The sequence below is a fragment of the Dromiciops gliroides genome, chromosome 3 (assembly GCF_019393635.1).
Source record: "Dromiciops gliroides isolate mDroGli1 chromosome 3, mDroGli1.pri, whole genome shotgun sequence".
NCBI lineage: Eukaryota > Metazoa > Chordata > Mammalia > Microbiotheria > Microbiotheriidae > Dromiciops > Dromiciops gliroides.
This window is the reverse complement of record NC_057863.1, coordinates 545962292-546084187: the sequence shown is the minus strand read 5'-3', so window position 1 is coordinate 546084187 and position 121896 is coordinate 545962292. Positions and strand designations below refer to the sequence as shown.

The following is a 121896-nucleotide window of genomic DNA, read 5'->3' as shown; positions in this document are numbered from 1 at the left end:
CAGAATCTACTCCACAGACCACCCCCCTCCCCACCCCACCCCACCACCCATTTCCTTTGGAGTACCACCCAAGGAAAACTCCAGTCCTCTTTCCCCCATCCTATCTCTTTACTTCCTATTTCCCTTCAGAGGGTGAAAGATGCTCAACTCCCTTGGCTACAGTCATTATGACCTGCAAAAGAAAGCCTATTTCATTAGAAGCTTTGTTTTCCTCCCACTCATATGAGATTTGAAATTGCTATTAAAGTAAATATGGCTATTTAAAATTATTTCTGTCCAAACTTCTAAGTATACAGTTTAAAATGGGAGGGGGGTGTGTGTGAGGAAATTCAAAAGGGAGTGGAGATTTTCCTCAGTTTAGGTTAAGGCAGAAGGTGAGTGATTAAAGAATTTCTTTAATATTAGTAATCTGGGATATCCATATACCAGACTGCTTGTGAACCTAGAAAGAGACTCAATGTGGAAATGAGACAGTATATAGTGAAATGAGACAGTGGGTAGAAATTGGTGATTTTTAAGATTTTGGGGTTTTTAAGATAATTATACATTACGCACACAGCACACAGTTATACCTGCTTCCCACTACCTCCTGCCCCCTCTCCCGGCACTTCCCCAAACACCCCCTCCCCTTCCAGCTACACACATTTCTAAATATTGTTTGGTTAAGTAAGTGTTCTCAAAGATTTTCAGGAAGATCTTTCCACCCCACCACCTCCCATTAAGAAGGGCAGAAGCCATGTCTTGTGCCTTCAAACTGGGGTCTTTCTGAAGGCAAAAGCCACATCTTTTCCTAAGAATAAGGACTCACTGTGGACAGGGTTCATATCTCATCCCTCACACTGGGAGCTCCCTGAGGAAAAGGTGAAGGCATATGTCTTCTCCTCAGGTCAGAAGATGTCTCTGGACCCTCAGAGCGAGGGGTCCCCAAGAGAAGGGGAGGTTCCTCTTCCTCTTTCTCTTCCTCTTGCCATTTCTCCTGAGAGTGTAGTACAAGGTCTGTTCCCTAGTTGGGCTTGACCAGTGCTGACTGATTGACCCTCCCATTCTTCACTATCCCCAGATAGGGGAGTCCTTGGTCACAGAATGCAGATCACACCTATTCTCCCATTCCCCCTTCCTTTATTTCCCTATGATTACATCCTGTCTGCAGCATGGCTATTTGTGTATTTGTCTAATTTCCCCTATTAGGCTACAATCTCCCTGAGAACTACGTCTCTCTGTAACAGCCCAACCTCGTAACACTGAGCATAAGGTCCTGACTATAGTAATCACAACTCGGGGCAGCTAGGTGGCACAGTGGATAAAGTAGCAGTCCTGGATTCAGGAGGACCTGAGTTCAAATTTGGCTTCAGACAATTGACACTTACTAGCTGTGTGACCCTGGGCAAGTCACTTAACCCCCATTGCTCTGTCAAAAACAAACAAACAAAACCCAAAACAAAACAAAATAATCACAACTACCCTTTCTGTAGCAGATTTGGATTCCTAAAACACTTCTACCAACCCCTATAGTATTAAAAGGTAGGTAGTGCAAGGATTATCACCCCATTTTACAGATGAGGTAATTGAGGCTCCATAAAGTACTGGGATTTACCCAGGGTTGCACAGGTTGGTAAGTATCCAAGATGGGATTTGAAATCCATTATTCTAATGCTTAGAATTCAATGTTCTATTGTACCAAGCAGGTGCTCAACACATTTGTTGACTTCAATCAAATTGAATATAGTCCAACCCCTTATAAACAAAGAATGTCTCTTGTGAACTTTGGAGGGGAGTAGCCCATGTTTTAAGAGGGCAAGTTCATTAGTTAAATTATTATTTTATGCTAGAGGGGGAACATTGGCCTCCATGAAAACAGGAGGCTTCCTGATTGACCAAGAGTGAGCCAGGGATTGGTAGAATAAGCCAACGAGTCCAATACAGAGAGTCAGGCGGACAAATGACAAAAATTGGTGAGTGTTCTAGAGAAGATAATATCATTCTCCAGGACCACCAATGAGTTAGTGTTGTGGGGCTCATAGCCCAGAGAGAATCATGAATTAAGTTTAGCTTGGGATACTTTAGTTAAGGACTAGATTAAACAGTTAAGGTGCCATTTAGTTTGGGACTAGATGTCTTTTTTTTTTTTGGTGGAGCAATGAGGGTTAAGTGACTTGCCCAGGGTCACACAGCTAGTAAGTGTCAAGTGTCTGATGCTAGATTTGAACTCATGTCCTCTTGAATCCAGGGCTGGTGCTTTATTCACTACACTACCTAGCTGCCCCTAGATGTCTTTCTTACATCTGAATATCTTACACTCTTTATATGGGATGTTATTTCTGGACTTATATTCTCTTTTCCTTGTAAGCAAACTCTATGAAATGTGTTCTTGGGATATAAAGTGTGAGAAGATGGGACAGAAGGGAAGAGAGATAGAACTGGGTGCATGTAGGGCAACAATTAGTGATATTCATGCTTAAGGGAAATTCACCCGAGGTGGGGGGGGGCAGCAGTACAAGACAATTTGGGCATGGATACAGCTGCAACAGAATAGGGGACAGCCAGTCTCCCAGAGAGTCTGGCCGTGGCTCCTGTGGGGATTAGGAAGGAGACTGAATACTGGGAAGGGAGACACACAGTGATGAGCCTTTGGAGGAGAGGTGGTACAGACAAGGGGTTAGCTAATGGAGGATGAGGCACAGGAGCAAAGCTTGCTATAGGTGGGAAGCTCAGCCCTGGGAGAGGAGGCATATCTATCCCTTTGGTTGTCAATGGTCGAGGTGCAAATTCCAGGGCACCCTGCGTTAGTAATGGCTCTGGGTACAAGGACTAGGAAATGAGACAACAGTGGGAGAAGGGAGAAGGTGACCAGGAATCAGGGAGATGATAGATACCTGTGGCCAGGAAAACAAAACAAGCTTTTAGGGCATTCAGGGTCATAGGGATCACAGATTTAGAGGTGGAAGAGGCCCTTGAGGTCATGTAGCCCACGGTTCTTCTTCTTTTTTTTTGCGGGGCAATGGGGGTTAAGTGACTTGCCCAGGGTCACACAGCTAGTAAGTGTCAAGTGTCTGAGGCCAGATTTGAACTCAGGTCCTCCTGACTCCAGGGCCAGTGCTTTATCCACTGCACCACCTAGCCACCCACCCAGGGTTATTCTTGAAATGTTTTCAAGAGGTAGCAAATAAGAGCTAATGGCTACCTGAGAGACCACCATTGATTCAGAGGTAGAAGGGAGCCCTGAGGCCACTGAATATAATCTCTTCCTTTTACAGATTAGGAAACTGAGGCCTAGGGAGGTCAAATGACTTGCCTATCATTACAAAGACAGTAAGCATCAGCAATGAGATTTGAACCCAGATCCTCTGATGCTAAAGTCAATGTTCTTTCCATTGTAACATCCTACCTATCTGCTATACCGCTACCTCCCTTTATTTGACACAAAGCAAACTAGGGCTCAGGATAAGAAAATGACTCTTAATGATTCTGTGGAAGCTAAAGGCAACTTTTTCTTATCCTAAGGTTGGAGGAAATCTCTGCTTTGTGTTAGTCCTGGCCTCGGGCAGGAATTTGGCAAGAAGAGGCATTTGTCTTGTTAGGGAAAAGGAGGATTCCCCTGGATGAATGCCTGGCCAGAGATAAGGAGGTGACTATCTATATAGTTTGGGTAAACAAAGGCAGGTGAAAGCAGCTTCTGGATAAATGTAACTGTATAATGAAATATTACTGGCCACAGGCAAATATACAAAGCGGATAGGAGTTTAGGCAAAGGAATCAGGGGCTACTTGTTCTCCATCTCTGCTCTTATGATGATCAAAGGGAGGACATAAAAAATGGAGTCAGAGTATGCAAGAGATAGTCAATCCCCTGATAATAGGGATTGTCAAAGACCAGCCAATTCACTCCTGGGGATGATTGCATAGTATCCTTGATGTGTATATCCTAAGTGTCAGGTTGGATGAGATCCAGGAATGAGCAAGCTCTCATTCTCAAGGTGAGCTTGGAATCCGGTCCCTCCATTCCCCCTTGTGTGAATTTGTGTGGCAACCCTGGGAGTTGGCCTTGTCTCTGTGTTTCTAGGACAGCTAACTAAGAACACTGGAGAAAGAATCCACTGGTCTCTTTCTATGGGTAGCAGAAGGGTCAGATCATAATGGCAATTGGCTTTTCATGATCTCTGGCCCTATACTAAGACTGCCTATGTGAGGCTTTTTCATGACAAGAAAACGAAAGTACTGAGACAGCATCTAACAGTGTTGTCCAGTCCCTGATAGGTTCTTTAGGGACAAGATCCCAGGTGACCAGTCTCTCCTCACTTAGACACAGCCCCACCCCATGCCATCCCCTGACAGAAGACTCCAACGAAGGCTATATTTGTTGAAGATATTAGTCCTTCTCCTAGTCATTGTTAGGGTCCTTTGCCCACTCCAGCCAGGCCTGGGGCAGCAGGTTCACACTCTGGATTCCCCACTCCTCTTCTTTGAGCTGAGAACCATCTTTTCCTCCTTTGGAAGAAGACCATGATGGGACCCAGAGCGAGCAGCCTCTTTTTCCTGCTGTCGTAGGATGGTGAACACCAGGGTGAAGCAGACCAGTGTGCCCAGCTTGAAGAAGAACTGAAGCCCAATGAACCTGAGGGAAGAAGAAATGAGAAAGGTCACTGAGCTGTGGTCACAAACTCCACTGAGGTCTCTCTCAATGCACTTTCTGTATATGATTCCATTTGAGGAGAAGGGTGCATCCTAATGAGGAAGAATCTGGGAAGGCACTTTTCATCAAGTCCAATTGCACTGTCTCTGCAGGAAAGGACGATGTTCTCCATTGCCATCCCCATATTCCCAAGTTCTCCTGAGCCCTCTGTTACACTCACCTTCATGTCTCCAAATCTTAGCCATTCTTCAAGATCAGCTCCATCCCCATTTTCTCCAGGAAGTTTTCTTTAACCCCGCTCAGTGCACACTAATCTTTCCCTTCTCTGAAACTATTGAACTTGAAGTTAGCATTACTAAAGTGGAGGGATGCTAGACAATTTCAAACCAATCACTTTAGAGAGGAGGGAACTGAGTCCTGGAAAGTAGAGGTAATTTGTTAAAGATCACACAGTTATTTGGGGGGGGGGTTTGGTTTTTGCGGGACAATGGGGGTTCAGTGACTTGCCCAGGGTCACACAGCTAGTAAGTGTCAAGTGTCTGAGGCTGGATTTGAACTCAGGTACTCCTGACTCCAGGGCCAGTGCTTTATCCACTGTGCCACCTAGCTGCCCCCCAAAATCACACAGTTATTAAGGGACTGATTTGGAAATGAAATCCAGGTCCTCTTAATCTTTGGCCAGTGTTTTTTCCACTAAACCATTATTTCAAATATTCCATGCCATTCACAGATTCAGAAAATAATCTTTTATTGAATCATATGTTTTGATTTGGGGTTCCCATGAAATATCATCAAAACACTCAAAAGTGGTCCAGGTCTAGGACTGGAATTCCAAGGCAAGGCTTGAGATTATGTTTAATCTGTTTATGTTTAGTCCATTGACTGAAATCAGTCAGTTTGATCTTGGTGGGATTAAGATTGATTTGAGTCTCTCTGGTTTCAGAGACAGTCTGGCACCATGATTTTAGAGTAGAAAGGGGCCTTAGAACACAGAACATGGAAGGTTAAAGGATCTTAGAACACAGAGCATAAAATTTTAGAGTTGGAAGGGGCCTTAGAATATGGAACATTGAAGCCCTGACTCCTTCAGAAACTATCTCAGCTTCCCAAATTAGACTCCCTGCCAGTTGTAGAACTCCCAGACAATTCTTCTCTCCAACGTCATTGACCATTTCAGAGAATTTCTAGACTTCCTGTGATGTCATGCTCTTTAATGGTTTCCCTCTGATCCATCTTGCAAATGGTAACAAGAGTTATCTTTTTACCTGGAAAGACCTACATGAGCTGATGCAAAGTGAAATGTACTGTATACGAAGTAACAGCAATATTGTTAGATGATCTACTGCAAATGACTTAGTTATTTTCAGCAATACAATGATCCAAGATGACTCTGAAGGACTTATGGAAAAATGCAATCCATCTACAGAGAAAGAACTGATGGTATTTGAATATAGATTGAAGCATAATTTTTGTTAATTCCTTTTTCTAAAGTTTTTTGTTTGTTTTCTTTCACAACCTGGCTAATGTGGAAATGTTTTGCATGATTACTCATGTATAACTTATATTGAATTGTTTGAGTTCTTTTTTTTTATTAATTTTTTTTTTTGCAGGGCAATGGGAGTTAAGTGACTTGCCCAAGGTCACACAGCTAGTAAGTGTCAAGTGTCTGAGGCCGGATTTGAACTCAGGAACTCCTGAATCCAGGGCCGGTGCTTTATCCACTGAATTGCTTGAGTTCTTAAGGGGGAGGGAGGGGAGGAAGGGAGGAAGAGAATTTGGACCACAAAGTTTTAAAAATTGATGTTAAAATTTGTTCTTACATGTAATTTGGGAAAATAAAATTCTAAATAAAAAAATTTTTAAAGTGTTTTTGAATAGCTCAAGTCCCTTGTTCCTCCTCTTCTCAAAACCTAGCATTTATCAATAAAATCTACTCTGGGTCAGAATTTGGGATTAAAATACCTGTTTCTGGACTGCCTGGGTAGGGCTTATTCTATGGAGTCTTTCATTGTCCCTCCCTCCCTCCCTGACCATATATAGCCCATGGGACTCACCGATGCCTGAGGAGGTCATGGTCATAATATCGACAAAGGGACCGCATGCCACATGTATCTGCCCAAAGGACACAGGCAGTGTCAATGGCACTGCCATGGAGCACAGGGCTAGGCATCCAGGCTGTGGGTGAAAAAGTAGGTAAAATAAGGTGACTTCCCAACTCAGGCCTATGGGAATCTGCTACTCCCCACCTGGATTGACGGGGGTGAGGGGGTAAAGGGGGGTGGTGGCACAGGTTCACATATTCCAAGCTATTGATCAAAAGAGACAGGGGTGGGATTTCTAGGGGATGATTACCCAAAGGGAAGGCTTTCTCACATTCAGGAGACTCCCTGAAGGCAAGGACTTTGGTCCTCCCTGGAGCCAGAGGCTCCTTGTATACAGGGACTGTGTCTCCCCCTTGGACAAGAGGCCCTGTGAGAGCAGGACCTCATTCTAGTCCTACAAGTGGTGATGAGCAACTATTCTCTGACTCCCTTCAGTAAATGGAAGTCAGTAGAAAGAATTGAATTGAATTGCTTGCATTCTTAAGGGGGGATAGGGAGGGAGGAAGAGAATTTGAAACACAAAGTTTTAAAAGTTGATGTTATAATTTGTTTTTACATGTAAGGTGGGGAAAATTCTAGATAGATAGATAGACAGATAAACAAATAAGTAAGTAAATAAATAAATAGATAAACAAATAAACAAACAAATGCACAAATGAATGAATAAATAAATAAATGGATAAATAAATAAGAAAGAAAGAATTTAAATTAGATATTATTCCAATAAGGATTAGGAGGCATTGGAAATTTTACCAAGAGGCATAGTATAGACTCCTTCCCTGGGATATATTAAGAAAAACATCTTTGTAGAAGAGATGCCACCTTGTCTGAGGTGGAGGGGTATTTAATAACCAGAGCTACCCACTTCTACCCCTGTGCATGATCACAGGTATCCAAAATACCTAGAATATATACTGGAGGCCTATCCTGCCCAGTTCTTTATGCATCAGGCCTAGCAAGGAGCAAATTCTCAATGCTGCCCTTCCCTTGTCCCTGCTGGAACCTGATCCTTATTTGGTGAGCCCAGGGTGAAGCAGGCCCTGGGGGCTGTCCTCCCACCCAGACTTGCTACCAATTCAGGGTCTTTGGGTTACCTTTCATGGAAAAGATTGGGGGGGGCACATCAGCATCCAGCCAAGAGGGCAAAAAGTCCGGACCATCTGGCCACTGTGCTCTGCACAGCCACCTCCATATGACCTACCAATACACTCTATGCACCCCTGGGCCCTTCCATCTGCCTTGCAGCTGTTTCCCCCACTTAGAACTCATTGAGACCAAGGACTGCCTTGTTTTTCTTTTTGTCTCCCCAGCATTCAGCACAGAGCCTGACACATTGTAAGCAGTTAGTACTCCCCCACCCCATCTCCACTCATTTTTATCGAAGCTCAGGGCTGGAAGGGATCTTAGAGACCATCTTACCTAACCCCTTCATTTATAGATGACCAAACGGTCAGAGAAGCAGCATGGATTCAGTGTTGGAATCTCTGAGGTCATAGAGTCCAACCCCCTCATTTTACAGATGAGAAACCAAACCCCTGAGAAGTGAAGTGATTAGCTAAAGGCGATTTTACCCAGGTGGTAAATAGTAGAGCTAGGATTTGAACCCGGGTCCTTTGACTTTAAATTCAGTTTGTTTTCCATTGTCCCACACTGCTTGTGATTTGCCCAGGGTCACACAGCAAGCAAATAGCAAAACAGAGATCTGTATCCAGGCTAACTCCAAATCCAAGCTTCTTTCCATGATACCAGACTTCCTTCCTTCTTTTCCTTCACGTTTCAGCTTAGTTGCCATTTCCCCCATGGAGCCTTCCATGATCTCCCCTTCCCCAGCCCCATCGCTGTGATATCTTCCTCCTCTAATTTTGCCTAGAGCACTTTGGATCATTTCTGTCCCCTCATCACATTGCACTGTATGTCCTACATAGTTGTGCCCATGTTGTATTCCCCCAAGTAGAATATAAGCTCTTTGAAGGCAGAGTTTGCATTGTTTTTTCTGGTTTGCAGCCTCACTGTCATAGGTAGGTGCTTAATAAAGGTTTGTTGAATTGGGTTTGCTCTTATTTCTAAGGTATCTATCTCACTGTGAGGCAGCTAGAGCAAGTAATAACTAAACTTATTCTATCAATGGGAAAACTGAGGCCCAGAGGAGAGAAAGAAGATACTTGGGGGTCTCGTAAAGAGTGAGTGTTGGGGCCAGAACAGGGATAGGGGTCTCTTGACTCCCTAGTTATTGTTATATATTGCTACCTTTTTAGAACAGATGAGCACTTGGGGTTCTGAGAAGTCTAGGAATCCAGGACACCCTGGACCCTTCAAATACTGATTAGAATACTCTACATATGTCTCCCCTCTACATTGTCCCCTCCTTCCCTTTATTTTCCCACTTCTCCACTCCCCTCCAACTCCATAACTCACCCCCCAGCCCCCCCCCCCCAGGTTTTATTTTTTACCTAAAACTCTCAGCAACATGAACTGGATTCCAACAGCCAAAGACTTATCTTCATTCTTCACCCCTCTGAGAACCAAAGACATCAGAAGAGTCAAAAGGACTGGAAAGAGAAAACTTAGGGGAAGCATGACAACCCCCCCCTTTTTTGTTTAGTGAGGCAATTGGGGTTAAGTGACTTGCCCAGGGTCACACAGCTAGTAAGTGTTAACTGTCTGAGGCCAGTTTTGAATCTAGCTACTCCTGACTCCAGGTCCGGTGCTCTTTCCACCTAGCTGCCTCATGACAACCCCTTTTAAGTTTTTGAAGGGTTGTCACAAGGAGAGATGAAACTTATTCTGTCTGATCTCAGTGAGGGAAGGGGAAGAGTAATTAGTGGAAGTTGTAGAGAGGCAGTTTTTAGCTTCATGTGTGAAAACAACTTCATCACAATTTGGGCCATCCCGAAGTGGAATGGCGACCAGTTGAAGGTTCCTCCTCACCAAAGCACTTCATGAACAAAAGTTGGGTGATTGCTAGCATGGGTTAGTTTAAAGGAGACATTTGTTTCAGGATGGGCTTGGACTAGATGTTCTCTCATTCTGAGATTCTATGCAAGGCTCTGACCCTCTTATTTTGTCCTGATCATTGGCTCCCTACCCACAGATGTGAGTAACTTAGAAACTAAGGAACCTGGGGCCATAAGATCATAGATCTAGAGCTGGAAGGGATGCCAGAAAACATCTAGCTCAACCCTCTCATTTTATAAATGAGGAAAATGAGTCCTCCAGTGGAGGTGAAATGACTTGGCCAAGGTTATGTAGGAAAGTGTTCTAGGCAAGATTTGAACTCAGGTCCCTGACTTCAAGCCAGTTCTTTCCACTGTGGTATGAGGATTTAATCAAGATCTCCCTGTTTCCCTTCCCACTCTTCCTAGGGCATGGTATCTTTTCTCTAGGTCAGGAGTCAAGTCCTTTGGGGCTAGGGTATCTGTTATACTCTCTTTCCTATCAGAAAAAGATCCACAGGGCAATGCTCCTTCCTGGCACATGTTCAGCTGTCCTCAGGCAGTTGTGGAGAAAGGGAAATGTGTGTCCTATGTAGCTTATCCTCCCCCATGCCTCTCCCCCTGAACTACCTTTCTCATACAAATCCTCCCCTCATTTCTTCACAGTTCCAGGTCTATAAAAGGGGAGGCAGCACCATCTACCCCTGCTCTCCATTCTAACTTGCTATCAAGTCCCCCATTCTTCCTAATAAGTTTCTTCTAAGGGCCATATGACTTTGGAAGAGAATACAAGCTTGGGGGTTCAGAGCAAGATGGAACTCTACAGAAAAAAATCCAGAAAGAATTCTGGGGAATTTAATTTGTTCATCAGTTCATTTGTTAATTCATTTGTCAATTTGTTCACTTAGAGATTCACTCATTGATTCTTCAATTCATCCATCTGACTAAATCATTCATTCATCAATGACTTCATAGATTGATTCATGTGATTTGTTATCTGAGTACTTACTGTGGGTCTTCCATTGCTGAGTGGTAATCAGGAAAGAAATGATGTGCCCCTTAGCTGATAGCCCATTTCCTTATCTAATATAACAATGAGTTTCCATTTCTATAAAGCTTTAGGGTTTATAAAATACTTTCTTCAGAGCAAGAGGGAGGTAGCAAATGCAAGGATCATTATCCTCATGTTACAGACAAGTAAACTGAGACTTTGAGAAGTTAAGTGACTTATCCAAGTTCAAATGGCTAGAAAGTATCAAAATTAGGACTGAACTCAGATCTTCTACCTCCAGATTCAGACCTTTCCCCACTATACTTTGTGGCCCTTCTCTCTTCCAATAGACATTTCTGTTAGTCAACTTACTTACCTTATGATCTCAAAATAAGGGGTTGCCTCCACTCAGTAGGTTAGATATTATCCCTTGCATTCAATGTTGCCCTTGCTGTAATGGGTGTAATTGTTCCATCATGCAGTGTCATGTCATCCTAGGGGCAGATGGGTGGAACTGTGGATGGAGCACTGGCCCTGGATTCAGGATGGCCTGAGTTTAAATCCAGCCTCAGACATTTGACATTTACTAGTTGAGTGACCCTGGACAAGTCACCTAACCCTGATTGCTTCAAGCATCTGGGGCCATCTCCAGCCATCCTGATGTATATCTTGCCACTGGACCCAGATAGCTCTGGAGGAGAATGAGGCTTAAGTGAGGCCTCACTTAAATCCAATTTACTGTAAGTCATGACATCACCTTCTGATGTCATGGTCTTCTTCAAGAATGGAGGACAAACAACAACTTAGATTCTAGTCATGTTCTCCCAACCTGAGGGATGTCGCAATCTAACCAGGTACGCGTGCCATTACCTCAGGATGAGCATGAAGGAGGGTGTGTGAGTGACACTGGCCACAGCTCCTCCAAGACTGATGAGGAGGATGAAGGGAAGTACTAAGTGACTGCAGGATGATTCACAGGACCCAGAGGTGACTGAACTATCCTTAATTCCCGAAAGGAGGCAGCTGCAGTTGGTGTAGATTACCTAGAGAAGAAAAGGAGAATCCTGGGGGTGTGAGAGAGAAAGGTATTGGGGGCCCTTGGTTCACCTGGGTGAAGGATTCTGTATTGGGCCATACTCTTTCCTGTACTGCATCAGCTTCGTAGGGGACCAGGTCTTCCTTGGAGTTGATCCATTGAATCTTTTTTTTTTTTTTTTTTTTTTTTTTTTTTTTTTTTTTTAGTGAGGCAATTGGGGTTAAGTGACTTGCCCAGGGTCACACAGCTAGTAAGTGTTAAGTGTCTGAGGCCGGATTTGAACTCAGGTCCTCCTGAATCCAGGGCCAGTGCTTTATCCACTGCGCCACCTAGCTGCCCCTGATCCATTGAATCTTTTCCTTGGTCCCTTGTGCTTCTTATTAAATATCCCCAGTCTATGAATCCTACCCAACCATAACTCCCAGGACACCCTGGTCATTTTTTTGGTCCCTGATCCTTCTGGACTTAGAGATATGCTTCTCTCCATCCCTCCCACCCCCACCCCATTACCTTGCTCCTTCCCTTGTCACTACTATCATAATTGGATGATGGGTTCCATTTCTTTCTTTCCCATCTCCTCACTGTCTCTACATGTGTTGTCTCAAAAGTGGATTTTTTAGGGTTCATTCACAAGGGACAAAGGAATATTCAATTCAGAAATACCACACCAACGGGAGGGCATAAAGCAGATGGCAATAAAAGGAAGCTATCGACTTTCAGACCAAATGGTCCTTATATTTTCTAGCCTAATCCTTGACTTGTTCTCCTGATCTTTTCCAGGCTAGGAGGTCACAGAATCACTGAATAACCAAGGGATTTCAGAGGGCATTGACTCCAACCTAAACAAGAATGCTCTACAACATCCCTGACAAATAGTCATCTGCTTGGAGACTTCCAGTGATGGGGAGCCCACTTCTGAGGCAGCTCATTCTACTTTTGCACAGCTCGAATTGCTATAAAGTTTCCCCTTCATCATCTGGAGTCACATAGAACAAGTCTAAACAATCCCTTTTCACGTGATAGCCCTTTGGATACATGTTCATCTCCCTCTCTGCGGCCCAAGGCAAGAATAGTATCTTCCTTCCAAGACATGCCCAAATGCAAATTGAATTCACCTACTTAGATTCTGTAGACTTAACTCATTGGTTTAATCTAAAATCCTAGTTCAACAAATGAACTCAGTGGTATGTTCTACCATCCCAGACCACATATTTTCTACATCAGGACAACTACAAGTCGACCTGATCGCAAAGCAGGTTTGTGCCCCCCATTTAAATTGTTACATAAGCACATAAATAAATGAGCTATCTCCTCCTCCAACCAAAGTCAGGGAGAGACAGGAAGAACCATTTTATAAATATTTTCATGTCTCTCAAAATTCAGATTAATTTGATAGCACAAAGCCTCAAGACAAACACTTCATTTGTTTTGCTCATCACACCATCCAAAGCCCTCTGGTATCTTCTCTGTCTCTCTGCCTGTCTCTGTCTTTGTCTTTGTTTCTCTGTCTGTCTCTGTCTCTTTCTTCCCCTTCAGAATCTCAGGGATTAAAGGAAGTACAGAGAACATCCAGTCAAAAATGTACCCAAGCAATAATCTTACTAAAACATCCATGGCAAGTGGTCACTGAGCCTCTTCTTGAATGCTTCCAGGGAGAGAGAGCTCATTACCTTCTAAGGCAGCTCATTCTTTTGAATGTTTGGTAAAGCAGGTATTTTTTTCTTCCATTGAGCCTAAATCTGCCTCTCTAACATTTTCAGTTCCTTTGGGCTTGGGAAGAACAAAGCTAATCACTTCTGTACATGCCAGCTCTTCAGATACTTGAAGACAGTATTTTCCCTCAAATTCAAGGATCTGAAGAGACTCACCCTGTCATGGTCCCTCTTTGCTACTCAGTATGCATCTTCTGTACAAGGTAGGCCAATTTCCTTCCTTACCATCTTCTCTCCTTTTCTACAATCTTACCTATTCCACAAAATCTAGCTTAAGCTCCTGCTTCTCCTGGAAGCCTTTACTGACTTTTTTTTTTTTTGCAGGGCAGTGAGGGTTAAGTGACTTGCCCAGGGTCACACAGCTAGTATTTACTGACAACTCTTACCTGCACTGGTTTCTTTCTCCTCCAAACTTCTATTAGTCTAAACTCACACTTTGAGAATCAGATGCTAGGACTACACATGCCCCTGGGTTAATAAAGGATGGAACACTAGAATATGAGCCCAGGCAGGTTCCACTGTGCTCGAAAAGTTTTGAGAAGTGTAGTTGTGCCAATAGATTATCTACTTTCTGATAGTGTCATAGGATCATAGATTTAGAGCAGGAAGGGATTGCAGAGGCCCGCAACTCCAACCTCCTTATTTTATAGATGACAAAACTGTGGTATAGAAGTTAAGTAGCTTGCCCAAGTTCACATAACTAGTAAGTGTCTGAGCTGGGATTTGAACCTAGGACTTCCTGAGTCCAAGTCTGCCTGCTGTTACATTTTGCCCCTACAGCATATACAGAGAGGTTCATCACTAGAAGCCTGGCTCACTTGTCTGTGAATTCCGTGTCCATGGAAATTCATGAAACAAAGAAAATACAAAATGGTCCACAGTCCTTTGTAGCTTCCTTCCTTCTGCAGTGGCAGTGGCAAAACAGAAAAAGATTAATAGATAGCATTGAAACTAAAATACTTTTATGAAAAAAAAATAGATGGCATTAAAGAGAAAGGGCTGGGCTTGAAATCAGGGAGACCTATGTCCAAATCCTACTTCAGACACCTGCTAGCTGTGTGACCCTCATCAAGTCATTCATCCTTTTTCAGCCTCAGTTTCCACATCTGTAAAATGGGGATAATAGCACCTATATCCCAGGGTTGTTGTAAGAAGTTCAGAATTATACTTCCTGAAACCTTTCAAACATGGTAGAACTTGTCTGGGCTTATACTCCAGTGGCACAGCTTTTGATAACATAGGTAGGATGCTTTATAAATCTTAAAGTATGTAATATCACCATATGAAAGGGGCTAAAATTCAAGACTGTCTAAAAACCTAATGAGTGGTTGCCATAAATTAGAAGCTTTAGCAAGAGTTTAGACTTTTAAGCATTTATTTTTTTAATTTTTTTTTAGGCAATTGGGGTTAAGTGACTTGCCCAGGGTCACACAGCTAGTAAGTGTTAAGTGTCTGAGGTTGGATCTGAACTCAGGTCCTCCTGAATCCAAGGCCAGTGCTTTATCCACTGCGCCACCTAGCTGCCCCCTTTTAAGCATTTATTAAGGTGCATTAGGATCTAGTGATCAGAAAGAAAGTGGCTAAGATTTCTTCATCTATCTATCTCTGCTCCAGCCAAGCTGAGGTCCCAGGAGAAAGAGAGCTCTCCTCCCAGGCTTCTCGCCAAAAACTCCTGGGAAACCAGAAACAGGGTTGTCCACACACACAGCCCCAAGCTAATTGGCTGGCAACTTTGATCAACAGAACCCATGAGCAAGCATCACTTCCTGACACTGAAGCCACCTGGTCTACCCTCAGACCAGAGCTCACAATGCTCCTTCCAACAGGGGGCATCATTCCAACTATCACAAGTACTTTACAAATTCTAGTTATTGCTATTAATTATTATTATTATAAAAGGGGGAATAGTGTGCTAAGAAGAAAAATGTTTCCAAGGACACCTTATCATATTGTATTTCAGTGGCCTTGTTAAACGTTTGTAAAAATGCCATGATGGAGATAATGGCAGCTTCTGGGCCAGTGTCTATTGTAGGGCATGATGGAAATAGAGAAGTTCTAAGAAGAATTCAATAAGGTCCTCCTAATTAAATCCATTTCTATTTTAATATGCTTGGTATCTTCAGTGCAAAGGCAGACATAGGGGAGAAAGGCAAAAAAAAATGTTGGAAAGCATGATCTCAATAAAAGGAGAAGTAAGAGCTTCTAAAGAATGATCAGAATTCCCTTTCTACCATATACACATATAATATATATACATATTATGTATGTAGTATTTGTATATATATATATATACATATCTACATATAATACATACACAAACATGTGTGTATATCAAATGAATACTTTCTTTAAGAAGAGGATTTTGACATATGGAGAAACTGAAACCCAGAGTGGGTAACTCCCTGAAAAAAGCTAAGTATCCACAACACACACACACACACACACACACAGAAAGAGAAAGAGAGAGAGAGAGAGAGAGAGAGAGAGAGAGAGAGAGAGAGAGAGAGAGAGAGAGAGTTCAGAATGTTAGAACTGGAAAGTACCTTATAATGTAACATGTCTGAGTTAGATGGAACCTAGAATATTAGTGCGAGAAGAGACCTTATAAATAATTTAGTGCAACCCTTTCATTTTATAGGCCTATTTAACATTACAACAGGTATTGCAACACAGCAGTAATAACCTATATTCCTGGGCTGGGAGTTAAAAGACCCATGTTTTTGCCTTGGCTTTGCAACTTAATTTCTGTGTGGCTTTAAATAAGTCTGTAAGGCGGCAGCTAGGTGGTACAGTGGATAAAGCACCAGCCCTGGATTCAGGAGGACCTGAATTCAAATCCGGCCTCAGACATTTGACACTTACTAGCTGTGTGACCCTGGGCAAGTCACTTAACCCTCATTGTTCTGCCCCACAAAAATTCTTATAAAAATTAAAAAAATTTTTTTTAAATAAATAAGTCTGTAAAATGAAAAACTGGACTAGATCAAGGGTTCTTAACTTGGGTCCTGTGAGTTTGTTTTTTTTAAATACTTTGATAACTGCATTTCAACATAATTGGTTTCCTCTGTAATCTTATATATTTTATTTATGCATTAGAAAAGATTCTGAGAAGGAAACCCTAGGTTCCACCAGACTAGCCAAGGGGTTCTCACACACACACACACACACACACACACACACACACACACACACACACACACACGCACGAGCACACACACACATGAACACACACTCAAACAATGTGTTTGTGCACACACAAAAGAACAATCACTGAAATAATGTCTCCAGGCTCTCCCAGCTCTAAGTCCCATGATTCTTGTATCTTCTCTTAGAGACAAACTAGGAACGACTTCCCTCCTGGATTGAGCAGAAAGGCCAATTCTTGACCATTCTGAAACATACCCTCAGAAAACTCTGACTCTCTGTAAACACAGAAACATTTTATCATTTTCCTGAGACATTTCATTCCTACATTGCTTAGATACAATGTAATTACCACAACACTAAGGGATTCTAGACTCTAAAGTCAGAGGGCCCCAGCTAGTCTAATCTAGTCCCCCAGTCTTTTTTTTTTTTTAATTTTTTGCAGGGCAATGGGGGTTAAGTGACTTGCCTAGGGTCACACAGCTAGTACGTGTCCAGTGTCTGAGACTGAATTTGAACTCAGGTCCTCCTGAATCCAGGGCCGGTGCTTTATCAACTGCGCCACCTAGCTGTCCCTCAAGTATATGATTTTTTTGTTTGTTTTTGGTTTTTAGGTAATTGGGGTTAAATGACTTGCCCAGGGTCACACAGCTAGTAAGTGTTAAGTGTCTGAGGCTGGATTTGAACTCAGGTCCTCCTGAATCCAGGGCCAGTGCTCTATCCACTGCACCACCTAGCTGCCTCTCTAGTCCCCCAGTCTTGACCATATCTAGTCCAATGTCCCTCATTTAACAGTTGAGGAAGCTGAGGTCAGAGAAATTACATGACTTAATGCCAAGTTATACAAGCAATAAATGGCAGAGGCCGGATTTGGACCAGCCTCTTGAAATTAAGAATATAGTTTTTCAATTGTAATATGTTGCCTTAAGATTCAGATATAATGTAGATAAAAACCACCAGGCAGTGCTCTCCCCTGGGGGTTCCTGACATTTAGGCTTAGACATTTTAAAAAATATTCAAATAGCTATGGTAGAATTCGAAGATTCTTACACTTGGGTGATGGAGATCTGGGTTGGAATTCTGTTCCCAGAATTCGCTGTGTCATTCTGGACAAATACTTAGCCATTAGATTGTAAGCTCCTCAAGGGCAAGGACTATTTTTTCCTTTCTTTGTATCCCCAGGACTACTTAGCACAGTGCTAGGCACAGTAATGTTTATTGACTTAACGTCTTAACTGCATTAACTTTTTTTTTTTGTGGGGCAATGAGGGTTAAGTGACTTGCCCAGGGTCACACAGCTAGTGTCAAGTGTCTGAGGCCTCATTTGAACTTAGGACCTCCTGAATCCAGGGTCAGTGCTTTTTCCTGTGACAATTGGAGTGAAGCCACCTGCTGGAGAGTTACTGTAGGAAAGCTCCACCATGAGGAGAAGATATCTGAGGGCAAGTCATGTGGCTTGGGGAGATCAGTTCCTTGGTGTCAGGAAGTTATGTTTGTTTGTGGGTACTGTCTATCAAAGCTACCAGCCAATTAGCTTGGAGTTGTGTGTGGGTGTGGATGGGATGTTCTGAGTTTCACAGGAGGCTTGTGGGACAAAGAAGGGGCAAGGCTTGCTTTCTCACTCTCTTTTGTGAGAATCTCAGGGCGGAGCAGAGCAGGAGATGCTGACTCCCTTTGATAGATAGTTGAAACTAGGCCTCTTTCTCTCTTCACCAAATTTTTATTTTCCTTAATAAATGCTTAAAAGTCTAAACTCTTGCTAAAGCTTATAATTTATTGGCGACCACTCATTAGATAATTGTAGACAGTATAGCTAGATAGCAACATTACAATCTACTGAACCATCTAGCTGCCCCCTGCATTAACTTCTTGGACAGTTATGTCACACTGTGGATCCAAGCCGCATTTGTGGTCAACAAATGACAGGGCTGAAAAAGGACAAATTCTGTGACCAGAGAAGGAAAAAAAAAATGTTACCAATTAAAAAAAAAGTGAGGGGGTGGGTAGGGAGTGAATGGAGTCTGTAAGCTCTAGGCCAGTCAATTTGACTTTAAATTATGGCAGAATTCTAGAATGTATTATATTAAAGGGATGTTTAGTAAATCTCTAGATCACAAAGAATCAGCATGGCTTCATTCATAAAAGATCACGCTACATTTCCTATTTTTTTTTTCTTCTTTTGGCTGAGTTCTCAGGGGAATGCCATGGTATACCTAAACTTTCTTATGACATTGGACAAAGCCTCTTAAGTTAGCCCTGTGGAGAAAATGGAGAGACTTTGGCTGCAAGATAACACAATTAGGAGGATTTAAAGTGAGTTCAATGACTATATTCAAAGAGTAGTCACTGATAGTTCTATGTCAACCTGAAAACAGGTCTCCAGTGGAGTGCCTCAGGGATCAGTGGTTGCCCCTAGGCTGTTTAACATTTTTACCTATGGCTTGGATGCAGGCTTAGACAGTATACCTATTAAACTTCCAGATGACACAATCAGTTCTGGGGAGGAGTGCGTAACACTTGATGACACACACTCAGGATCCTGAGAGTTCTCAAAGGGCCAGAAAATTGGGTCATAAGTAATAAGATGAAATGTAGAGTCATACACTTGGGTTCAGAAAGCCAACTCGATAAATACAAGATGGGGGCGGCCTAGCTAGCATTAATCAAAAAAAACATCTGAGAGGTTTTAATGGATGACAAGCTTGATGAGGATCAGAAGTTATATGGAAGCCACACAAGCAGAGGAGGGCTTGGTTTGCTCTAAGGGGCACAGTGGGCAGTTCCAGGGAGGGCATGACCCTGCTGTCCTCTGCCCTGGCCAGACTAAGACCTGCAGTGCCATGTTCAGTTCCGGGGGCCACATTTTAGGAGGGACACTGATAAACTGGAGATAAGCATACAAAGAGAGGCAACTAGGATAGCAAAGGGCTCTCTGATTAGATGTTAGCAAGGCCGGGCCACCCTCTGCTTGTCCCAGCTCTGATTATTTTATATAGCTCAGCTGAAGGAATTAAAGACAGTTAATCTGCAGAAGAGATGATTTGGGGGACATGATAGCTGTCTTCGGGTATTTCAAGATGTCAAATAATTAGGTTTGCTCTGTCTTGCTCTAGAAAGCAGATCTAGAAAGCAAATCTGGGTGCTATAGTTGGTGGAAATAGCAGAAGTAGGATGAGCCTTAATGTTAGGAAAATAAGAGCTGCCCCAAAGTGAAACAGGCTACCTTGGGTGGTAGCAGCCCCCCAGAATTGGAGGTCTTCAAGAAGAGTTTGGCTGAGCACTTGTCATTCTGTGGAAAGGAGTCTTGTTCAGCTGTATGGTAGACTAGGTGAACACTCAGGTCTCTTCCAACTCTAAGATTCTATGAATGAACCCTCCTCCTTCCCCTCCTCCATCCCACCCTCACCAGAAGGCCTCTTCCCCTCCCCCCCCTGCCCTTAGTTGTTACAATTACAGAAGGAGAGGAAGAAGGAGAGATCATTAAAGGGGACTCACTGAGTCTTGACTGGGGCCTGGACTATCCTGCAGTCCCGTGCAGCCAGCCTGACAGGGGGTGACATACTCAGTGTGGCTCCTGGTGTCACATACAGGGTTGAAGTTACTCTTGGAGCAGGAACACAGCTGGGTACAGTTTAGGAACTTCCCATTTTCAGGGAGAGTGCTGGGAAGAAAGCAATGTCACATAATCAACTTTTCCCTCGTATGATAACTGCTCTCCCCTCCGCCCTAACTTCTTTCTATCTTTCCCACACCAATCGTGATGTTTCCCAAAGAGCAATGACCTCAAGAATTCAGATCCCTTTTCCAAAGTTGTTTTCCAAACTCAACTGTAAAAATGGGGATTTAATATCCAATTAAGATTGAGAATGATATTGGTAATGGCGTTGTATTTTCTCAAGTTACTAATAGGTAGAGTCCTATGCTTAAAATTGAGGGAGATGCTCGAGGTAGGGGGTTAGATGTGTTCCTAAGGTGCCTTTCAACTCTGAGACTCCCAGAAATTCTGAGGAAGTTGAAGAGTTTGGGCTGAGGGTAAGGTGGAGGGCGGGTTGGAAAACCCAAATTCTCCAATATGGCCAGTGATCTGTGGAATAATAGAGGGAGGGGGCCAAGCATCCAGTCCAGGAAGCTGAGATGATGACGAGAGTGATGATGGATATATGGGCAATGACCAATGATGATTTTGATGATGACGACAACTGGTTTGTAGGAATTCTGGCATCTGCAGCAAATTCAGTTGAGCCAAATTGGGAGGCTGAGGCTAAAGATGCCATTCCTATGTTGAGGTGGAATACAGACAGAGGGTATGGGACTTGAGAAGGTTGAAGAACTGGGAGGCCAGTGCATCTGAAAAAGGTAGAGACTAGAGTGGAAAAACCCATGGGCCGGGTGATGAACTTGTTGGGGAAGAAGTAAATGGGTGACCTGAAAGTTTATAGGTTATGGCCACATGGTCCCAGACATGAAAGAGAGAGCTTTAAAGGAGGAATGATTTTTTTAGGGGGATTGTTGGCTGTTGATGGCAGTGGGCCACTCTGAAGTGGCAAGCAAGGCTTATGGCCAACTCCTCCTCCTGACCCGGTATGGAGCAGCTAGTTTTGGAGAGGGTGCCAAGAGTGCGGGGGCTTTGGAGGAAGGTTTCAGTGAGCATGAGAAGATAGAAGGGCTATGAGATGAAGGGATGTTGGATGAAATGGAAGTTGTTAACAATAGATGATAGCTCCAGAAGGCATGGGGGAAAAGAGAAGATGAGGAAGAGAAAGACTGAGGAAGACCACTGTTGAGGGCTGCCTTTAATACTGTCCTCTCCTCCTCCTGCTTCAGTTCCAGGCTGATGGAGGCTATTGGTCCCCAGACCAGACAGGGAAGTGGAGAAGCACAATGGCCTTGGGATCTTAGGATGGGGGTAGCCCAGGGGTTGGGTGAGGGAGCAGGCCAGTGGCCCTAACCACCCAGAGCAAGCCCTGGCCACCCTCTGTTGGTCCCATTCTGATCGTCCCTCTGATCCCTATAGAACCACAGAGCTTACAAAATACAGTAACTCTTTGAAGAATGTCATATAAATCTTAGTATGTGTGCTCCCTTTTCCAGAGAAAAAAATGGAGATTGAGAGAGGTTTGTCCAAAGGCACCCAGATAAGAAGCAGGAAATCCAAAGTTTAAACCCTGATCCTGGTCTCCAAATTCAGTGCCTTTTGGCTTCCCCAAGTGACAGATCTCCTGGGAGGGCAGATGGGGGACAAGCCAGGTGCTGAGGTCAAAGGGGAGGTGAACTGCTGCAGTCCTGTTGATATGACTCTCTTATAAGGGAGGGAGTAGGAAAGGTAGAAACAAAAAATCCCAGCACAGAACCTGCTTTCTCTTGAGAAAACAAAACAAAACAAAAAAACTGTTGATGTGTCTAAAACTGTCTTGGCATGTCTGACACAAGGGGTGGGGGGCAGAGGCTAGAAAAACTTGGCTGCCACTTTCTATGTGGTGGGACCAGAGCCAGGTGGCACTGGACCAGGGGATGCTGCCCAGGGAAGGGGAGTTTTCCAGAACAACCTTTGCCAGGACTTCCAAAAGCAGGGCCAGGGACCTGAGAATCTGGCTTCTGATGAGAGAGGCAGTGCAATGAAATGAGGGAAAAACTGACTTTGGGGCTGGAGGAATGAGGCCTTTATCTTGGCAATGTCCCCTGTGAGCTTAAGCAAGTAAATCACATCTCTTCTTTGGGCCTCAGCTTAATTAATTAATTAATTAATTAGTCTCTAAAGAATTTTTAAGTTCTAAATTCTCTGATCCCTGATCATACACATCATCCTTAGGGATTGTGATAGTCCCTCGTGATGTGTAGAGTCCAGCACATCCCCAAGGCACACCCGTAGAGAAGTCTGGGATCAACACACATAGATGAATTGATGTGCCCAGCTTTTGAACCAAAGGATACAGGAAGGAAGCCTCATGAACAATATCTTTACCTGCATTACCTGCAATATCTTTACCTGCATTTTCTGTGAAAGAGAGGCAAGGGGAACCTCAGCATTGGCCAACAGAGGGAGAAGAGCTTCTTGGGGGGCTCCAGAAAGGGAGAAGCTGAACAAATGTGAAGGCTAAAACTTATACAAAATAAGGGAAGACAAAGGCTCTTAAAGTCATTTTATGCCCCGTGTCCTCCCTGGGTCTGGGGGAAAGGGTATGGAAGAGTCAGTCCTTGAGTTCAGGGACCACATTTCTCAGCTAAGACTAGAGAATCCTGGAGGACAAGGGCCATATCTACTTCCCTTCCCTCAGACACGGGCACCTCCCACTGTATCCAGGACTAGAGCATTGGGCTGAACACACAGTAGATCCACAATTAGTCCAAATACTTTACTGGTCAGGGTAGAAGGAGAAAGCAGCCAAATGAGCATCTTAAGGGGAAGGAGTCAGGACAGGATTTCCTTTAGGATGGGATAAATTTCTGTGTCCAGTACTTTGGGCAGCTAGGTGGTGTAGTGGATAGAATGCTGGGCCTGGAGTCAGGAAGACCTGAATTCAAATTTGTCTTCAGACACTTCCTAGCTGTGTGACCCTGGCCAAGTCACTTAACCCTCTTTGCCTCAGTTTCCTAATCTGTAAAATGAGCTGGAGAAGGAAATGGCAAACCACTCTTTGTCAAGAAAACTCCAGAGGTGGTCCCAAATTGGACACGATTAAAACTGAAGAGCAACAGTACTTCTGTTTTTATGAGGGTTCCAAATTCTTGGTCAGGGTCACAATAAAGGGAGGAAAGATGGGGATGGGTGGGGACAGAGACTGAAAAGCAGTCTAAGAATTGTAAAGACCAAAAGAAGACCATTTAGGTGATTCACTTGCCCTCCTTTCTGTAAAATGAAGCAATTGTATGAGATAATCCCTGAGGTTCTTGTGAGTTCTAACAGCCTGCTTAATATGTTCTAACATTACAAGTTCTTCTATAACTCTTAGCTCTGATATTCCATGTTCTAAGGCTTTTTATTGCTCTTATGTTCTATGTTCCAAGTATTGGTTGGTGTTTTTTTTTTAAGTTTTGGCCTTTCTTGATTCTAGGGTCAAGGTCAGGGAATGTTTGGGAAATTCTGTTCTGCTATCAGAGCCAAATCTGAGCCAAAGAAGGGGGCCCCCAAGGGATACAGAATCTTTCTGGAGAAGACAGAAATCCTAACTTCACCAGCTGTCTCAACAATTTTCAAGTGCCCAAAGGACAGACTGGAGACAGAGGAATGGGAGGGGGAAGGGAAGAAGGCTGAGAGAGACTAAGTTGACTGGAAATGGTGAGAGAGAAGGGAAAACTTGGGCCTCTATGGTTAATCAGGGAGGGGGCTGAAGTCTGGCTGCTGTCCCAGGAACAAGAGCCCTTCAGCATGATCAGGCCCATGACCTGATGTGATCAGAGGGGAGGGTTGAAGCGTAGGGGCCTGACCGGATGACAAAATCCAGAATGCGGGGCCCTACACCCTGTTCTGCCACATAAAAGCTTTTCTCCTTCCCTAATTGGGGAGTTTCAGTGGAGATCTGACAGCCCCAAGTTGAGCTGAAGCTGGGGACGTCTCCAAACTCCCATTTACTGGGAGTTTCCTCACTAACAGTTGGTCATCAAGCATTTAAGAGCCTACTATGTTCTAGGCACTGTGCTAAGTTCTGGGGATAAAAAAAATGCCCAAAACAGTTCCTGCTCTCAAGAGGGCTCAGTCTAATGAGGGGGGCGGGGAGGGGAATACCACGTGCAAACAGGTATGTACAACCAATATAGATTCAGGACAAAATGGAAATAATCTCAGAAGGAAGGGGCTAGAGTTAAGGGGGATCAGGAAAGACTTCTTGCAGAAGATGGGAGTTTAGCTGGGATCTGAAGGAAGCCAGGAGGCCCCTTCTACCTACCACACATCCCATGTTCTCATAGTCCATCTTCTTTCTTTAATTTCTGCCTATGGCATCACCATTTATGGATGCCTCATATATGAAATCTTGGGGTTTTTTGGCTTCTAACCCCTCTCAGTTATCAAGTCCCATTAATTCTACTCTAGCAATTACTTTTGCATTTGTCTTCTTCTCTTTATTTCCACTGCTCTGCCCCCATTTTCATTCTAGACCCTTATCACCATGCAATAACCTCTAAGCTCCTCTTTGAACTCTCCTTCTTCCCCTTTCATGTTATACATACAATCACACTAATCTTTATGCAGAGATCTGATTACAGTCACTCCTCTGCTCTAAGCCCTTAAGTGACTCCCTGTTATGTACTTATAAGATCAAACTTATGATAGGATAATAAATTTGGAGCTGAAAGGAACCCCAAAGGGTATTTAATTCAGTCCCCTCATTTTATGGATGAGGAAACTGAGGTACAAAGAAGTTAAATGACTTGCTTAAATAGGTGGTAGGGAGGGAATTCAAACCCAGTTCTAGTGATGAAATCTAGTATTCATTCAAATACCTATGGATAGAGACTTGGGATTCAAGGTCTCCACACTTTAGCCACCTTTTCACCCTCACTTCTATGTGCTCTGTGCTGTCAACTGGATGACTTTTTTTTCCCAGTCTTTCCTCGCCCCCTTCCCTGCCTGGGACCCTCATCACCTTCTGGTATCTCCAGCCTCCATACCTTTGCCTTCACCCATACTGTTTTAGAACACCTCTATGCACCAGCCATTTCTTTTGTGTGTGTGTGTGTGGGGGGGGTAATGGGGGTTAAGTGACTTGCCCAGGGTCACACAGCTAGTAAGTGTCAAGTGTCTGAGGCTGGATTTGAACTCAGGTACTCCTGAATCCAGGGCCAGTGCTTTATCCACTGCGCCACCTAGCCACCCCCCAGCCATTTCTTAAAAATGGAATTCAAATGTCGCCTCCTCCGGGAGACTTCCCCTGATGGCTGTGGTCAGTAATAGACTAAATTTTGTATCTCCTTAATACCCAGCACAGGGCTCTGCACACAGTAGGCACTTAACAAATAGTAGCTGAACATCATGGTTCCTTCTACCCCTAATATTCTCTAAGTATTGTTTCTTGTCCTTTCAGGGAAGATTCTCTGGGTTTTACAAAGTAATCATTCAGTGATATGAATGCCAGTCATCCTTGTTAGTGTTTGAATGAGAGAAGGATAGAGGAGATGCCACCACCATTATCACCAAGGCTCTCCTTCCTTTCTCAGGTAAGGAACCCTCATACACCCTTCCAACCCCACTCCCTCAAAGCTCCCAGTCTAGCAAGAGTCTGACATTAAGGGAATAGTATTTGCCTATCTGGTTGTAGCTAATTTCAACTTGTCTCTACCATAATGTCATAATGTCAATACCATAGAGGTATTGACAACCATTCACTGTCCGTTGGATACACTTTCATGGGTGCCTTCTGGAGACAATGTTCCTTCTTTTATGGTATAAACCAAGGCTTCTTCAACTTTTTCTGTTCGTGACCCCTTTTCATCCAAAAAATTTTACATGACTGGGTATATAGGTATATAAAATAGGTATACAAATCAAACATTTACTGCCAAATTCTTCATGACCCCCACATCAGTTTTGCAACCCCATATGGGGTTGTGACTCACAGTTTAAGAAACTTTGATATAAACTAGGGATTCTCTCAGAGAAGGAAATGGCAAACAACTCCAGTATCTTTGCCAAGAAAACCCCAAAATGGGGTGACAAAGAGTTGGACATGACTGAAGTGACTGAGCGACAAGATGGATTCTCTAATTGGAGAAATTTGAGATCTATTAGAAGGCTAGGATTGGTGGGGAGATTTGGGGGACAGGTAGCCTCTTGTGGGGCCACTCACTTCCTAATTCATGGATAACAATGTATAATTTAAATTTCTAAATATAGGTTCTAATCTGCCTATCACATTCCATTATCTTGACAACAATCACCTTGGCTTATGCCAATGGTCTCTTCTTTTACTTACCTGGGACCATAGACATTGGCGATAGGGTGGGTGGGGCAGCCCATGAAGAAGAGCGGCAGGCCAAACAGCAGACAGGTAAGGGCCCCTACCATCCCAACAATGGCACAGCGTGAGGGGCCCAAGTGGAGACGCTGAACCAGGACCCCCCCAGCCACAATGCCCACTATGGCTGCAGGGATGGTGACACTGCCAATGAGCAGATTGGCGAAGGAGGCGGTGACAGAGAACTGGCGCTCCAGGAATTTAGGCAGAAAGGTGGCCATCCCAGCCACCATGGAGGACATGCTGACCTGGGCCAGGACCACCAGGAGGAAGATGGGGTGGCGTAGATTCCGTAACAGCACTTGGGGGAAGACTGTCAGGGAGAGAAGGGAGAGAAGGTCAGAGCAGAGGCCTTCCTACATGAACAGAGCCCAGGGCTGAGAAGGAGCTTAGCAAGCACCTCTGTCTCCCTTCTAACTGTCCCAAGGTTCTCTGATAGTCTCCCAAAAGGGAGAGTGCTGGGACCCTTGGGAGTGGTGCTGGGAATCTCACTATCCAGGGTAGGTTAGTGGGACCACTTCGCACTTGCTAAGAGATTATGGGAACCAAAGTAAAAACAAATGTCCAGAGGCAGCCCATTTCATTGTTAGGCACCTCTAATGGGTCATTTTTCCTTAAGTGGAACCATATTTCTTCCTTTCTAGCAAGTTCTCAAGGACCTCAAGTTCTTCCTTATATCAAGCCCAGTCACTCAAAGAATCCTAGAATCTAAGAGCTGAAAAGGTATCTAGTTTAGAAGGTATCTAGTTTAGCCTCTCCCACGTCAGAAAGCCCCTCTATCTGTTCTTTGAGCTAAGTAGGATAGATGTTGATAGCACCAAGTCTTAGGGTTTTTTCCCCTTTTTCTTTACATAGGGTCATAGATATAGCACTGGAAGAGACATCAGAACCTATCTAGTCCAATCCCTTCATTTTATAGATGGAGAGTCTCAGGCTAAAGGAGGCTAAAGTGACTTGTTCAGGTCATACAAGTGGTAAGCATTTGGTATGAAACTTGAATCCAAGTCCTCTTCTGTCAAAGTCAGTTGTTTTTCTACTGTACCATGATGCTTCCCATCCCCTACTCTCCCCTCCCATCCCTTCCTATTTCTTCCCCTTCCCTTCTCTTCCCCTTCTCTCCCTTCTCATCCTATCCTTTCTCTTTCCCTCCTTTACCCTCATATTTTTTCTCTCTTCTCTCCCCTTCTATCTTCTTCCCTCTCTTCTCCTCCCCTCTAATTTCCTTCCTTCTCTATCTTTCCTCTCTTCTATTTCGTTATTGTTCCATTCCACTTTATTATATCCTATTCTTTTATCCCAACCTTCACCCTCTGCTCCAGCAGGGCTTGTCCATTACCATCCTTCATCCTCTCCTCCCCCCACCCCTCACCTCATGCCAGCATCATTTTCCTTTGCTGATGTTGTTCCCTCTGAGTTTTACATTAAATTAATTTCAATAAATATTTATTGAACCCCTTCTAAGTGTAAGACAATGTGCTGAGCATGGGGAGTCCAAAGACAAGATGCAAGAAGATTCTGACTCTCATGGAGCTTATATTCAGGGGTGGGGGTGGGGGAGAGAAATGAAGCACATATAGATAAACAAAGCTAAACTGAGAAGGGAGGGGAGGTGATAAAACAAAACTGGAGAGAGAGGAATCAGGAAAGTCTCCTCATAGGAGATGGTACCTGAGGTGAGCCTTGGAAGAAGCCAACACTTCTAGGTGGAAGAGGTGAGAAGTTTGTGCAGGAAGTAGAACACCAAGTGCAAAGAACAACAGCTCATCAGCTAGTTTGGCTGGAATGTCAGGAGCATGAAGGGAAATAGTGTGAAATGTTTGGAAGGGGCATATGATAAAATAATGGAATTTGGTAGATGCCCAGGGGCTCTACCTGATTGATTTAGTATTGTTTAAATTGGGCGATAATGAGAAACTGACTAAGTACCTACTTGGGGATGATTAGATATAGGCCACACCTGGCCTTCCCTGAGTGATGTGTTACTCTACTACTGATGTCACTAGGGGGACCACTATCAACAAAGCAACTTGAAGGACCTCCCTTTTGGGGGAGGGAGAGAAAAAGTAGAAAAAGGGAACACTCACTCAGAGAAGCTCTTTCCTTTTGGTGAGCTTAAAGAATGTACCAGAGAGGGACTGCACAGCTGACTCCCATTGAAACTATGGACCCCAGGTGGTGAGTTATTAAAAACAAGGCCAGATCTTTGAGCTATCTGAACTGGAATCAAGTTTGGGGTTTGAGTCAGTCTTTGCTAGAGCCAGGGATCTTATGTTTTTCTCTTCCCCTATTTCCTTGTCCCTGGCTTTATTAACTTCATCTTTGTTGTAAATTTTATTCCCATTAGTAAAACCTGTTTTGTTTGTGGAAAAGAGGCTGTTAATCTCCTTTCTTATTAGCCTGGGAGAAATAACTAAAAAAGGCAGCATGGAAGGGAGGAAACTTTGGACCTAGAGGCCCCTCATTATTTTCTGAACCCCAATATTATGGTGAGCCACTCAATTAGCTCTCCCCATAATAAATTTGGCCCCTACAGGTGGCTCAAACCAAATGCTCTCTCCCTTTCCTCTGATTTGCCTCCTCTAATTCTATTCATCCTTCAAGGCCTAGCCCAAGCCTCCTCTCTGCTAAGATGCCTTCACTGACTCTAGCCTGCCTCCATTTCCTTTTGTGTGTGTGTGTGTGTGGGGGGGCAATGAGGGTTAAGTGACTTTGCCTTTGCCCAGGGTCACACAGCTAGGATGTGGCAAGTGTCTGAGGCCAGATTTGAATTCAGGTCCTCCTGAATTCAGGGTTGGTGCTTTATCCACTGAGCCACCTAGCTGCCCCCTCCTGCCTTCATTCCTACCTCCTCTAGCCCTTACTGCTTAGGCTTATCATTTGGTATCTACCATGAACTATTTCCTAGTCCCTACAAGGACACTTTCAAGGTCCCTCTGAAGAACTCTGCAATCAATTGTGAAACCTGGGAGACACTGACCCCGGACTGCCAAGCGTGGCATGCACATATCAAAGAAGGCGCTGTGATCAATGAGCAAAGCAGAATTGCAGTAACTCAAAAGAAATATGAGATCTGCACATCTAGAGACACCTCCACTCCAAATGTTCATGTGAACTCTTTGTGCCTGACCTGTGGTAAAGCATTCTGAAATTGCACTGGTCTAATTAGCCACAGTTGGACACACTGGACCTGGACCCTGACATAGTGATTTTGTTTTGGTCCTCTTTAAGAACAAAGGACAACAACTATTCCCTAGTGTTATTTAGAAAATAGAACATTGATTGTAAGAGCTTGAAGGGGTCTCAGAAAATAGATTGGCAGTGTTAGAAGGAACCTAAGAACAAATAATCTAATGGCCCAGAAAGAACCTAGGAATACAGAAGAGAAGGTGTCACCACTAGAAGAAAAATACAGAACATTCAATCTAAAAGGGCCTTTAGAATACGGTTTCATCCATTCCTTTGACAAACATCGTTAAGTATTTAAGGACCATACAGGCACACTTGAAGAGATACAAAGTCTTTATCATCTAGTAGGAGGATAAGGAAAACCAAATAGGTGTCAGAACTGGAAGGTTCTTAGAAAATGCCATAGAATGGTGGTGGTGGGGGGGGACCTTAGAACATTCATTCGCTAAGCAAATCTATATTAAGTACCTTTTATAACAGACACTGGAATGCACAAATTACATAGAATTCTGGGTTCTAAGGCCTCTTCCAACTCTCAGTCAGGCAACAAACATTAATTGAGTACCTATTGCCACCAAAAAAAATAAATAAATAAAATATAGGGGCAGCTAGGTGGCACAGTGGATAAAGCACTTGCCCCGGATTCAGCAGGACCTGAGTTCAAACCCGGTCTCAGACACTTTACACTTACTAGCTGTGTGACCCTGGGCAAGTCGCTTAACCCTCATTGTCCCACCAAAATAAACAAATAAAATATTGAGTACCTACTGTGTACCAGGTACTGTGCTAAGCACTAAGGATACAAAGAAAGGCAAAAGGCAATCCCTACTCCCAAGAAGTTCACGGTCTAACAAGGGAGACAATATACGCATATTCTTTGTTCATTTGTGCCTTTGAGAGCTGATATTTTATGTTCTATAGTTCAGAATAACGGGATCTCAGAGGTGCATGGGACCTCAGAGGTTATCTAGTCCAACCTGCACCTGTACACAAACCCTCTCAACAACATGCCCAGTGAGTGACCGTCCAATCACTATTTGATTTTTTTTTTTTTTGCGGGGCAATGAGGGTTAAGTGACTTGCCCAGGGTCACACAGCTAGTAAATGTCAAGTGTCTGAGGCCAGATTTGAACTCAGGTCCTCCTGAATCCAGGGCTGGTGCTTTATCCACTGCACCACTTAACTGCCCCCCAACCACTATTTGAAGACCCAGAGTGAAGAGGGATGTCTAACTCCCAAAGTGGCTCATTTCACTGTTAGGCAGCTCTAATCATTGGAGTTTTCCCTTAGGCAGAGCCTTATTTCTCCTAATTCTCCCCTCTTGAGTCAAGCAGTACAACTTTAATCCTTTTAAAATCTGGGCCACAATTCTAGCCTATCTCTTCTGATGCTGACTTTTTTTGTCCTAAATTATCCCTCAAAGCTTTGTGTCATCTGCAAATCATATAAGTTTATTAGCTATGTCTCTATCCAAGAACTTGGTCAAAATGTTGAACATCCAGGGCCAAGGGTTTGAGACAGAACAGAGAATTTAAATCTTTCCCCCATTTATTTAGAATTTTATTTTTCCCTAAATTACATGTAAAAAATTTTAGCATCGATCCTTAAAACTCTGTGTTCCAAATTCTCTTCCTCCCTCCATCCCCACCCCACTTAAGAACTCAAGCAATTCCATATAAGTTATACATATGTAGTCATGCAAAACATTTCCACATTAGTCAGGTTGTAAAAGAAAACAGAAAAAAAAACTTTAGAAAAAGGAACTAAAAAAAAATTATGCTTCAATCTGGATTTAGATACCACCAGTTCTTTCTCTGGAGATGGATTGAATTTTTTAAAAGTCCTTCAGAGTTGTCTTGGATCATTGCATTGCTGAAAATAACTAAATCACAGCAGATCATCTTACAGTATTGCTGTTATTTTGTATACAGTACATTTCACTTTGCATCAGCTCATGTATGTCTTTCCAGGTTTTTCTGATAGCATCCTGCTCATCATCTCTTAGCACAATGGTGTTCCATGATAATCTCATCCCACAATTTGAGAATCTAAATCTCATTCCCCCCTCTCTCTTTTCCTCCTTTTTCCTCTTTCCTCTTTCCCTTTTCCTCCTTTTATCCCTTCCCCTCCCCTCTTTTGTCCTTTCTCACCTCTCTTTTTCTCTCACTCTCTCTCTCTCTCTGTTTCTTTCTCTCATTCTCTATCTCTGTTGCTCTCTTTTGTTATCTCCACTCCAACTTATTAGAAACTAGAAAGAACACTGTATTTGGAGTCAGGGCACCTAGTCACTTCCTACCTGTGTGACCTCAGGCAAATCCTTTAACCTCTCCTGACCTTAGGAACCTCATCTGTAAGATGAGTGGGAGGATGGACTAAAAAAATTCTGAGATTCCTTCTGGCTCTAAAGATAGGGTCCTCTGCCAGTGTTTAGGGTCTGGTTATTCAACCAGTTATGAATACATGTTACTGTACCATTATTGTCTAGCCTGTACCTCGTCTTGTTCAGAAGGGTGGTATGAGAACCTTTGTCGACTGCTGTGTTGGATTTGGGATATACTGTTTCCAAAACATTTCCCATATTTGGTGAATCTGTTCTAAATCACTGATTTCTCACCTAATGCTAAAATCTGATGTCTTCTTTTCTAAGATTCCTCCTAGCTCTAACATCCTGTGCTCTATGATCTGAGGTCCCTTATAGCCCTGGCATTACATAATCCCATGAGAGCAGAACATGAAGTCCTTGGCTCTGTCTGCAACAAGATTTAATTTATGTATGACAATTCCTGGATTGCTCAGCTCTGAAGGGAGTGACTGAGTTATTCGGAAATTGGTGTTTTCTAGAGAAAGTCTCTAAGGGTGAAGCAGTGGGGATGGTTTGAAGCTGATGCCAAGGGAAGGCAGGAGGAGTATGGGCATGAACTTTGACAGCACCCTGGTAGAATAGGGAAGGTTACCTTCCTCCCACATGTTATTTTTCCTAAATGAGTCTGATCTAGTCCCTCATTGTCTCCAGAGTGAATTACCATCATCAGAAGAGAATACTACTTTAACTGGAAGACCATACAGCCTGCCCCTAGGTGACAAGCCAGGAAGTCAATCCAGGGAGCTGTCTCCCATGGAGCCAAGAAAATAAATACAAACAGTCTCTGATTATAGAGTAAATGGATGAGTATGGAATTCCCCCCTTTTAGTGTTCCTCAATCCCTGACACTCTGTCCTTTCTTGAACCTACACCCTTAGCTGTACAGAGAGCATAGTCATAAATACTTAGAACTGGGAAGGAACTTAGAGATCATCTTTAACATCCTTGTTTCACAAATAGAGCAAATGAGGCACCACAGATGGAGTAACTGAGGGGGAGGGGTGGCACAAAATGTCAGAGAAAGAAGAAACCTCAGCACATAAAATGTTAGCATGTCAAACATAGAATGTAAGCTGGAAGGGGTTCTCTATACACTATTAATCACTCTAACACCCTCATTTGCAGGGAAAGAAATCAAAAGGAAAAACAGGGAAATGACCTAACCAAGCTCATGAGCCAAGTTGCCTAGAAATGCTTCAAATAACACAGATTTGTGACAGAGTTAAACCTAGAACCTAGGCCTCCCAACACCCAGAACTGAGTTCTTTCCATGGACATGGGAACCTGCAAAGCAGCTGGCTTAGTTTTCCAAAGTCATCTTCTCCAAGAAGCCTTCTTGGATCATCTCAACCTTGTTCAGATCCCTCCTTTTCACTGTCGACTCAGTCTTCCCCCATGAGATTTGAATCTGTACTTAATTGCTATCATTTTATAAGCAATCTTACAAAATGTATGTGCACAGTAGAACCCAAGTAGACTGTGGGTTATTGGGCTTCAAATTAGGGCATAGCTGAGGTCAGGGATTACATGTTCCTCCCATCCTAGATTGGGGGCTCATTGAGATCAGGAGCTGAATCTGACCCTCACACCAGGGGTCCTAAATGGGAGCAGTCATATGTCTTCCTCAGACTAGATGCTGCCCGATGGGTGGGGATCGGGTCCTTCTCCTTTATCTTCCCATACCATAGAATGGGGTGCTTGAGGCCCCTGAGACTCAGCTGAAGCCTGGAGTCAGGACTAAGACTGGTCCACTGGTCAAAAGACCTTGTAGTCAGGGATACGTTGGCCTCCATGACTTGCATGTGAAAAGAGAAACCACAAGACACAATTTGGCTGAGAGCATTGGCTCAAACAGCCAATTTTGGCTAGACCCCAGCTTCTCTCTGGCTTTTTGCCCCTGTTGTGATTAATAAATGTTTTATTGTTTCAGTAATCATTCCTTCTGGTCATCAAGATTCCTAGGGTCTTGAAGGTCGAGTAATGCATCCTCTTATTTACAGGCACCATCCCATATGGAGCCTCATGGCCCTCTATCTGAAAGCATTTACTTAAGCACTTCGAGGTTCACAGAGTATTTAACAAGTGTTATTTCATATGACCCTCACAACAACCTTAGGTATATAATAGGTGCTATTGTTATTCCCATTTTATGGGTGAAGAAACTGAGACTGAAAGAGGTTAAGTGACTTGCCCAGGGTCTCATAGTTAGGAAGTATTTGAGGCCAGATATGAATTCAGGTCTCCTTGACTCAAAGGTCAACACTCTACTGCATCATTTACATAACACAATCCTCAGATTACATAGTACACACAGCCAGGCACTGGTTTCAACTGGCCTCTGATGGGTTTTTTTATGTCTAAAATTTGACTGACCCAAACTGTGAGCTACTTGAAGTCAGGAATAGAATATAAACATGTCAGAGCCAGAAGAGAACTCAGAACATGGAGCATACAATGTAAGAGCTGGGAGGAAACAGAATAAATAACACCATGTCTGAGCTACATGTGGCCTTAAAACACAGCATGTCAGTCCTCAAGGAGGCCTTATAACCAACACAAACCACAGAATGTCAAAGCCAGAAGGATCTTCTTGGGATATTGAAAGTTAGACCAGGGGGCAGCTGGGTGGTGCAGTGGATAAAAGCACCAACCCTGGATTCAGGAGGACCTGAGTTCAAATCCAGCCGCAGACACTTCACACTAGTTGTGTGACCCTGGGCAAGTCATTTAACCCTCATTGCCCCCCCCCCAAATTAGACCATAGAACAAAGAACATCAGAGCTGGAAGGGCCTGATAGTATCTATCTAATCCACTTACAGGGAGAGGAAACTGATGGCCAAAAAGGGAAAATGACTTGTCCAAGCTCATAGGGCAAGTTATTGGCTAAGGAAGAGCTGGAAACTCAGTCTTCCATCTCTTTTCATCAAACCATCTGGCCCTACGATTTTACTCTATATCCTCCACAGAGGAAGTGCATAGCTAACTCTCCATTCAATGAACCAACGGGTCTGTATCTTATCCTAAGGCAATTAGAAGCCACTGAAGGTTTGTGAGCAAGGGAAAGGGATTATCTAGACCTTCGGCACAGAAAAATTATGCGGGCAGAGGTCAGAAGGATGGGCTGTAGAAAGGCTGGAGGCAGAGAGAGAGTGGGGGAGCCATTCTAATTGTCCAGGTGAAGTGGTTGGCAATAGCAGGACTAGAAGTAAGGGGACAGGTTTGAGAGAGATCATGGATGTCAAATAGACAGGACTTTGCAACGCACTGGATATGGAGTCTCAGGGAGAGGAAAGAGGTAAAGATATAGGACATGGTCCCTTGGGGGCCAGAGAATTATTCAAAGGAGTCTACAAATACATCAATGTGGCTTATACATATGTTTACCACCTTTTTTTTTTTTTGCTGGGCAATGAGGGTTAAGTGACTTGCCCAAGGTCACACAGCTAGTAAGTATCAAGTATCTGAGGCTGGATTTGAACTCAGGTACTCCTGAATCCAGGACCAGTGCTCTTATCCACTGTGCCACCTAGCTGCCCCTGTTTACCACCTTTTAAAAATTTTGTTTCTTATTCTCCCAGGGTGCAGTGGATAAAGCACAGGACCTGGAGTCAGGAAGTTCTGAGTTCAAATCCAGCCTGGTTGCTGTTGTTGTTTGTCCTTCATTCTCAAAGAGGACCTTGACATCGGACTGATGTCATGACTTACACTGAATTGGATATAAGTGAGGGAGAGATGTGCAAGGTCACCAACCTCACTCTTCTCCAGATCCATGTGGGTCCAGTGGCAAGACAGATATCAGGATGACTGGAGATGGCTTTGGATGTTTAAAGCAATTGGGGTTAAGTGACTTGCCCAGGGTCACACAGCTAGTAAGAGTCTGAGGTGAGATTTGAACTCAGGTCCTCTTGACTCCGGGGCTATTGTTCTATCCATTGCACCACCTAGATGCCCCAAATCCATTCTCAGACACTTATTAGCTTGTGTGACCCTGAGCAAGTCAACCTATGCTTGCCTCAGTTTCTTCATCTGTAAAATGGGGGTAATAATAGCACCTACCTCCCAGGGTTGGTGTGAGGATCAAATAAGAAAATAATTATAAAGTGAACTGAGCACAGTGCCTAGAACTTACATAATAGGCACTATGTAACTGTTAGTTATTATCCCTATTATTATTGGACCACAAAACACTTGTCTGACTGAATTATTACTACTCACTTCTGATGCTTCATGGTACAAATGATTCTTCCAGTAGGGAGGCAGCATTGTACAGTGGACAAAAAGATGAATTTCAAGAGAGAGAGAGAGAGACAGAGAGACAGAGACAGAGACAGAGATAGAGAGAGAGAGAGAGAGAAACATTTCTATTTATAAAGCAGAATTGAAAAAGAGGGTTATATGTGAAATCATGAATCTCCTTTACAAAAAAGTATGCAATAAATTCAACACCTTACTTTTGCACATTACTCTTTTTCAAAGGTATCTAGATGTTCTTGTGAGGAAGATAAAAGGACAGTTCTTTCCAAAGTATGGCTTTATATCATCGTGGATTTTTGTGATCTCTGGATATAGCAATAGTACCACTCTTACCATGTGGGACTCTGACAATGTTTTGGCTTTCAGAATGGAGTCATCATATTGGAAAAGGTTGGGAGTCACCACTCTAGAAAGACTTTAGGATCCATGGTTTGACTGGGTTATTGCTCACTGTTTTTGTGACTGTGTTCCCTACCTCTCCCCATCCCACCCTTCTATGTTGTTCAGTCATCTCCCTTCCCTTCTGCCAGAACTGGTATCCACAGCTGACTGATCCCTGCTGAGCAAAGGGAACACTTACTTTTTTTTTTAGTGAGGCAATTGGGGTTAAGTGACTTGCCCAGGGTCACACAGCTAGTAAGTGTTAAGTGTCTGAGGCTGGATTTGAACTCATATACTCCTGACTCCAGGCCCAGTGCTCTATCCACTGCACCACCTAGCTGCCCCGACACTTACTTTTTTTGTTTTTTTTTGTTTGTTTGTTTTATTTTGTTTTGCGGGGCAATGGGGGGTTAAGTGACTTGCCCAGGGTCACACAGCTAGTAAGTGTCAAGTGTCTGAGGCCGGATTTGAACTCAGGTACTCCTGAATCCAGGGCCGGTGCTTTATCCACTGCTCCACCTAGCTGTCCCCGACACTTACTTTTGATGAACTGGATCACAGTGAGGTCTGGGGCAATCTGGGCCTCTCCATCCTTCTCTTTGTCTGGGGAGTTACCTGCTCCCTGCTTGATGAGAGAGTTCTCACCCTATAAAGAAGTACAAAGGAATTGTCAGTGGGAGCTCTGGGTACTTTCCCATTAGCCCTCTTCAACTGGGGCAGGCCTTGTGTTGAAAGGGGATGAGGCATGAGGGAATGAAGGGGATGGTGCCGATGGGGGTGGTGACAACAAGGACAGGCAGAACACTTTTCATCATCTCTGGTGGCACTGCTTTTATTCTAAGATAGTTATAGCACATTCCACCACCATCACCACCACCACCACCATCGTTAAGGCCTTGACTGTTACATCACTATCCTCAATAGGTCAGGACCATATGGCCCCCACCAGAGAATGGTTCTATTCAGGGGTGTTGTGGGACTCAAATGAGACAATGAAAGAAAGTACTTTGGAGCTATAAAGTGCTCCATGAATGCCAGTTGTTGTTAATTATCATCATCTTATCAATCATCAATCTGATGATGACTTCATTCCCTGAGCCTTCTACTATGCTCCTGCTAAGCTCAAGCAATGTCTAAATAGAAACACAGGAGTGTGTTGGCAGATGTTTAACAACTAGGGCTGGGATGAAGGGGATCTATGCACTCAATCTTTTAAGTTTAATCTTCATTATTAATACTTTCTTAAGTTTAGATAATCAACAAAATAATAAATCGAGCCATGACCGAAAATTTAACAATCAGCTCTCCCAAGCTAGTTAGAATTGGTTCCAGCTCATTTTGGAGCTGTCCCAGGATACTCCCCTCTTCATTTGGGATTCAATCATCTGAGTGTACTGGAGAAGGCTTATTTGCCTGATGTTTGAAGAAGAACCACTCTCAGCCAATCAGAAAGCCTCCTGATAGCAGGGCAGGTGTTCAACTATCCCCTCACCCAAACCAGAACAAAGATGAGGACATTCAAATTGGTATCCAGCACCTTAAAAACCAAAATAATTCAACCTGGAAGAGGCTACTTAGGGCAGCTAGGTGGTGCAGTGGATAGAGTGCTGGGCCTGAAGTTAGGAAGACTCATCTTCCTGAATCAAATCAATCCTCATTTTACAGATGAGGAAAGGGAGGCAAATGGGATTAGGTGCCTTGCTCAGGGTCACATAGCTATTAAATATTTGAGGCCAGATGAGAACTCAGGAAGATGAGTCTTCCTAACTTCAGGTCAGCATTCTATTTTCCATTGTACCCCCTAGGTGCCCCTTCACCATATCATTCTGCCTCCCACAGCATGGATCTTGGGTATGACAGAACCACAAAAAACTTGACAAACTGGATGATTACTGTACACATCTATCTATCTACCTACCTACCTATCATCTATCTATCTATCTATCTATCTATCTATCTATCTATCTATCTATCTATCTATCTATCTATCTATCTATCTATCTATCTATCTATCTACCTATCTGTCTGTCTGTCTGTCTGTCTGTCTGTCTGTCTATCTATCCATCCATCCATCCATCCATCCATCCCATACATTGTGGGATGAGACCCACGACAAGACCCATGACACTGGATGAGAATATACCTTATTTGGAAGGTATAAGATAAGTAAAAGGCTGGTGAGGGGGTGCAGATGGCAAAGTAACCTTATATATTAAAATGGTGCGAGGACTTCCAGGAACCAAAGCCAGAGTGGGGAGAGCAAGTGTTGCAGAGAGCATCTGGATGGGTAAATCCCGGCAGCTCAGAATCAGGTGTGCTGCAGAAAGGATTCTTGTCTTGCCTAAGAGGTTGCTCCCAACTCAGATTTCGTGATTCCAGCTCTGCCATTCTTGTCTCTGTTTTGCCTGTCTCATCTCCTTATTCTCCTGATATTCGTGCCCTCAGTTCTGGATCACTGGCAGCATTTGCTTTCTCCGCTACTATTCCCCCAGACACAAACACGGCCAGAGGAAGTCAGGAAATCATTTAGGCTGTAACCACGGCAAATCCAAACGATCTCATTTCATCTGGGCCCTGAGCACGCCCTCAGCAGTCCTGTTATTTATTCTTGGTTGACTCCAAGTCCCATTCCCCACAGTTTCTATTTCAGATCTCATCCCCAAGCTCCTACCTTCACCTCCCCCACCCATTTCTCAGCAGATGCGTTTGTGCCCCTCTTTGCTTGCGTCTCTCTCCTTTGTATCATATACTTATCTCTGTAAATGCCTTATACCTCATGCCCTCAGCAGACTATAAACGCCTTGAAGTCAGGGGCTGTGGCACTTTTTTTTTGAAACCTTTGTATTCCCAGTGCCTTGTACCTAGAAGGCATGAAATAAACGCTTGTGGAATTGGACTGGATCCAACTTTGAGGTCCCTTCTGCCCTTGCAGCTTCATGATTGTCTAATGTACAATGAACCTGGTCATCTCCCCATTCTATTTCTGAGGCTTTTGGCTAACAGACAGAACTCAAAACAGGAAAGATTGCACCATCGCCCCTGCCAGGCTTTCAGGATCCCCATCTGGGCCCAGTTTGCCTAGGTCAGCAGGGCTAGGGAAGTTAATTAGTGCTTCCTCTCCAGAGACATGATGCTGACGGATGCAGGACTGGGCCAGGGGTGAGTTTTCTTGTTTATTTCCTCATTTCCAAGGCTAGACTTAAGATTAGGTAAAGTGAAGAACCCTAGAACAGCGACTGGCTGAGGTGAAGGAACCCTTGGAATATTGAATATTAAGGTCCCAAAGGCCCATGGAATATAGAACATGAAATGTCAGACCTGAGAAGCACTTTAGAGTATGGGATGTTGAACTTGGGAGGGAGGGGTTAGAATAAAGGACACAGAGCTGGGACCACAGAACATGGAGCATCAGAGTTGGAAGAGATCTTCTGTGACAGATGAGGAAACTAAGACCCAGAAGGGGAAAATATCCAGCCCAAGGTGACTCAGTAAATTAGTGGGAGGCCTATCTTTAATATTCTAGGAATCCCTTCCCAGACTCTGACCCCTGCTTTGTCTCCTCTGGGACCCCGAATTGTTGATCATTTGACACAGGAGCCAAACCTCCCATGTAATCCTAGGCTGCACGAATTTCAGAAGTCTGGCATCCACAGAAAAGATGACAGTCTCATTGTCCTCTGCCCCAGTTTGAATCTAGAATGCTGTGTCTAGCTTGGGAACCACATTTTAGGAACAATCATGAAGGTGTAACCACTGACACATCAGCTTGCCTCTCTGGGCCTCGGTTCTTCCACTGTAAAATGGGAGGGTTTCATGATATGACACCTAAGGTCCCATCCACTTCTAAAGCTAAGATCCTATGAGATAAGAGAACCTCGAGAGAGATGCAAGAGGCAACATGTGCCAGGCAGGTCAAGCAACCGGCACCACCTTAGCCCCCATCTCCCCTAGGATCCTGAGAGACAGCACTGGACACTAAGTGTCCCCCAAGCCACTGGACCTGCTTCTAGCCCAGCCTCCTCGAGCCATCACTGAGGGGGAATCATCGTGGAGGAGGGGCCTCCCCCCACTTACCACTGCTAGTAACTACTGCTGATCAGCTGCCACCAACAGCAGAAAAATGTCAAAGCCCAAGGAGGGGCTGTACTCCTCAGGCCATCTGTCCTGCTTCTAGCCCAACTCTGCCCACCATCATCTAGGGAAGCAGCCCTGTAGGGATGCAGCCTGGCAACTACCCCTGTGGGAGTTGCAGTCATACCTATTGAAGACCCAGAAAAGCAAGTTCTTGTGTCCACCATCCTTAGCACTGTCAGATGTCTCAACATCAGAAACCAATAATAGGATTTTATCAGTAGAAACGCCATGAAAGATGAGGCATTGCTACCTGTTTTGCCGCCTTACCCTAAGTTCTATGGGAACTTTCCATCTGACTTGCAGCTGATACCTTCCATATACCTACCTCATCTTCCCCATTAGAATGGGAGCTCCAGGAGTACAGCATTTCTATTTGCAGCCTCAGCCCTTAGCACAGGGCTTTGCACATAGTAAGCAATTAATAAATTATTCATTCATTCGTATGAAGTTTTGTTGAAAGAATTGAGGATTTTCAACCAGGAGAAGAAAAGAAGTGGGTATTTCAGCAAAGCATTGAGCAAAGTTTCATATGCTAACCTCACACTTTCTAAGACTCAGGACTACATGTTGCCTCCTGGTCATTTCCTTACTATGGCCTTACTCTCCAACCATCTCCATCTCATTGTCAACTTGGACTCCACACTTCGTTTCCCCTCACTTAGAAAGCGAGTTTTCCCCTTATCTCACCTGGACCTTGGCTTCTATGACATTTCCTGGCCCATTTCTTCACCCTACCCCCAGGGAGGTACCCTCTTCCCTCCCTTTCCCCATCTTCCTCCCATTTCCAAATCCCCTGTATATGTTGTCTTTCTTCATTAGAATGGGATATCTTTGAGGGATTGGGTCTGTCTTGCTTGTTTTTGTACCCTTAGTGATAAGCACTATGTATCACAGTGCTGGATACATGGTAAGTACTTAATAAATGCTTTACCATCTCTCTCTCTCTCTCTCTCTCTCTCTCTCTCTCTCTCTCTCTCTCTCTCTCTCTGTCTTTCTATGGTATCATGTATCCATCCATCTGCCCATCTGTCTGTCCATCTATCTTTCTATGTTATCTATCTATCTACCATCCATCCATCCATCTCTCTATTTCTTTAGCTATTAATCAACCACACAAGAAGGAGGATATAGAATTATTTAAGTGAAAACACTCAAATAATATCCATTGATGAAATTGCTGTTACTTGGGAGAGGTTTGTTTTCAATGGAGTATCTCAGTAGTCTGTCCCTGACCCCATTCTATTTAGTATGTATATGTGTGTATGGGTGTATGTATGTATACACACACACACTTATATACATATACATACATACATAAATATATGTTTATTATGCATAAATTTGCATGGTCTTCAAATAGAGGCAGGATGAGCACTTCTAGGGATATTGTGGAAGGGATCTATCTTCAGGTACAGGTTGTTTACTGAATGGACACTGAATTTCCTTCCAGCTCAGAGTTTCCATGATTCTCTGGTTTAGGGAGTAGGCGAGCACTGTCTTCATATTTCTGAAGGGTTCTTTACTGGTAAAGAGGGGATAAACCTGTTCTGTGGCTCCAGACATCAGAACTCAGATTTATGTGGAGGAAAATATCAGGAAGGCAGATTTCAGCTCAATATAAGAACAAACATCCTAATAATTAGAGGTTACACCCAAGGGAATCACCTCCCTTGAGAAGCAGTGAGCTGTTTTTCAAAGGACATAGCCAAGTAGTGGGCAGTTAGGTGGTGCAGTAGATAGAATGCTGGGGCTGAAGTCAGGAAGATCCAGTTTCCTGAGTTCAAATCTGGCCTCAGACTTAACTGTGTGACTGGGCAATTCACTTAACCCTGTTTGTCCCCGTTTCCTCATTTTACAAATGAGTTGGAGAATGAAATGGCACACCACTCCAGTATCTTTGCCCAAAAAACCCCATATGGGGTGACAAAGAGTCTGCCATGACTGAAACGACTGAACGAACCCAAGTAGTGGCTGGATGATCTCCTATCAGGGAAGCTGGAAAGGGGTTTCCTACCCTGAATGAGAGGTTAGACTACATAGCTTCTGAGGTTGCTTCTCACATTGAAATTCTAGGATTCTCCCATTCTGGAGGTTGAGTCAGATGCCAGGGATATGGAGCAACCAAGGACAAGAAAGAATAGTTCATGAGACCTAAGGAGTCCAAGTTGTCCCAAATCAACAGACAAGATCAGACCTGAGAGATCCCTTAGAGATCCTCTAGTCCAACACTTTCATTTTGCAGAAAACAAAACAGAAGCACTACAAAATCTTGGGCAAGTTATTTCCCTGCTTCGAGCTTCCCTTTTCATCTCTATGAAATGCTGGTTTTTCCAGTTTTGAGATTTTGAGGTCTTAGAGGATGAAATAGAGGAAGGGAAATTTTTAGCGTGTGTATATGTTGAGGTTAGGCACAAACCCAAAGATATAAACCTTGTAAAGCTAAGGACCAAGTAGCATGAGGGCACTATTTTGGGAAAGGCAGACCTAGGTCCATTTTCCACACAGTTGCCAAACTGATATTGCTAAGGCACAGGACTAATTCTGTTACTTCCCTGATCAAGAACCTTCAGGGGCTCCCTATTGCTTCTAAGATAAATTATATACTATCTGATAGCTAAAACCTTTCACAATCTGCCTCTGACCTCCTTCTGGACTGATTGCACACAACTCCATCTTATGTACTGCATTCCAGTCACAATGAACCACTTGTTCTTCCCAGTACACAATACTCCATTTCCCATCCACGAGCTTTTTGCATAGACTATCTTCTTTGTCTGGATTGTTCTCCTTTCTCACCTCTGTCTCAGCTCCTGGTTCTAATCCCTCATCTTCACCCACTCAATTGTCAATATACTTTTCCTAGACAGGTAGGTGGTCCAGTATATAGAGCACTGGCCTTGGAGTCAGGAGGACCTGAGTTCAAATCTCACCTCAGACACTTAGCTGTGTGACCCTGGGCAAGTCACTTAACCCCAGTTGCCTTAAAGATATGTCCTGAGATCGATCTATATCTATCTATCAATCTATCTATCGATATGTGTGTATCTATCTATCTATCTATCTATCTATCTATCTATCTATCTATCTATCTATCTATCTATCTATCTATCTATCTATCTATCTTGCCACTGGACCAAGATGGCTCTGGAGGAAAGAGTGAGGTTTGTGACCTTGCACAGCCCTCTGCCTGTTAAATTCAATGCACTGGAAGTCATGACATCACCCAGATGTTATGGTCCTCTAGGAGAACAAAAGATGGATAAACTTCCTAGACAGATCTTGTATTTATTTATCTTTGTGCAAGTCGTTTCCCCTCTAAGTAGAATATAAACTCCTTGAGGGCAGGGACTAATTTTATTTTTGTCTTTATATTCTCACTGCCTAAAACAGCGCCTGGCATACATTTTTTGTTTTTCAGTCATATTAAAATACCGGCATGGTTTGCCATTTCCTTCTCCAGCTCATTTGACAGATGAGGAAACTAAGGCAAACAGGGTGAAGTGACTTGCCCTGGGTAACACAGCTAGGAAGTGTCTGAGGCTAGATTTGAATTCAAGGAATGAGTCTTCCTGACTTTCAAGCCTGGCACTCTATCCACCTAGTTGTACCTACATACATGGCACACAGTTGGCATTTGGTAAATGTTTATTGGATTGAATTACATTGAAGGATGTGCACCAATGGTAGGAGCTATTCTAATCCTATCACCTCCCCCTCCCTAATCAATGGCTTTCTATTTTATAACCCCCAGCATCCAATAGGAAATCTTCTATTTGGCTTTAAAAGTCCTTCCTGACCTGGCCCCTCCTTACTTTTCTATTCTTCTTGTACCTTATTCTCCCCACACCCTTTCCCCAACTCTTCATGCACTTTTCTATCTTGTGACACCAGCTTCCTTGCTATTCCTAGAACAAGACACACCATCTCCCAGCTCTAAGTGTTTTCACCGCCTGTCTCTATTCATGCCACATTCTCTTTCTTCCTGTCTCCTTGCTTCTCTGGCTCTCTTCAAGTCTCAGCTAAAAATCCTACCAGTCCTTCTTAATCTTAGTGCTTTCCCTTGACACTCCCCTTGATTTATCCTGTCTGTATCTTGTTTGTACATAGCTTCATGCCCCATTAGAGTGGGAGCTTCTTCGGAGTAGAGATTTTGGGGAGTGGTTTTTGGTGTGTGTGTGTGTGTGTGTGTGTATTTTGCCTTGCATGCCCAGTACTTAGAACAGTGCCTGACACATAGTAGGCACTTAATAAATGCTAGTTGACTGACTGATTCTGATTCTTTGATTTTTGAATTTTCAGGTTATTTGTCGTTCAGTCATTTCAATTGTGTCTGAATCTCTGTGACCCCATTTGGAATTTTCTTGGCAAAGATACTGGAGCAGTTTGCTGTTTTTTTCTCTAGCTCATTTTACTGATGAAGAAACCAAGGCAGAAGGTTACGTGGCTTGCTCAGGGTCAGACAGCTAGTAAGTCTAAGAGGCTGGCCTTGAACTCAGGAAGATGAGTCTTCCTGACTCCTTGCTTGGCACTCTGTCTGCTGCACCACCTCACTGCCCCTTTCTCAGCTTCTATTTTCTATTAATTCTGTGGTCTGGTATTCTGTGATTCTCCACATGCTGTAGCCCTTCCTCAGCCCTAATCTTCCTCTGGGTCATACTGCTCCCCTCTGCTCCCCTGAGGTGAAGATTTCATTCTTAGGGATCACTCTGGTTTCCAGCACCTGATTCCATCAGGTCCCCCCCCCCCACCTCTCTCTGCCCAGAGCCATCCATCTGATTCATGATCAGCAGCTGGAGAAGGGAGGGAAGGAGGTAGGGCCAGGGCAGGCAGGAGATAATGAAAACACAGCCAGCCAAGTCAGCACTCAGGCGAAGCTGAGGAACAATTCCACCCACATCAATATTTATTGCAGGAGAGAGATGGGAGGAGAGCTCCGTGTTCTCTACGACCATTCCGGGGTTTTCAAACTGTTAACAGGATGAAGCCAGGAACTGGGAAGGGTTGGCAGCAAGGAAACAATCTAGTTCAAAGAAGCTTTGACTCAGAGTTTTAGATCCGCTGAGTCACAGCATTTAAGAAACATTGCCACAGAAACTTAGAGCCATACACCATAGAGTAACAACGTAGACAACAACGCAATGCTTAGCACACCAGCTGGAGATGGACTTGGCAGCAGTGGAATGCTCTAACAACAACCCGGTATGGTGTGAAGTGCTAGTATTTTACGGAGGCCCAGAGAGGGTAAGTGACTTGTTTCAAGTCACACAGTCAGCAAGTGTTGCTACAAAAAGGGACTGGCACCTTGTTTGGAAGACTCATCTCCATGAGTTCAAATCCAACCTCAAACATTTAATAGCTGTGTGACCCTGAGCAAGTCACTTAACCCTGTTTGCCTCATTTTCCTTATCTGTAAAATGACCCAGAGAATTAAATGGCAAACCACTTCAGTATCTGTGCCAAGAAAACCCCAAATAGGTTCACAAAGAGTTGGACACAACTGAAAACAATTGAATGACAACCATTATTATTATTGTTATTATTATCTTGGTGAGGCAATTGGGATTAAGTGACTTGCCCAGGGTCACATAGCTAGTAAGTGTTAAGTGTATGAGGCTGGATTTGAACTCAGGTCCTCCTGAATCCAGGGCTGGTGCTCTATCCACTGTGCCACCTAGCTGCCCCTAGGTTTTTTTTTAATTAAAAAAACTTTTAATTTATTTTAAATTTAAATTTAATTTTAATTAATTTATTTGTTTTATACAACAGACCATCATTAAAAGATCAAAACTAGATGGGACATTGGAGATCACCTACTCAAATCTCCCTGTTTTACAGTTGAGGAAACCGAAACCCAGAGTGGGTACAGCGTTGCCCAAGGTCACGTGGCTAGTCTGCAATAGAGCTTGGACTTAACCCCAGGTCTCTGAATCTCCAGGCCAGTGGTTTTTCTGTCCATAGTGGACTTGGGTATTGGACTTGGAGTCAGGAAGTCTTAGGTCCAGATTCTGCCTCAGACACTTACTAATTGTGTGTGACCCTGGGCAAGTGACTTCATTTTGCCTCAGTTTTCTCATCTGTTAAATGAGGGGGATTTGAACTTGATGGTCTCTACAATCTCGTCCAGCCATAAACTTGATCTTCACTGAGAAGCAGTGAACAAGGGGCATAGGTGGAGTGGGGTGGAGAAGGCAAAGTTAACTTGCCATTGATTACATTATATTGGGGGTAGAACAGTCGCCCTCCCCCCTCAGTCCGCTCTGCCATTATACCATTAGGCTTTTTAGTTGGCCAATAGTGAGCCTGGGATTGTGAAATGTGCAAATGAATCTGGCAGGTCTCTGTACCCAGAATGAGAAGCAGGCTCAGGGCCTTTCGGTTTGGGTTTGGAGATCAGATTTAGAATACAAACTAGAGAAGGACAACAGCCCCATGGCCAGTTCCAAGAAAGAGCTGGAGCTCCAGGAATTTGACATGCTTTATTCAGTGGTAGCTCTGCCACTGAAGCATAATGGATCCCAGGCTGGATTTGTCCCAAAGAGACATACCGACCACTCAATTGCTGGGTTCAGGGCTTTGCCAACACATCAAAGAACTAGAAAAATGGGAGTTGAGTGTTATTCCTTTTGCTTTCCCCCCTCCAATCTCTTGTGGTTTAGGCCAGAAGGAAGGCAGTCTAAATTAGGATCAGTCTGAGAGATTATCCCAAGACCAAGACCCTCCCCCAAGCCTACTCCACCCTCAGACACCCTCTTTCCACTGTCAAGGAACAGAGAGGCACTGAAGAAGAATATGTTGTATCTGACTTGCCTCCCACCCCTCAAATCAAGTTCTTCCCTTACAAAAATATCTCCCCTCCCTTCTTCCTCTTTATTATTTCTCATTACTTCTGGCATTTCGTAAATTAACTCTGATCCCACTACCTCTGAAAAACTTCCATCCCTATTCTCAGTACCCCCCAGCCCGAACTTTTAAGTTATTATTGAGCCTTTTGCAGCTGTCCCACCTCCAAAAGGTGTTTTGACTCTATCTACTTCCTCTTCACTCATCCTGGTTCAAGCCCTCTTGTGCAGACCACTGCAATTCTCTAGTTTCTGCAATTACTGGTCTCCCTTCCTTCAGTCTTTTCCTTGCGTGATCATGGGCAGGACACTTTATCCTCTCTGGTCTTCAGTCCCACCCTCACCCCCATCCCACATAAAATAAGGGCAAAGGGTTTTCAGTGGCATCAAACTGAAGTCGAAATGGATCCTGACTTAGAAAACCTCAAACTAACATTATCTATTTTGCATCGTATTTATATTGATTTTGTTAACTATTTTAAAATTCCATTTTGATTTGGTTCAGGCCCGCTCCTGAGGCATGGACCAGGAGTTGTACGTCTCTGGTCCGGATGATCTCCAAAGTCCCTATAAACTCTAATCTTGTGACCCTATTGTCCCTCTGCAATTTGTCAGGGGTTCATGAAATCTGACACAGATCTAAAAAGATAACAAAGGGCTCTGAATGTTAGAACTAAACATAACCCTAGGGGCTCCCATCTACAAATAACATTATGTCACATTTCCCCAAAGCCCGATGGAAGTAAGTTCCGAAGCACGGTGGGACCCCAGGGAAGTATAATTAATTGGAAATGGGAGGCAGTGAAGAGCAGGCACTGAGCTTTGTCTCTTATAGCCCTCTGTTTTCCTCCTTTTCCCTTCACAGCTAGGAATCTGAAGAACAACAAAAATCACTTCTTTTTCCTTTTAGCCTCATTTGGGGACAAGAGGTCTCTAGTGAGGTGCCACAGAGTTTTGTCCTTGACCCTGGTCGTGGCCTTGAAAGAGGACTCTACACTTGGGAACAGAAGAACCATACGGGGATTGTATCCCTAGCAACTGGGGTCCTTACTTTATTGTCCAACGAAGGCAAGATCCGTTTCCGGAAACTAAGCTCCTGTTCTTCTTTAGGCATCTCCCGGGGAAAGAAGAAATAAGGGAGAGCGGTCAAAGTCACAGCAGCAGCAGACACCAGGAAGCCCAGCCACCAGGCACCCACCCAGCGTGGGTCCTTTGGAGTCAGGGAGATGCCTCCTGGAAAGAAACCAGAGGCGGATGAGAACGTGAGCATGAACTGGTAAAGGGAGAGGGAAGCTTGAATTTGAAGCCCCATTCTTGTTGACATAAGTCATCTGATTTGGGGCTAGTCATTCCCTCTCGTGGGTCCTGATTTTTCTCCTCTGAAAATAATGGGGTTGGACTAAACAAATTCAGTTCCTTCCAACTATTTTTTTTTTTTTTTAGTGAGGCAATTGGGGTTAAGTGACTTGCTCAGGGTCACACAGCTAGTAAGTGTTAAGTGTCTGAGGCTGGATTTGAACTCAGGTCCTCCCGACTCCAGGGCTGGTGCTCTATCCACTGTGCCACCTAGCTGCCCCTCTCTTCCAACTCTTAATCTTCTAATCCTGTGAATATCTCTCTGCTTTCAGTGTCGCTTCTGATGTTCCCCCTTAGAGACATTGGAGCCCCTTTTTCTTGAGGTTAAAGGGCAGCTAGGTGGCACAATGGTGAACAGAGTACCAGGCCTGGAGTCAGGAAGACTCAACTTCATGAGTTCAAATCTGGCCTCAGACACTTCCTAGCTGGGTGACCCTGAGCAAGTCACTTAACCCTGTTTGCCTCAGTTTTCTCATCTGTCAAATGAGCTGGAGAAGGAAATAGCCAACTACTCCAGTATCTCTGCCAAGAAAGCCCCAAATGGGGTCACGAAGAGTCAGGCGTGACTAGATGACCAAGCAACAGCTACAGACTCTAGAAGGTGGCCCCATCCAAGGTGTGGCACAGTGGATGGGAATGGGAGTTTGGACTCAAATCCTGGCTCTGTTGCTGACCCTGTGACCATGGGCAAATCCTCTCCTATTAGGGCTCAGCTTTCTTTTGCCTAGAACAGGGGTAATTGCCTCCCCTGCTTCACAGAGACAGGAGTGGGGGGGGCTAATTGAAGGGTGGATGGAAAATTGGGGTGGAAAAAGCTCTAGACCAGCAACCAGGAGACATAGGCTAAAGGGCTGACTTTGCTCTTACTAGCTCTACATCTTTGGACAAATCACTTCCCCTCAGCCCTGCATTACTTCATCTTTAAATGACAGGGTTGGACTGTAAGCCTTCAAGTCATTTTCCACTCTAACTTTCTGTGATCTTCGGGACTGCCATCTCAGCTCTGCCACCAACTCACCTGGGTGACCTTGGGCAAATCGCTTAACCTCTCTGTGCCTCAGTTTCCTCATCTGTATGTTGAGGGGCTTGGCCGAGATGTCTTCTCATGTCCCTTCTAGCTTTAAATCTATGCCTGCATGATGTTTGTTCTATGTTCCGAGTGTCTGGTTAGATCTGGCTTTCTCTGTTCTAAGGTCCCTCTCAGCTCTGAAAAAGTTAAAGCATTATATAAATACTAGCGGCTGCTATTATTATTATCTATGAAATTCCCCTCCCCACCCCCAGCTCTGGTACTCTGTCTTTTAATGTTCCTCTTACCTCTGACATTCTCTGTTCTAATGGTTCCTGGAAGCTCTGATCTTCTATATTCTAAAGTCTATTGTTGTTCAGTTGTGTCTGACTCTTCATGACCCCATCTGGGGTTTTCTTGGCAAAGATACTGGAGTGGTTTGCCATTTCCTTCTCTGGCTCATTTTACAGATGAGGAAACTGAGTGAAACAGGGGTAAGTGACTTGCCCAGGGTCACACAGCTATCAAGTGTCTGAGGTCAGATTTGAGCTCAGGTCTTCCTGACTCCAGGCCCTGTGCTCTATCCACTGCTCTACCCAGCTGGCCCAAAAGTCTATTAGAAAGTCTATGTTTGTGGGGCAGCTAGGCAGTACAGTGGATAAAGCACCAGCCCTGAATTCAGGAGGACCTGAGTTCAAATCTGGCCTCAGACACTTGACACTTACTTACTAGTTGTGTGACCCTGGGCAAGTCCCTTAACCCTCATTGTCCCGCAAAAAAGAAAAAGAGAGAGACAGAGAATAAAAAGAAAGTCTATGTTCTATTGTGGAAGGGGAGAGAGAAGAGTGATAAAGTGAATATCATTGTGCCACTGTTTACTACAGAAGACCTGCCCAGGAGGGCCTGTGTGATGATTTCCAGAAGCACACAGCAGCAGGTCTGGAGGTGGTACAGAGGATCATGAGGGGCCTCCATTTATCTAGGCACCAGCCACCAGAGGTCTGTGCTAAAAGTAGAGCAACTAATAAATTCTTGATTTGCCTCAATGATAACTTCTCCCCTCAGAAGGAAGACGGAGCAGCGGCGGGAAGCGCTATTCTTAAACTGAGCCTGACCAAAAAGGAGGAAGTGGTTGCTGAGGTAGAAATGAGGGGGAGCCCTGGGAGAATGACCACTCCATCCTGGAGACAGAAAGAGATGGGGAAGCATGGCACACCCTGACACAGCCCAAGGTTTTTGTGAGCAGGTTTGTTAATCTTCACAGAAAGGACAGGCAGGCTCAGAACCCCTGGCTTAATGGCTTACAGGGGGAGCTGGTCTCTAAATGACAGGAACTTCTCAAGAGTAAAATTTAAAAGGTGCAAACATAATTATTAAGATTTTATATGTTAATTAATATTTCATATTAATGAAGAAGAGGGGGGAGTTACCTTAAGATGTGGATGCCCAGAAAACTGATGGAGAGGCAGTGGTATGTTACCTCAGCTTTGGCGATAGAGGACATGGATTGGAATCTTCACTCTGCTCCTTATGGGCTGTGTGACCTTGGGTAAGTAATTTGAGCTCTCTGAGCACCAGTATCCTCATTTATTAAAAATGAGGGTGTAGGAATTGATAAATGCTAAAGTTCCTCCAAGCTCTAAATTCCATGACCCATTTAGATTTTTAAAAGTCATTAGGATGTAAGTAACCCAGTGATGAATAGAAAAAGGCACAATTCTAGAAGAATCAGACTAGGAATGTGAGCATCCAGAAGGATCCCGGGCTTGGGATGAGGGCCAGTGACAACAAAAAGAACTATTAAAACTATTCTGGAGGCAATAAACCTCTGGGGGAACATCACAAGGCTCTGTCCTTGGCTCTGTCCTGTTCAGCATTTTTATCAACGATTTGGATGAATGCAAAGATGGCATTAGTGCTTGGAGATGACATAAAGCTGGGACGGACAAATGATATACTGGGTGACAGAATCGGGTCCTCAGAAGTTCTGAACAGCTTGGAACAATGGACTGATGCTTCAACGTCCTTTGATGTGGCATGGGTTTGACAGCATTGGATCTGGATTCAGAAGACTTGGTTTGGAGTTTCAGATCTGCTGCTTGTCAGCTGAGAGACCTTGGAAAACCAGTGAGCCTTTCTGGGCCTCAGTTTTCTTATCTGTAAAATGGAGGTACTAGTGCTTTCACAGGGCTCTTGTAAGGCAAGTGCTTTATAAACCTTAAACCACTTAGGTTATCCTTTTTTTTTTTTGTACTAAATTCAATATGATGACATGTAATAGTGATGAATGTAAAGTTGGGGTTTGGGTTAAAAAAAATCAACCCAGGGTAGCTAGGTGGCACAGTGGACAGAGTACCGGCCCTGGAATCAGGAGGACCTGAATTCAAATCCGGCCTCAGACACTTGACACTTACTAGCTGTGTGACCCTGGGCAAGTCACTTAACCCCAACTGCCTCATCAAAAAAAAAATCAACCCCAAAGTGGAGGAGGGAGTGGTTAGACAGAAAGCAGTTCATGCAATAAAAGATCTAGGGCTTTTGGAAGACTTGCAAATTCAGTAAGAGTTCATTGTATGAAAGTCAAGTGCTTAAAGAAGATAACTCAATTTTAGGTCCCATTAACACAAACATGGGGTTCAGAAAGTGGGAGATAATAGTCTTGCAGTTCTCTTCCAGAGTGAGGACACATCTGGAGCATTTTATTCAATTCTGGGCATCATATTTTAGGAAGGGCATTAAGACACTGGTATGAATTCAGGAGAGGGCAGCCAGGATGGCGAGAAGACTGGATGCCATCTAGTAAAGAAACTAGGGATATTTAGTCTACAGTACCCAAGGGTTTGGGGCAGCTGGTGTGCAGTGGGAAGAGTGCCAAGTCTGGAGTAAGACCTGAGTTCAAATCTGGCCTCAGACACTTGCTAACTGTGTGACCCTGGGCAAGACACTTAACCCTGTTTACATCACTTTCATCATCTATAAAATGAGGGGGAGAAGGAAATGGCAAATTACTCCAGTATCTTTTTTTTTTTTTGCTGGGCAATGGGGGTTAAGTGACTTGCCCAGGGTCATACATCTAGTAAGTATCAAGTGTCTGAGGTCGAATTTGAACTCAGGTTCTCCTGAATCTAGGGCCAGTGCTTCATCCACTGCGCCACCTAGCTGCCCCTAAATCACTCCAGTATCTTAGCCAAGAAAACCCCAAATGGGGTCAGCAGAGAGTCAGACACGACTGAAACAACTGAACAACACACCAAGCTTTGGGGGGAAAATAAGAGGTTTCCAATTATTTGAAGGGCCATCCCATGGAAGAGGAATTAGACTGAAAGCAGAATCGACCAAATAACAGATATTTATAAAGTGCCCAGCAGATGCCAGGCTTTGTGCTAGGTGCTAGAGACACAAAAGTGAGACAATCTTTGCTCTCAAGGAGTTTATATTCCACTGGGACCAAGGGCAAAGGGTGGAAGTTGCAAAGAGGAAAGCCTGGGGCTAATAAATGGAAGATCTTCCTGTGATTCTAAGGGGCTTTCCAGCTCTGATGTTCATTCTTTGTTAGCATCAAAGAGTCTCAGAGTTGGAAAAGAGCTCAGATGGCATCTAGTTCCACCCACAATCCACACCAAGTACAGTTGCATATTCCCCAAGAAATAATCATCCAAAAAAAAAAAAGAGAGAGAAAGGAAGGAAGGAAGGAAGGAAGAAAAAGAAAGAAAAAAGAAGCAATCATCCAATCTTTACTTTAAGACTTCTGGTATTAGGAACACACTGTCCCTGAGAGAGCCCTGGCCAGCATGGGATCATGGAACAGCTTATAAAGAGCGCTGGATTCAGAGCTAGAGGTCCTGAGTTCAAATTTCGCCTCTTTCACCACCTGTGGGAGTTTCCTCATCTGGAAAATGAAACCATTTTGCAAAATGGCCTCTGAGGTCCCTTCCTGCTCTAGAACCAAGACCCTATTATTAGAAAGTCCTTTCTTGGGGCAGCTAGATGGCGCAGGGGGCAGCTAGATGGCGCAGTGGTTAAAGCACCAGCCCTGGATTCAGGAGTACCTGAGTTCAAATCCAGTCTCAGACACTTAACACTTACTAGCTGTGTGACCCTGGGCAAGTCACTTAACCCCCATTGCCCCGCAAAAAAAAAAAAAGTCCTTTCTTAATATTCGTAGCTGCTCTTTTTGTGGTGGCAAAGAATTGGAAACCGAGGGGATGCCCATCAATTGGGGAATGGCTAAACAAGTTGTGGTATATGAATGTAATGGAATACTATTGTGCTGTAAGAAATGATAAACAGATGGGTTTCAGAAAAACCTGTAAAGACTTACATTAATTGATGCTGAGTGAAATGAGCAGGACCAAGAGAACATTGTGCACAGTATCAACAACATTGTGTGATGATCAACTGTGATAGACTTAACTCTACCCAGCAATACAATGATCCAGGACAATGCCAAAAGACTTATGGTGGAAAATGCTCTCCATATTCAGAAAAAGAACTATGGAGTCTGAATGCAGACTGAAGCATACTATTTTCACTTTTGTTGTTGCTTTTTTGTTATTGTTCTTGCTTATTCTTTCTTGCATTTTTTCTTTTCTGATTAACGTGGAAATATGTTTAACATGATAGTAATGTATAACCTAAATCAAACTGCTTGCTGGATTCAGGGGCAGGGAGGGAAGGGAGGATGGGAGAAAAATTTGGAACTCAAAAAATATCTTTACATGTAATTGAGAAAAATTAAAAATAATTAAAAAAAAAGAAAGTCCTTTCTTGTAGCAAACTGAAACCTGTTTCCCTGTAGCTTCCCTCCCATTATTCCTGGTTCTGCCCTCAGCGGGCCAAGGAGAACAACCCTAATCTCTTTCTCCAGGACAGTCTTTCAAATACTTGAAGATAACTATCACTTTCCTCCTAAGTCTTCTCTTGTCTGGATAAAATATCATCAGTTTCTTCAACCGAAGCTCATGGCCAAGTTTCCATTCCCCTTGCTAGCCTGGTCACCCTTCTCTGGGCTCATGCCAGCTTGTCCCTGTCTTTCCTCTCTCATGGCATCAGGACTGACCCCGGGACTCTCGGTGAGGTCTGACCTGGGCAGAGGACAGTGAGCTCTACTGATAACTGTTCCAACTCAGAAGGGGTAATTTTCTGGTAGCCTCCCTACCAGACCACACGGAGGGAGGATCCAGGAATGTTCTATAACATACAGAGAATTTGGAAAGGGTTTAACGAGATTACTTCAGAGATGAGGAAACCAAAACCTAGAGAGAGAAAGTGAATTGTCTGCCCAGGGTCAAATAGTTAGGAAATAATCGCCAAATCCAGGGCTCTTTCTATTAGCCTCCAATTCCTTTTTTATAGGCATCTTTATTCTGGACCTCTCAAGATGGGATCCAGAAAAACTAGCCTTGGACAAAGTCACGTGTTTGTAAGGAATTTGTTGTTCAGCCATTTCGGTCGTGTCTGACTCCTCGTGACCCCATTTGGGGTTTTCTTGGCAGAGATACTGGAGTGGTTCACCATTTCCTTCTCCAGCTCATTTTACAAATGAGGAAACTGGAGGCAAAAAAGGGTAGGTGATTTGACCAGGGTCACACAGCTAGGGAGTCAGACTTGAACTCAGATCTTCCTTACTCCAGACTTGGTACCCTATTTGATGTGCCACTTGGCTGCCCCTTTGTAAGGAAATGGGTTATTTTGGGTGGGGGGAAGTCTTTAGGGACAATCTATGTATTAGGTTTCAGTATTCTGATTTTTATGGTGATAGAAAATACGGTTTATATCTCGCTATTTATACTTTGATCTGGGGCAGGACACGGTCCAGAAATGTGGGTAGAGCATCCTCTAACTCATCATATAAGAAGAAATCTTCCTGATTGGTGGATGGTGAGCCTGTGCATTGAAAAATGGATTGGAGATCTCAGGCCAGAGGTCTCAGGGTGGCCAATCACAAATCTACATGGGGACAGTAGGAAGTAGCATTGGTACCAGGCCAGGAAAGAGTCATAGGATCAGAGTTTGAGAGCTAAAAAGACTCAGAGGTAATCCATTCCAACTGCCCCTACCCTGCCCAGTTTTACATGTGAGCTAACTGAGGCTCAAGGCCACAGGGCTAATGGAAATGTTTGGTGGGAGTTTGACCCAGGGGTAAATTGGTGTGATAATAGTCATCACTAAGATTTATGGAGCATGTTAGGGTTTGCAAAATACTTTAAAAATATCATCTCATTTTATCCTCACACCAAACCTTGGAGCAAGGAGCTTATCCCCATTTTATAGAGAAGGAAACTGAGGCAGATGGAGGTTAAATGACTTGACCAAGGTCACCCAGGTAGGAGATGTGTAAGGCAGGATTTCAACTGAGGTCTTTCTGACTCCAGGTCCAGCGCTCTATCCACTGTGCTATCAAAGCTACCCAACAATTAACTCCAGTAGAAATGGAGCTTTTAGGTCCCTCGCAGCAATCCTTCAAGGGAGGTATTGTTGTTATTCAGTTGTTTCACTTATGTCTGACTCTTCATGACTTGGTTTGGGGTTTTCTTGGCAAAGTTACTAGAATGGTTTGCCATGTCCTTCTCCAGATCATTTTGCAGATGAGGGAACTGAGGCAAATAGGGTTAAACAACTTGCCCAGGGTCACACAGCTAGGAAGTGTGTGAGGCTGGATTTGAATTCAGGTCTTTCTGTCCCCAGGCCCAGCAATCCATCCACTGTATTATCTAGCTACCTCAAGGGAGGTAGTCAAAGAGTTATTAGTCTCATTTTATGGACAAGGGAAGAAGAAAAGTAAAAGGACTTGCTAAAGGTCACACAGCTAGTCAGTGGCAGAGCCAGCATTCAAACTCAGGTCTTCTGATAGCAAATCTTATACCCTGAATAGCCCCTTTGTTAGGATAGACTAATAAATTGAGTACCACATAGTTGAGCTGAGCAGAAATCTTTCATAAATATAATATAGCAGGAAAAGCTCTGAATTTAAAGCCAGAAGGCCTAGATTCAAGTCCTGAATCTACCACTTCCAGCTGTGTGACCTTAGGCATCAGGTCTCAACCTCTCTGAGTCTCAGTTTTCCTATCTGTAAAATGAGAGGGTAGGACCAGATTCTGTCTGATGTTCCTTTCAGTTCTAACAGTCTATATTGATGTCTCATTCCCTTCCCTGGGTATATTATTTCTAAATTTATATGTTCTCTTTTCCTTTGTAAATAAGATCCCTAGGATGTGGTAAGGGAAGGAGGGGGGCAAGAGGTGCCAGGCTTTGGCATTCTTTTGCAGTGACAACAGGAGTAGAAGGGGGGAGGGAAGAAAAGCCGTTTGCTTGCCAGACCAAGAGCTGCATCTCCCTGAAACCCAGGAACCAGGGAGCCCAGGAAGTTAGTGAGGCTCAAGCAGGACTTCAGAAATTAAGAAGGGAGGAAGCACTGGGCACAAATGTAAAGGGCCCCTGGTCCAGTAGGTAGGGAAAGCTAGAATTCTCAGGAAGCTGACACAGCTCACCAAATCTTAAAGCCCCAGGGGCTGAGTGCTGTGTGAACCCTCCTCCCTTCCTGTGTCTCCCTGAGAATTTCCTAGTAATTGGAGGTCTCCAAAAGCAGACCGGACAAGAGGTCACATGATGAAGACCGGATGACCACTTCTTAGGGCTGTTTTTGTTTGTTTGTTTGTTTTAATCTACTCATAGGGAGCCAGACAAAAACAAGCGGAGGGTGGTATCATTTGCTGACTCTTGTTCCAGCCCAACCTCACTCTCAACCAATAGGGAAGCCTCCTTGTCAATGTCAGTCTTCCAGTGTGTATTCAGACAGGGTTTGGATTAGATGACATCTAACTAACTCCCAGCTCAGAGACTCAGTCTGGATTCTCTTTCTAGTTTAATCCCTGTTCCAAGTGATGCTTTGAGATACAGGGTTCAAAAGAAGTGTTGTTGTTGTTGTTTTATCGATACCTTTTGTTTTTAAATCATCTACAGTTCCACTTGTATCCATCCCCAAAGCTTTGGGAATATTTCCAGCCCAGCACCCTCCACCATCATCCTGGGAAGCAACCTCCAGGGAGATGCAGCCTGGCAACTGACTGCTCCTGCAGAGGCTGCAGCCCCAGCTTCTGAAGACCAGAAAGTAAAGTTCTTGCCACCAAAGTCCTTGGCACTGTCAGATGATTCCACATCAGAAAAGAAAGCGATTTTATCAGTGGAATTGATATTAAAAAAAAAAAGACAAATTACCACCTGTTTTGCCTCTGCACCCTAAGGACCATGGGATTTTTCTATCTCTCCTGCAGCTGAAACTGTCCATGTATTTTATCTCTCCCATTAGAACATGAGTTCCTTGAGAGTAAGGATTGTCCAATGTTTTCTGTGTGTATCCCTACAGTGCTTTGCACATAGTAGGTGTTTAATAAATATTTCATTCATTCATTCATTCATTCATTCATTCATTCATTCATTCATTCATTCATTCATTTCTTTCCCCCTCTCAGAGAGCCATCTCTTAAAACAAAAAAAATTTAAAGGAGGAAATGAGAAAGAAATCAGCAAAACCAATCAGTGCATCAAAAAATAAAATCTGATAACATATTCAATGTTCTACACGCAAAGACCTTCCTCCACTCCCCCCTCCCCAAAATCTACAAAGGGGCTGGGGGAGGTATCTTCTCATATTGGTTCAAACAAAGTAGCTAGCTGGGAAGCTATTTCATGGGGAAGGTGGGAATCCCCCCCTACCCCCCCCACACACCCCATAGGCAATCCTCCTCCATAGGCAATGGCTTTTCCCAGGTAGACCAGTCAGTCTCTTCCTCCTGTTAGTGTCTATGATTTTCAGACTCAGACCCACAAAGCCCACGCTTCATTCTGTTCTGCCTGGATCACAGCATCTTAGAGCCTTAGGTCAAAGGCTTTACCCAATTTAGAACAGGAAAGGACTTGAGAGACCATTCACCCCAACATGTCACACAAATGAGAAAACTGTGGCCCAGGGAGGGGAAAAGATTAGCCCTAGCTCATATAGAGAGTAAATGGCAGAGCCAAGATTCAAAGCCACTTCCTTTACCTCTAAGTCCAGTATTTTTTTCAATTCATACTACACTGTCTCCCTTGGAGGGATGGAGGGAGGGAAAGTTACACAGCCAGGAATTAGGAAAGAGTGAGGGTGAAACAAACCCGGGAATGACATTGACAAGGACACAACTTATTGGTTGAGACCGAGCCTGGTCTTATAAAATGGCCCAATGACTTTGGGCTAGAGAAACAAAATGGTCCAATGACAATTAATTGTTCTGAAATGGAAGGACACTTTTTCTGGGCCAGGAAAGGGAGTAGGCAGATCTTTGTGGTGAGGGGCTTCCAGGCAAAAGCACTTCATAAGCACTGAACTAAGCATAAGAAACCTTACAGAAAAAGTTATAAAGCTTATATACCAGCTCATCTGGGAGCCGGCATCTGGGTTTAGAGTCAAGCCTTCAAACCTCCCTCTGCCACTTAAAAGCTATGTGACCTTAAGTAAATCCCTTCTCCTCTCTGAACCTCTTTCCTCATCTTTACAAGGAGGGTCATGTTAGAGGATTTCTGGGGGTTGCCTCCAGCTCTGACTCTATGATCCTATAATCAGAAGGCTCTTGGGAACAGATATGCATAATTTATTTAGGAAACTTAAAGTGATTTGTATATATGGAAAAGGAAAAGGAGAAAGAAATCGGCAAAACCAATCAGTATATTAAAAAAAAAATCTGACAATATATTCAATGTTCTATACCATAGACCACCCCCCCAACTAAAAAAAATCTGCAGAGGAGTTAGGAGAGATATCTTATCATGAAACAATCATAATAATTTAAATTAAATTCAAAGCAATAGGTCAGGGAATTACATGTTTATATATACATGCATATATAATACATACACACAACATGTATATATGTGCATGCATATACACATGTGCATATACACATGCATATATGTTTACTATGCATGGCGTACATGAATTGTATGTGTGTGGGTATGTTTATGCATTATATATGCACATGTTCGAGTGCATGTATGTAAAAGGCAACACTGGAAAAAGTGGAGAAAGCACTGGGTTCAGAATCAGTAAGCCTGGGTTTAATCCCAGCCCTGCTCATTAGACTATAAGCCCCTCAAGAGCAGGGACTGTTTTCTTGGGGTTTTTTTGTGTCTTCTCTCTCCTGCTGCCCTTCTTGTTTAACACATGGTAAGTGCCAATAAAGTCTTATTGATGGACTGATTCCTATTTGCTCCTGTGGGATCTTGATTCAATTGCGGGGGATTTTTTCCCCAAAGGGCTCATTGTCCTCTGTAAAATATAGGGGTTGGGCTAATTGATAACCATGGTCTAAATCCTATGAAATTGATGGATCTTAGGAATTGTAAAATGACCACAATACCTCCCTCAAAAGGCTGTTGTGTAGGGGGCAGTTAGGTGGCCCAGTGGATAAAACACCAGCCCTGGATTCAGGACTACCTGAGTTCAAATTTGGCCTCAGACACTTGACGGCTTACTTAACTGTGTGACCCTGGGCAAGTCATTTGACCCTCATTGCCCCAGGGGGAAAAAAGGTTGTTGTGTAGAAAGTGCTTTGAAATTTTCAAGTGCTACAGAAATAGGAGCCATTGTCTCTGAATGTGTGTATTCTTCTTTTTCCTTTGTAAGGATAAAGCACAAATAAGCTTTGAAAATATGAGCTCATGGTCCAGAGTGGGAGGGGGAGCAGAGCCAGAGTAAAATGTACTTGAGGGCAGGCACTGTTTTTAATAATGTATGTCTGCCACTCCAGAGGCTAGCATCGTACTTCTAACATAGAGGGCGTTTTCTCAAGTGTATGACAAATAGGGAGCGGAGGCTATAATCCAGGTCCTGTTGGGTTGGCAGCAGCAGGAGAAGGAAGGGAGGTAATTAGGGCTAGTGGGTAGCAGGTCTCTGAAGCCATGGAGCCCTCTAGGAAAGTCTTCCCTAGGAGGTTTTTTTTGTTGTTGTTTTTTTTGTTTTTGTTTTTTTTAGTGAGGCAATTGGGGTTAAGTGACTTGCCCAGGGTCACACAGCTAGTAAGTGTTAAGTGTCTGAGGCCGGATTTGAACACAGGTCCTCCTGACTCCAGGGCCGGTGCTCTATCCACTGTGCCACCTAGCTGCCCCCTTCCCTAGGAGTTTTAAATTAGGGTTTAGAAAGAGATCAAGCAAGGCTGAGATTTCACCCCGGGGGCTGAAGTTTTGGCAAGGCATAGAGGAAAGGGCAATACAAAGGTGAAGATGATGTGATCCCTGACCTCGTGTTTACAAGCTCTTGGGAGTGTATGGGATACACTCATTCTGACTTTGGAGACTGATGCATACAAATTATGTAAGGATTACATAAATAACTAGGACACAAGGTAGAATGTGAAAAGGGGAAAGGAGAGATCCAGGAAAGGAGCCTAGAGGAAATGTGAGGAAAGAGAGAGATGGAAAGTCAGGGAAGACTTCCCGGAAATCAGGGCCCCTGAGCTGAGCCTTGAAGGGAGCCTGGCCCTTCTGACAGGCAGAAATGAGGACAGAGATTGTGTTCCAGGCCTAGGGGACTGTTTGCATACATGGGAGTGAGGAAGGGGCAGGACTAAATTGGGGAACATGGAGTAAAATGATTTGCCAGTAACAGAATACATGAAGGGGAATAATGTGAAATCAGGCCGAGGCCCAAGAGGACTGCTGATGAAGCAAGCTTCCCATCTCCTGACAGAGAGGTGGGTGACGGGACTCAGGATGCAGAATGAGACATGCATCTTTGAACCTGGCCAATGTGGGAATTTGTTTGGCTTGACTACATGTTTTTGCTATAAGGATTTTGTTTGACTTTTCTTTTCTTTACAAAATGAAAGGCTGGGGTAGGAGGGAGAGAAAATAAATACTTGAAAATTGAAAACCAAAATTAAAACAAGCCAGAAGGGAAGGCTGTAGCCTTCACTGCCCCTTCCCTGGCCTGGGATTCTTTGTGCTTCCCAGGGAGTGGTGGGGGGGGCGAGTTTCCAGAGGCAAAGACTCACTGAAGTGCTAAGCCTCTGATTTAGGAAGTCTGGGTAGCTTGAAAACTGAGGGAGGCTTCCCTCAACTGCACTGTTCTCTCCTCACTGCTCCACCCCAATCCCTTTCCTGACTCCAGGAGACCAGACATAGGAACTTAGTGTCTGGGCATCCTGCTACCCCTTTGAAAGATCCAGAGTCATCTTCCTGGCGCTTCATCTCTGTCTTTGAACTAAAAGAATAATAGCAGAAGGAGCCTTTTTTTTTAACATTGTTTTAAGATGTACAAACCACTCTTCCTGCAAGGCCTAGGCCATTGCCAGAGGGCCGGTCTTCCCTCCCCATCTCCCACCCCTTCTACTTCCCCAAGTGAAATCAATCAATCATTCTCTCTCTCTCTCTCTCTCTCTCTCTCTCTCTCCCTCTCTCTCCCTCTCTCTCTCTCCTCAAATTTTCCTAAATCAATCAACAAACATTAATTAAGCACTTACTATGTGTTAGGCAGTGAGATAAGCACTAGGGATACAACAACAACAACAACAATAACTACAACAGAAACTTCAAGGATAAGGATTAGATTTCTTTTTGTCTTTCCCCATAGTACCTAACAGAGGACTGGATCTTCAGAATAGAAAAAATCAATTGGATGCTGCAGTAAAACCAGTTATAATGCCCCATTAATCTTGTTCCATGTTGTCTCCAGATCTCTGGGATTATTATGTCCTCCTATTTCTTCCCTCCTCCTCCCCCCTCCATTTCCTGGGGTAGAAGGATATAGAGGAAAGAGAGAATTAGGAAAAGGAAACTCACCTTCAGGCATCCGATCAATATCCACATAAAACCTCAACATGAAGCTTCCAAGCCCGTAGGCCATCCCGGGTCCAATGAGAGTCACAGCAAACAAGATCCCTGTTTATGGCATAGAATCTTTGGTCAAGGTATAGCGCAGGACTTCTTGTCCAAAGCCCTGACACATACTTATTCTCCCAAAGCCTCACAGAATCCCTGAGCTGGAAGAGATGTCAGATAACCCTTGTTCTAGCCTATACCCAAGCAGGAATTCTTTCTATAAGTGTGCTTGATGAGTAACCATCCATTCTCTGCTTGAAGACCTCCGATAATGGGGAATTCATGATTTCCTGAGATCGTCCATTCCATCTTGAGATTAGTTCAATACTCAAATCCAAGCCAAGCAGCCCCAAATACTCTTTTAGCCACTTCTTTCATTACCAAAAGCTAATTTTACTTTTTTCATTGAAGAGATCCCTCTCCCATTTCCCTCATTGGGAAAAAAAAATAAAACAACAAAATGCTTGTGATAAATATGTGGAGTCAACTAAAAGAAATTCCTACATTGGCCATGTCAAAATTATGTCTATGTCTATGTGTGCGTGTACATATGTGTATATGTATATATGTGTGTATATACACATAGGAAATGTGTATATATGTATGTATATAGAGAGGTATGTACTATATATATGTATACATGCATGTGCATACACATACACTCATATATATTTATATATATTTATATACATTTCTCACTCTCTACCTTGAGTCTATCACCTTTCTGTCAGGTGGTAAGATCAAGTCACTTCTTTCCAATGATTCAGTGTCAGAACATGTCCCTATCTCTTCCAGAAAGGCTTGTCTTGATCAGAGAAAAGTTAACAGTTGCCTCCCTCCATACCCATTGTCTAGACAAGGAAGGCTCCTAGATGCTTTCTTAGCTCTGAGCTCAAGGCTACCCTTTAACCAATGGTAAGGCTAATTGAAACCCCCAACTTGGAGCCCAGTTCTAATCTCAATCCAAACACAACTACAAACTCTATCCTTGATCCAACCTTTACTCCAACCCAAAGCCAAATCCTAAAATTTACCTGCAACCTTAGTCCCAGTCCCCGCTCACGTCAACCTCCATAATATATAACAGCTACAACTAGCATTTGTATAGTACTTTATGGTTTACAAAACACTTTGCAAATATTGTTTCATTTTATCCTCACAACAACTCTGATGCAATATCTCCATTTTGCAGAGGAGAAAATCGAGGCAGAAGTTAAGTGACTTGCCCAGGGTCATACAGCTAGTAAGCATCTCAGGCTGAATTTTTATTCAGTTCCTTTCCCACTCCATGGCCAGTTGTCTATTTACTGTGCAACCTAGCTGCCTCTCCAATTGAAAATCCAGTCTTAACACCTAACCCTAACCCCACTACCACTCCAGCCATACCTAAGAACCACCATGAATCTAATTCCAAAATTAGACCAACCCATTTCTAACATTAATATCTCCCTTTAACCCTAAACCTAACCTTTTTCTCCAATTGCTCTTCTAACCCTAACCACAACTCTAATTTAATCCCAAGTGAAAATGGAACTAAAACCCTAACCTAAATCCAAATCCTTTAACCTAGCCCCAATCCTAAACATACCTTTGTATCCAAATTCTAATCCAACCTTATCAAAGACAATTTAAAACCCATTTTCACCCTTCCCTTTAATCTCAGTGCTGATTCTAATACCAACCTCATCCACAATCTTATTTATAAACCTCACAGCCACTCCAAACCTTACTTCCCTCTCCCAATCCCCAGGATCCTGGCTAAGGGCAGCATGTTTGTCTCTTACCTAAGTAGAGGGGAGAGTTGCTGGGGTGGGCAAAATCATCGATGTAGGAGATTCCAAAGGGCTGGATGGGCACAGCCCCCACACCAAGCAGGGTCTGCGCCAGGAACATGAGCCCTACCACCACCATCTGTGGGGCCTCCGAGGACAAGCCACAGCTGCTATTGCGTGGGTCTGGGACTGAGGCAGAGGCCAAGGCCAGTGCTGGGGCCTGGGGCAGCACGCATAAGGAAGAAGAAGAATCCTGTAGCAGGTCTGTGGAAACAGGTGGAACAGGTAAATGGGAATGGAGGAGAAATCACCCTAGGGATCAGTCATACTTAGCTCATTCATTACCCATCCTCTCCACTTACCCCTAGGTCAGCCCCTCTTTTCCATTTAAATTTGTCTGTGTTCTGGCCTCTGCCCCCACCTCCTTCCCACCTTCATGGTATAGAGAGGAAAGAACACTTAGGAGCACTGAATTAGGAGCCTAGAACCATCTGGCTTCTGATCTCCCTTCTGCTATTGACTGCCTGCATGACCTTGGACAAATTATCTCCCCTCCCTGGGCCTTCAAATGAAGGAAGGAGTTAGACTACTAGTACCAGGAATTCTTAACCTGAGGCCCATGAACTTGTTTTAAACATTTTTTGGTAGCTTTTTAAATATTATAATGTGTCTCCTTTGTAAATCCTATGTATTTTTGTTTTATGCATTTAAAAACATCATTCTGGAGAAGGAATTAAGCAACTTCCCCAGACTCCCGGAAAAGGGATCCATGGCATTAAAAAGGCTAAGAACTTCTGGACTTGGTAGTCTCTAGGGTCCCTCCAGTTATGACCAAGTCAGTCGCCAGCTTCCTACATAGCGTTGTGCTTCAGTTTCTTCCTCTATAAAAAGACAGAGTTGGACTAGACAGTCTGTGAGTTCCCTTCTAGACTTTAATAATGCCTAAACTATTGGATGAGATTGCCTCTTCCCCCTCGAGTTCAAAATTATACCCTTTACATTTATTTTGGGGTTTATTTAGTGTTTATTCCAGGACACAGCCTCCCTGGGTAATAAAAGCACACCTTCAACAAAGAACAGTCAATATGTGCTCACCTCATACAAGCTGTAAATGTTTGGTGAGCTAATTTTGTAAGACTCTTGTTAATACACACATACACACACAGTATGCATATTTGAGTGTGTGGATGCTGTCTCTTTATCTCTGAAATCAGGCCGTTCATTTCGGTAAGACTGTTCTTGTAATAGAAGTACTGAATTTCAATGATTGGACTGGGGTTCAAAGCCCAGCTCTGTTATTATTTGCATATGACCTTCCTTTATCTCCTGGGGTTTTAGTTTCTTCTTTTAAAAAAACTATAGGTCTGGGCAGCTAGGTGGTGCAGTGGGTAAAGCACCTGCCCTAGATTCAGGAGGACCTGAGTTCAAATACAGCCTCAGACACTTGACACTTATTAGCTGTGTGACCCTGGGCAAGTCACTTAACCCTCATTGTCCCACAAAAAAACAAAACCAAAAACAAAACAAAAAACTATAGGTCCGGATTAAATAATCGCTAAGGCTTTTTCCAGCTATGGCCTCTGTTCTAAGATCCTTTCTTCTAAGGTGCCTCCCAGGTCTGACCTTCTAGGGTCTTTCCAGATCTACAATTATATTTATGTATTTTTCTATTGACCTTGTAGGATGAAAACCTTTCCAAAGCTCTGTGCTGGGCCCTCTTCTCTTCTCCTTTTATACTGTTTCATTTGATTATCTTATCAGCTCCAGACCTCCTAAAGCTCAAGACTGGCCATACCATGCCCCTTATTCAGTAGACTCCAGGGACTCCTTATTACCTCCAGAATCAAATAGAAAATATTTTAAGCCCTTCATAAGCTGGCACCTTCTTACCTTTCCAATCTTCTTACACCTCACACCCCCTCCTTCCCATGTTCTTGATATAATTCAGTGTCAATGGTCTCCTTGTTGTTCCTTGAAGTAGACGCCCCACCTCCCAACTCTGGGCATTTTCATTGATGGCTTCCCATTTCCAGAATACTCTCCCTCCTCAGCTCCACTTCTGAACTTTCCTTCAAGCCTCAGCTAAAATCCCATCTTTTGCAAAAAGTTTTTCTCAGTCTTTCATAATCTTAGTGGCTTCCCTCTGAGACCACATCCTATTTTACCTTTATGTATCTTGTATATACATAGTTGTTTGCTTGCATGTTATCTCTTCCATTACTAATCCCTCTTGGAGAGGAAGGGTCATTTATTTATTTATTTATTCATTTATCTATCCACTTATTTATCTACTAATTCACTTACATATTCTTGCATCCATCCATCCATCTATCCATCCCCACCCCCAATCTCTCTCTCTCTCTCTCTCTGATGTTCTTTGTATCCCCAGAACTTGGCATAACATCTAACACATACAACACATACTAGGTGCTTGATACATGCTTGTTAACTTGACTTTCTTAACAATGGTAATATTTGGAGCTGACGTCCAAGAATTTACACAATGGACTCTTACTGAGAAGATTCAAACCATGCAAACTTCCTTAGCTCCCCTTTTCTATACCTCAAAACTGCTCTGTGCCCTCACCCATTTCTCTATCTCTCCTCCAGTTTCAAAGGATGAAGTGCCATTCCTCCAGTGTAGTACTGTTAGATCTGAAGATGCTGGTTCTCAGCTCTGCCTGTAACTTACTGTGTGACTTTGGATAAGTCACTTTTTTTGAACCTCTGTTTTCTCACATGAAAAAAATAACAGAAGAGAATGGACTAGATGTTACTTCCAGCTTTACATTTTAAGAAAATCTTTAAATTTTTTATCCTATAGCCTTTAGCACCATGCCCCAGTAATCATCCCCTCTTTCTCATGAATCTTTGATCTCTCCCTCTTTTTTACTAGCTCCTTTCCCTTTGCCTGTGTCTTTTCACTGCATTAAAATATCTTTTCTTCAATACTTCAGTACTAATTCTTCAATACTTCAAATACTCTTTCTGCTACTATCATCAAGCTACCAACACCTCTTCGCCATCAAGGCTGTTGAAAGCACCATCTATACTTGTTGACTCCATTTCTTCCTCACTCCTCAGTCCCCTGTACTCTGACATTAGAAGCAGCCTGATCATAGGTCACCCACAAGCTCCTAATTATCAAATGCAATAGCTTTTGAGCTGTCCTTATCCTCAACTGAGTTCTCCGAAGCATTTTATGCTTTCTGGACTATTGCATTAGCCTTCTGGTTGGTCTCTCCTTCTCAAGTCCTTTGCCACTTGGATCCATCCTCTTCCTAAAGATGATGCAGAGATAAAACTGGTTGTTATACCATGAATACTCTTCTATGCTGTCTCTCTGTCTCTTGGAATTGTCTTTGACTCTTTCCTTTCCCTCCCCTCTCCTTCCTCACCCAGTCAATTTTCAAATCCTGTTGATTCAAATTCTAAAACATCTCTCATCTTGGTCCCCTCTCCTCCACTCACACTGATATCCTAATTCAGAATCTCATTGTTTTTTGGCCTCTTAACTTTGTCTCTACCTTCTTCCAATATCTTCTCTCTCTAATCTATTCTTCAAACACTCGCCAAAATAATCTTCCAAAATGATGTCTGCCCTTGATACTAGCCTAATCCAGAATATTTAGTGCCCTGCCCATTACCTAGAGAATTCATTAGCATGGCTTTCAATGCTCACTGGAATTTAATATTTCTCCATTTTTCCAGGCTTTTCTCTCACTACTCCTTACAAGAACTCTATGTTCCATTAACTAGGTGAGATCTCCCCACAGGTTCCCAGTGGTCTGACTCCAGGCTTCCTCACCAAGGTCAACATAGTCATAACGATAGCGCTCAGCGATGAAGTGGGGAAGGCTCATGAGGAGCCCTGCTGCAGCGACTAAGATAGCTCCAAGGCCAATCAGACGGGGCCGGTGGACACGGCTGCCAAAGTAGCTCACAAATACGATAAGGGCTGTGTTTCCCACCTGCAAAGGAGAAGAAGGATGATAGGTTGACTTCCTCTCCATGAGCCACTGGGTAGTAGACTGGGAACAACTCCGGACTTGGAGTAAGAAACCTAAGGTCGAATCCCAGTTCCAATACCTGGTACCAGATGTGTGTGACCTTGCCCAAGTCCCTTTACTCCTATGAACCTAAGTTACTCCTTCATAAAATGGGGATAATAATCCTTGTACTATCTACCTTAGGAGGCATCATGGGATAGTTGATAGAAAGATGGCCTTGACATAGTCTTGAGAAAGAGCATGGATTAATGTAGGAATGTTCATGCTTCTTTACTATACAAAGGAAAGCTGTAGCATTGAGAAGCCCCAAACCACTGTAGTTTATCTGGAAAGCAAATCTTTCTTGGCTTTGATCCCTACATAACAATATGATGGTGGCGAGAAGATCTGATGTTATGAAAATTTACAAGAGTTAAGATTAATCCAAGATGCCTTTGCTTACTACCTGGCTCCCAAGAGTCTAGGAATGTAGGAAAGTGCACTGGACGTGGAGTCAGAGGACCTTGCTTTGATTCCTGGCTCTGTCACTAGCTCTAAGCGTGACCCCAGGAAAGTGACCTCTCTGGGCTGTAGTTTGTTTCCTTGTGAAATACAAAGGTCAACTAGATGGGCTCTGAAATTCCCAGTCTAACCACCAAAAGCTCTGCATCCCTTTCCCCTAAGCCAACTTGATGCTGAGAATGGGCATCATCCATTAGATCTTATCTCTACAGATTGGGGTCACCTCATCCATCCCCATCTCCAAGTAGCTTCTTCCAAGAGACCTCCTGCCATACTTCACCCTTATCCCCACTGTTAAACACTCTCTTACTCATACTCCCCTTGATGCTGTTCAGTTGTGTCTGACTCTTTGTTACCCCATTTGGGGTTTATTTTTGGCAAAGATACTGGAGTGATTTGCCATTTCCTTTTCTAGCTCATTTTTATAGGTAAGGAAACTGAGGCAAACAGAGTAAAGTGACTTTTCCAGGGTCACATAGCTAGTGAGTGTCTGAGGCTGCATTTGAACTCAGAAAGATGAGTCTTCCTGATTCCAGGCCTGGCACTCTATCTATTGGGCCACCTAGCTGCCCTCATGCCCACCTAGAAAGTCCTCAAAAAGAGAATAAGTGCACAGGAGAGGCTCCCAACTCCAGATTCTCACCAAGGTAGAACATGGAGGTGGATGTTCCCACTGCTATAGATATAGGGGGATTCTGGGTAGAGTCACAGAATTAAAAAGCTGGAAGGGATCTAAGAACCCTGGCCTAAGATTTATGAGACCTTGGATATAGCTTCTTCTCTTTGACCACCTAGCTATGTGATCTTAAGCAGTCACTCGGGCTCTATGGCTTCATTTCCCTTGTCTGAGGGACAAAAAGGTTGAACTAAATAATTCTTGAAGTCCCTTCTGACCATAACATCTATGAGTTTATGGGTCAAGGGCTGCTTGTACTTGCCATGTGGCCTGGGGTGATTGATTTTCCTTTCCTGAACTTCAATTTTCTCCTTTGTGAGATGACCGACCGCTCCCTTGGTTTAAAGATTCCACAATCATCCCTTTCAGCCACTGCCACTCTATTCTAACACTCTCATTTTATAGAAGAGGAAGCAGGCTCAGGAAGGGGGTCATTTTCCTAAAGTTGCACAGTAATTGAATTATCTCCACCTACCATTTTCAAGATCCAGAGGCCAGGAGGGGTAGTGGTGGGGGTAAGAATTCAGTGATTTTGAACAACTGTCCTGTGTGTTGGGGATGAAAGACAACCCCAACTCTCCTTAAAGGAGTCTGTTTGGCCAGTTCCAGCCTTCACAAAAGAAATCCAGGGTAGGAGCTTACTAATTATTCATACACCAACAGAATGTCAGAGCTGGAAAGGACCTTAGAACATAGAATATAGAAGGCAGACAGCTAGATCATAGAATATTTGTGGGGGAAGGAAAGGTATCCTAGAACATAGAACTCAAGCTCTATGAGGGACCTTAGAACATAGAATGTTAGAACTGAAAGGAACCTTTAGAACAGAGAATGTTAGGACTGGGAGGGACTGGAGAGATCATTTAATCTAATCCTTTATTTCTACAAAGCCATAGACCCCCAGAGAAGGGATGTGATTTGTCAATGGTCACAGGGTGTAAGTGGAAGTTGAAGTCCAGTAGTCTCCACTACAGGGTGTTGCCTCTTGGAGAAGTCAGCTGTTACTTTTAAAGACACAGAGTGAGTCCCTGAAGGCCCAGATACAGGGGCGTATCATTAGGAAGACCAACCATAGCTATGGGTGAGGGGTCCTAGGCACAGTCAGCAGGAGAGAACTGGGACAATGCAGGTAATGGGAGAGAGAAGGAGGATACCTTCACTTGCTCCCCCAAGGTATGAGGATAGCCTGGAGCACTGCAGGGCTGTGGGATTGGACATACCTCATTGAAGGCAGCCAAAAGCCCCGAGGTCTGACTGGACAGGCCAAAGCGTTTCTCTATGGTGGAGATGGAGCTCTTCAGGTAGCCTGAGATCATGAGTTGAGCCAGCTGCAGCAGGCTGTGGCAGAGTACAAAGAACTACAGAGACACAAAAGAGGAAGGGATGAGGGTAATGATGGAGAAGGGAGAGAGAGACAGAATAGAGGGAGAGACAGAAGAGAGTGAGGGAGAAACAGAGCAGGGGATGGAAGAGATACAAGAGAGGGACAGAGGGAGGCAGAGACAGATGATGGAAGAAAAGGAGAGAGGGGAAGATAGAAGGAAGGGAGAGAGACAGAGAAGAGAGGAAGAAAGACAAAAGAAAGGGAAGAGAGGGGAGACGATTTATGTGAGAAGAGACAGAGAGATGAGAGAGATGCAGAGAGACACAGAAACAGACACAGTGAAACAGACACAGAAAGACAGAGACAGAGACAAAGAGTCAGAGAGACAGAAAGAGAAACAGAGACAACAGAGAAACACAGAGAGACAGAGACAAAGAGACAGAGAACTGAGAAAGAAAGTGAGGACAGAATATATCTCATTTGTTTCATGGTCAAATAAAAAAATTGGGGGATAAGTCATTTGGCCCAAGTTGCTTCTTTAGGGTAGAGAATCAACAGTTGCTTCTTTCATATTTATAGATTTTTGTCGATGCCATCTCTATATGATCTGTCTTCCCTTCTCTGATTGAGAGTTCCTTAGGGTCTACCTTTGAGGGTCTTGGTAACTAAGCCACAAGCCAGACCCTCCTTCAAATTTCCCTGTCCCCAGGGCCATGCACCTAGTTCTCATTTCTTCTAATAAATATTTGTTTAATTGAATCAAATTTGAGGTTGAGGATTTCTCTGAACCCTCCTTCTCCAGGAGCAGCCACTACCCAACTCCATTCACCCTTTTTGCCCCACCCCCCAAAGTCCCCTGGGGGCAGATTTGGTACCTTGATGCTGACAAATAGATTGGAACAGAACCTCTTCTGGACTGGCTCAGTTTGGCTTTTAGATGTGGGCTTACTGCTCATCTTGACCTCAGTTTCCAGATCTGACATCTCAGCTGTCTTCTGGGCTGGTCCTGTAAAGAGAGGTGTTCCACCATGTGGTAGAAAGAGGTCAGGTCATGGGGCTTTCAGGAGGTCAGGCTCCTTTCCTGGACACCTGTCCAGTTAATTAACACATAGGTGAGATCTGACCAATCTCCTCCCTTCTATCCTTTCTTCCACCAGGACTGGCCATTCTTGGATGGTCTCTAAGATACTCTTAGTACATTCTGCCTTTTCTCCTCTTTAGACACTCAGTTAGGGTACATATTTATAATTTATACTGCATAGAGGCATGCTGTATGAGGAAGGGGGCTGGGCTGAGAGTTTACAGATCACTTTCACACAAATCATGTCGCCCAATCCTCTCAGTAGCCCCAACAAAAATCTGTTTTGCCTTTGGTCTCTACATTGTACTAGGGAACAGCAAAGGTCTATGACAGTTCGTGAGACTTAAGACTAAACCAAGAAACCATTTGCTGAATATCTGACTCCCAAGAGTCCAAAAATGGAGGCACTGGAACTTGAAGCCAGGAGCCTTTGGTTTGATTTCTTACTCTGTGACTAACTCACTGTGACTTTCAGAAAATGATTTCATTTCTCTGGGCCTCACTTTTTTGTTGTTGTTCGGTCGTGTCCAATTCTTCAAGACCCCATTTGGGGTTTTCTTGGCAAAGATGGTTTGCCATTTCCTTCTCCTGATCATTTTACAGATGAGAAAACTGAGGCAAACATGGTTAAGTGACTTACCCAGGGTCACACAACTAGTGTCTGAGGTCAGATTTGAACTCAGAAATATGAGTCTCCCTGACTCCAGGCCTGACATTCTATGCACTGTGTCCCCTAATAGCCCCAAGGGCTTCACTTTATTTCCTTATAAAATGACGGGGTTGGGTTTGATGAACTCTAAAGTTCTTTCTAGCTCTAGCATTTTTGAATTTTAAACTTTGCAGCTTTTCTTCCAAGCATCCTTTTCTGCAAGATGAAATAAACTGGGAAACTCCCACCTCCTCTGCACCCCCTGCCCCTGGGTGCCCTCCTGTCCCTCCCTCTGGTTGGAGAGCATGGGAGGTGGACATCTGGAGCCCCTTCCTTCCTGAGTCTCCTCCTTTTGAGGCTGTCACCCAGGGAATCCTCTTCATCATTTCCCACCTGGCTCCTTTCCCAGACTTCATCATCTCCAGAAGCTCTTCTGCAAGATTAAATCAACCCAGAAGCTCCCACTTCCTCAGATGATTTCCCACCCCAGCTACATGATGTCATGCACCTGAACCTGAGGAACCCCTCTCCCATCCCCTCCTTTCAGTTTACCCCATTAGACTCTGGGCTCCCTGAGGACAAGGATTGTCATATGCCTTTCTTTGCATCACCAGTGCTTATCACAGTGCCTAACACAGAGTAGGTGCTCAATAAATGCTTATCAATCCTGATTCAACCTCTATATCCCCCCCCAATTTGATGATAAAATGAATCATATTTTCTCTTGGATGGTTATATCCACCAATTAGGGGCCCTTTATCTATCCCCCTATCTTCAAATAGGGTCAAATGTTATTTTCATTTTACAGGGGGAAAAAAGCTAAGGCCCAGAGAGGAGCAGTTAACTTCCCAAGGTCACACAGCTAGTTAGTAGTACATCTGGAACTTGAACTCAGGTCTACTGACTAGCAGGTTCCTCTCTCTATTTACTGCTATCCTTTAAGACCTAACTCAGGTGTCACCTCCTCCATGAAGTCTTCCCTGATTGCCCTGGCTAACAAGGGATTCCTCCTTCCTATATTCACTTAGACTGTTCTGAACTCTGATATGTACTTAATCACTTTCTAACATGTATCATATTTATTTTTTCACATGCCTCAAACCCCCTACCAGATTACAGCGGGAGAAGGCCAGGAGATGGACCAGAGATTTCATTGATTAAAGAGAACTCCCAGGTGAAAAAAATTCTTCTGGCAGTACAGGTCTCCACCTTTTCTGCAACTTAGACTTATTGAGTGGCCTTTCAGTTGCCTCAGGGGTTAAGGGACATGCCCAGGGCCACACAGCCAGGATGTGAACCCAGCTTTTCTTGGCTTCAATGTCAGTTCTCTAGCCACTCATTATTCTATACTGACTCTCACTAGAGAGGACTATATTAGAAAACTGAAAAAGAAAGTGTTTTCTCCCTCCACTAGTTTTCCTAGGGCACGTGTTGCATCTTCTGGATCTCTCCTTTGCTCCTCTCCCATTCAGCTTTTCATTCCTTACTGAGATAGATAGATGATGATGATGATAGATAGATAGATAGGTAGATAGAGATAGAGAGATATTGATGTAGATGGATATATGTGTATGCACACACACATATATATATACAATATATATATCTATATGTATATGTATAGAGATATATAGATATAACCTATATCAGATTACCTGCTGTCTAGGGGAGGGGGGGAGGGAGGGGTGGGAGGGAGAAAAATCTGAAATTGTAAAGCATGTATAAACAAAAGTTGAGAACTATCTTTACATGTAATGGAAAAAATAAAATACCTCATACATATATATATACAGACTACATTTATATATAGTAGAAGTGTACATATAGTCTATATGTGTGTGCACATATATAGTATATATATGTACATATAGTATATATAAATATATTGTGTGTATATATGTGTGTGTATGTGCATAATGGCACACTTATCTATCTTCATCAATATCCCTACCTACCCACTTACCTACCTATCATCTATCTATCATATTCCCCTAGGAGACTAGAAGCCCCTTGAAGCTTCTTGTGTTTTTCATCACAGATTTTGAGCCAGAAGGGATCTTGGAGGCAATTTAGCTCAACCCCTTCATTTTACAGATGAGAATACTGAGGCCAGTAGAGATCAGGTGATGTGCCCAAGATCATGCAGTTAGTCAGTAGCAGAGCCAGGATGCCAACCTCAGTCCTCTCATTCTAAAATCAATACTTTGTATCTCCTGGGGCTCATAGTAGGTACTTAATAAGTATGCAGAATTGAATTGGGGATGGGTAGAACTGGCCAGGGGCCAGTTCCATCTCAGTGGGATGCTCAGCATTCCCTGCATCCTCACTGCCACCCCTTGGAATCTCCAGCTCTTAGAAGGGCTCCCACTTCCTCCACACAAGGTCTTTCCTGTGCCTGGGCTCTCCTAACCAGTTTGTTAAGACTCTCTCCTGCCACCAAACTACTTGGTATGTATTTTGCATAAACTGGCATTTTTTCTATGTGATTCTAAGTTGTAGCTACCTTCCAAAGCTTCTCCCATTCCATCCTCCTGATCCACCTGGCTCGTCATTCCCCTGCCCCTCCCCTCTCCATCCCCTCTGCCCCTCCCCGCTCCATCCCCCTGCTCCTCCCCACTTCCTGCTGAGAATGCATAGCATCTCCCCTTAGATTGTTATCTCTTACAAGAACTCTGCTTGAAACCTTGGCAGTTGGAGAGGACCTGTTGAAGCCTGAGCTCTGCTTACTGGCATCTTCCTAGAGTCTGAGGGGTTGCTTTCCACCTGCCTGTCTAGAATTTCCAGAGAGAATGAGCTGGAAGATCCCAGAGCAGATTCCTGGAAGAGGAATCAAATTTTACAAGCAGAAGCAACTTTAAGAGATCATTTAATTTGTCCCTTTCTGTTTATAGGGGAGAAAACTGGACACTACTCAAGCAGGGGAAATGACTGCCCTAAGGCCACACAGGTGGGAGGAAGTAGCAGGTGTTCTGAATCCAGATCTGGTGCTTTGGAGGTTATTTCCCAGGAATTTGGGGGAACTGAGCAAAGCTATAACCTAAGGAGATATCCCTTAACTTTTTTTTTGCAGGCCAATGAGGGTTAAGTGACTTGCCCAGGGTCACACAGCTAGTAAGTGTCAAGTGTCTGAGGCTAAATTTGAACTCAGGTCCTCCTGAATCCAGGGCCAATGCTCTATCCACTGTGCCACCTAGCTGCCCCTATCCCTTAACTTTTATTTTTTCCTCTTGAAGTCCTGAATCAGCCTGGACTGAGCCAGCTGAAGGTCAGCCTGTCTGGGGGTGAGGGGTTGGGGTTGTACAACATGACCCCAGGACCCCAGGCTGGGATGGGGAGGCTCACTGAGGCCAAAGTGATGGTAGCAGCTGAGAATGCTAGTCTTCTTATCTCCCTGGGAAGCCCAGTGAACAGGCTAGCAAAGACTTCCATCAGGCTCAACCTGGAAACTCCCTCTGTTTGCCTCCTTTCTCCTCCATTGTCCCCCTTCCTCTCCCTTCCTGGACTCTGTCTCTGCTTCCTCCCAGAGTTCTTCCTTATTCGGTTCCCCTCAAACTCACACCAGAAATGCATAGGCCCTGGGAAACACACCTAGGCACATCACCCTCTACATCCTGGCACCTCTTGGGACTGTGGCATAACGAAAAGAGCCCTGGCTTGTGAGGCTACAGTTGCCCCAGGATCTAATCAGTGCTACTTTAGCATCCCTTCCCCTTTCTGGCTCCCGGTTTTGGCCTCTGAAAAACGAAGGGCTTAGAGTTAGACGATCTCCCTAATAACTGCCATTTCTACAGCATTTAAGTTTTACTCAGTGCTTTCCTCATATCTGTGAGGTAGCCAGTGCATTAACCCCATTTTACAGAGGAGGGTCAGAGAGGTTAGGTTACTTGCCTCGGGCCACACAGCTAACAACTTTTCTAACTCTAGGTCCAGCATTCTTCCCAGCTCACCAGCCTGCTTCTGTTTTCCGAACATTCCTCCCCAATTTCCATATATTTATTTAAAAATATGCATACTAGCTGTGTGACCCTGGGCAAGTCACTCAACTCCATTTGCCTCAGTTTCTTCACCTGTACGATGAACTGCAAAAGGAAATGACAAACCACTCTAGTATCTCTGCCCAAAAAATCCCCTAAATGGGGTCACGAAGAGTGAGAAAAACTGAAAAATGACTCGACAACCACAAAAATAGCCCTACTTATCACCATTTTTTCTATAACTTTGTAGCATTTACTAATATTTGGTGCTGAGTAATGCTTTTATAATTTTCAAAGAACTACCACATCCCTGTGAGGAAGGTAGCAAGAAGGTTGCTTATCTTGATTCTTGCAGATAGGAACCTGAAGCTCAGAGAGGGGAGGAAACTTCCGGAGGGACACAGAGCCAGCTGATATTCAAATCTAGTCTAGGGCTCATTTTCCTAGAGAGCCAGCGTGGTGTGAGGGGAAGAGCATTTAACCTGGAGTCAGGATAAAGGGGTTTGAAGGCTGCTTCTGACTCCTCCTACTTGTGTGACCTTGGGTAAATCACCTCCCTTTTCTGGGACTCAGTTTTTCACCATCTATTCAGTTCAACCTTTGCTTTTTAAACATGCTCCACATGCAGAGAGCATCATGTCAGAATCAGGAGAAGCAAAGTTTAGATAGATAAGACAAGGTCTTTGTCCACAGAGAGCATGGGAGGATGCAATACAAACATAGATAACTCTGGTATACAGTAACATGCTGTAAGGGGTGGGGAGGGGAGGTGAAAAACCAAGGGTTATGGGTGGGAGATACTTGGAAACCTTGGAGCCTTGGACTTTTCGTAACCGTCCTGTACTGAAGTGAGAGGAGACTGTAAATTAGGAGGGGGATGGGTCATCAACTGACACAGAGAAATTAGGGATAAGAGTGTAACAAGTGAGGAACCAGCTAACCTAAGGGACATAGCTAAGTCCTATTGCTCTAAGAAGGATGTAATGGAAAGAATACTAAAGTAGGGGGACTAAAGAACTGGGTTTGACTCCTGGATCTGCCACTTACTTGCTGTGTAACCCTGGGAAAGTTGCTTAACATTTCTCTGCCTCTGGTACCTCAATTGTAAGTGGAGATAATAATAGCACCTACCTCACTGGGTTGTGGTAAGAATCAAAAGAGATGGGGGCAGCTAGGTGGCTCAGTGGATAAAGCACCAGCCCTGGATTCAGGAGGACCTGAGTTCAAATGCAGCCTCAGACACTTGACACTTACTAGCTGTGTGACCCTGGGCAAGTCACTTAACCCTCATTGACCCCGCCCCCACACAAATCAAAAGAGATATTTATAAAGTGCTTAACACAGTGATGGGCACATAGTAGGCTCTTAATAAATGTTTATTTCCTCCCTCTCTGTTCCTTTATTCCTCCTTTCTTTCTCTCTTTCTTCCTTCCTTTCCATCTTTCTTCCCTTTCTTTCCTTTCCATCCTTTCCTTCCTTTTCATCCTTTCCTTCATTCCCTTCCTTCCCTCCCTCCCTCCCTTTCTTCCTTCCTTCCTTCCTCCCTCCCTTCCTTTCTTCCTCCCTCCCTCCCTTCCTTTCTTCCTCCCTCCCTCCCTTCCTTCCTCCCTTCCTTCCTTCCCTCCTTCCCTCCCTCCCTCCCTCTCTCCCTCCCTTCCTCCCTTCCTTCCTTCCTTCCTTCCTTCCTTCCTTCCTTCCTTCCTTCCTTCCTTCCTTCCTTCCTTCCTTCCTTCCTTCCTTCTTCTCTTCCTTCCTTCCTTCCTTCCTTCCTTCCTCCCTTCCTTCCTTCCCTCCCTCCCTCTCTCCCTCCCTTCCTTCCTTCCTTCCTTCCTTCCTTCCTTCCTTCCTTCCTTCCTTCCTTCCTTCCTTCCTTCCTTCCTTCCTTCCTTCTTCTCTTCCTTCCTTCTTTCCTTCTTTCCTTCCTTCCTTCCTTCCTTCCTTCCTTCCTTCCTTCCTTCCTTCCTTCCTTCCTTCCTTCCTTCCTTCCTTCTTTCCTTCCTTCCTTCCTTCCTTTGAATTGTGTGAACCAAATCAACTCCATCTTGTAACTCAATTCTGAATCTAGCTCAATTCTCTTCCTATTCAAAAGGTCCAAATCTGTCCTTTGAGAAAAATGTATTCAATTGTGGGAATTGGGAGAAAACCTCATTATATTGTTTGAACCTAGCCCTGCATGGCTGGGAAGCTGAACCACCTTTACCTGTTGCTTAGAGACCCTTAACTAAGACCTAGGTTATGCTGACCAGAAACATGGTCCGATCCGAAGATTGATGCAAGGAGTTTCCTCATAATTATACATCTCAAGCAACCCATATATCTTATCTGAAAACTGGCCCCATACTGGCCATAGTTATTCTTTCCATGTTCCTTTGATTGAGTACAGACACTTTGGGGGGGGGAAGCGGGACACCTATTATTTCTGATTTCAGGGAATTGTACCTATTTGCTCTTCCCCTCCCAACTTGGGAAGTCCCTAATCTTTTCTTTAATTAGAAATAGATTAATCTCGTGTCTTGGTTTTTGTTATTGTTCAGTCGTGTTTGACTCTATGTGACCCTTTGGGGTTTCTTGGCAAAGATATTGGAATGATTTGCCATTTCTTTCTTCAGTGTGTTCCCGTTTTATAGATGAGGAACTGAGGCAAGGAGGGTTAAGTGACTTGCCCTACAGCTAGTATCTGAGGCTACATTTGAACTCAGGTCTTCCTGATTCCAAGCCCAGTGCTCTATCCACTGAACCACCTAGCTGCCCTGTATCCTAGTTTATATTCTGTTGTTTTCTTTTAATGCATAAAAATCTGTCTCTCCCTATATTGAGGATCCAAAGCCAAGATGAGGAGGCCTGGTCCCAATTTATTATGCAGTTGGCGTGCATTACTTAATAAAGTGACATGCTTGGAAGCTTGAACCTTTGTCTCCTCAGTTACTTCAAATTTTACCCTTCTTCCTTCCTTCCTTCCTTCCTTCCTTCCTTCCTTCCTTCCTTCCTTCCTTCCTTCCTTTTTTCCTTCCTTCCTTCAATAAAATAATAATGATGATCTTTGAACAACCAACCTCATGGGGCTGTCAGAGAGACAATACTCTATATGCCTTAAAGTGTTCTCAAAAGAGCTGTTTCTATTGTTGTTGTCATCAGAACTGATGATTTCATCCATGTGGGAAACTTCCAGTGTGAAAGTGCCCTCCACTAATGCAGATTGATTCACCTGCTACTATGAGTCCTCAGAGAGTTATCTGGGGGCTACATGACTTTCCTGTGATCAGCCAACCAGTGAATGAGAGGCAGCACTTGGACATAGGGCTTCCTGACTTTGAGACTAGTGATCTATTATGCCATGATGTTTCTCATTATTATTATTATTATTATTATTATTATTATTATTATTATTATTATTACACAAACTGGCTTTGGGCTGGCAGCATTGCCTTGGGTCAATCTGACCAGAAGTAGAAGCCCAATCCATGGAAGTCACAGGACTCAGAGCTTGGGGTTCCCGGGCCTAGAGCACGAGCCAGTCATCGGGGATGGAGGGAAGGATGAGCCCTAATGGGGGAGGGAGGATAGGGGATTTGAGGGGGAGCTTTTAGCCAATGGGAAATTCCCATGGCTCAGAAAGATCCCATACCCCAGGGTGGGGATGGGGGCACAAGAGCTGGGCTCCACTGAGCCCTCAAGGCCTAAAGCAGCAAAGCTGACAACTTAGCCCCAAGTCCACTGCCAGTCCTCTTGGGGCTGGACCTAGGAAAAGGGTCCCTTCCCCAATGTCTGCCCCTCAGTTTCCTGTTTCCCCAACTCTCATCCACCCCAACCTTCCCCCAAGCCCCCTAATTGTTTGCTAATGTCTTCTACTGTTGTCCTCAGTTCTCTGCCTGGCTTAATTAAAAATCTTCTCAAGGTGACCTGGAACTGATCTAATAGATTACTTATATGGCTTTTTCCAGGGGGATAGATTCTGGGGTCTGAGAATACAGGAAGATGAAAAGGAAGTGATAGAATTTTCCTCTGGACCACAAGAGTTATCAATTAGTCAGCCCATAGTTTGATCAATTGAAAACTCATTCAGCCAGTCAATAAATCAGTTAGTCATCAATTGTCTGTTAGCTGCTCCATCTAGCATCTTGTCTCTAGTCCTTTCAGGGTGCCAAATCTTCTCTTATGAGGCTGGAGGAACCATGGGTAAGAAAGCCTCCCAGATCTGGCCTCCTGGGCCCAGAACCATATGACCCAGGGTTCCCAGCAGGGAGCCTCTCTGGGCTAGGAGTTAGTGCCCTGCTCCCCACCTTTGTTCTCTCTCTGAAACACCCCAGAGTCTTTGCCAAGTGTTTGTGATCTGGATTTCACAGGTTCTCAGAAAAACAACCTCTGAGGCCTCACTCACTAAGAGATTTCCAAAGGAAGATCACTCTACACATCCTAGCAATATGCCAGGTAGCCATCCTCTCAATCTATCAGTCAATTGTAAGTCAATAAACCTTTATTAAGGGCTTATCATATGCCAAAGGGCAATGTGCCAAGCCCTGGGGATACAAAGAAAGGCAAAACAGTCCCTCCCTTCCAGGAGCTCACAGTCTGATGGGGAAGACAATGCATAAATGATTATGTATAATCAAGGTACATATAAGATCAATTAGAAATAATCAACAGAGGGAAGACACTAGAATTAAGGTGATAAGGAAAAGCTTATAGAAAATGGGAATTTCTCTGTGACTTGAAGAAAGCTAGGGAAGACAGGAGGAGAGGAAGCGAGAGAGCATTCCAGGCACGGGGTGGGGGGCGGGTAGCCAGAGAAAAGGAACGGAGTTGGGAGATGGAGCATCTGGTTTGAGGACCAGGAAGGAGGTCAATGCCACTGGATGAAATAATATGTGGAAAGGAGTGTGAGATGTAAGAAGATGGAAAGGAAGGGGGAGGTCAAATTATAAAGAGCTTTACAAGCTAAATGGATGATTTTATACCTGATCCTGGAGTTACGTAATAGGGAGACATTGGAGTTTATTGAATAAGGGAAGTGATGGTCAGACCTGGGATTTAGGAAGAGTCCTTTGATAGGTGAGTAGAGGATGGACTGGAGTGGAGAGAGAGTTAAAGGCCTCTTTCCACTCCACAGGAGAGGACAGGACTGAGGTTTCCCAGTTCTTTCAGAAAGAATAGGTCAAAGGTGCCATTAACAGAGTGACAAAAAGAAAGGGGAAATTCTTGAAACTGGGAATGAGCAAATGGTGAAATGTCTTGGGGCTGGTCTGGATCAGGTTGGTGGGGCTGGCATTGGTGATTCAAATTTCGAGAGGGAGAGGCAAAGTCTGCCTTATGCTAGTGATCAAGAAGAGTTAGGTAGCCTGGTGATCGAGTATTGGAAACCTTGTGACTGGCTTTATCACCACTAGGCAGAAATGCCCCCCTCCCCCAGCTAGGTGGCACGGTGGACAAAAGCTTGGGACTTGGTGTCTCAGACATTTAAAAACTATGTGACCCCGGGCAACTCACTTAACCTCTCTGTGCCTCAGTTTTCCCATCTGTAAAAGTAGGGATAATTATAGTGTCTCAGGGTTGTTGTGAGAATCAAATGAGTTGACATATATAAAGCACTTTGCCAACCTTAAAGTGCTATGTAAATGCTAGCTGTTATCATTATTATTTTTATGATTACACATATTATAGGGGTTACAGTGTGGGATAGTGGAAATAACCTTGAAATTGGAGACAGAACACCTAGGTTTGAATACTGCCACTGCTGCTTGCTGCCTATGTAATCCTGAGTGTTTTTCTCATTTGTTAAAATTAAAGGGCTGGAGTTGAAGGTTTCCTCCAGTTTTGATGTTCTATGAGACCAAAGCTAAGGCCCAGAGAGGGGAATTCATTACAAGTGATTTTAAGTGCTATAAAAGTCTTTTCCTTCCACCCACCCTCCCTTTCCCTGCCAATCACCTCTCAAGATGAAGATCAAGTTGGGCCAAGGGGAGGAGGGGAATAAGGGAAATTTGTGATGCCTACAGGAATTGGGAATTAGGAACTTGGAAGAGAAGCTGATGTCTCCTTGGCATCAAATGCCGATAACCTTCTGGATTCTTCCCACCCTCAAGAGCCAATTTCATTTAAGCCATACCCCTGTCTGTCTTTCTTCTATTTCATCATCCTCCCTACTCTAGTATTTAGCTCAAATTTCAGGTATAAGGGGATCTGACTTCTCCTGCTCTGTGTGTGTGGTGTGTGTGTGGGGGCATATAAAACCACTTATTTCTTGTTCCTTATCCTCATTTTAGCATTTACTTACTGAGTGCTCCTTAGCAGGAATGCTGGTTGCTCTGGTTCTGCCTCAGCAGCTGACCACTGAGGAGGGGGTTGGAGGCATTTAAGAAATGGGCTTAGGGTCTGACTAGGGGGTGGAGGTGGTATGAATCCTGGTCCAGTGGCCACCCATCTGAATCCTATAATGGAAAGAGTCCTAGGCTAAGAGTCAGTCTTGGGCTCTAGTCTTAGAGCTGCCACTAACTTGACACGTTTTTAATCTCTTCTTCCTCTTCTCCTCTACCTCATCTCTTCTCCTCCTTTACTCCATCTTCTATGTTCTCCCCTTTCCCCTCCTAGTCTTACCTTTCTGCTCCTCTTCCTCCCTTCTAACTTCCACTCCTATTTAACCTAAGTCAAGTTGCTTAAACTTTTTGCCTTAGTTTCCTCATTTGTAAGTGGCAAGCTGCTCCAGTATCTTTGCCAAGAAATCCCCAAATGGGGTCATGAAGAGGTGGACATGACTGAAAATGACTAAACAATTTTTGAAGTAGCTAGATGACTCAGTGGATAGAGCACTGGGCCTGTAGTCAGGAAGACCTGAGTTTAAATTTGGCCTCAGACACTTACTGTGTGATCCTGGACAAATCACTTAACCCCGTTTGCCTGAATTTTTCATCTTTAAAATGAGCTGGAGAAGGAAACTGCAAACCACTCAAATATTTGTGTCAAGAAAGTCCCATGGACAGTATTGATGTGCTATGGTTCACAGGGTCATGAAGACCCTTCCCTTTTCCCTTTTCCATTCCCTTCTCCCTTACCCCTTCGCTTCCCTTCCCTTTTCCCTTTTTCCTTCCCTTCTCCCTTACCCCTTCCCTTCCCTTCCCAGTGCCAATTTCCTACTCTGTAAAATCAGAAATTACTCTCTTCCATTAGGACCTTTCAACAATTCCACCTGAGCAACATCTGTTGCATCAGCCTTCTCCTTCTCTCCCTGATCATACAAGTTCTCATTATCACCTGCATAGGCTCTTGAAATAGCCTTCCTCTGGAGAGATCTTCCTGCATCCACTGGCTCCCACCTCCACTCTAGCTTTGATCCCTGTGGCAGAATCAAAAGTCTTCAATGGCTCTGTACTGCCTACTAAATAAAGTTCAAACTCCTTTGTCTGGCATCCAGGTCTCTCCATAGTTGCTACCATCCTGCCTTTGCAACCCTGTCTAATATGAGTCTCTCCACACACTTTATTCAGTGGCTGAACTGGACAATTGTCCAATCCCAGCAATGCACTGTCTTCCTGCATTTGCTTATTCAGTTCCTTGTGCCATGGAAGATCCTCCCTCTTCCTCTTACTCTTCCCCTGTTGGATTCCTCCTCTTTGTTGAAGACCCAACTGGAAAACCTTTGGGAAGCCTTCTGTTATATCCCCTTGGTCATCAACAATCTTCCCCCTAGGCCCTTGGAAACATTTTATTCACACCTCTTTTTTTTTTTTCAGGGCAATGAGGGTTAAGTGACTTGTCCAGGGTCACACAGCTAGTAAGTGTCTGAGGCTGGATTTGAACTCAGGTACTCCTGAATCCAGGGCCAGTGCTTTACCACTGTGCCATCTAGCTGCCCCTATTCACACCTCTTTAATGAGCTTATCCTGTGATACTGGAACATAGTCATCTGTGTTCATGTGTCACTGACCTTACTCTCTCCTCCAGAGCCATCTGGGTCCAGTGGCAAGATATATATCAAGATAACTGGAGATGTCCCTGGATATTTAAGACAATTGAGGTTAAGTGACTTGCCCAGGGTCACACAGCTAGTAAGTGTCAAGTGTCTGAGGCTGGATTTGAACTCAGGTCCTCCTGAATCCATGACCGGTGCTTTTTCCACTGTGACACCTAGCTGTCCCTCTTCATTTTGTCTCACTGCCTCTCTATGATGCCAGTAGGCAAAAAAGAAATGGTTGTCAAATAAATGAACGAAGTTCAACAGATAGATATGGGCCAACCACATGCAAAGCTCTGCACTCAGGGTCTTGCATATAATTGGAAAAAAGGAAACAAGTATTTATTGAGCACCTAGTGTGTGCCAATCACTATGTTAAACACTTTACACATATTATCACATTTGATCCTCACAATAATGCCAGGTAGATGCAATTATTATCTCTGTTTTACAGTGGAGGAAGTTAAGGCAGGCAAATGTTAAGTGGCATGCCCAGGGTCATGCAGGTAGTAAGTATCTGAGGCCGGATTGGAACTCAGGTCTTCCTTACTGCAGGACTAGGGCTCTATCCACTGAGCCACGTAGCTGCAGATGGACAGACAAGGTGAAAACTGGTCCATTAAAACATATATGGGGAGGGGCAGCTAGGTGGCACAGTGGATAGAGCACCAGCCCTGGATTCAGGAGTACCTGAGTTCAAATCCGGCCTCAGACACTTAACACTTACTAGCTGTGTGACCCTGGGCAAGTCACTTAACCCCAATTGCCTCGCTTAAAAAAAATTATATGGGGGGGGGCAGCTAGGTGGAGCAGTGGATAAAGCACCAGCCCTGGATTCAAGAAGACCTGAGTTCAAATCCGGCCTCAGACAGTTAACACTTACTAGCTGTGTGACCCTGGGCAAGTCACTTAACCCTCATTGCCCCACTAAAATAAAATTAAAAAAAGAAACATATATGGGGCAGCTAGGTGGCACAGTGGAAAGAGCACTGGCCTTGGATTCAGGAGGACCTGAGTTCAAATCTGGCCTCAGACACTTAACACTAGCTGTGTGACCCTGGGCAAGTCACTTAACCCCAATTGCCTCACCAAAAAACAAACAAACAAAAAAACCCATTATATACAAGCTGGACTTTGAACTTGAGCAATAAAGTAGACACAGAATTGAACAGGAGTAAGAAAAGAAGGTAGGTTATAGGCAATGCATTATAGTGAAAAGGGGCTTGGCTCTAGAGTCTGAGGACTTGCATTCAAATACTGTATCTGATGCTGACTTACCTGTATGACCGTGGGCAAGTCACTGAATCTCTATGGACCTCAAGGTTTCTTCACCTATGAAATGGAGGGATTGGACTATATCACCTCTGAGGTCCTTTCTAGCTCTAGACCTATGAATTTTGTGATCAACATTAGGAAATTACACGGCAGTTTTAATGACTCCAAGCTCCTTCCTGAATCAAAAGCCCATCTCTTTAACAATAATCTTAGAGTGGCATTATAGCGCTTCAATTCATGGAATACTGAGATTGGCCTACCAAGAATTGAAGTTGAGGGTCAACCAAAAGGCAATAGTGTGTGTGTGTGTGTGTGCGCGCGCGCGTGCGCGAGCACATGGTCAGTATAAATAGCTAAACACACTAACGGCTAAGAACTGCATAAGAGAAGGGATATAAAGGATGTTAGATGGCCAGTAAGAAACAGGGTGGCAGTGGTAGTAATGTGTCAAGAGCCAGTGATAACTCACGGACAACCTGTTTGTACCATTACTCTCCATGCAATATGAAGAGAACTAGAGGAAGCCCCCAGCATCTTGCATCACCGATCCTCATAGCACAGGGTCCCTAGTCTCTCTTCAGGGTCAGAGGCCACAGGCTGCTTGAATACTACCAGTAGGATCTCATTCACTCCCCTGGCTTTAATTATCTCCTCTCTACTAATGACTCCAAAATCCTTTTCCAGTCCCTCTCCCTCCCCTGAGTTCTAGTTCCCCATCTTCCTCTCCAATTTGCCTGCCAGACATCTGGATGCCCCAATGCCACCTCAAACTCCACATGTCCCAAACCAAACTCATCAGCTTTCTCACTAACCCTTCCCCTCCCCCCAACTTCCCTATTTCTGCCAATGGCACTACCACGTTCCATAGACTAGAGATTTCAGAGTCATCTTTAACTCTTCCCTCTTGCTTGGCTCCAACATCCTATTGGTTGCAAAATCTTATTCATTCTAACTCCATGATGCCTTTCATATCCAGCCCCATCCTCCACCCCTCCCATTAGGATACTCTAATGCAGGATCTCATCACCCCTTGCCAAGACTATTTGCCTCAATCCATTTCCTTGCCTCCAATCTCTTCCTTCCAATCTACCTTCCACAGATACCAGTTACCTAACTTCCCTTGGCCTCAGTTTCTTCATTTGTGAAATGGAAGGTTTGAACTAAATGCCCTGTGAGGTCCTTTCCAGCTCAATACCCATGACTCTATGACTGTCTTTGGGAAACTATATGATGTCTTTTTATTTTTTACAATGTCTTAAAACTGAAAACTCCTCCCTGAAATAAACTATTCATCTCCTGCCTTTTCTATCTTGGAGCCAAGAACCTACTCTAATCTCATCCCTAACTGTATTCTTTCTCCTCGCTTTAAATTTTTTTCTCTTTCTAAGCCTCAGCTTATGTCCCCCACCCCCACTCCTTTTACTGTGGAATTGCTGATCTCCCCAGTTACAAGTAATACTTCCCTCCTCAAATGTCTCAGGTCACTCTGTGACAGCTTGGGAGCACAGAGTCTTAGAGCTGGAGGGACCTCAGTGGCCACACAGTCCAACCCATACAAAAAGGGATGCCCATGAAAATATAGTCGACAAGTAATCATTAGGCTCTGCTCAAAGACCTCAAGTGAGAAGGAGCTCACTACTTCCTGAGGCTGCTCATTCCACTTTTTATAGCCCCGATTGATCGGGCGGTTACCTCTCATGTCAGGTTCAAATTGGCCAGTTGGCAACTTCTACTGTTTGTTCCTTATTGTACCCTCTGGGGCTAAAGTGAACAAGCCTAATTCCTCCTCTGTGGGACAGCCCTTCAAATATATGAAGATAATCATCAAGTCCAAGGCTCATGGCATAATAGACTCAGAGCTGGAGAGCACCTTCAAAGTCATCAAATCCAACCCCTTCATTTTAGAAGACCAGAGAGGTTCAATAACCTTTTTTTTTTAATTTTATTTTATTATTTTTGGTAAGGCAATTGGGGTTAAGTGACTTGCCCAAGGTCACACAGCTAGTAAGTGTTAAGTGTCTGAGGCCGGATTTGAACTCAGGTACTCCTGAATCCAGGGCTGGTGCTCTATCCACTGCGCCATCTAGCTGCCCCTCAATAACCTTTTAAAAAAAAAATCTCTGGAGTCAGGAGGACCTGAGTTCAAATCCGGCCTCAGACACTTAATACTTACTAGCTGTGTGACCCTGAGCAAGTCACTTAACCCCAATTGCCTCACCAAAAAAACAAAACAAACAAAAATAAATAAAAAGGGGGGCAGCTAGGTGGTGCAGTGGATAAAGCACTGACCCTGGATTCAGGAGTACCTGAGTTCAAATCCGGCCTCAGACACTTGACACTTACTAGCTGTATGACCCTGGGCAAATCACTTAACCCCCATAGCCCCGCAAAAAAAAAAAAAAAAAGTCTCAGAGTAAATGGCAGAGAGAGGATTTGAATTCAGGCCCTGTGACTCCAATTCTAGCACTCCTGAGTTATTTGGACTGGAAAGGAGGGAACAAAAAAGACTATCATTGAGTTAAAATTCAAGGAGGTAATAAGTGAGAACCTATCTGCTGTTGGTAAATTAAAGTCACTAAACCCTGACAAATCATATCCCTGGAAAAACTAATGGGTCTGCTTGCTGAGCCACTGAAGATGGCAGAGAACAGAGGTCTTACAGAACTGAAGGGCAAGGATTGTTTTGATTTTCAAAAGGGGAAGAGAGTGGAGCCTGTGTGAGCTACAGGCCAGTTGGCTCAACAGTGAAAGTCCTTTCTTGTTTTGTTTTGTTTTATTTTGCAGTAAACTTCTTAACCAAAATCTGTTCCTCCATGAATGTGATTTTGTTATTTCGTTCTCATTCTATGAAGTACAGGATTGGTGTTTTGAATCTCCTAGAGTTTTTTCTTCACCTTTAATTTCTTTCACTAGTGGTCCTGCCATATGGCATGGTCTCTGCTTCCTTCACCATCCTGACTGCCCTTCTATGGACACTCTGCAGCTTCCTACACTGTGGCACCAAGAACTGATCGGAGCACTCCATGTATGACCTGACCAGGGCAGGGAACAGAGTTATCACCCCTCAAGCCATAGACATCCTATGTAATACAATCTAACATTACTTTAGATTTCTTGGCTGTCATTTCGGACCTCTGACTTATACTGTACTTAGCATTCACTAAAAGTCCCCCACCCCCCACCCCCCACCCATCTTATGCTGTGGAGATGACTTTTTTTTTTTTTTTTTAGTGAGGCAATTGGGGTTAAGTGACTTGCCCAGGGTCACACAGCTAGTAAGCGTTATGTGTCTGAGGCCGGATTTGAACTCAGGTACTCCTGATTCCAGGGCCGGTGCTCTATCCACTGTGCCACCTAGCTGCCCCTGAAGATGACTTTTTGAACCTAAGCATGACTTTACATTTACTTCTAGTAGGTTTCATCTTATTAGATTCTCCTTAATCACTAAGGTTTCAATTCAAGTCATTAAGCATAAATTTTCCCTTTCATAACTCATATCTTGGGGGAAGTTAATTTAAATGCTAAATTGGCTGCCTGGTAGGGATTAATACATGGCCTAGTTTAAACTCCCCTTGCAGACATTCAAAAATCAGGCCCTGCCTCCACTTAACTCTTATTTATAGACACCCAACAGGTTAGAGCTAGAAGAGACCTTAGAACAGAAAATGTCAGTGTTGAAAGGGAACTTAGAAAATAGGATGTTAGAGCTGGGAGGGATTTTTTATCTAGACTTTGTTGTTGGTGGTCAGTCATTTTCAGTCCTGTCCAACTCTTTGTGACCCCATTTGGGGATTTCTGGGCAAAGATATTGGAGGGGTTTGTCATTTCCTTCTCTAGTTCAATTTTATAGATGAAAAACTGAGGCAAACAGGGTTAAGTGACCTGCCCGGGGTCACACAGATAGTAAACACCTGAGGCCAGATTTGAACTCAGGAAAAGTCTTCCTGATGCCAGGTCTGGCTCTCTGTCCACCATACTACCTAGATGCCCCTCTATCTAGACTAGAGGTTCTTAGTCTTTTTTGTGTCATGGAGACCTTTGGCAATCTAGAGCAGCCTTTGATACCTCAAACTCTGTTCTCTTAAAAATCCATAATTGATGGAAATGTAAGATTTCAGCTAAAGGTTATTGAAAAGAAAGCTATGACTTTTTCTAGTTCAAATTCATGGATACCTGATCACAAACACTGGATTAAGAACCTTATGCATTAAAGGATCTTAAAGGTCTTATTCAGGTCTGACTTTTCTTAATTTTTTTAAGGTCAATCACAACTCTGCCATTTTAGGTTTCCACACCTCTAAAGAGAGCTTGTCTCAAGGAGAGAGACAGAGAGAAACAGAGAAAGAGGCAGACAGAGAGACAGAGACAGACAGAGAAAGAGACAGACAGAGACAGACAGAGACAGACAGAGAGGAATAGATGATAGATAGTAGCTGGATAGATGAATAGATAGGTGGATAGACAGGTGATAGATAAATGGAGAAATAGCTCAAATACCTATCTCAAACTTAACCTGTCCAAAACAGGACTTGGTACCTCTCCTTCAAACCCATTCCTCTTCCAGACTTTCCTATTTCTTTTTTTTATTTAATTTTAAATTTTAAATTTTAATTTTAATTAATTAATTAATTAATTAGTTTTTTGCAGGGCAATGGGGCGTAAGTGACCTGCCCAGAGTCACACAGCTAGTAAGTGTCAAGTGTCTGAGGCTGAATTTGAATTCAGGTCCTCCTGAATCCAGGGCTGGTGCTTTATCCACTGAGCCACCTAGCAGCCCCCTTTCCTATTTCTTTTGAGGGCACATCATCATCCTATTACCTAGTTCTATAACCTCAACATGGACAATTCACCCCTCCTTCACCCTATGCATCCAATCCGTTAGCTTCCTGTCTGGTCATTTCTATCCACACACCATCTCTTTCATATGGTCTCTTTTCTCCACTTACATAGCCACTGCCCAAGTTGAGAAATTAATATTCCATTACATTCAAATACCACAATTTGTTCAGCCACTCCCCAGTTGATGGGCAGCCACTTTATTTCCAGGTTATTGTTTTGGTTTTTTCTAACTACCACAAACCCATGGCTAAAAATATTTTTGTACATATGGGACCTTCCCCCCTGTCTTTGACCTCCTTTTGGTACATGCCCTGTGGCCGTATTGCTGAGACTGGACAGTTTAGCCTCCCTCAGACCACACATCCAACCATTTGCCAAGTCTTGCCATTTATACCTCCACAGAATACCTCCTACCACATCCCCTTCTCTCTACCCACAGTCACCCAAGTTTAAGCCCTCATCAACTACTCACCTTGACTATTCCTGAATTTTTCTGGTTGGTCTCCCTGTCCCAAGGCTCTCCTCATTCTAATCCATCTTCCACACACCTGCTCAAGTGATTTTCCTAAATCCAAGAATTGACCTTGGCACCCCAACCCAACTCCATAAACTTCAGTGGTTCTAATTTCCTGCGGGAGCAAATCTAAATACCTCTGTCGTGCCTTTAAAGTACTTCTTGATCTGGCTTCAGTCAATCTTCCAAATCTTACACGTTCCTCCCTTCACATGCTTTCTGGGCTGGCCAAACAGTTCTTACACACGGCTGTTTGCAGCAACTGTTCCCCTTGTCTGGAATGCATGGCCTCCTCTTCTCTGCCTATTTTTTTTCTTCTCTACCTCTTAAAAGTCTCAGTTTCCTCCAAGACTCAACTTAAGCACCATCTTCTACTTGGACCCTTTCCTGATCCCCTGATCTGCTAGTGCCCAGCTTCCTCCCCATCACCTTGTATTCATTACTTTTATATCTATGTTCATATTTCCTCAGGGGCAGCTAGCCTGGGCTATAGTACACAGAGTCCTGGGCCTGGAGTCAGGAAGACCCAAGTTCAAATTTGACTTCAGATATTTATTAGCTGTGTGATCCTGAACAAGTCACTTAACCTCTATTTGCCTCAGTTTCCTCAACTATAAAATGGGGATAATAATAACACCTACCTCACTGGATTGTGGTGAGGATCAAATGAGATAATAATGGCAAAAGTTCTTTGACCAGTGCCTAGCAGACAGTAGGCACTTAATAAATGCTTATTTCCTTCCTCCCTCCCTTCCTTCCTTCCTTCCTTCCTTCCTTCCTTCCTTCCTTCCTTCCTTCCTTCCTTCCTTCCTTCCTTCCTTCCTTCCTTCCTTCCTTCCTTCCTTCCTTCCTTCCTTCCTTCCTTCCTTTTCTTCCTTCCTTCCTTCCTTCTCTTCCTTCCTCCCTCCCTCCCTCACTTCCTTCAATTGATTACAAATTCCACAACGGGGACAGCTAGGTGGCACAGTGGATAGAGCACTGGCCCTGGATTCAGGAGGACCTGAGTTCAAATCCGGCCTCAGACACTTAACACTTACTAGCTGTGTGACCCTGGGTAAGTCACTTAACTCCAATTGCCTCACCAAAAAACAACAACAACAACAACAACAACAAAAAGTTCCTTGAGGGCAGGGACTTTCACTTTGGTTCTCATATTCCTAGTGCCTAGCATGGGGCCTGGCACAGTGGGTGCTTGACACTTGCTTGTGAATTGCTTTCTTGCTTGACATCTCACATTTCTATAATGCTTTCCAGTTTAGAAAGCATTTCCTGAACACTAACCCTATGTGGTAGGTAAGGCAAGTTTCCCCTGCTTTGTTTTTACTCACAGATTTATTATTGTTCCATGAGCATAGCTTTATTATTATTTATAGAAGTGGACACTCTCCCTGAGAGAGGAAGTGATCTGCACGAAGTCACAGCAACAAAGCTAGTGCTCTCCTGAATGCAAGCCCATCCCCTTTCATGAAGATGAACACCAAAGATTGGAGCAAGGCCGAAGCTCACCTAGTCAGTCCCTCAGTTATACCAAGGGTCACCCTACAGGGTGGGAGTAGGACTAAGGGGAAGGCTGGCAAACTGGGTCCATGCTGCAGCAGATGTTAGGGGAAAGCAGGGAGGGGCTGGGTAGATTAGGGAAATTTTTTTTCAGTAGACCCACTGGGTCGTTCCACAGGAAGAGCAATGACCTCATTGAAGGTCTGCTGTCATGCTGTTTCCAGCTGTTGCTACTTGGCCCAGAGTGGCCTTGGCAGACTGGGGGGTCCGTGGAGAAGTCCCGCATTTTTTGGTAGTTTCCAGGGAAGGTCAGAGGAGCAGAGATCCCTGGGGCAGGAGGGGATTTTTACTCCTCTCAACCCCATTCCAGATTCAGCCACCCGCTTCCTGACCCCTGCTAACACTTTACATCCAAAAAATATAACAGAAATGAAGACTATGGGGAAGGTACAGAGAAGCATTCTGGGCTCTAACTTGGGTGGGGGAGCTGGGATTTTAGATAGTTTTGTCTTTTGGATTTTCTGCTTTTTTTAAGGAATCCACTTGGGAACTGCTCTATAGCCCATAGCTTCACATATCCCCCCAGTTCATCCTCAATCCTTGAAAGACTCACACCCAAACTCGCAAGACTCATCTTCTGAGGGCCCTAATAAATGAAAACATTGGCTGATTGTTCTTCTCCCTTTGGGGGGAATCATATGTGTTTGTTGAATTTGTGGTTTCTTTTGTTAAACTTAGTCTGCCTCCACAATATCTTTTTGTTTGTTTGTTTGTTTTTGTTTTTTGTTTTTTGGTGAGGCAATTGGGGTTAAGTGACTTGCCCAGGGTCACACAGCTAGTAAGTGTGTTAAGTGTCTAAGGCTGGATTTGAACTCAAGTCCTCCTGAATCCAGGGCCAGTTCTCTATCCATTGCACCACCTAACTGCCCCCACAATATCTCTTGAATCTGTTGCCTTCTCTACACTCACACAGCCACCATCTTGGTTCAGGGCCCCCATCACCTCTCATCTATACTATTGAATGGCCTCCTAATTGGTCTGCCTTCTACTTCTCCCTTCTTCAATCCATCCTATGACAAACTGGCAAAGTGAAATTCCTAAAACACATGTTTTAGGACCATATTACTCTTCTGTTCAAAAATCTCCAATGGTGGGGCAGCTAGGTGGCAAAGTGGATAGAGCACCCGCCCTGGAGTCAGGAGTACCTGAGTTCAAATCCGGCCTCAGACACTTAACACGTACTAGCTGTGTGACCCTGGGCAAGTCACTTAACCCCAATTGCCTCACTAATAAAATAAAAAATAAAAAAATCTCCAATGGCTCCCACCTCCCCCTCTACAAACTCTTCTGTTTAGCTCTGAAAGCTTTTCACCATCTGGCCACTGGTTCTAACTTCCTTCCTAGGCTTGGTACACATGATTCCTCTTTTCTCACTCCAGTGAGAAACCAGTGAAACTGGCCTCTTTGCTATTTCTCCCACACAACCTCCCACCTTCCCCATCCATGACTCTGTACAGGTTGGCCCTGATCCCGAGTCTCTTCCACAGAATGTCATAGTCCTCCCCTTTCCTCCCCCAACTCTGAATCCTACTCTTCCTTCAGAGACAGCCTAGCTCAAGTCCAAGAAGTCAGGGAGGAAGGAAATTAGTGTTTCTTAAGTACCTACTATGTGCCAGGCACCATGTAAGAACTTTATAAATACTAACTCAAACGGTCCCCACAATGACTCTTGTGAGGTAGATGCAATTATTATTCCCATTTTACAGATGAGGAAACTGAGGCAGGTAGAGGTTAAGTGGCTTACCCAAGGGCAGATAGCTAGTATTTGAGGTCAAATTTGAATTCAGGTCCAGGGTCTCTATCCACTGAACCATGGAGTTATAAAATGAGAGTGCTAGAGGGAACTTAGGGATCATCTAAGCCAAGCCTGTTATCAATCAATCAATATTTATTAAATATACTATGTGCCAGCCAATGTGCTAAGTACCAAGTGTTCTTTTCCAGAGGAAGAAACTTAAGCCCAGAAAGAAGCAACTTGCCAGCAGCAGAATCAGGACTCCATTTCTGGTCCAACATTCCTCCTACACCTTCTCAGCGAAAACTTGCGTGACTGCCCCAGCCCACACTGGCCCTTTCCATCTCTGAACTCCTCAATCACTCGCTGTCTATGCAGCCTGAACCCATACAATCTCACCCTTGCTCACAGTCCTGCAGATCAGATTTGGAAGGGACCCAAAGATGAGAGGATCCCATAGATGTTGAGAGGGAAGGAGCCTTAGGATTCATTGAGTCCAGCTCCCTTCATTTTACAGCTGAGGAAACTGAAGCCCAAGAGAGATGATGCCACTTCATGCTCCTGTGATCAAGTAGCTCCGCCACCTCCCCTCTCCCCTCACTTTGAGCTTCTGCATTTGTATATTGTCTTCTCCTATTCAATTGTAAGCTCCCTGAGGGGAAGAACAATCTTGTTTTGGATTTTTATTCCTTAGCACAGTACTTGGCACATAATAGCTACTGTGAATGAATGTTTATTGACCGACTGACTAACTTGTCCAAAGTAGTAAATGGCAGTCAGGATTTGAACCCGGGTCATTTGAATCTTTCCACTGAGCCACAGATGTCAGTGATGGAAGGTTAGAGGTATCAAACTCACCATGGCTCCCAGTGCTCCCAAGTGCACCCAACCAGATTAAAATATAATTGGGTGGGGCAGCTAGTTGGCACAGTGGATAAAGCACCGGCCCTGGATTCAGGAGGACCTGAGTTCAAATTTGAACTCAGACACTTGACACTTACTAGCTGTGTGACCCTTGGCAAGTCACTTAACCCTCCTTGCCCAGCAAAATAAAAAAAGGAATATTAATATATATATATATATATATATAATTGGGAAATGTTTAACAAAACAAATCTTAAAAATACAAAATTTATTGTTGTTCAATCCAGTCTGACTCTCCATGACCCCACCTGGGGTTTTCTTGGCAAAGATGTTGGAGTGGTTTGCCATTTCCTTCCCTAGGTCACTTTACAGGTGAGGAAACTGAGGCAAACAGGGTTCAGTGACTTGCCCAGGGTCACACAACTAGTAAACCTCAAGTCTAAGGCCAGATTTGAACTAAGATCTTCACAACTCCAGTCCTAGCACTTTATACACTATGCCACCTACTGCCTTAGAGCCTTATTGGCTACATGAATCTGGGCAACTCAGCCTAAGCCTTGATTTCTTCCTCTGGAAATAGGGATAATAATAGCACCTACCTTCCAGGACTGGATCAAAGATGATAACATAAAAGGTTTTGCAATCTTTACGATGCTAGCTATCATTATTGTTAACATCCCAGGGAAGGAAGCAGGACAGGAATTATACCCATTTCACAAAGGAGGAAATTGAGTCCTGGAGGGGCATTCACTTAGCCCAGGTCACACATGGAGTAAGTGACAGCAGCCATAAAAACAACAGCTATAATAACCCTTCACATCTGTATGACGTTCTTCAGTTTGCACTGAGGAGCAGCAAATGCTGTTATGGGAAGAGGCCTGTCCTAGGACTTTACAAAGTACATTCTTACAAATCGTTACATTCAGTCCTTCTATAAGAGAAGAATCCTGTAAGAGAAGCAGACTAAGAATGAGGATCATCACTCCAGCAAGAAGTTCCCTAAGGATCCCCAGCTAGTTAGTAACAGAGCTACGACTTGAACCCTAGGTCGACTGACTCCTAAGGAGGCCAAAGCAGTTTCCAGTTTATAGCAAGTTGCCTGTAAGTGTGGGAGATGCGTAATTTGCTCACTTGTGATGGCTTCAGGGAAGCATCTGAGCCCAAATCGGAAAGGGCCAAGATGGAGAGGAAATGCTTTTCCCAAGTGGGATATTTCTGCTAGGCCAGTGGATCTCATTGTCTGAGAGAGGAGAGTTTGACCCCTGCCCTGGGCTTGGGAAGAGGGAAACACCAGGTGGCTGGCCTGGAGGGGAGGGGAGGTTGCCAGGGAGAGAAGAAGGGGAAAAAAACGTCGTTGACCAGGCATTTCCTGAGTCCCAACAATATCTAGGGTTGGGAGTCGGGGAGGTTGTAGGCTAGGGTGGAGAGGAGAAATGGAGAACACCCAAACCCCTGACTTTAGGAGCTGCTCACCTGGAAATGAGACAGCACGCAGAGTCAAAACACCAGGCAGGATGTGTATTGTAACAGAGGGATAGGCTCAGGAATGGGAAAAGTTGGGAATGAAGCGATCTCAGAACTGGAAGGCATAATAACAAATGTTAGGGTTTATTTAGAGCTTTAAGGTTTGCAAAATATTTTTAAAATATTGCCTCATTTATACCTCACAACAACCCTGGGAGGCTGATGCTATTAGTATCTCCATTTTACAGATGAGGAAACTGAGGCAGAGGTCAAGTGACTTGCCCAAGGTCATACACCTCGTATCTAAGGCAAGATCTGAACTCAGGTCTTCTTGGTTCCAGGGCCAGCACTCCTGTTATTGTGTCATGTAATTGCATCTCAGAGAGCATCCTGTACTTGAGCATGGATCCCCTGTACAGTGTCCCCTCAAAGTGATTATCTAGCCTTCCCTGCAGACCTGTAGTGATGGGGACCTCAATATCATCTTCCTTCTCCACCACCTCCCTACCTCTCACATCTTACCTAGGCAGATAATGACAGTTTTAGACAGCTCCATTCTGATGGCAAAGTGGATGGAGCACTGAGCTTGGAGTCAGAACAGACCTGAGTTCAAATCTGACCTCAGGCATTTACTAGCTGTGTGACCCTGGGCAGGTCACTTAACCCTGTTTGCCTCAGTTTCCTCATCTACAAAATGAGGTGGAGAAGGAAATGACAAACCACTCCAGTATCTTTGCCGAGAAAACCCCACCTGGGGTCATGGAGAGTCGGACATGACTGAACAGTCGACAACAATCATAAGAAAGCATTTCTTTACATAGTGCAGAATTTGTAACTGCAACTTCCCCCTGCCCCCAGCGTGCCTATTTATGTCTTTGGGGGCCAGGCAGAACAAGACCGGGCCCTTTGCCTCAAAAGTAACAGTCATGGGGGCAGCTAGGTGGTGCAGTGGATAAAGCACCAGCCCTGGATTCAGGAGGACCTGAGTTCAAATCTGGCCTCAGACACTTGACACTGTGTGACCCTGGGCAAGTCACTTAACCCTCATTGCCCTGCAAAAAAAAAAAATGGTAACAGTTGTGACAGTGATGATCATACCTGGCATTTATATATCACTGCAAGGTTATCATTCATAATCTCATTTGATACTCACAACACACTTGTGAGGTAGGTACTATAATATACAAAGATAATGAGCCTCCTTTTACAGATACAGAAAGAAAGGATCACTGACTCTTCCTAAGGTTAACATGGCCTTCACACATCTGAAGATAGTTATCGTATCCACTGTATATGTCTTTTGTTCTCTGGGTTTAAATGGCTCCACTTCTGTCAACTTATATCATTAGGGAACAACTGTTATTCTGCTTATTTTGTGACCTTAGGCAAGTCATTTGTCCTAGCTGGGCATCATTTGTAAATTGTAGATGATTTCTAAGGTTCCTTCTAGCTCTGAATCCTATACCCATTAGTCAGTGGGTCAAGTGAGAAATTAAGATTCTCTTATTTACTAGCTGTGTATCTTCAGACAAGTCATTTTTTTCCCTTGCTAAGTGCCAATTTGCTCATTTGTAAAATGACTAAACTTAATATGGCTACTGCAATCACTAATATTGAGATTCCTAAAGGCCTTTTGTTGGGGGGGAGGGGGGAGAAATAGAGCATTTTGTGTCTGTAGTCTCCGCTCTCTAAACCCCCCATCCCACATTGGCAGTCCTTCCTTGAGTCTTGCTTGTGTTTCTCTCTCTGTAGTTTAAAAGTAGGATTTTCAAATCTTGGTTCTCTGTTTCTTTTTTCCTGACCCTGCAAGGCTCTACAAATTCTGGGCAGAAAGCCCTCCTCTCTAGCTTGGGGAGGCATGTTGGGCCCTGCCCTTGGTAAATTGGTTACAAACTGGGAGTTTGGCTTTCAGCCAGTGTTTAAATTCAGGGACATAACCTCAAGGTTGACTGCTTGGTTACCTTGGCCTCTGATCCTTTTTTTTTTGCTTTCTGAGAAGCCTTTGTTCTTGGCCCTCCACCCTCCTCAGGCTCAGCTTCTGCCTAGGCCCTCCTTCCCCTCCTCTTTTCCCATAGAAGAACCAGTGATCTCTGGCATTATCTCTGAATTTTCTGTGTTTGTCTTCGTTTCAATCGCAACATCACACCAATCTTTCTCTTTTCACCATTTGGTTCATTCCCCTCCACTCCCCCACCCAGTTTCTCTCTCTCTGTCTGTTTCTGTCTCTGTATCTGTCTCTGTGTCTCTGTCTGTGTCTATGTCTCTGTCTCCATCGGTTTCTCTCTGTCTCACTTTGTCTGTGTCTGTGTCTGTGTCTCTCTCTGTCTCCACCTCTCTGCCTTGTGTCTGTCTGTGTGTCTGTCTGTCTGTCTCCCCTTACCTCTTTCTGCCTCTTTCCTATGCTATAGGGGAAATAGCACTGAATTTAGAGAATCAGGAGGTTGGCCAATCATTCCCCCTTTCTAAGCCTCACTTTCCCTCTTCTGTTAAAATGCAATAACCACCTCTCTGGGTTTTGACAAAAGAAATTATCTCCCTTTTTAAACTGTCTCTCCTGCCTGTCACTTTCCTGTTTTTAGTCCATCTCTCCCTCTGTGTCTATCTCTTTGTGTCTCTTGTATCTGTGTCTCCACTGTATCTCCACCTCTTTTCTGTGACACGAGGGCACCTCAATAGTAAAGCAGGGATCTGCTGCCTAAGACCTTCCCGCCTCCCTCCCAGAGCCCATTCCCCACTTCCCCCATGTGCTTGTCATCGCCCTCCCATCCCAGAGCTCCCTGTGCCCCTCCTCCAGACCCCCAGGTCCTGCATCCTTCCCTCCCTTTCAACACTTACCAGAACTTCGTCCTATGTTGTTGGTGCTGATCTGAAACTGCTAAACTGCTCTGAGGTTACCTCTAGGGGAAGGAGCTTCACAGTTATCTTACCACCTTTTAAAAGTCAAAACCCGTGTGAAGGAAAATGAAATGCTAATGGTGGGATTTCAGGCAGGGACACAAGGCTCAGTCAAATCTTACAAAGGCAGATAGGCATCTGGGTGTCCCCAGCCCATTAGTAAGAGCAGCCTTGCTTGATCACACTTATTCACCCACTCTTCACTAACCTCCGTTTCTGTCCCTGTTAGCCTCCACTTTTGTCTGTCTGTCACTGAATCTCCCTCTCCTTATGTTCCTGTATTTCTTACTTTCTTTCTCTGTATTTCCCTGTATCTTTCTGTTTGACTCCAGTCCTTGGGTCTCTCTCCTTCCTTCCCTGTCTCTCTCTCCCTCCCTCTGTTTCTGAATCTCCTTCTGCCTGCCTAAGTTTGTGCTTCTCCTCTCGTTCCCCTCTCTGTCTCTGGCTGGGACAAACCTCGAGCAGCTCAGTGGAGAAGGCAGGCTTGTGGTTGGGATGGTCCCACTGAGCAGAGGCCACACCCCTAGGGTTGGCCCTCCCTACTCCAGCTCCCTAGGTTCCCTCTCCAGCTCTCTGTCCTCTGCACTTGAACTGGTGTTCTCTCCTTGAAGGCAGGCAATAGAAAGGATGATACAGGCATGTCTGATCAGATCTAGGGGCGGGGGCGGGGGGGGGAGGACATGATAGGCCATCAATGTGAGGCCATCTGAGGTTAACAGATAGAGACACTGCTCTCTCCTGGTATAGAGGGGGTTTAACAAGTCTCTTCTCTGGGTAGCAGGTTCTTTTAGCCCTGAGAAGGCACCTGCATGGCCTCCTACTCGCTGAGCCAACATCTTCCTCACTAAGCTCTTATATCCATACTGAACCCCACCCCCACACTCCATTTCCATGTCCATATCTGAGACTCTATATTCTCACTGGTCTCCTGTTGTGCTACTTGGCCAACATCCTTGGCCACCATCATTGCCCTCACTGACATCCCATCTCTGTCAATGAGCTCCTATCTTTTACTGAAATCCCAACCCCAGAGTGAATCCTCATGTCTATCACTGGGGACCCACCTCTCATTGAGCTACCATTCCCACATTGTACCCTGAAATCCCTTACTGAGCCCCCCACATGAATCAGAGTCCCATTCCCTTCATTCTCTCATGCCTCTCACTTGATTTTCAAGGAGACTCAACCTCCTTACTCAGTGCTTATCCACTCACTGAGCCCCCATCCCATCACTGAGACTTCATGGGACTTACTGACCCTTCATCCTCTCTGAGAGCCCTTTTGTTTCTTATTGGGGCACCACCCCATCCCTCTTCCTGAGACCCTATCCTTTTGCTGAGGTCTCATTCTCTTAATAAACTTCCATCCCTTCATTGCCCTCTCTTAGCACTCATTCTCTTTACTAACACCCCTTCTCATCTGCTAACCCCATCTTCTCACTTAGCCCTAATCTCCTCACCAAGCTTCTATCCCTACCATTGAACCATCAGCCCACACAATTTGGCACCATCCCTCTGAGGCTTCTTCCTCTCAGTGAGTCTCCATCTCTTCACTAATTCCCCACGTTACTGAACTCCCATCTTTTACTGAACTGCTCTTCCTTTCACTGACCCTCCATCATACCATCCTATTTGAGTACCATTGCCCTCAGTGAGCCCTGAAATCCTCATTGACAATCCATTTGACTGAGCCCCAATTCTATCACTGAATTGTCCTTCTCACTGGTTATTTATCACATCACTAAGATATCACCCTGCTCATTGAAACCTCTATTCCCTTCACTGAGTTTCCATCCCCTCCATGCTCACCCACACCCCTCTCAGAGTCCCCATCTTTCTGAAACACATTTCTTTTGTTGTTGTTGTTTTAAAAAATTTTAAATATATTCTTTATTCATACATTAAATAACATTTAGAATATAAGCAAATCAAAGGTTCTAATTAACTAGTAATTTAAATACAATAAGTAATACAATAGTAAAATATCTAATATTTCTGTTAGTGACAGTCACAGGTAATGCTGTTAATACTACTGGTTTTGTTCGTTTACCTACATTCATGCTAAATGGTAAAAAATCTTATTTTATTTGTGATATATATTTAAATTTTATACATATATCAAACATGGATATAATATATACATACACACATATATGACATATATAATGTATATTTTCTATGTTATTACATTTAGATATACCTAGATATTCTAATACATATAACTTAGTATTTTAAATCCTTTCTCTTCCTTTTTTTTTAAATGGGCAGTTTTCTTTTTTTATAGGTAAATAACTGTTTTATAAATAACATATATATGTTTATATAAATAATATATATGACAAATTCATTTAAATATAATTACTATATAAGACCTAAATAACTCATCTATGCACAACATATATATTTATGTGTGTATATATAGACACATATACATGTCCTGTACCCTTTCCAGCACACCCTCCCCCCCTTTCTTCACCAAGCCACAGTCAGCTCCATGAGCATGAATCCCTTCACTGAGCTTCCAGTCTTCTTTCTGAGAGCTCAATACTTCACTAAATTCCCATCCTCTCATCACCTGATCCCTTTGATGTGTCCCAATCCTCTTCACTGAGTACTCATTACCTCTATGAGTCCTCATCCCCCTTATTAAGATTCAAACCTTTTAGAAGGCTTCCATTTTCTCCCAAAGCTGTTTCCTGCCAGCTGAACCCTCACCCCTCTTTTCAAGTCCATATCCCATAACAGTCCTGGATTTAGACCCATTCCCTTCCTCAAACTCATGTTCTTTCACTGAGACTCCACTCCCCTTACTCATCCCATATTCCATCATGGACTCCCCCCATTCCCCTGATTGAAATCTATTCCCTTTTCTGAGTCACTATATTCATGACTAAGCCCACATTCATTTCATGTATGAAGAAACTGGTCCATAAAGGAAGAAGGATTTAGCACAGTACCTGGAACATAATAGACATGTAATAATATTTCTCTTTTAAGATTCTATGCCAAGGTAGGCTTCAGAACCAAACCTCAAGTGGCAAAGGTCTTGGACTGGGTCCTTATTTTCACTTTCATATGTGTTTCTATCATGCGTGGTCTATGGCAAGTCAGTTCCCTCCCTGGGCCTTACTTTCATCCCTATAAAACAAGACAGACTAAATGATATCTCTGGGAAATCTTAAAACGGAAGATTGACTACAGCCTCTTTTTACAGAGATCTTCGGTAAGGATAGGAACATCACCTGGTCAGTATGCAAAGGAGTGAATGTGCAACCCTAGAACATAAAGCATGCAAGTATTATTAACCTATATTACTGCTGTTTGGTTGTTTCAGTCACATCTGACTCTTCATGACCCCATTTGGGGTTTTCTTGGCAGAGATACTGGAGTGGTTCGCCATTTCTTTCTCCAGCTCATTTAACATATGAAGAAACTGAGGCAAAAAGGATGAAGTGACTTTCCCAGGATCTCATAGCCAGTCAGTATATGAGTCCAGATTTGAATTCATGTCTTCTTGATTCCAGGCCCAGCACTCTATCCACTGGGCCATGTAGCTGCCTCATTTTATTTCTATATTACTCTATATTACAGATGAGAGAACTGAGACTGAGAGTGACCATAGGATTCCAAAGCAGAAAGATCCTGAGAGATCATTTTGTCCTACTCCCTCATTTTGCAGATGGAGAACAAACAAACAAAAAAAAAAAACGAGACTTTTTTCTTCTTTTTAAAAATGTTTTTTCATTTATTTAGAATTTGATTTCCCCCCAATTACATGTAAAAACAATTTTAACATCCATTTTTAAAACTTTGTGTTCCAAATTCTCTTCCACCCCCCCCCCCCGCTGAAGAAGGCAAGCAATTCAATATAAGTTATGCATGTGTCAACTGAGACTTTTGTTTATGATTAAGTGACTTTCCCAAGATGACCCAGGTACAAAAATGCAGAGACAGGTTTCAAAGCCACGTCCAGTATTCTTTTCACCAGAGGGGATGAATTCCCCCATGACATAGCTGATAATCTGAGCTAGGAATCAGCTCATGACTATGTGGGAACTAGTGCTCAGTTTTTAAGGGTGGTGAAAGCAGCTTTGGATATGGTGGTGGAAAGAAATAGTGAGGGAGCAGGGGGGAGGAACAAGAGATGAGAGAATCCCTTCTTGTTGCCAGTTCTAAACAGCACCATCAGCACCTTTATTCTCCGTTCTGCTTCTGGTAAGGAGGAAGAGAAACCCCAAATAAACCCAACTCAAAACCAACACATAGGAGCATGTGATTGCTAAGACCAGAGCCTCCAAGATTCAGTCAGCCCCACATTCAGCTCACCAACTTCTCAGCCCTGCCATCCCAAGTCCTCCCTCCAGTCTACCCCCACCATACCATCTAGAACCTGGCTTGAGGGAGGCTCTCCCTCCTCAACTCCACCTCCTGGCTTTTCTGGCTGGCTTCTAAGCCTCGCATAATAACCTATCTTCTACAGGAAGCCTTTCCCCATCCCCCTTAATGCTAATGCCTTCCCTCTGAGGAGTCTTCTTAATTTACCCTATCTATAGCTTGTGTGTATAGAGTAGTTTACATGCTGTCTTCCCCATTAGATTGTGAGTTGTTCCATGAGAACAGAGAATGTCTTTTACCTTTTTTTTTTGATCTCCAACATTTAGCACAGTGCTTGGTACACAGTAAGGGGGAGAATGAGCATTTACACAGTACCTACTATGTGCCAAGCACAAATATCATCACATTTGATCCTCATAACAATGAAGTAGGTACTATTATTATCCCCATTTTACAGATGATGAAACGGAGGCAAACAGGTGAAGTGACTTTCGAAGGGCCACACAACTAGTAAGTATCTGAGGCTGAATTTAGACTCAGGTCTTCCTGACTCCAGGCCCAGACCTCTATCCGCTGTGCCACCTTGCTGCCAATAAACACAAATGTTTATTGGCTGACTGATAATATGGGGAATAGCCCTTGACTTAAGGGGTTGTGTTTTTAATTATTGTTATGCTAAAACTGTGTTTTTTAATCAATTGCTATTGTTGTGTTTCATAAATTAAATCAGTTTCACCAGTTTTGGCAGTAAACATTTATTATTAATTAATATTATGTATACCAGTAAAGGATTGACTGTATGACAGTTAACATGAGCAGGAGAAAAGCCCCAGAAGACATATGCTGTCTCCTAGAAAGACAGCATGCTGTCTCAAGGAGTGTCCGGAAGACCTACAAAACCTATGTTGTTCTAAGAGGGAGAGCGGGTAACAAGAGAATCAGGCCTTGGTTAGACAAGGGTTTTATTCTCTTTCGATAGAGACAGGTCATTATACATTGATCAAAGCTAATTGTTTAGCATCATTCAATTCCATTGATTGACATGACTTGAGGGTGGTCTAAATTAAAATGAACTCTACAGATGACATCAGGAAGAATGTAAAGGAACTTCCCTGAAGGGCAAAGGCAAGTCCAGTATCTAGGTATGGTTTGATCCCACCAATCCTTCACTGAGCTAGACAAAAGAGTATCTCCATTTCTTTTTTTCTCTTAGGTTTGTCCCAGATGGACTTTCTGGAGAGGAGGTGAAGATTGGCAGGAAGGGGTGGGGGGAGAAAAGACTGAAACTGATTTCTGGGTCCCCCCAAGAAATCCATTATTAATAATTATTTTCTCACAGGGTCTTGGTTCTAATTTCCTAGAATAATTTCCATTTTTACAAAGGAAAAGAATTAAACCCAGAGACCAAGGTCACAGGGCAAGTCTACAGTAGAGAGAAGCCAAAGCACTTCTTTTACGTATGCCTCAGTTTCTTCCTCTATAAAATGACAGGCTTAGACTAGATGTTGTCCCGAATCTCAGGGACTATGGATATAATTTTTTTTTGGCTGGGCAATGAGGGTTACATGACTTGCCCAGGGTCACACAGCTAGTAAGTGTCAAGTGTCTGAGGCCAGATTTGAACTCAGGTCCTCCTGAATCCAGGGCCGATGCTTTATCCACTGTGCCACCTAGCTGCCCCCAGTCCTCTGACTTTCAAGCCAGCATGCTTCCTCCCCCTATCCATACCATGCCCTCTCCTAAAGGTATTGCCACAGTTACATGGCCATTAGATGTGGAATGAGAACCCAGTCTCTCCTAATTCTGTGTTGGGTATTCCATCCACTAAACCATGCTGACTGGAAGGAGAAGGGAAAAAGAGTTGGGGGTCGGGTGGGGAGGAAAAACAGGGTGTGGTGTGGGGGGTGAGATGCTCTTTTCAGAATCATCCAATCATTTTACAGAAGAGGAAACTGAGGCTCAGAGAGGAGATAGGACTTATCCAAGGTCACACAAGCCAATGGCAGAGTTGGAACCAGAATCTAGATCTTCTGCCCACCCCCCCCAACCCAGATTTCTTTCCACTGCAATGTTCTACCCCAACAAAACTTTGTTCTCAACATGACTTTGCAAACCAATCCTATCCTCTCTCTCTCTTTTTTTTTGGTGGGCAGGGCAATGAGGGTTAAGTGACTTGTCCAGGGTCACACAGCTAGTAAATGTCAAGTGTCTGAGGTCAGATTTGAACAGGTCCTCCTGAATCCAAGGCCAGTGCTCTTTCCACTGCACCACCTAGTTGCCCCTTTATCTTCTCATTTTAAAGAAAAAGGAAGCCCAGAGATGGGAAAGGATTTCTTTATTTCCTAGCTGTGTAGGCTTAGGCAAGTCATTTTCCCTCTCTGAGCTTTGGTTTCCTGATGTGTAAGACAGAGATAATACCATCTGTCTTATTGCTTCTCTTCCTTTATTAGGGTCCATGTCATCATTCCCACAGAGGAAGGGCTTGACGGTTATTCAAACTTTCTGCCACCAGCATCCCTGGAATCAGAGCTTTCTCCTCTGGGAGTCTTAGCCCTTCCTCTTCTCACTTCTTTCCAGTGTATTCCCCCCTGCCTTCCTCCCCCACCTCCAGGATGTTACTGCCAGCTGGTTAGTGTGAACAATGGGCTTCCTGCCATTCCTGGAAATGGACACAGCGGAGGGCAGTCAGCTTCCATGTAAAAGGAGGTGAAAGGGCTACAGGAATAAATCTACTCTCCAGGTTATCGGGAGATTGGAATGTTCCTAGAAGGAATGAAAGCAATGCATCAAGGAAAGGCAAGGGAGAGAAAGAATCTGAAAAGTCAAAGAGCTTATCATCAGGGAAGTGGAAGAATGTGACACAGTGTACCTTTGAAGCTATCATTATTGTGGTTTGTCCTTCATACTTGAAGAAAAACATGATATTGGGGTGATGTCATGGCTTGCACTGAACTGGATTTAAGTGAGGGAGGACTGTGCAAGGTCACCAACTTCACTCTCTCCCCCAGAGCCATCTGGGTCCAGTAGCAAGTTGTATATCAGGATGATTGGAGATGGCCACAGATGTTGTTTATTTTAAGGCCATTGGGGTTAAGTGACTTGCCCAGGGTCACACAGCTAGTAAGTGTCTGAGGTGAGATTTGAATTCAGGTCCTCCTGACTCCAGGGCTCGTGCTTTATATACCTAGCTGCCCCATGACTTAAATGTATGTGAAAGATGGACTCTTGACCAGGGATGGTATGCACCTATTGAGGGCAAGGGAAAAAATGTATTTCCCTGAAGTTCTGGGAATGATATAAAGATTCATTTAACCAAGGAGGCAACTAGGTGGTGCAGTGGATAAAACACTGGCCCTGGATTCAGGAGAACCTGAGTTCAAACCTGGTCTCAGACACTTGATACTTACTAGCTGTGTGACCCTGGGCAAGTCACTTAACCTTCATTGCCCCACACACACAAAAAAATATTCATTTAACTCAAATGAAGGAGTGGAGGGAAGGAAATTGCCCACATACTTGCTAAACCATATACTACCATGGCACATATCATTTATGATATATGAAATAAATGTGATGAACTAGAGATCTTAACATGACTATGCCTGGACTGTGGCTCTGTATTCAGAAGGCACAGAATAGATAAAAGTGGGAGTAGGATAATATTGTACATTAAGAAGATACAGGGGGTGGCTAGGTGGTGCAGTAGATAGAGCACCAGCCCTGGATTCAGGAGTACCTGAGTTCAAATCTGGCCTCACACACTTGACACTTACTAGCTGTGTGACCCTGGGCAAGTCACTTAACCCCCATTGCCCCGCAAAAAAAAAAAAAAAAGAAGAAGAAGAAGAAGATAGTCATGTGAAGAAATTAATAAATTGAATGGTGGAAGCATGGTGAAGAGTGTTTATGGTTGAAAGTCAATGGGGAAGGGGCAGCTAGGTGGTGCAGTGGATAGAGCACCGGCCCTGGATTCAGGAGGACCTGGGTTCAAATCCGGCCTCAGACACTTAACACTTATAACACTTACTAGCTGTGTGACCCTGGGCAAGTCACTTGACCCCAATTGCCTCACCAAAAAAGAAAGAAAGTCAATAGGGGCAGCTAGGTAGTGCAGTGGATAAAGCACTGGCCCTGGATTCAAGAGGGCCTGATTTCAAATCCGGCCTCAGACATTTGACACTTACTAGCTGTGTGACCCTTGGCAAGTCACTTAACCCTCATTGCCCTGCAAAAACAAAAAGAAAGAAAATAAAAGAAATTCAATGGAGTGAGAAACAGAGGCAATAATGCTGGGGAAGGATACTAAATCGATAAGGAACTTGTGAAACAGATCATAAACCCAGAGGCATGATGTATTGGTCAATCATATACTGGATCTCAATCTCTCTCTCTCTCTCTCTCTCTCTCTCTCTCTCTCTCTCTCTCTCTCTCTTTCTCTCTCCTCTCTCTCTCTCTCTCACAAAAAAAGCAGAATAACTGATATATGTTTTTAACTTACCTTACTTATAACATCATTCTTCAAAAAGTAGAGGAAATAAGCAGGAGAATTAGTATTTTGGACCTGATTCTGATGAATGAGAGGAAACTGATTGTTAAAGTGTAAGTGATGGGAATCTTGGGAGGAAGTGACCACTCTGCCTTGGAATTCACAATGGACAAGGAAAGGAAAGTAGAATATAATTTAACAGGCTACTTAGATTAAGGAAAAGGAGATTCCAAATAATTCAGAGAAAGACTTAAAATATTGTACTGGAGGTTGTCTCAAGAGGGATGAGAAGCTCTCAAGAAAGAAATTACATATAAAAACAACATCCCTTCCAAATCCTAATCCCCCAAAAGACACTATTCCTATGAAGAAAAAGCAGTATAATTGTGTGAGAGATCCATGTGGCTGCAGGGAGAACTCATTGACTAACTTGGATATCTTAAAGACAAGCATGAAAGCAAGGCAGGTAGAAAGATGAATACAAAAAATGGATTATTCTTTGGTTTCAGGGAGAAGTTTGGGGTTATAAAAGCACTACATAATTTCTCAGAAGCAATAAAATCTTCTTTCTTCCTTTTGAGTTCTGGTCTCAGTTTGTTTACTGTTTGGTTCAGTAATTTTTCAGTACTAACCCTTCACAACCACATGTGGATTGTTGTTGTTTTCTGGCAATGGTACTGGAGTGTTTTTCTGTTTCCTTCTCCAGCTCATTTTACAGATGAAGAAACTGAAGCAAACAGAATTAAGTGACTTGCCCAGGTTCACACAGCTAGTAGGTGTCTGAGGCCAGATTCCAACTCAAGAAGATGAATCCCCCTAACTCCAGACCTGGAACTCTATCCACTGTGCCACCTAGCTGCAGGGGTTAGGGGCTCTGGAAAATCCAAGTAAAAAAATTTTGTCACTCCCTTCATACCAGAGAAAAATTCTGAATTATTATGGTATTAAAAGATAAACTCTGTTGATATCATACAGAATTATAAATATATATATAGTTCATTTCTGAATTTCTAAACTTTTTCTGTCATCTACTAGCCCCCAAATTCTCATTTAATATCCTATGTCAACCTGAGATATAGCAAAAGCACTATGGAGAAAGTCGGGATGTGGAAGGAATAACTGTAGTGTCTGTCCATTATATATGTCCCGCTGGATCAGCTTTATACATTGTCCATCCAATTTCATATCATAGTTAGGACAATAAATCTTCATCCACTTGTTTTTTTCTGAATTCTCTTGAGCAATAATGGATGTTAGGAGCCAAGATGGCAGAGGAATGACATTAAACACACAGAGCTCCTGATACAATTACCCCAAAAACAGCAATAAAAGAACTCCTGGAGCAGAAAACCCCACAAAAATATGGTCTGAGATTATTTTCCAGCCATATACAGATTAAAAGGGTCCATGCTGGGCTGTGAGTAAAGTCCAACTCCATGATCATGCTGACAGAGACCCCAGGCACCCCACACCAGAGGAACTTAACCCCTGAGCCTCCAAATCAGCTGCAGCACCAGCATCTTCTGGAACTGAGTTTGCGGTCAGGGGAGAGGGCTGAATGGCTGACTGCAGGGGGGGGGGAACCTAGGGAGGAATTCAGCTGTCATACCCCAGCAGGAAACCTGGAAGAAATCCTGAGTGGCAGGGGGCACAGGTAGGGTAGGGGCACAGGCTCCTTGAAGCTAAGTACCACATCATAGAAAGCTTTGCTGGTTGGTTATTTAGTAGGTAGGCTTGAGGTTATCTTCGGACCAGAGGACAGGCCAGGTGAGAGAAAAACCTGCCCTCCCTCAAACCAAAACACCTGGGACCCTCTGAAGCTAGGGACAGTAGTGTAGCCTAGAAGCAGGGCCCCCAATGGGAAGTTGAAAGTCAAGTAAAAGATAGCAAGATGAGCAAGCAAAGAAAGCTGAGAATTATAGAAAGTTTCTTCAGTGACAAGGAAGATCAAGGTACACCCTCAGAAGAGGATAACAACCTCAGGGCCCCTATATCCAAAGCTTCCAAGAAAAATATGAACTGGTCTCAGGCCATGTAAGCTCTCAAAAGGGACTTTGAAGAGAAAGTAGGAGAGATACATCTTTACTTTTTTTTTTAATTTGGTGAGGCAATTGGGGTTAAGTGACTTCCCCAGGGTCACACAGCTAGTGTAACGATTGGAATGACGCCACCTGCTGGATACTTACTGTAGAAGAGTTCTGCCCATGAAGCAAAGGTCTTTGAGGGCAAGACCAGGCTTCAGGAAGTGACGCGGACTAGTGGGAGGAGGAAGGAAGAGACGGGCGCTCGGTCTCACGCTCTTCCTTTTGGACTCTGGCGGAGAGCGGAGCTAGAAATGTGCTCTCCCTTTAATAGATAGGAATCTAGGCCTTTCTTTCTCTTTACCAAATTCTTATTCTCCTTAATAAATGCTTAAAAGCCTAACTCTTGCTAAAGCTTATAATTTATTGGCGACCACTCATTAAATAGTTTAGACAGTTTAGCTAGAATTTTAGCCCTTAACAGATGGCTGACCACGAAGAGGAAAGCTGAACCTCACTTCTGATCTTTCGGTTGGGTAAGAAATTTCCCCTATCCTAACCCTTTAAATCTGAAGTACTACTGAATTGCCAGGTGTTTTCCCTTTAATTTTTTTTTCGAATGGACCTTTTAAACTCCCTAATTACCCTATTTTTGATTTTAGTCTGTTTAACCAGACAAATGGGAGATAAGATCATGTTAATGCTTTGTTTTTCTGGATTTTCTATTTTTCTTTTTATTTTTGTTAAAAGAGCCAGCAACTTACTCACACAAGGAAATATCTCTCCCTCTCCCAACCATGCTTTTTCAGAGAAACCTGAAGAGATTCCCGCAGCTTTTCCCAGTTCTAACCGTAATTGTTGCTTTAATTTTGCATGCCTGGAGGCAATGACCCACCCTCTAGAAGCTTTTAATCCCCTAGCACCTGGAGGCAAAGTGGGGGAAGAGGAATCCAGGCCTGAGTTCAAAATCAAGTCTGATTCAAATTGTGCTGGTCCCTCCCCTCCTCTCCAGACCCCACCCTCTACTCCTCCCATGGCCAAGCCCATTGCTTCCCCTGCCTGGGAAGTCCAGAGATCTAATGCTCATGCGCAACTTTCTCTAACTACATTTGCAGTTTCAGGCTCAGCCCTTCCCCAGCCTGGCTGTGCTTCTGAGACAACTTTAGAAAACCCTTTAAATTCCACATATGCCTGTTTTGTTCATAATTTTGCTAACCTGCTTTTGTCTTTAATTAGTAATCTTATAAAGCATTTGTATGGTGAAAAGACTGACAGACAATATAGAGGGGTTAAAGAAGAAAAACTTAAGCTGAATAAGAATGACAATCAACATAGTTCAAGACTCTGCCTCTTTTGCCATGGAAGGGTATATATTTTACAGAAATGTAGAAGTAAGCAGCAAGGTATTGATATGAGTATTGGGGATTTTAGATATCGGAATCAAAGGTGTTCTGAATTCACTCAGAGTATTAATATCAGTTCAGAGGTTACATAGGATTTCTATGCTATTACATATACATTTTGAAATTAATGGTATGGGTTTATTTTCATAGAGATTTTCATGCTTTTGAGATTGTGTTTTATATTTAGTTTTTAAAACAAGGAGAATATTTGTAAAAGCTTTTTATAGTCATGTGATCAAGTTTATATTTTGTAATACTCGTTAATATTAAGTTCATGCTCATTTAGATTTCCTTAGTTTGAATTTCATTGTCTTTTATTGTTCCATGTGTATTTTTTTCTATTTATTCATCTCTAATTTTGAAACATTGCAAGATGGTTTTGATTTCATAATACAATGTTAATTCTAGGAGTATTGTGCTCCCATATTCTGAGTTGTTTGTTTTTGTTATTTTTTCTCAACTGATTATTTGATCAAACTCTTTAAAGCATTTCCCTAGCAAATTGTTTGCCATGGCAAGTGTAAATTGATTCTAGAAGTATTATTTTTGATAAGCATATTTCAAAAAAAAAAAAAAAGAGGGGAACATTTGTAAAAGTTGTCTTTGAGATTGTGTTGTGCTTTAACTTGTATTTAAATATGTTCAGATTTTTCAAAAAAAGTAATTGTATGCTAAGTAAAAAAAAGGTATTATTTGAAATTGTTGCATAATTATATATTATATTCTGAGTCAAGATGTATTCACATTTTTTGCAATCATTTATTATCCTCAATTTTTAAATCCATATGAGACTTGGATTATGGGAACTTATCATTTAAGACATTAATTGCCTTTATTCTGAGTTATCAGATGCCAGTTGGCCAAGATGCCATCCAATCACAAGAGGAATACATGCAAGAGCAGACACTGAACTGTCACATGAGGGGAGACATGCATGAAGTCAAGGTATGGCCAAGGGAACGGCTTTTGACAAATGTTGAGGTTGGATTCTCTTGGTTTAATATTTTATTTTATTTTTCCCCACAATATTGTACAGATGGCTGGAAGTATTGATCCCACCCATCTCACTTCTACACCTGGCTTCTATGCTCCCTCCTATATGCCTGATGCCATGGACCATCTCAATCCCATGCATCTGATTAAGTCTGACTCAGTTTCCTCCAATATGTTCGGTGGCATGGACGTATATTCCATCCACCTATTTTAAGCCTGGCATACTGTATGGGCAGTACATATTGCTCAAGTGTGGGAATGCTCATATCCCATCATTTCTCTGTTCTTTTATGGTAACCCCCATAATTATCTCAGGTGTCATGATAAATAACAGTGTTGAATTTGGCCTTGACATCTGTTACTAATTATATTAGATTTTAAAATTTCTCATAATGGCATGAGGATAATTAGGCAGATGATGCAAAAAGTGATGAAACAGATAAAATTATTTTTAATAATTAATATTGCAGCAATTGTCTTCTCAATTACCCTCCATAAGGGGGGGGGGACTATAGTAATATTATAATTTTAAAGAATGTTTCAATTTTTGTTTTATTATATGTTTCATGTGTAACAACTAAGATTCTGTATTCCCTTAGACATGTTTTTGAGAACTTTCATTGTTTGATTTTATTATTGACAAAGCTATTTTAAAGTTGTGTTAAGCTCAATTTTGTAGGAAATTTCCTGGCTGATTACCAGCATCCATACCTCAACCCCTGAAAAGACTTCCATTCCACAACTACACCTAGAGGACATCTGAGAAAAGACTTTCAGAGACTTTAAATGAACAGTTTTGATTTGTTTTTGTTGTTTTTTTTTCTCTTTCTGTTATAATATACACCATCTGTAACATGTATTCTCTGCAGAGGCCCTCCCTTTGCAAGACCAATGTCAAAGCGTCGGTTCATGAGGACAAAAAAAAAAAAATCGCCCCTCTGGACAAAACTTTCCTCTCTTCCTTTTCTATATTGTTGTTCACATATTATTAGTTAGCAATAGTTATTATATTGTTTTTACTGTTCCGTCAAGGAAACATTTTGTTTCTTGAGGAACAACAGGGGGGACTGTAACGATTGGAATGACGCCACCTGCTGGATACTTACTGTAGAAGAGTTCTGCCCATGAAGCAAAGGTCTTTGAGGGCAAGACCAGGCTTCAGGAAGTGACGCGGACTAGTGGGAGGAGGAAGGAAGAGACGGGCGCTCGGTCTCACGCTCTTCCTTTTGGACTCTGGCGGAGAGCGGAGCTAGAAATGTGCTCTCCCTTTAATAGATAGGAATCTAGGCCTTTCTTTCTCTTTACCAAATTCTTATTCTCCTTAATAAATGCTTAAAAGCCTAACTCTTGCTAAAGCTTATAATTTATTGGCGACCACTCATTAAATAGTTTAGACAGTTTAGCTAGAATTTTAGCCCTTAACACTAGTAAGTGTCAAGTGTCTGAGGCCGGATTTGAACTCAGGTCCTCCTGAATCCAGGGCCAGTGCTTTAACCACTGCACCACCTAGCTGCCCCTGAAAGTAGGAGAGATAGAAGGAAGATTTAGAAGAAAGAATGGAAAGAGAAATGAGAGCAATGCAGGAAAGTCATGAGAACAAAGTCTATAGCTTGAGAAGTCAAATGGAAAAGGAGATAAAAAAGCTGTCTGAAGAAAATAATTGCCTAAGAATTAGGTTTGAACAAATGGAAGCTAGTGACTTTATGAGAAATCAAGACACAGTAAAGAAAATCCAATTAAATGAAAAAATAGAGGGCAATGTGAAATATCTCCTTGGAAAAACAGCTGACCTGGAAAATAAATCCAAGAGAGATAATTTTAAAATCATTGGACTACCTGAAAAGCAGGACCAAAATAAGAGTCTAGACATCATCTTCCAAGAAATCATAAGAAAAAAATTGCCCTGATATTCTAGAAGCAGAAGGTAAAATAGAAATTGAAAGAATCCACCAATCACCTCCTGAATGCAGTCTCAAAAGGAAAACCTCCAAGAATATTATAGCCAAATTCCAGGGCTTCCAGGTCAAGGAGAAAATATTGCAAGCAGCTAGAAAAAAGGAATTCAAATACTGTGGAGCTCCAATAAGGATAAAACAAGATCTAGCAGCATCTACATTAAAGGACTGGAAGGCATGGAATATGATATTCCAAAGGGCAAAGGAACTGGGACTACAGCCAAGAATAATGTACCCAGCAAAACTGAGGATAATCTTTCAGAGGAAAAAATGGGATTTCAATGAAAAAGAGGACTTTCAGGCATTTGTGATGAAAAGACCTGAACTGAATAGAAAATTTGACTTTCAAATGCAAGACCCTGGAGAAGCATAAAAAGGTAAACAGGAAAAAGAAACCATGAGGGGCATTAAAATGTTAAACTGTTTACATTCTTACATGAGAAGATAACACTTCCAACTCATAAGAACTTTCTCAGTAAGGAATACACAGAGGACACAGGTCTGAACTGAATATGAAGGGATGATATCTGTAAAGCATTTGTTTTTTATTTATCCTTGTTCTTTGTGGGGGCAAACAGGATGGAGTTTCTTATGTCTGGGGCCAGATTTGGGCTCTGGACCTCCAGGGTCCAGGGCTGGTGCTTTGTTCACTTTGCCATCTAGCTAACCCATGTTGACATCTTTAAAATAGGGTTGAGGGGTAGGAGGAATATACTGGGGGAGTGGGAAGGGGAGAGGTGGACTGGGGAGAGGTAGCTCACATGAAGGAAACAAGAAAAAAGCTTATGGAGGGGAGGGGAAGAGGGGGAAGGAATAGGGCAGTGAGTGAATCTTACTATCATCAGAATTGGCTCAAAGAGGGAATAATATACATACTCAAGTGGGTATGGTTATATATTTTTGCCCTGTATTAAAGTGGGTGGGGAAGGAGATAAGGGGGGTGGGTGGGAGAAGAGGGGTAGGAGGGAAGGGAAGTTTGGGGAAGGGAGCTGTAAAAAGCAAACACTTTTGAGGAAGGTGAAGATGTTCTGCATATCAGCACATGTATGACATATATTGAATTGCTTAATTTCATAGGGAGAGTTGAGGAGGGAGGGAGGGAGGAAGAAAAAATTAAGAAAACAGAATTAGCTCAAAGACCTTAACCTCATCAGAGCGGGCTCAAGGACGGAATAACATACACACCCAATTGGGAGAAGTAATATATTTAACCCTATAGGAAAGTAGGAGGGGAAGAGGATAAGGAGGGAAGGGTGAATGAAGGGAGGGTAGAGCAGGGGAGGGGACAGTCAGTAGCAAAACACTTTTGAGGAGGAATAGGGCAAAATAAGATAAAAAATAGAGTAAATATCATTGGAAGGGAATAGGATGGAGGGAAATAGTTATGATTGACTACAATGACAAAACATATGGTACCTACTCTGCTGGGCTATTGTGAAGAAAATTCGTTAACAAGTTTAAGGTACTATATAAAAGTTATGATGAACAGGATGCTATCAGAAGAACCTGGAAAGACCCACATGAACTGAGGCCGAGAGAAATGTACTGTATACAAAATAACAGCAATAGTGTAAGATGATCTGCTGGGAAGGACGTGGTTATTTTCAGCAAGGCAATGAATGATCTAATATAACTCTGAAGGACTTATGAAAATTGCAACATGCCTACAGAGAAAGAACTGATGGTATCTGAAAACAGACTGAAACACATTTTTTTTTTGGACAACTCCTTAATCTGAAGTCTTGTTTTTATCTGTTTTCTCTCACAATCTAGCTAATATAGAGATGTTTTCCATGATTACTCATATATAACTTACATTGAATTGCTTGAGTTCTTGGGGTGCGGGGTGGGGAGGGAGGGAGGAAGAGAAGTTGGAACACAAAGTTTTTAAAAATTGATGTCAAAATTTGCTTTTACATGTAATTTGGGAAATAAAATTCTAAATTTTTTTCAAAAAAACATTTTTTTAAAGAGGGAGGGGCAAAAGAAAGGAGGGCAGATTGGGGAGGGCACAATCAGAAGCAAATCCCTGGTGAAGAAGGATATGGTGAAATAAGAAAGATAATAGAATAAATATCATGGGGAAGGGAATAGGATGGAGGGAAACAGTTAACAATAGTAATTGTGGAAAAGAGAAAAGGGGGAAAATTGTACAAAAAATATTTATAGCAATTCTTTGTGGTGGCTAAGAATTAGAAATTGAAGGAATGTCCATCAATTGGGGAATCCCTCAAGAAGCAGTGGTATGTGATTGTAATGGAATATTATTGTGCTATAAGACAAGCAGGATGATTCCAGAAGAACCTGGAAAGACTCATGAACTGATGTATAGTGAAGTGAGCAGAACTGGGAGGACATTGTGCACAGTGACAGCAGTATTGTTCCATGACCAATTGTGAATGACTTAACTACTCTCAGCAATACAATGATCTAAGACATTCCCAAGAACTAATGATGAAGCATACTATCCTCTCCCAGAGAAAGAACTGATATTGATTGAACACAGACTAAAAAAAGAGTGGATTATACATATATAACCTATATCAGATTGGTTGCTGTTTTGTGGAGTGGGGAGGAAGGGGAGGGGGGGAGAAAAATTTGGAACTCTAAATCTTATGAAAATGAATGTTGAAAACTACCTTTACATGTAACTGGAAAAAATAAAATAAATATTTGTTGCAATAATGGATCTCATTCGAGAAGCTCCAAAGCGTGGGATAGCTACATGAAGTCCGAACCTAGGTATCTTGCAAGGAGGAGCTTTGTGAAAAGGAAATCCCTCTTCTATGGAAGGCTGTGTTGCAAATCCTCCCATTCCACCCCACCCTGTTACCTTCTGGACTGCCTGGATAAGGGATGATGCCCTGGAGCACTTAAATCTTTCAGATAAATAGATAGATTAAATATTTACTTTGTGTCTGCCTTTCTCACATACTTGTGAAATTTTAACATTTCATCTCTTCCTGAAAAACAGTAATTGTTATCATAAACTTTGGGAACCTCAGTCTAAATGAACATATGTTTTTAGTTGCCAAAAGAGGAATAAACATGGAAATGAAATAACTGGAATGAATGGATTCTTTTAATAATAATTTTCACAGAATCACAGAATTGGAAGAGAACTCAGTAACTATTCTCATCTGATTCCCAACCTGAACAAGAGTTTTCTCTACCACATACACAGCAAGTGGTTCTCCAGCCTTTGCTCCTGGGACAGGGAAATCTATTTCTTAAAGCTGTCCATTCCACTTAAGGACATTTCTAATTGTTAAGAATTGCCAGCCATGGGGGCAGCTAGGTGGTGCAGTGGATAAAGCACTGGCCCTAGATTCAGGAGGACCTGAGTTCAAATCTGACCTCAGACACTTGACACTTACTAGCTATGTGACCCTGGAGAAGTCACTTAACCCTCGCTGCCCCGCAAAAAAAAAAAAAAAAAAAAAAAAGGAAGTGCCAGCCATTATCCAGAGGCTTCAAGCAAGTCAGACAGTCTTGGTGCTCCAGGAATTTACATTCTAATGTGGGAAAACTACAAGTAAAGGAGAGTTGTTCTTGGAAGTAATTTCAGAAGCCTGGTTCCAGGCAAGATAAGGAAAAAGCTCTTCTAGCACCTGAGGGCCCCATCTAGGGTTCTGGTGTGAGGGGGATGAGCATGATGGCTGTAGTACAGCTTTGGTCTGGAGATGGCTGGGAATTTCAGCTCCAGAACTCTTGATCTGCCCACCTCACCCTTCTTATCCCCAGATCCTGATTGGTGAAGCTTATCCATTCACACTTCATTTTACTTCTTCCTCCACCCCCACCATTTTCTCACCAGTCTCTCTCTGCTCACCCACCCCTTTTCTAGTTTTTGAATGATGATCAAAGCCATATTGCCATTGCTACTGGAAAGGATGTGTTCATTTACTTCCATTCTGGCTCCACTTCACAATCCTTCTTACTTTATGAACCAAAATACTCCTTCCCTCCACATCTTGTTTCCCATCGTTAGAATGTGAGCTTCTCAAGGACAAAGACTGTCTTTGCTTTATTTTCTATAGTCTCAGTATTTATTTATGCTTGGCACTGAGTAAACATTTACTAAATGCTTATTAATGAATGAATTCATTCATTCTTTTTTCCATGTCTCACTTGAGATGATGATCAGAGTAGCATTTAATAAAATTGTAACTGGGGTTTTTTGAAAAATCTCATATGAATATTGACATAGGTAAGGGAGCCAGCTTGTTGGAAGACAGCCAGCCATCAAGTCTGCAGTTTGTTCTATGGAATGCTTTTTTTTTATAGCCAACAAACAACCAATGGGTGTTTGTAGATACATAATCTACCTTTCAGACAATTTTCTGACTTACTTGTAAAGTTACTTTGCATTTTATTTCTATATACTCATCTATTTACATTGTAGAAAAAAAGGATGCCTTTTTAAAAATAATAGTAAACATTTTTATTTGTAGTTTTCAGTTCCAAATTTTATCCCTCCTTCCCTCACTTCCCTTTCCCCTCCCTGAGGCAATAAGCAATCAGATGTGTCTTATACATGTGCAAATTATGCAGAACATGACCAGATTAGTCATTTAGTATAAGAAAACTTGAATAAAAGGAAAAAATGAAAGAAAGTGGGAAAATAGCATGCTTCAGTCTGTGTTCAATCACTATCAGTCAGTTCTTTGAGGGTGGATATTATGCTTCATCATTAGTTCTTTGGAATTGTCTTGGATCACTGTATTGCTTAGGATAATTAAGTCATTCACAGTTCTTCATCAAACAATATTGCTGTGTCTGTGCACAATGTTCTCTTGTTTCTTATCACTTCAATATACATTAGTTCATACAAGTCTTTCCAGGTCTTTCTGAAATCAGAAAAAAAAAAGACACCTTAATTTGCTTGCCTCCCCATTTAACTATCTAGATAACCAGAGGACTGTATGAATACTATATGCTGACATACCAACAATTCATTGCAGTAACCAATAGCAGACCCTATAAAGCAGTTTGAGCTCATATCGACTTATCTACAGAAACTCTTCCCTGCCTTTGTCTTGTTGTTTATGCCTGAGGCTTGAACTCTTAGATTGCAAATAGAATGAGGAATGCAAAGTATTTGTTGTTCTCAGCACCAGTGCCAAATTCCTAATTATACAAACATCTCACTTGCCAGGAAAAAACAAGGCCACAAATCTTCTTGTTTGTTTGTTTGTTTTTGTTGGGCAATGAGGATTAAGTGACTTTCCCAGGATCACACAGCTAGTAAGTGTCAAGTGTCTGAGGCCAGATTTGAACTCAGGTCCTCCTGAATCCAGGGCCAGTGCTCTATCCACTGCGCCACCTAGCTGCCCCAAGGCCATAAATCTTAACTGTACCCCCTAAAACTGTGACCCTGATGCTTAAATATCCCTTTCTCCCAGTTAATGTAGAGTCTTTCTTGAGATTCCCCATGCATGCATGCATGCATGCCCACCTTGCTGAACAGAAATAAGTTGGGTGCTTGACTAGATTTCTGTTTTTGACAGATGAATGGTGCCAAAACCCAGAATAAGACAAGTGAAGTAGAAATGAACCTCATGGGCATAGCCATGGCTTGGTGCCTGAAAAGTCTAATCTTTAGACAGTGAGTTCCATTCCTCCCTCCCTATCCCTGTCCTTGAACTCTTGCCTCATTCATATTTCTCCTTAGCAACTCTCTGTGGGCCCTCCAGGGAACTCTGTTTCTTTCCGGTAAGAACAGGGTTGCATACTTCTAAAACCTCTGTATCTATATCCTGGGATCAGAGAGGTGTGTTGCAAATGTGTAAAATATGCACAAGCATTGTAACAAATGACTAGAATTGTAAATTAATTTGGCTTTATTGTAGCTCCTTAGACTGGTCTAAGAAAAGTTGCAATTGTTAGAAAGCAAAGAAAGTTTTTTTTCTTTCTCTCTCCCTCTCTCTTTTTCCCCCTTCCTCTTTTTTGTTTGTTTGTTTTGCAGGGTAATGAGGGTTAAGTGACTTGCCCAGGGTCACACAGGTAGTAAGTGTCAAGTGTCTGTGGTAAAATATGAAAGTTTTTAACAGTCGGTTAGGATAACTGAAAGACGCCAGTTTTTCAAGGACCACCCTTTTGGGGAGGAGATGAACAGTCCGCCTGCTGCGCATGTCAGACTGCCTGCGGGGCACTTGACTTCCGGGGTGGAGAGAACGGAAGTGGGGGCTTTTGCCTGCTTGGCGGGACTCCTGACGGCACGACACAGACTCTCTCTCTCCAAAGGTGGCCTTTTCGGTTTGGTGAGTTTTTATAAGGAATATAGACTAAGCTTAGACTTAAGACGATTTGTATTGTGTTTCTACTTTCCTATCCTTCTAATCAACATCACCTTGTGACTACCATAACAATAAATAAAAAGGTCTATCTAGAAAACCAAAAGCTTCTTCCATTTACTAGTTTGAGAGATAAATTAAGGGAAAGGTTAAGTAGGGGAGATTTATGATCTAATATCCAATTTTAAATCTCACATGTCTGAGGCCAGATTTGAACTCAGGTCCTCTTGAACCCAGGGCCGGTGCTCTATCCACTGTGCCACCTAGCTGCCCCCTCCCCCTTCCTCTTTAAATGAATGCATCAGAGGGAATACAAGAGATGCAGAGGAAGAAAAACTCAAGGAAGCAAAGGTTATTTGGAATATTATTGATAAAAGGAAGTAACAATTTATTAGGCTATATGTATTTGTGTGTATTTGTATGGGATAGAATCGCTCTTCTGGAGACATGTGGTAAGGTTGA

General features: G+C 43.4%; 1 protein-coding gene across 2 annotated transcripts; it reads right to left on the bottom strand.

Moving 5' to 3' along the window:
* Positions 1-375: 375 nt before the first annotated feature.
* SLCO2B1 (solute carrier organic anion transporter family member 2B1) lies at positions 376-100413 on the bottom strand. Of its 2 annotated transcripts, XM_043996406.1 has the most exons (14): positions 99887-100413; positions 72030-72160; positions 71051-71188; positions 68452-68614; positions 64656-64907; positions 62833-62931; positions 48706-48887; positions 37222-37327; positions 26456-26810; positions 20043-20208; positions 11526-11698; positions 9182-9246; positions 6684-6804; positions 376-4611 (listed from the first exon to the last, which is right to left on the bottom strand). In XM_043996406.1, the coding sequence occupies exons 2-14, from the start codon at positions 72135-72137 to the stop codon at positions 4431-4433; spliced, it is 2109 nt and encodes a 702-aa protein (XP_043852341.1). In that variant the 5' UTR covers positions 72138-72160; positions 99887-100413; the 3' UTR covers positions 376-4430. The 2 variants fall into 2 exon arrangements, with proteins under 2 accessions (XP_043852341.1, XP_043852342.1); XM_043996407.1 differs by lacking the exon at positions 71051-71188.
* Between the last annotated feature and the right edge of the window lie 21483 nt (positions 100414-121896).

Coding starts and splice junctions, on each gene's coding strand:
- SLCO2B1 (XM_043996406.1), bottom strand. CDS start 72,137: ATGTCAGATCTGGAAACTGAGGTCAAGATGAGCAGTAAGCCCACATCT. Junction 26,811..37,221: donor TGTGATCCAGTTCATCAAAA/GTAAGTGTCGGG, acceptor TCTCCCTGACAG/TCTTCCCCCAAGTGCTGTTA. Junction 6,805..9,181: donor CATGTTGCTGAGAGTTTTAG/GTAAAAAATAAA, acceptor TTTCACCCACAG/CCTGGATGCCTAGCCCTGTG.